The sequence below is a fragment of the Hydra vulgaris genome, chromosome 11 (assembly GCF_038396675.1).
Source record: "Hydra vulgaris chromosome 11, alternate assembly HydraT2T_AEP".
In the NCBI taxonomy this organism is placed as follows: Eukaryota; Metazoa; Cnidaria; class Hydrozoa; order Anthoathecata; family Hydridae; genus Hydra; species Hydra vulgaris.
This window is the reverse complement of record NC_088930.1, coordinates 25,127,501-25,255,000: the sequence shown is the minus strand read 5'-3', so window position 1 is coordinate 25,255,000 and position 127,500 is coordinate 25,127,501. Positions and strand designations below refer to the sequence as shown.

At 27.9% G+C, this 127,500-nt stretch overlaps 4 protein-coding genes and 2 long non-coding RNA genes across 9 annotated transcripts in view; 4 read left to right on the top strand and 2 right to left on the bottom strand.

The window, feature by feature from the left end:
• The window catches only part of LOC101236679 (kinesin heavy chain), a 59,211-nt gene extending 30,550 nt beyond the window's left edge, over window positions 1–28,661 (top strand). Inside the window, exons 7-29 of the mRNA XM_065810569.1 lie at window positions 1,165–1,252; window positions 3,330–3,454; window positions 3,530–3,783; window positions 6,341–6,390; window positions 6,509–6,607; window positions 6,779–6,954; window positions 7,058–7,126; window positions 7,234–7,545; window positions 9,172–9,216; window positions 9,307–9,405; window positions 9,522–9,617; window positions 25,479–25,596; window positions 25,695–25,771; window positions 25,967–26,076; window positions 26,220–26,259; window positions 26,339–26,400; window positions 26,511–26,643; window positions 26,723–26,827; window positions 26,942–27,091; window positions 27,252–27,628; window positions 27,777–27,897; window positions 28,080–28,221; window positions 28,297–28,661. Of these exons, the coding sequence (XP_065666641.1) occupies window positions 1,165–1,252; window positions 3,330–3,454; window positions 3,530–3,783; window positions 6,341–6,390; window positions 6,509–6,607; window positions 6,779–6,954; window positions 7,058–7,126; window positions 7,234–7,545; window positions 9,172–9,216; window positions 9,307–9,405; window positions 9,522–9,617; window positions 25,479–25,596; window positions 25,695–25,771; window positions 25,967–26,076; window positions 26,220–26,259; window positions 26,339–26,400; window positions 26,511–26,643; window positions 26,723–26,827; window positions 26,942–27,091; window positions 27,252–27,628; window positions 27,777–27,897; window positions 28,080–28,221; window positions 28,297–28,346 (2,898 nt within the window). The 3' untranslated portion in view covers window positions 28,347–28,661. The remainder of the gene's footprint in view (window positions 1–1,164; window positions 1,253–3,329; window positions 3,455–3,529; window positions 3,784–6,340; window positions 6,391–6,508; window positions 6,608–6,778; window positions 6,955–7,057; window positions 7,127–7,233; window positions 7,546–9,171; window positions 9,217–9,306; window positions 9,406–9,521; window positions 9,618–25,478; window positions 25,597–25,694; window positions 25,772–25,966; window positions 26,077–26,219; window positions 26,260–26,338; window positions 26,401–26,510; window positions 26,644–26,722; window positions 26,828–26,941; window positions 27,092–27,251; window positions 27,629–27,776; window positions 27,898–28,079; window positions 28,222–28,296) is intronic.
• Window positions 28,662–29,693: 1,032 nt separating this feature from the next.
• On the top strand, window positions 29,694–31,545 carry LOC136087540 (uncharacterized). The gene is made up of 3 exons (XR_010641857.1): window positions 29,694–29,824; window positions 29,958–30,011; window positions 30,107–31,545. It is a non-coding gene; the product is annotated as an uncharacterized LOC136087540 (long non-coding RNA).
• Window positions 31,546–60,113: 28,568 nt separating this feature from the next.
• On the bottom strand, window positions 60,114–62,129 carry LOC100197383 (sulfite oxidase). Its single transcript, XM_065810568.1, has one exon. The coding sequence runs from the start codon at window positions 62,016–62,018 to the stop codon at window positions 60,333–60,335; it is 1,686 nt and encodes a 561-aa protein (XP_065666640.1). The 5' UTR covers window positions 62,019–62,129; the 3' UTR covers window positions 60,114–60,332.
• Window positions 62,130–66,501: 4,372 nt separating this feature from the next.
• On the top strand, window positions 66,502–85,556 carry LOC136087539 (uncharacterized). Its single transcript, XR_010641856.1, has 3 exons — window positions 66,502–66,998; window positions 83,943–84,893; window positions 84,976–85,556. It is a non-coding gene; the product is annotated as an uncharacterized LOC136087539 (long non-coding RNA).
• Window positions 78,915–104,859, bottom strand: LOC136087538 (uncharacterized). Of its 4 annotated transcripts, XM_065810564.1 has the most exons (10): window positions 104,768–104,854; window positions 104,471–104,589; window positions 100,343–100,404; window positions 95,550–95,595; window positions 92,192–92,259; window positions 92,068–92,119; window positions 89,993–90,039; window positions 79,944–79,989; window positions 79,085–79,578; window positions 78,915–78,992 (listed from the first exon to the last, which is right to left on the bottom strand). In XM_065810564.1, exons 3-10 carry the CDS (start codon window positions 100,358–100,360, stop codon window positions 78,981–78,983), a joined length of 783 nt encoding a protein of 260 aa, XP_065666636.1. In that variant the 5' UTR covers window positions 100,361–100,404; window positions 104,471–104,589; window positions 104,768–104,854; the 3' UTR covers window positions 78,915–78,980. The 4 variants fall into 4 exon arrangements, with proteins under 4 accessions (XP_065666636.1, XP_065666637.1, XP_065666638.1 ...); XM_065810565.1 differs by lacking the exon at window positions 95,550–95,595 and having other exon boundaries at window positions 104,768–104,851; XM_065810566.1 differs by lacking the exons at window positions 95,550–95,595; window positions 104,471–104,589 and having other exon boundaries at window positions 104,768–104,859.
• Window positions 104,860–119,598: 14,739 nt separating this feature from the next.
• The window catches only part of LOC105849873 (uncharacterized), an 11,750-nt gene continuing 3,848 nt past the window's right edge, over window positions 119,599–127,500 (top strand). The window contains exons 1-4 of the mRNA XM_065810563.1: window positions 119,599–119,833; window positions 120,069–120,306; window positions 126,331–126,516; window positions 126,635–126,991. Of these exons, the coding sequence (XP_065666635.1) occupies window positions 119,807–119,833; window positions 120,069–120,306; window positions 126,331–126,516; window positions 126,635–126,991 (808 nt within the window). The 5' untranslated portion in view covers window positions 119,599–119,806. The remainder of the gene's footprint in view (window positions 119,834–120,068; window positions 120,307–126,330; window positions 126,517–126,634; window positions 126,992–127,500) is intronic.

Here is a 127,500-nt window from a genome sequence, read left to right as displayed (position 1 = left end):
TATATATATATATATATATATATATATATATATATATATATATATATATATATATATATATATATATATATATATATATATATATATATATATATATATATATATGTATATATATATATATATATATATATATATATATGTATATATATATATATATATATATATATATATACATACATATATATATAAATTTTTTTTAATTTTTTTTATTTATTGCTCATTTAATAGTACTACATAAACATTGATTGTAACAAAAGTTAAAATAAATTTCAAAATATCTCTGGAACTAAAGATAATTATTCATTAGTTATGATTTGATTCTATTTCATAATTGAAATCACTCTTTACTTGATAGTTAAAATCATTAGACTATGGCTTTGTTTTTGTTTTTTAACAAAGTTTTGCTGTCTTTACTTTTGAAACATTTTTTCTTGATCTTTTCTTAGTAACCTTTTGATTTGTTTGCTGGTCACAATCTTATTATGTGATCTGATTTGAAGCTTGCATACAGTTCCAACGTTTTCACTTTTAAAATATATAAGCACAAAGACCTAAAAAACTAAAAAAAAAATTTTTTATAATTTGGAAAACATAAAGATAAGAGTGAGTTTCAAAGCATTGATGTGTGAGAAAAAAAACAAAATGACTAAAAGTTTTTAGAGCATGAAGACATAGATACAGTAAAAGAATGCAACTTTGCTGAATGATGAATCAAGCAAGAATGAGTTTTGGTTGATGAAGCTAGAGATGATTGCTCCTTTGAGCAATGACCATTGTAGTATTTGTAAAATAAAAGGTTAAATATATGTATAGAAGACATTTATTTTGAAAAAATTTAGACCTTTATAAGTTACCTTCACTACAGCTTCTTAGATGTAGTAAAGACAACTTACCTTAGAGAAAACTTTGATATAAAATCCCCAATTTAAATGTGGGCAAGCGAAGAAAGAGCTTATAAACCTCTTTGCTAATGGTAGTATTACAATAAAATTACTCTGTCATAAAAAACAGTTTAACATCAGGGCATCTTTTTGCTAAAATTTGCTGCAATTGTTTATTTATAATATATATATATATATATATATATATATAATATATATATATATATATATATATATATATATATATTTTACATGATATAATTTAACCACTGCTATAATAAAGGGTGCAACTGAAAGATTTGTATCCAGTCCTGAAGAAGTGCTGGGCGTCATATCTGAAGGAAAAGCAAATCGCCATGTTTCAGTTACAAGTATTTTTTATTACTTTTTATTTTCTTAACTATAGTTGACTATTATGAACAGATTTGTGTATTCATTTTTCTTATATATTTGTTAATTTTCTTTTAAAAAATCTTTATAAAACAATAGAAGTAAAATGTTAATTGACTTAGTATTTTATTAATAAAATACATGGTTTGTTTATTTATTATTCATTTCAAATTATATTGTTATCAAGCATTTTTGTTAACATTTGAAAAAAATTTAGTTTATAAAAGTTGTTCTTAATCACATTTAATTATCATTTTTTTTAAACTTAAAATTTAAAAATCTGTACTAATATTATCATATTACTCAGTGTAGAAAATAATGTCCAGTCAAGGGTCAACAACCACCCGATATTACTAAAATTGCTATTTTTGACCTCTCAAAATGAATTCTTGCCGGTTGGTTGACCGGTTAAAGAAAAATCAGAATTTTGAAAAACAAGGTTTGTCAAGTAATCACAATGTAATTTGGAAAATGCTTATACTACAATTTCATAAAATCATTTAAGTTTTGAAAATATGTTCAAAATAGTTTTATTGTTTAGGATATGCTACTCTAATTAGCTTCACTATTAATATTATATATGATGAAAACTACATCTATTAATTTTTTTGCTTTACTTATTTAGATTTCTTTCATTTTACTGGTGGTAAAAATCCTTTTTTCATAAATTATTAACATTCTTATTTTATTATTATTTTAATAAAAATATTTAATACATCATTTTAATAATATATAATAATTTTTGTATTTAACTAAGAACTTTTTTTATATACAATATATAAAATGTTCTTAGTTAAATACTAAAATTATTATATATTATTAAAATGAATATATATACATATAGTTTTTATAGTAGTGTTTCATAAAACGGTTGTCCTCTTAATATTGAGTTTTCAGTTTCAGTTACAACATTATTGTTAACTAATTAACACTAACAGTTTTCAAAATGATTTTAATGAGCAGAGTAATACGATGTAAAAGTATTTTTCTTTAACGTGGTATAAGGATTAAACTTCTTATTTTTTTATTATTTGAAATTGTTGTACTTGACTAAGAACATTTTCTCTTCTGACTGTAGTTTTTTCATTTAATTGAATTTTCTTTTAGCTTTTCCTGCCATTTGCAAAATCATTGCAATAAATAAATTATTTGTGTTTAAAATGAGTTTAAAATTATCAATAGTGTGTTTGCACTTTGTTTTTTTTACTAATGAAAGAATCAGATGAAGCATATATTTGAAAATATATTTTTAGTAAAAACTTTGTTTTATGTAACATAAGTTACTGTTATAGTAGCATTTCACTAAACGATTTCGTTTAGTATTAAGTACTCAGTTTAAAATTTGAATATTTTATAAAAATTGTTTTATACTTAAAAAAAAAAAATTCAAAATTAGATTACTTGAATGTTATCAAACTTCCTTTTTTAATTAAATGGAAATCTGTGTGCACAAGAGTTACTTTAAACTATTAACATTAGCTGGTAATTTGAATGTTTTTGCGTTTACATTTAAAAATGCTTTTATTTAAAACTATTGTTTTAAGAGGAATACAAGCTCATTAATTTTCAAGCATTATTCTTTATTTTTGAATGTATATAACTCAGTCATAAAGAACTATTACTAAAATAAATATTTAAACATATAAAAAATAAAAAACTTGACTGTCCAAAAAAAAATTGACTGTCAATTTCATGTGTTAGCCGAATTAGCCGCTCGCCTTCAATTTTCTAAATATCCAGACTATTACAAAAATCTTTAATACATTGATACAAGCTGTGAATAAAATTTTTTATAAAATTGATGGCTTATTTTGTCAATATAATGTCATTGTTAATATATTATGTTATGTTTTTTGTATTGAATGTTGGAAGGTCCCAATCACAAAATAAAAAATGTAGCATATATTTATTATCAATGAAGTAAAAAATTGAATGAAAGACATCTTTTTACACTTTCCTTTTTTACAAATTTTTTTTTACACTGTTTTTTAAAGTTGTTTATGTTAAATAATTATTTTAGTTTTAATTTATAGTTAAAAATATTTAAATCTGCTTTAGACATGAATGAGCATAGTTCGCGAAGTCATAGTATATTTCTTATTAATGTAAAACAAGAAAATACAGAAACACAAAAGAAGTTGAGTGGAAAGCTGTACCTTGTTGATCTGGCTGGTTCAGAGAAGGTTTTGAAGAATTTTAGTTGTCAATATAAACTTTTAAAAATTTTTATGTTTTAGATTTTTATTTTTATTTTTTAGGTTAGCAAAACAGGTGCTGAGGGAGATGTGCTGAATGAAGCAAAAAATATAAACAAATCATTATCTGCTCTTGGTAATGTCATTAGTGGATTAGCAGATGGCAATAGTAGTTATATTCCATACAGGGACAGCAAAATGACAAGGATTCTACAAGAAAGTTTAGGTGGAAATTCTCGTACAACAATAATTATTTGTTGTTCTCCATCATCATTTAATGAAGTAGAAACAAAAACAACTTTACTGTTTGGACAAAGGTATTACTTTTTTTTTTCCTTTTTTTTTTTTTTTTTGGTTTCCTTAATTTTTTTGTTGTATAAATATACAGTCCTTTGTTTGTGTGTGTGTGTGTTTGCGTGTGCATATGTTTGTTTATGTACTATAAATACTAATGCATATGTCTGCAAAACACTATTATAATATGTGCACACACAAATTAACTGTCAAGATGAAAGTAAATGTTAAACTTTAAAAAAGATTTTTTTTTAAAACTTATTTATTAGAGGAAAAAAAATTAGCAAAAAAATAAAAAATTTCAAGGCAAGTTAATTAACATACAAAACTGGTATAAAACTTTATTATTCTATAGTAATAAACTGATAATAAACTCCATATATCACTAGTAGAGATGTGCCGGAACCAGTTTATGTTGAGTCATTAGTATTTTTAGTTAGCAATCCAAAAAAATAAAATAATTAAGTTTATATTATTTTTATCTAATTTTAAATATTACTTAAACAGATAGTTACAGCATATTTGAAGGCTAGATTTGTCAAAATTTTCAATTAGTTTACTTGGTGGTCCTGCAAAAAAATGGCTAGTTCTGAGTACAATAAAACTTTTGAATACTGGATCCCTGGGGTCCAATTCAGGTACCCAGTACACTTCAAGTCACTAATTAACTTTTCAATCAAATCAGACCTGATTTTAGTAATATTGAAACTGCTTTTATGATTTTTTAATTTTTTAGATATTTTTAATTCTAGGTGTAAACTGATTGAGTCCAATATTCTTAGAGCATGATTTTTAGCTTTCCTTTTTTTTTAAAACACTTTTGACTTGATCCAGAATGGCCCACAAGTGTTCAATTGGATTAAGATCTGGGCTTTGAGCAGGCCATTGAAGTAATTCTGCGTCTGGAAAAATAATTCTTTTGCCATCTTGACAATCCGCTGATCAATGTCTTTTTATGCTTAGCTCTGGATCTTAACTGATACTAAACTCTGTTACCAATGTCATTTAAGTTGCTTTTTTTATTAACCTGAATATTTTACCTTAATTGAACAAGTCAATAGTCAAATTCCGCTGAGCTTGTAACCATTCTTTGATTTTAATTCTCATACTTGACAATATCAATAGAAAATCAAATGAATTTAAAAAATCAGTCATTAGCAATTACTTGTTATTGAGCAACAATATTTCTTAAACTATTAAAAAGTTTTTTAATAATCACTTTCACATGTTTGTTTGCAAAACAACATGTTCAGATAATTATTTTTTGTCAAGGTTTTTACACTCCTTAAGGAGTCATTATATTTTAACAACGTAAGTTGTTAAAGATTTTTGCCCGTTTAAAATTGTTATTTAATTTCCTTTAGAATACTTGATGCCATTTAAAATTGTAATTAAAATTGTTATTTCTTTCAGAATAATTATAACAGTATTTATCAAAATCTTATTTTTTTCTGAGATAAACAGAGAAAGTTTATTTTTCACAATAAGTTTTTATCTTTCTGATACTTATTACTCTGACTGCATACATGCTTTCACCCTTAAGTCTTTTCATACTCGCCCACAGACTCGTCAAGTCTTTGGCTAGAGCATAAAAAAGCATTTTTTTATTTTAAATAAAAGCATTTTTTTAAAATTGCAATAAATCTTTTTGTTCATCAAATACTTTTATGAAAAATTATGAAAATGTAATTATGTATGAATTAGAGTTTAAATAAAATGTTCGTCTTGCTGTTTTTTTTTTGTTTTTTTTTTTGTATTTATTTTGAATCTAAATAAAATGTTTGTCTTGCTGTTTTTATTTTAATTAGTATGTTTAATATTTAAATTAAATATTATATAAAACGTTTTTTTATTTTTATTTTAATTATTTTATTTTGAATGTAAATAAAAAGTTTTTTTTGCTCGGTTCTTTAAAATTATTTCATCTAGTATTTGTTCAAAGCATTTTTCCTGCTAATTTTGTTTTTATATTTTTATTTTTATTTAAATCGGCAAAAAAGATGAGTTTTTTACATTAGGCATGCCAACCTAAAAATGACCATCCAGCCAGTGCTTTTCCAAAGTTTCAAATGTTTTCATTAAATATTTCATTAATTGAAATTTAACATAATTTTAGTATTTGGTATTTGTTTGATTTTGATTAACAAAACAAATATCAAAGTTGCATTTTAAAGCTAAGTTATATAGGGTTTTAATTTCATTATTTAAATCGTAATAATTATCTATGTTTATAATATTAATCTATACATTATAAAGATTAGGGAATATATTGTTGAATCCCAATGTAAAAAGTGAAGTCCTTAAGAATTTTTTTGGGCCTGTTTCAATGTATAAGTTCCTGTGCAGTAGCTTCTTTTTAAAATTTTCCAAGAACAGTTTTAATATTATCTGTGGTCTCAGATGTGAGAACTCTAGAGGTCTACTTGAGTAAGTTGAGCTAAGTCTTTATCTTTTTGATGGGATTTAGTCTCTGAATTTTTAATATAATTTCCTTTTAGTATAAAATCCTAGTTTATTTTCCATTTATACCCAATCTATTTTTTTATTAAAAAGTTAATGTTCTTTCTCTTTACATTTTAGAGCAAAAACAATTAAAAATACTGTTGTAATAAACGAAGAACTCACAGCAGGTTTAAGAATAACTTTTTATCACAATTATCATTTGCGTTGTTTTGTTTTATTTTAAATTTCATTTGCAACTGAATATATATATAATTTTTTTCACAGTTTAATTTTATTTAATTACAGACGAATGGAAAAAAAGATATGAAAAAGAAAAAGAAAAAAATGCCAAGTTGCAAGCCATGTTAGCTCATCTTGAAAAGGAAGTCAACAGGTGGCGAAAAGGTAATTTTAGAATAAATGTGGTTCTAAACATAAGTCTTTACCAGTTTCTGATTGCACAAGCTTTTAAACATAACAAGCTAAACTAGCTTTTAAACATAACAAGCTAAACAAGCTTTTGACTGCTTTTTTGATTGAGTTACTATAATATCAACTAAAAACTTTTATGTTTAGGTGAAAGTGTTCCAATTGGCGAACAAATAAATACAGCTGATAAAAAAAGAAGTAGTGAACTAATAGAAGTAGCTACTGACCAACAAAAAGCCTTGGCTCATAGTCATGTTACTGATGCAGAGTTAGTCAAATTTGATGCTGAACGCACAAAATTATATAAAGAATTAGATGAGCGGGTAAGATTACTGTTTTACATAAAGTGTTTGTCTGTTTTTTTATTATGCCATGGTTTAAAAACTTTATTTCAAATGGTTTGTTTGATCAATATTGTTTTTAAAGGATGATGAAATCCAAGCCCAATCAAATCTTATAGAAACTCTTCGACAGCAGTTAGCTGACTTGGAAGAAGTATGTAAATTATAATTTTTGTAAAATAGTTATGTGTTACTCATGAATATTTATCTTTTATTAAATTTAAAGTTTTACCCTTTATTATTACTTACATGTAATTATAGAATCTAATATTTACAAAAGCAAATGCGGAGAGTTTGGAAGGTCAAGTTGGTTCAATTGCTAAAGAACATGATGCGTCTAAAAATGAAGTAAAAGAAGTTTTACAAGCACTCGAGGAGCTGGCTGTTAATTATGATCAAAAACTTCAAGAAGTTGATCAAAAGACAAAAGATAACGAAAGTCTTCTTGAGGACTTGACCAAGGAACAGCATAGTAAACAAGCACTGTCAAGAGAACTGGAAGCATTGCAAGAGAGAATGAACCTTATGACACGAAAAGTTACTGAAATAACTAACACCTTACTTGGAGAATTGGTACGTTATATTAAAATATTTCTAAATGTGTTATAGTTCATTCAACATATGCAAAACATTTTTATGGATTTTATGGATTGCATTAGATGTCTTGTGAAATTTAATTAGACTTGTATATGAGTATAAAAATTAGATTTCTTATTGTTTATCTAGATTAGATTTATTATTGAGTATTTAGATTAGATTTATTATTGTGTATATGGATTACATTTATTATTGTGTATATATATTTGGTTTATTCTTTTGTATACTGATAAGATTTATTATTGTGAATTATATTGTGTTTAGATTTATTTTTGTGTATTGTATAGATTTATTATTTATTTATTATGGATTAGATTATTTCTTGTGTATACTTTACTTTTACATACTTCTTGTGTGTACTTTACTTTTACATATTTCTTGTGTGTACTTTACTTTTACATACTTCTTGTGTGTACTTTACTTTTACATACTTCTTGTGTATACTTTACTTTTACATACTTCTTGTGTGTACTTTACTTTTACATACTTCTTGTGTATACTTTACTTTTACATACTTCTTGTGTATGCTTTACTTTTACATACTTCTTGTGTGTACTTTACTTTTACATACTTCTTGTGTATACTTTACTTTTACATACTTCTTGTGTATGCTTTACTTTTACATACTTCTTGTGTGTACTTTACTTTTACATACTTCTTGTGTATGCTTTACTTTTACATACTTCTTGTGTGTACTTTACTTTTACATACTTCTTGTGTGTACTTTACTTTTACATACTTCTTGTGTGTACTTTACTTTTACATACTTCTTGTGTATACTTTACTTTTACATACTTCTTGTGTGTACTTTACTTTTACATACTTCTTGTGTATGCTTTACTTTTACATACTTCTTGTTTGTACTTTACTTTTACATACTTCTTGTGTATGCTTTACTTTTACATACTTCTTGTTTGTACTTTACTTTTACATACTTCTTGTGTATGCTTTACTTTTACATACTTCTTGTGTATACTTTACTTTTACATACTTCTTGTGTATACTTTACTTTTACATACTTCTTGTGTATACTTTACTTTTACATACTTCTTGTGTGTACTTTACTTTTACATACTTCTTGTGTGTACTTTACTTTTACATACTTCTTGTGTATACTTTACTTTTACAAACTTCTTGTTTGTACTTTACTTTTACATACTTCTTGTGTATACTTTACTTTTACATACTTCTTGTGTGTACTTTACTTTTACATACTTCTTGTGTATACTTTACTTTTACATACTTCTTGTGTGTACTTTATTTCTACATACTTCTTGTGTGTACTTTATTTTTACATACTTCTTGTGTATACTTTACTTTTACATACTTCTTGTGTGTACTTTATTTTTACATACTTCTTGTGTGTACTTTATTTTTACATACTTCTTGTGTATACTTTACTTTTACATACTTCTTGTGTGTACTTTTGTTATATTTTTGTTATTGCATATATGGATTAGGTTAGTTCTTGTGTATATTTATTACTGTACTTTGTCATATTTAAGATACTTTCACAGATTCTAAAAGATAATAACAAATTTGAATTGATATATCTTATAAAAATTTTTTTTATTTTATTTGATCATTACAACTTTTAATTAGAGTGAGATCGGAAATCATCTTGGTGGAAATATTGCTGGTATGAAGGTGAGTTCAATTTTTCTTTTAAGTTTCTTAACTACGTTCTTGCTTTTCTAGCTTTTTTTAGAATTCTTTTCACAAATATTGTTTTTCTAGAGACCAGAGATTGAAAGCGCTTCTCAATTTGATGAAGAATTTACAGTAGCTCGTTTGTATGTAACAAAAATGAAAAGTGAGATTAAAACCATGGTTCAGGTAATTCAATATAGGTCTCAATAACATATTATTTTGTTTAAAGTTAATGATATTTGTTCAAAGTTAATGATATAATAAAGTTAGTAATATTTTATAACTTATTTTTATCTTTTAAGCTTAACAAACAACTTAATGAAACATGCCAAATAAATCAAGAAAAGCTTGACTTATTTGAAAAAGAGATTCAAGGTTATAAACTTACAATTGCACAAGTAAGTTTTCTGTTTTATGTATAATTTTTAAAACAGTTTAATATGTAATGAGTATAAGTTTTATATTAAATAACAGCATGGTGGTCATGCATTATTGATATGTCCTAGTTTTGGTATTTGGTAATACAGCCCTCGGAATTAGGGTCAGCATTCGACAATGTCTACCCTAACTGCCGACCTCAAAGTATTTGAGGTCGGCAAAAATTCACCAACTTTGCTTGTATGTTTTATGGAGACCCCTTTGTGTCAATTTTTTTTGCTGACCTGAATGCGATCTCCAACAGTTTAAGGTCGGCAATTTATTGTCGACCTCACTTTTCCTAATTCCGAGGGTTGGGTAATATATATGCATAAGTAAAGATACATGAATAACAAAATATGGTAATTTTAATGGAAAAATATTTTTTTATTTTATTTATCTATTTTATTACCTTTTAAGTTTTCAGAAATTATAATAATCAGAAGTTATTCTTGTAATTATAATGTATACTGATAAACTGGTAAATTAGCAGATGAATAAAATATAATTTATAATTACTACAAGTTTTGCAACATCGGTTAGGAAGGAGCCGTGAACTTCCAATTAAATGCTCATCCGCGGTGCTCTGTGATAAGACCGTAAGAACTTTTTAGGAGACATAAAATTAGAAGAAAAAAAAATTGTTCATTGTGTAAAAACTCACATTGCAATTAAAGTATTATTGCTAAAATCTGCATTTTTTTTTAAATTTGTATTTATAAGTAATTATCTTTAATAATTATGAGCAGTCAGATATATATAAATTGAGATTCACTGGGTAAAACTATTTGTGTGGTTGCTTTTTTTTAAACTGTTTAGTCTTTAATATGATTGGTTAGTGTAATTCCTAGATATTATTATAAAAAAAAGAAAAATAATATTCTAGCTTGAATAAATAATTTTGCTAAATATAATGAACTTTTGTATAATGAATTAAATTTTATAAAAAAATTTGTTTTCAATTTTACAAAATATTGATAATGGTAAATTGGCTTAAACACTGTTTTCTACAAAATATTGATAATGGTAAATTGGCTTAAACACTGTTTTCTACAAATAATACAAGACTAGTAAGTGTTAAGTGTGTATGTTTACATAAATACTTATGCACAATATGTCACAACTACAACAAATGTATAAATAATAGTCTTAAATGACAGAATTATTAATGTTATGCAGAGTTTATTACATTTACTAAATGAGAGAGTGGCTTTCCTATTAGAGTTACTCAACACCATCTAGAAAGCTTTTTTTTAAAGGATGCTTTGATAACCATAAAGCACTAATTACAGGGTTTGATGAGCACATTAAGTGTTCTTATATAATACTATATGAAGTATTAAATACTGTTTTAAACCTCAACATTTTAATCCAAGGTATAATATAAATTATGTAAGTCTCATCTACATCACACTTATTACCGACCTTAAAAGAACTGCTGCACTATGAAGCGAAAAGCTCAAAAAGTGGAATTTTTTTAATACACCATTTTCATTAATTTTTTTTACAACTTATTAGAAAAATATCAAATGATAAGAAAAATATATATTTTGGTTCTCTTATGTCTACTATCCTAGTCAGAGAAGCATTTTTTCCTACCTAGTAGAAGGTAAAAAAAGTTTGCTAAATTTCGCGAACTTTTTATACTTTTCTAATTTTTATTTTTTTTTTACTCATTTAGATGATATTTTTATTTTTTTTATCATACAGTTTTATTTAGGCATTCTTTTATCTTTTTCAAAAGTAAAAAGCTTAAATAATTAAATATAGCTTTTGCCAAATGAGTAATTAAAATATTAGGTGAAAATATAAATTTTCCGATAAATATTGTTTTTGAAAATAATATATCTCAAAAGTTACGCAGAGTTCCACCCTAAAATGACTTTTTTATCCTAGGGAATGTTATCATGGATAACTAAAAAAAAAATCAGCGGCCCCAAATTGCCCGATATGGATTTATGGGCATAAGTATAAAAAAAAAAAATCTGTGTAAAAAATTCCCCCCCCCCCCACAATAAGAGGGTTGTAAACTGTACGTCGTCATTACTTCTGAATGCCAAAAGATTTTTTTATGAAATTTGAATTCTATTGATAAAATTAAATTTTATTTTAAGTATAAAATCAAGGAAGTTGGAATTAATAATCCCAACTTGTGCTCTGTGGTTGAAGAAAAAGTGAAGAATAATATGAATGTTCATAACTTTAAAGATTTAAAAGGGAAGATTAAAACATTTCTTGCCAAGCTCAAGATCAAATATGAAAAACACGGAAGAACCTTCTCTCAATTTGAGGAACGCAAGAAAGAATGGCTGGCGTTTGAACTGTACCCAAGACCTGCTTCTCCCACATCAAGACCAGGAAAACCAGCTACACCATGAACTGATAGTTCGGAGAGAACTAAAAGGAGAAAGGTATCCAGGTATATTAAAATCTATATGCTACGTTTTTGGTGTCTAATTTTATTTAAATGAGTATATTTTTCTAAAAATAAAAAATATTTTTTTGGTTTGATTGGTGACCATTGTATCAAAGAACTTGCCTGTGCTGCTGCGTTGAGGGCTAAATCAAGCCCAGGAAAGAAAAACTATTCAAAAGTTATTAAACATTCTGTTAAAAATCCAGCTCTAGCCAAGAAAGTTATTGAAAATACAAAAACGAATCCAATAATTATAAAAGCAGAAGAGGCCCTTGCATTAAAGATAATTTGCGATCTCAGTTATTCACAATATCAAGTTATTAGAAACTCTTCACTAAAACAGAATGCAGAGATATACCCTTCAGTCTAAGTAATATTTGATGCAAAATCCAAATGTTATCCTGAAAAATTAAAAATTTTAGAAACATCTGCCAAATGTTATGTTCAGTCAATGGTGAATCACACTTTATCAAGAATTATAAACATATCTGATACAAAGTGTCTAGATGGATCGGAAACTACTGGAAAATTCTATATGAAAGCTGGAATGGATGGAGCCTCATCTCAAAGTGTATACAATCAAAGGTTTGTACAGATCTTTCAACAGGAATTGAAAACGAAAAATTCTTGTTCCAAACTGCAATTGTTCCGTTGAAAATGGAAATAGGGGCCATCACTGTAAGCCCCCACTTTAGCAGGCCTCTTCACCTGCAATACCAAAAAGAAAAAAAAGAGTCAACAAGAGCTGAAGAATTAGATGTTAGGAAGCAAATAGAAAGTCTTCAAGATTTTGAACTTGAAATCCCCTTCTCTAACCAGAAAGCAAAAATAAAAATAAAAATTGAGATGACCATGTTGGATGGCGAGGCAGTGAATGCTATAACAGATACAAACTCAACTCAATCTTGAAATCTTTGTTCTGCCAAGCCTAGTAAAATGAACAAGCTGGATATAATTAGAGAAAAAGTTTGCAATAAGCAAGCTATAGCTTTAGGATTATCAACACTGCACTAATGGATATGAATTTTTGAATTCATTCTACAACTGGCATATAAAATGGATATTAAAATATACCAGTACCGATCTCCAGAAGATAAATTATATGTAAAATCTCGAGAAAAAAAAATCAAAAGAAAGTTTAGAGAGGTGTTAAGCTTAGTGGTTGATACTCCTAAGCAGGGATTTGGAAATACTAATACAGGAACACTGCAAGGAGGGCATTTCTAGCAGCAGAATCTTTCTCTGAAATAACAGGAGTTAGTTTGGACATCATTTTAAGACTAAGAAACATATTAAATTCTGTTTGCAGTGGATTCCACCTGAACTTGGATGCTTTTAAAGCATACTGTTATAAAACTTTAGAGCTGATTGTGGAAACCTATTCTTGGTACATTATGCCACCTACACTTCATAAGGTTCTGGAACATGCATTTTTAATTGCTGAGCATTTGGATCTTTCCATTGGAGCGTATTCGGAGGAGGCTCAGGAAGCACAAAGTAAGGCCATACGAAATGCAAGACTCAATCACACATGCAAAATATCTAGAATTAATGTGATGCAGAACCAATTCCATTATTTACTAATAAGAAGCAACCCTGTCATCTCTTCGATTGCTTTCAGGAACCCCAAGACATTTTCTGGTCCTAACCTTGATCCTGACGTACAGGACCTCCTCAGAGGAGAATAGTTTTTTTTTTCTTAATAAATGTTCTTTTCAAATTTACACTTTTTCATGTAAAAATTCACTTATCAGTATATATAATCAGGGATTACATATTAATGCTTAATAAGTAAGGTAAATATTTTTTTCACTTAAAAAATATTTTTAGAATAATTTCTAGAATCTAAAAAATAAAAAAAATTGCATTGAAAATTCAAGGGAGGAGGGGTAGGGAAGAGGGGGTAAGGGGAGGGGTCTACAACTTGAAAAGTTTTTAATTACCCACTTTTTAAGTTTGTTTTTGAATGAAACAATAATTTAATAAAAACGTTTATTACTTTACAAAATTTTGAGTTTTGGCCGCTTTTTGACCATTTCGCTTCACTGTGTGCTGTCAGAAAGGTCTTTTTGATAAACCTTTTCTTGTTTTTAATGTCGCAAAGCAGAAAAGATTTTGCTCACTTGTTGGAAAAAACGCTAATTGCAAGGAAAATCGACAGGAATGGTGTTTGTGTTATAACTAAAGGGACTCATATATTGCTTTGCTTGTAAACTTTTTGCTTCTAAAGCTACTTCCTCTCAGTTTGTTGAGGGTGGATACAGTGACTGGCCAAACATTGTCAGCATTGACAATCATGGAAAAAAAAGTCAGTTTCACCAAGACTGCATGCTACCAAACTTCGCCACCAGACAAGGTAAAAGATTACAGCACACATTTACTATTCAGATAAAGGAGGAGTGTGAATATTAGAAACATATACTGGAAAGAGTCATTGCTCACATCCGTACACTGAGCGTGGCTGAACATGAACAAAATAAATAGTCCTAGTGTAGTTGACTGTGGTGATGTGGCAGTTACCTTATTCTACATAATATAGTTGCTCTATACGTTTTTCTCTGCATCAACAAGCCATTGGAAAATTCTTTTGGATTTTCTTTGTAGCGAAAAGGTGCTGAAATTACTTTAAGATGCTAGATGGCAAGCATATGCTGTTGCAACCAATGCTGTTTTAATGGTTTTTTAACAAGTTTTCATTACTTTTTCTCATGATTATTATGTTAAATGCACCAAGAAATTAATTGAATTTTACCCAAAAAATCGAGACAGCAACTTGGCAGTTGAGCTGCAGTAGTTTCATATGTACCAGCGAATAAAAAATACTCTTCCTGCACCACAACTAATATCTGCTGCGCTATACAGCATTATCACAACTGATAAAAATGTTTTTCCTAACATTGACACAGCACTGCGTATAGTTTTAACTTTAATGGTCACTAATTACAGTGGTGAGCGGTCATTTTCAAGGCTAAAGCATTTAAAATGTCCTAGAAAAAGGCTAGAAAAAAGCTCTAGTTAACTATTTCAAGTTTTATGCCATAACTTCTGTCACAGTAGTGCTGTCAGTTTACCTACAAATGCAGCTTTCAAACCTATTTTTGTCTCTGCTTACAACCGGTCAATCAGAGGTCCCCATATTTCAAGACAAGTTGTGTATTTTAAGTGTGTTTGATCTTTTTAATATGATTTCAAAAGTATCAAAACTAAATAATATCATATATAGTAAAAGATATATTTAACTATATTATAAGATATACTTGAGCATTATTTAGGCTTCATAGGTTCTCTAAGACACCACTGGGGAAGCTTGCAGCGATTCCCTAGGCCCCTAGCTGGTGTGTGATGGGGAGTCTTAGGCTACCCCATGCTTCTCCCTGGTAGGAACACCTCAAGTGGCACCTTCGGGGCTTTTTCATTAAAAGCCTTCACCCTTCCCCCGCCTATGAAATTTTTATTAGCTTGTATGCTTAGGGCAGCTCAATACCTTAATCCGGCCCTTGTTTGGACACACACTAATATCTGAAATGATCGTCCTTTAGACATGGGAAAGTTGAAAATTTTATAGTATAAATAATATAAACTTAATGGCTATCTTTGTGTGTTATTGCAATAAATAATTTAGTGTTTGTATTTTATTTGTGTTTATTAAATTGATATTGCGGATTTGGATATTGAATAATTGTAAATAAAACCGTCAAATAAGGCTTACTTTTTTGAAAATCTTTATCATTGCACAATATCGATTTTCCTTTCTGGTTTCACAATTTTCTTCACTTCATTTTAGAGCCATTATGACGCACGAAGTCTGACTTTTTATACTTAGGGATCGTTCATAAATTATGCAACACTAAATATCACAAATAAACAAAACAAAAAAAATCAGAAGTTTTCCCTCACTGAGTTTTAAGTTAAATAAAAAATAGCGCATTAAGTTAAATGAAAATTGCCGCGTAAAAGAGCTTAAGATCTCCTACTTCTGTTTTTTAAATAATAATTTATATCCCTTATCCAGTCACTGGCTCACTGCGCTGTTTTACTATAACATCCTTAGTCGCGTTTTGTTCTTTTGTGTAAATCTAAGTTTATTAGGTATTACCAGAGTGCCCAAGCAGCCTAGTTCAATTCTAGAAGTCAAGCCTTATTTTTTATTTATTATTACTATTTTTTTGTTTTATACAATATAGGGATACATATAGTAAAACAAAGTTTATTACTTAAGTATGTAAAAGATTGCTACATCTGTCCAACTCCTGTAGAGTAGTCCAAGATCATCTGTATTTTATTTTTATTCCAACAACATTTGTCCAATATCATCTGGGAATTCAATGGCCCCCAGCAACATCTTTAGGAAGATGTAACTACATCTGGTAATTTTTCTCTAAGTTCAATAACATCTGGAAGAATTTCTTCCAGATGTAATTACATCTGAAAAAAATCTTATATGTAACTCCATTTGGTTAAAATAATACATTAATATTTAATAATTTTTTCCAGATGTAACTTCATCTGAAAAAGAACATATGTAACTACATTTGGTTAAAATAATGCATAATAATTTAATAATAATTTCATGAAATTCTGTAAATATGTTTAGTATAAATGAAAAGATGTAACTAAATTTGTAGTAATCATATACTTTTTACACAGATGTTATTAGACATCAATGAAATTTCAGATGTTGTTGGACAGATGTCATTAGACATAAAAAAACTGATGTTGCTACTCTGACCCCTTAAGTAGATTATAGTATAATTTTTATTAAAAAATTATAAATATTGCAGCTTCTTATATAAAATGTCTCAAGTTGCCAACTCACAATATTATTAACAACTTTTAGTCTAAAGCTTACATAATATTGATACATTTTAAATTTATTATCATGTTTTAAAAAAAAAACATTAAAATAAAAAATATAATAAATTAAAAAATAATTAAAAGTTGATGGTTTGATTCAATAAAAAAAAAAAGTTAAGAAAATTATATAAATGTGGATGTATCAATATGTTTGGAAATCATAGCTGATAATTTAAAAAAGTCATAACTATTTTGTATTTTATTTAAAAAGTTAAATATTTATACTACACCACAAAGTGTACATAACCCAAAAACTGTATAACTAGAAGGTTCTGATACAGGGAAGGATGTGGGCAATCTAACATTAAAGTCAATAGAAAAAACCAACTTATTCATATTTCTGCAAACCTCCCACGTACACTAAGGAGGGGCTACCTCTCCCAAACTATCCCCTCATCATACCATCTTCGATTACCTTCCACCACTGGATTACCTCCCACCTGCCAAATAGTCTTTTCTGCTTATACTCTTAAATAAATTTGGTAACATCATGAGATCAAAATGAATAACTGTAACCATGGCGTACTTTATAACAGGCCTATTCACTGTGCGGATGACGTCATAAACTGGAGGCGAGTTTTTTAAACAAAAAATACAGAAAAAATAACCTGAACTGAACATAAAAATTAATTTTTAAGGAAGAAATAATAATAAACAAAAAAAAATGCATTTAAAATATATTACAAAATAATAAGACTTTTTTCTTTTATTCTATTATAGCTATATACAGTATAATTATTTAAATTTAACAGTTCAATTTAAAAAAAAAACAGTTGCTTTCGACCTTTGTTATTTAACGCTAAGTTTTATAAGTTTTTGTTTCTGTTCTTTTTCAGACCTTGGAGAATATAAATTACAATAGTTTTTAAAGAAAACATTTGAAAGTGTAACACCATGGTTTCTGTTCATATTTAATTTATAGGATTCTGATACAAGCATCATTAGATTGCACAAAGAAGATATGCATCTATTATCAGCTACTTCATGAAACATAATATAGCAATACATTATCCATTGACAAACTAAATCACCAGGTATAGTTAATCCTCCACGATTAATTTCTTCAGTAAAACCTCTAAATTTCTCATAATAAAAATATGAATCATCTGAATCTTTGTCATTTCGGACAACATAACCAGCTATGTAAATTAGAGTCATTTTGACATCTATAGATAATATATTTTCTACTTCTGGCAAATTATCAAATATCAAACATTTTTCTTCATTTAAGTAAAAACCACATCTTTCACAAGAATGACCTGATTAAAATCAAGATCAACACCATATTTGTCTAATTGCAAAAGTAGTTTTGTTTTTATGATACCCACTTTCTCTAGTATTTGTTGAACAGTGATAAAATATGTACCTCCTGATCCCTGTCTCAGTTTTCCAAACCGCTTTTCTAAAGGATTAGTTGTAAATGTTCCAAGTAAAACATACTTATGACTTGCAGACAAGAGAAACTTTGATAACTCCACAAGACCATTAAAAGTGTGATAGATACTTTTAGAAGTATCTTTAGTGAAACTTTTAAAACAAACTATTTGAGAAGAGCACATTTGCTTAGCCATGTTTCCAAATTCTAACAGCTTTTGAAGATTAAAATCATCAGAAGAGAAAATAGCAGACCGATTTGGATCACGCATATGTACATCTGCATAAAGGCTATGAACATTAACAATTCTCCAAAATTCAGTTATTATTGAAAGAAAAGAAATAGTATCATCAACATTTTTTAACTCTGGGTGACATTTTAAAGCACAAACTGTTTCTTCACAAAATACTTTCAGACAAATTGAAACTTTTTGCCTTTCAATTGATTTGGGGAACACAGCAACATTTGTAAGTTTAGACATTTTAATCATTTGATTTGATTCTAATTTATGCAATGCTACAATATGAGACCATTTGGCAACTTTTTTTTCTTTATTAACAAAAAATTCAAGTTCCTGTGACTTTTCAGTGATCCAATTATTGCGAATGTTTTTTAAAAGGTGCACAAAATCATACAGAAGATATATATTATCTTTTGTTCGCCAAGGTACGCCATCTGTCTCAAATTTCTTGAAAAAAGCTTGATTTACCCTGTTACCGTCACAAACTATAGAAATAACATGACCACCAGCTGCTTTTATCGCAGATAAAAGAAAAGTAGTTTGTTCAAAAAGAAAATTTGAATCAATGTCACACACAGGAAGCATTTTACATAAAAATTTAGGTCCACCAAACAAAGTAATAACCATAAAACTTAAAACAGTATTTGCAAGAACATTTGGATTATTAACTGCTTTTCCAAAAACTGTTCCCCCATGGTACTGCAACATAGTCTTTACATAAACTTCATCTAATAGAAGAATGCAATTTTTATGTCTAATGTCTGTTAAATTTGAAAAAATCTTTTGTAGATAAATATCCTCATGAATAGATTTTACTTTTGATGTTAGTCTTGTTAATGTTGTTATGCTAGGAAGTTCAAAGTCTTCTCGAAGACGATTATATGTAGCACGTGACATTGTAAAGTACTCAAGAGCTCTAATCATTGTTTCAACAGAATACTTTTTATCTGTAACAGGTTTATCGTTCATTGAAAAAAGTTGCTGTTGAATAATTTTTTTTTTACTGCTTATCTCATATGAATTTAAAAATCGAACTGCTTCTTCAATATTCGACCATCTATTCAATAAGGTAATTCTGTTCTGTGAGAGTGTTTTTATTAAGCATTTGACTCCAAAGTGAAAAGATTCATACTGAAAATTATTATTTATTTTTAGAAGAAACAATGGAACACCTGTGTCATGAACATACTCTAACAATTGAATCAAAACTTGATTTTCTGTTTTAGTATTAAATATATCAATTCCATTAAATTTATAGTTTTCTATGTTTGTTTTCAGATCATTAAAAGATTTTATAACATCTTTTAAATTAAAAGCAGACAACTCGTCAGGTTGAATATTTCTAGTTTCTGCATGTGATCTTGAAGTTGTTCTGGGACAACCAGATGGTTTAGGTATTAAACTTGGTTTTACACACTTGAACACAGATGGAGGATCACATGGTCTTTCTTTGCCATAATCTTTTGTCGAAATGTATCCAACAGGCCAGTGCCTTTCACAAACAACGGTGTCTTTCTTATCTTGTATGTTGTTTCTTGGTATAACAGCCAACCACTTTTTTCTTTCTTCTGGTGTTCGAGGAAGACGAAAAGTTTTTTCTTTGGAACTTTTATCATAATTGCCGTTGCAATTCGTAACACAGCATTTACGACCCATGTTTATAACAAAGTAAACTAAAAATTTTAAAATTGATTTAAATAATTTAGAAAGGACTTCGACTTTATGTTACAGAATGAATATAGGAAATACAAAATGTTCGCCTCCAGTTTATGACGTCATCCGCACGGTGAATAGGCCTGTTATAAAGTACGCCATGACTGTAACTAATTACGCAACGCGTTTCATCTGTTTGCAATATTTACCGAAAAAAGATTATTGTTACTATGAGGTAACTAGAGATTTAAATAACGTTGCATATTTATAATGCAAAATTTTATTTAGTTTAATCAGAAAAAATTTAATATCGGCGCAACTGGCGTTTTTTTTCCATTCATTAAATGTAAGCTGGGAAAAATAGTTTTATATTTTTCCCAGCCTAACTATTTTTTCTTTGCTCCATAAAATTGGTCAGTAAACACTTCTGATAAGAAAATTTTATAATCAATCAACTAAAAATTCTTAAGAAACGCTAATTAACTTTCATAATTGCACTATTGGGATCTAGGAACACTTCTATTTGATAAAATGTAGAGTAAAATTTCACGAATATGGAGATCGACTTGAAATATCGCAGTCAAATCTTATAAAAATTTCATAAATTGCTGTGTTTTTAAATTGCGGTTTTAGTTTTTTGCTACCGTCGAGTTATTTTGATTATTTTTTAAAAGCGCACCAAATTGTCCAGAATTAAACAATTCTGCGGAATAATAATTTTTTTATTATACTTAAAATGAGCTTAACCTTCATGTACAAAGACGAAAAGTTTTGGTTAAAAAAATAATTATTTGCATGTTCAAAAATCTAGTTATATGTTGTTAAATAATAAATATTTTTATGTTTAAAATATTGACAACTATATTTAGGGTTTAAATAAGAAGGAACGACATCTGTTTATTACTGTTTTTAATTTATTTATTCGAGTGTAGTAGTTGTTGCCTTGATCATTTTAAAGCAAACGAGAAAAGCTTTAACTTTCATAGTATTAATTTTATTAAAGTTATTGTAATGATATTCTAAAGAATTTGAAAGCCTTTAGATAAACATGAACCTTGCTGAGAGAAGAAGTACAATGAAGTTATTTACTAAAAATTGAAAAGAAAATTTTTCTCAATATGTTAATCCTAATGTGCAATGAATTATAAAAAGCTTATTGATAAATCGTAAATGTTTTTTTGAAAGTTACCTTATCTTTAACTGATATGTACGCAGTATTCTATCCCTATAAGAAACATTCTATTATTATTTTTTATTGATAACTGTACAAAGTAGCTTAGTAATTAGCGTTCATTTAATTGTTTGTAACAAAATGTTCGAGAAGTTTTTCCGTTGTCGTCGTGCCAGTCTTCGAAAGAAAAGCCAAAGTAAAGCTGATGAGTCTTATCATAAAGAAAGAACAAAAAGTTTAGATCGTGGTTTAACAGCTTTTAAAGAAAAAGGAGAATACGAATCAAAGATAGCTAATAAATCAATTTTAGAACCCCTATCTTCCCGTGATTTGGAGTTAGTCGATAATCAAAAAATGAGCAGAAACGGCAATTCTTTTGAGAGCCTTGGCGATCCAAAGAAACATATTCCTGGAAATATGTTTGAAGACAGTGTTTTAGAAGCAATTCAAATTGGAAATTTAAGTATCTCTGACTTTCTTAAATCTCCTTATAGCTCGCCTAATACTAAAACGACAACATTAGACAATTCAGAATGTGTTGAAAACAAAGTTGTAATCAATGGAATTTGTTCTTCGACATGTTGTAACTCAAATAAAAATCGAAGTTTGTCACTTCTTGATAAAGCACACTCTCAAGATGGCGGTAAACAATCACTAAATAATGCTCATAAAATACACCCTCAAGTCACATTATCGAAAGAAAAATCCGTATCCGATCTTGTAAACCCAGACCCAGAGTTGGTGACTATTTCTGGAAAAGAGTTGGATAAATCACGATTTAGTAAATCATTAGAAACATTAGCTCAGGAAGTTTTTGGCGCAGAATACCAAGTTTATTTGAATTTTGCTTCTAACACTCCTACTAAAATACCTATAGTGACGTCGTTAAATGAATTACAGAAAGCTAAAAACGATAAGAATTCTCTTTGTGTTCAAAACGATACAGAGAATGCATCTAAGAAGATACTTGGATCGCGTGCATTTACGGCAAAAGAGGGCTGTGTTATGAAATTACACAAAGAAGATAAAACATTTTTATCCCTAGACCTTCAAGCAAATGAAATACTTAAAAATAAGCCCCTTAAAAGCTGGAATAACGCTGTCGATTTGAGATCTACAAATTTAGTTGGCGATAGAAATTTTTATATGACTCAAGAAAAAGATTTTATTTTTAAAAAGCCTGATGAATCGGGCGTTTTCCTTACTGATGCCTTGGATGATTTTTCAGAAAATCTCAATGAAAGTGTTTTTTCTATAACGGATATTGAATTTCCTCCCCCACCTCCCTTGAACGATATTGATGACGATGAACTAAACGGTTCTAAAAGACAGCTTATTGAAAAAATAAAACATGAAAGCGGCGTTCCACCTTTCGTTTCTGCAAAATTTGATCCACTAATTGAGTCTTTAATTTCCGTCATTCCTCAAACAGAAGACCATACAAAACTCGTTCAAGTTCTTACAACAGCTTTAGGTGAAATAATAAATGAAATAAAATTTTCGAGACAAAAATTGCAGCGCATGTTTAAAGTTATTGAATTTCATCAACAGATTTTTAAAGAGCAAAATAAAAAAATTTCATCGCAAGCAATGGAGATAATGCAGTTGCGTCAGGCGCTTAGTAAAATAAATAACATCAGCAACATTCTAGTACCACATTATAGCACCTGTAACTTTACTCGACGTTCTGAAAATCCCCGGCTTAATCGTCAAGGTAACGAAGTAATTGAATTAAGTGATACTTTAGATAAGTTGATTTACCAGTGCGCCGAGCTACAAAGGAATTCTAAAAATGACAGCAATGTACAGGAGCGTTCATTGTTGGAAGCAGAATCATTGCCTGTAAAAAAACTAAAAAGAACTCATGTTATACAAGCATCCGCAGAATTAGAATGACCAATTATGTGTAATACAATATAATAAAATTTTTCATTTCCAAATTTATAATTAGAAAATTTTATTTATCTTTAAAGACCTTGTTTTCATTAAACAAAATTGTTCCACAGGGCATTTCATTTCAAGCTCAACGCAGTTAAGTCGAATTAGTAACTAAAGATTTAGTTTTACTAATTCGCCTTTAATTTAAATTTATAACAATCTATATAACTTAGGTTTTAAATGAAATGAAATATATAAAAATTTATTTTATTACAACTATTTCTTCTTGTGTTTTAAAAAAATTTAAGTTTTTTTTTTTTTTTTTTTCATACAGAATTTAAGACTTTCAAAAGGTCTTATTTCTTCATAAGGTCTTATTTTGAAGATCTTTAGGATTTTGTTCCGCCGGTTTGCTTCAAATTGTTTTAAATAAAATTTAAAAACGTCCTTCATTTAGACGTGATTATAGATCAAAAAAACTAGAACTTTTACAAATTGTTAAAATGCATAAGTTTAGGTAACTTACGTGTTTTTTTTTAACGTAAAGTGATAATGTTCTCCATTTAAAAAGTAAAAGTAATGTTAATAGTAGTAGCTCTTTTCTTTTCTATTTCCTTGAAAAATAGAAAAAAAAAAAAAAAATGTCTTTGCAATAGTAATTAGAATTCCAACACCAAGCATAGTCCTAACTTAAAAATAGCACAATAGAACTTGAGATTTCACAGGTCTGGAAATTAAAGCTAAAATTCCATGAATATACCGCAATTAATTTATATTAAATTATATATCATAAATGTCTTGATAGGCATTACATTTTAAATAAATTTTAAAAAACTGTTTGTAGTCCACTGTAAGATCTTCAGTGTTTTTCCTTTTAACGATCTAATTTTTTAACTTGCAGATCAGATATTTTACGGAACTATCTTGATTGTTTAAACTAATAACCAACTTCTAGTATCTTGAATAAATGATTATTATTATAATGAAATTATTTTTCAATGATAATATTTATAGACCTAGTTTTGAATAAAATTTGTCTTGAATATATATATATATATATATATATATATATATATATATATATATATATATATATATATATATATATATATATATATATATATATATATATATATATATATATATATATATATATATATATATATATATATAAAATTTGAATTCATTACCTTGTTTTAGTGAGATTATAAGGTTAATTTATATTATTTGACGGCTTCTAGATACTACCTAAATTATGTTTAGTAATATGTGGCTTTACTGCTGCATTCTGTTAGATCACATCACTCAACACACGGTATATTTCAGGGATTATTTTTTTCTGAATATATCTTTTAACTTTTAGTTTTTCTGGATTTCCAGAACGTTTTCTGTAAATACAAATTTAAATATATATTTTTTTAGAATTTATTTGTTTTTTAACGTTTTTAGTCATTACCCATTAAAAAAAAAAGTGAAGTTTTGAAAAAATTGAGAAAGCCCTCAACTTAAAGCTAAATTAGGACAATTATAAAGGAAATAAATTCCGAATTTTTTTTTTTGGAAAATGTTTTCCGGATTTATAAAATATGATCTAGATTATCATTGAATACTAATAACGCGTAACTATGTCCGAAATATGTTCTGGGTTTCTTTACTTTTTCACGATTCATTACGTGCTTTAATTTTGTTGTCATCGTGAAATTGTTTTGCTTGGAATTTAAGTACAAAATTGTTATGTCTTAAATGCATCGCTGATACATTTGATTATACATCAAAAGAGCTAGAACTTTTGCAAAGTGTTTAAATCCATAAATTACCTAAAAACCATGTTTTTTTCACTTAAAGTTATAATGTTCTCTATAAAATTGTCTTAAGTGATGCAAAAGATTACTTTTTAAATTGTTTAAAAATGCTTTGTTTCCTAAAAAAGTTTATTCAGCGTTGGTTTATGAGCATTTGTCAAGTCTTTGTAGTTTTTATAAAAGCTTATTTAGTTTATAAAAAAAAAAAAAAAAACTTTATGAGTTTTTTCACAAATGGAGGGTGCTTAAAAAAAAGTCTTATTTCGTATTTATTCAACGCCATACTATCGGTAAAAGTTACTTCCAAAAATAAAAATTAATGTTAACTGTATATAGCACCGGTAGGCTTTACACATGATGGGAATAAGAGTTTTGAAAATATTTCCAATAATGATAGTCTGTTAAAATCTTTCTTTATTATTTAGACTAATTTATTTTGAATATTTTTGCAGCATGAAGCGAAAATGGTCACGTTACTGGAAAGCATTAAAGATGTTGAAGCAAAAAAGAGATTATTAGAAGAAGCAGTAGACACCTTAAATGAAACTCTTGCAAAACAGACCGCTAATGGTATTTACTAGAACATTTTTAAAAAATTTAATTTTTTTCTTACCCGAGTTTTTTGTATAGTAAAGTTTTTTTTTATTAACTGTTGTGTTTTAATGTAGAGCAAATGCAGATTGCTTCTCTAAAGGATCGAGAAGAAAAGCAGGCAAAAGGTTTAATGGATGCAAGAGCAATCAAGGTAACAAACTTTTGTTTCACTTATTAGTATTTAAACTCTGTGATTGTTGCCAATCAAAACAATCAAGGTAGAAAACATCTTGTTTCACTGATTAGTGTTTAAGTTCTGCTATTATTGCAATTAAATACAAAATTATATAATTTTTTTTTTTTTTCGATTATGCTTTTTTGCTGAGTCAGTTTTTGTTTCTTAAAGGAAGCATTAGAAGCTCAGATGAAACATCATGGAGAAGCCCATGCCAAACAGCTTGCTCTTCTTCGTGACGAAATTCAAAACCAATCAACTATTATTAGTGATTTAAAAGAGTACGAAATTATTTATAATTATTTTTTAAAATTTGAAATTTAGTTAAGTAATTAAAGTTGTGGTCATGATAATGTTTCTAAATACATATACATGACCACATATACATTACATATTTAGTTTTTATTACTATTTTGTTTAACAGAATAAATCAAAAGAGAAGTCTAGAAGAACAGCAAATTAAAGTAGGTTTTTAGACACGTTTGTTTAATAAAAAAAAAGTTATTATGCGTTATGTCAAAATAATTGTTTTTTTACGTTTAGACCGAAAATGAAAAACTCTTGGTTGCGTTGCATGCTCTAAAATCTAAAAACCAGGAGCTGGAGTAAGCCTATATAAATATATATATATATATATATATATATATATATATATATATATTGCAGGTTTATCGTGGGATGAATTTTCTTTTTTTTACTTTTCTTTTTTTCTTAGGACATTGAACACAAAGAAGGAACATGCTCAAAAAGATCTGCAAGGTTTGGAAGAAACTGTTGCTAGAGAGTTAGCAACTTTAAATAAATTGCGACAGATGTTTGTAAAAGATCTGCAAGCAAGAATGAAAGTGGTAGGTATTTCAGCTAACATATTTCAATTTGTTTTAGTACTATAACTGCCTTTTAATCTTGTTCTCCTAAATGTTTAAGGCATCAGATGATGCAGATGGAGATGAAACTAACAGTCAAGCACAAAAACAGAAGATTTCTTTTTTAGAGAACAACTTAGAGCAGCTCACCAAAGTGCACAAACAGGTTATTAAAAAACATTATGAAATATGAATAAATATGAATACCAGATGCTTTATTAAAGTTACTTTTTTATACTACATCCTTTTAGTTTCTTATTTTTTTTAACTTTTGATTTAGCTTGTGAGAGACAACGCAGACTTGCGTCTAGAATTGCCGAAGCTCGAGAAGCGATTGAAAGCTACTCAAGAGCGCGTAAAGGCATTGGAGGTTGCTCTAAAAGACGCTAAAGATGGCGCCATGAAAGATAGGTCACGTTATATTAAAGAGGTAAATAACTTTTATAATTTTAGGAATAATTTCAGTAGCCGTGGCGTAATGGTTAGAGTTCTGGTTTAGAGCCTAGTAGTTCGTGGTTCGACGCCACGAACGACTAGGTTCTACGATTTAAAAACAAAAAAAAGTGCAAAATATTGAGATGTTTTTACAGGTTGAACGCTGGAAACAAGCATTTAACAAAAGTCAAAATGGTCGGCGAAACAATCAACCTCAAATTGCCAAGCCAATTCGACCTGGTCAACTGACCGCTGGCGTCAATACGGGCAGTGCCACAATAAAAGGAAACAATATAAATTTGTTAGATGGTTCTTCAGAGTTTCCTCGTCAACAGCAAGGTGCGATTGTTGCCCGCGCTTCTTCTCCTTCAAAAATACCAATAATTCCAATGAGTGGATCACAGCCAGTTATTAAAGGAGGTTACCGAGAAGGAGAAACAGTAACAATTGGAGGTACTGGAGTTAGTCATCGAGTCAAGACAGCAGTTGGTGCTGAAATGTCAACTAGATCGCTGATTAGAAGGCCTGGAAGGTAACTGCATTTTATATAAAAATAGACAAACTTGTTGATTTAGATACATAAACTTGTAATATTATGCCCGGACAGTTTCTAATACGTAATACGTCCAATTATCTGTTTCTATATTTGTATTTCTATATCAAATTTTTATAACTTTTAGCGATGACAAACGCAATTCCATGTTTGTCGAATCGACTAGTAACATGCAATTAATTGAAGAGAACTTAAAAGGAAGCGCCAGTATGGATAGACTAAATATGATTGATTCTTCAACTTTAAAGGTAAGTAAAATTAAAATCAGGTTATATATATATATATATATATATATATATATATATATATATATATATATATATATATATATATATATATATATATATATATATATATATATATATATATATATATATATATATATATATATAATTTTTTAAGATGGTTTCAGCATCATTCCTTTTTTTAGACTCCGAGACGTCTTCCGTCACCAGTATCGCGATCACCTATCTCAAATAATTTAAGTGGTCGTGAAGCTGAAATACAAGCTTTACTTGCAGGAGGAAAATCGAGATCAAACACACAATCATCAAACTCGTCAGTCGACGGAAGTATGTTTTTTTTTTAAAGTGTGTTTTTTTTTTCTTTCAATAAACTTGTAAAAAAAAAAATTAAATTGGCTTTAGGTCCGTGGGAACGAAGAATACCAACGTCTCGTGGACTTAGTCCTCGATAATATCAGCAGTATTTAAGCAAATCATTTATGTTTTTGAGCTGAGCGTTTGTATTAAGTCAAACTTCGTCAGACATAACTGAGAATTGCTAAACAACTGATGTGAGAAATGCGTAATTTTCCAGCATTATGACCTAAAGTATTGAAGTAAAAATCAACAGAATTTTAATTTTCTTAAATTTGAAGTTCTCGTATATCAAGTATTTCCGTTTTCGAGGTTCAAGGAATATTTCGGAGTATTTAAACTAAAATGACTACTTTTTCTATACAGTGATGTGTAAATATATTTCATAGATAGTAAAAAAGATAACCTTCAAATATTTTTGTACTAGTACATAAAGGCTTGAGCTTTAACAAACAGTTTGATCAACAAGTTTTTGGTGATTTCTATATATTCATATATGTATAAGTTTGGAAAACAAATCATTTCTGTTTTTAAATTCGACTACTGTTTTAAAAATTCGCCGAAAGAATATATGTTTTTTTATATGCATTTATGCTGCAACTATTGATTTATAATAAGAGTAGTTGTTATTGGCTAATTAATTGAATATCGTATATTGAATATTATTTATTAATTTTCATTTTTCATAAAGATATAAATTATTAAGATAACGAATTTTTTATTTCCGTCCTTCAACAGTTACTGTGAATTGTGGTAAATCTAATTTATGAAATATTGCTTGATGTTAAAATGTTTATGATATGTATCATTAAATATAATGCATGGGATTTATATATATATATATATATGTATGTATGTATGTATGTATGTATGTATGTATGTATGTATAACAAAATATATATTAACATCGTGGATATGCGCTCAACGTCTATCTATTACACGTATTTAAATTATGGAATACAAATCACCATTGCATCTAATTCAAAATATTTTAACAAAATTAAAATTATTTTGTTGTTATATTGTTATCGTTGGTGATAAAATTTTCATCTCGTACACTAATAAAAGTTAAAAACGACAGTAACATAAAACACCAAATGCTTTTCCTAATCTAAAAGTTTATATGTTCATATCATCTGTTTCTGCTCTGTATATATGTTCAAGTTCATGTAAATATGCACAAATTCGAATTTAAGTTTTTACGATTTTTTACAGTTTTTATATACGAAGGTATACGTCAAATTTTTTGACGATGTTTTATTAATAACTGAAGTCATATAGTTCTTTCTATCATTAGAATCATTTGTTATAAAAGTTTATTTGCAGAATTCTGGTTGTTAAATTTAATTAAACTTTCTTAAACAAATTTCCCTATAAATTATAGTTTATAATTAACAATGTATTATTATTCCAATTTAATTGTTTATTATTCAATTTTAATTTTTTAAGTAAAAAATGTTTACTTAAAAATTATTTTATCGAAGAAAGAAAGCAAACACGAATACAAGAAACTTGATTTAAAAGGGAAACTAATAGTACTAAAATCAACCAATGAAAATAATGTATACAGAATCAGGTTAGACTTATTTAAAAACTTAGTTTTTCATAGATAAATTTTGACATTTTTTTTATTTTGATAAAATACTGGAAGGCATATATTATTGTATTATATATTAAAGGATTTAGTATTTAAATTGAAATTCATATAGTGCTTTTGGATGTATAACTAAATCTGCTAAAGAATTCTCAAGCAGCTATTATAGGTAGGAATATAGTTTGTGTATAGCTTAAACATTTTGTTCTTAAAGGTTCAATAGAAGTTTATTTTTTACATTTTAAAAGCTTGCCAATCATTTAGATTATCAAAAGAATTCCTGCGAATCCAGTTAAAATAGCAGCACGCAATAAGTTGTATTTCCTCCAATCTTTTTTGCAATGAAAGCAAAGATTTCTGAGATGAAAACAAAACATGCTTACTGTCTTTGAAAATATCGGCAATACTAATAGTCTGTGATTTTCTTGAGCATTAAAACCAGCAACAAGTAAAAAATACGTTTAAGAAAACAAAGTGTCAACAAAAAAGTGATATTCTGGTTGCTAATGCTTATAAATTACAAAAAAATTAAATGTGTAATGCAAAAAAAACGAAGACTTAAAAAAATCAATTGGTTGCAAGAAAAACGTCTAATTAGCTACTTTTGCATTATCAATGTTTTTTTATTTAGCTAAAGTATGTGATTATGTCAGGTAGTTTTTTGAAACTTGTCTTCCTTATTCAGATACTTTAACACTGCCATTAGCACTAATATACTAAATTGTGTCCATTTTGAAGATGGACGATTACAGTTTAAGCTGTATATTTGGAAGCAAATTAGTTAGGATACACATAAGTCATATGGTTTTAATGATGGCTGTTGGTATTGCAAAGGAGATGTTTGTTTTAATATTAGTTGCTGTTAATAAATGTTTGATGATAAGTAGTAGCATGTTTTACAATTCATAGTAGATACATACACAGTAGCATGTTTTTAACATATGAACTTAATTCAAAGAATGAAACAAATATCTCTTTAATAAAATCTATTATTTCAAAGGAAGGAACTCAAGCTGCAAATAAACTTAAAAAAAACACCATGTGGAATGACAGCAACAAAAATAAAGGTGAGGTTGATAGCTTAAAGTGAAACTGTTGCAGATGCATTTGAATTTTGTGAAAATAAAATAAAAATGTATGAATTTGAAGGTTGATCATTTTTATGAAGCTTATGAGAAAGGTTTTGATTTACCAAACAGTTGGAATTTTATTGATATAGTTTTAGAAATTTTAATCTTTTGAAAAACTTTGCAAAGTTTATCAATCTGCTATGGCACAGCTTGATAGACGTTGCTAGTAAATTAATTATAAAACGAATCACAAACATTTTTTCCATCGAGAAATCGAAAAAGATTTGATCTAATCACTTGAAAGTCGATTTAAATACTTGTTAACATACAAACTGAGTTAAGACCAGATTAAAATGTTCTTCAGTAAAGTTATGGTGGGTTTAACAATAATCCATTAACTAAGCAGTTTACGACAGTGTACCGACGCTTATTAGTAAGCCCCTTACTATGAAACAAAACTAGGAATCATTTTGTTCAATATGCAAATAATACACTCTGCTATAGATGGAGTCGTTAGTCATCGCAAATGTAAATAGATACATACATACCATGGCCTATTTATAAAACACGGCCTTAAGTCTTTTTATTTATCCATTTACATTTACATATTCACAAAAAACGCATCAAAATTTTATTTAAGAACGAGTTTTAATATTTTTTGTTTATAATTGCAGTTGTTTAATTCGCAATATAAATATAAGTAAGAAATACTGCTTCTGACATATAAAAAATATACTAATGAAGTATTTATATTTTGTCCTCATAAAGACAAAAACATATACAAGGAAGGAAAATAAAAACTTTTTATTAACTAATTCCTGATTGTTAGATTTCAATAGATCTTTCAATATATATTAAATTTCTTATTCATTATTGGTGGATAGTCAAAAGCACATAAAAAATTAGAATTTGAACCAGATAATAAAATAACATGTGAAGCATATCAAACTTTTTTTTACTTTAAAATTAGATCAAAGCAATTAACTCAAAAAAAAAAATTACATGTTAAAAGTAAAACTCACACAAATTAAAAATATGTATTAAAAATTATTTAAATCTTTGTCTTTTTTTAAAAGCAACTATATTGTCTTTATGAACCAAGTCAGTAATAACATTTCTATTATTGTTGAAGTATATGTTGGAAATAGTCTGGTGAACATGGTTTCGCCTCTTAATCTAGTGGGTGAAACATCAAAATGCCTCATGCTTCGTTGCAATATTGAGAAAAAGTTTAGCTGCTTTTCTGTCTTGCAGTTTTGAACTATTTATAATATCAAAAGCACAATCAATACATGCAAAAACATCGCAAACATAATCAATAAGATACGATGATGGTACTATCAACCCACATTTTGATAAAATATTCAAATAATGTGTATTTTGTGAATCTATTTAGGATTGCTACAAATGCAAAATTTTTTGCATCATTCTCCTAACTTTTTTGCAATATACCCAGCAATACACACTGCAACTTCACGAGATTCATCAGAGAGTATAATTTTTTCAAAGTTACTATTTTCTATTTCATTTAAAATTTCATCTGAACGTTTCGTTTCATCAGCTTTGATATCGTTTTCTATAATATTGATAGATTATTTTACCAAATTTTTTATTTTTATTATTCTTTCACTATATAAAACATCCTTCAAGCTTACCAGAAACCGGCCATCACTCATTTGGCGATATTGGCTAAAACGCTTTTTTATAAGGTCACTTTGGAAACGAGCAGTTAAAATAAAGTCAAAGCCATCATTTAAAAGGTCTTCTATTAGAGATGCTTGGCATAAAAATGTCCTTTATAAAGCTGAAGATGTTTAAGCTGATAAGGTAAAATTTTTACAATTAGAAGTTTTCGAACTTTTCCAAGTTGAAAGCCACTGTGGCATTGCACGCAAAAACTCAGGCTTTTTATCACTTTGAATCGCTGCTCTTCCAAGTCTATTACTAAAGCAAAATTGGTCTTTTGAGTTGTAGATTGTCCACCACACGTTGAAAAGATGCAGGAAGTATCTTTCGAATTCGGATAATAAGATTTTTGTAGCAGCTGTAGTAGTTTCATGAAAAATGTCAAGTGCAATCTGAACATTCTACTTGAATTTGCCTGGGTGTAAAATTTTATTGCAAATTCTAGAAGCTTTTCTTAAATTTTCATCTAAGTTTTCATCCTTTTCATAAACATCGTGCAATAGTTTTCTGAAAATTTCACCAGACGTGATAGTAATATCATCAATAAAAAAAATAATTGAATTCAGGAAAAATAAATAATTTTCTATTTAACAAATTGTTTCTAACGTTTTTTATTAGGCGTACGACATTAAAAAATAAACTTTTTGTAATTCAAAATTTATAAACGAACTTTGAGCATCTTAATCATGTAACTTCAATAACTTTGAGTAAGTTAAAACATTAGTAGCATAGTTATCGCATACAATACCTCTGACTCTAAAACCACTCTTCGTTAAAATATCTAAGCAGTTTAAATTTCATCTTTCAACCAACCACTGTTGATTTTGTTAACCAGCGAAGCTTTTATAATCCAGGGTATATTTTCTTTTAGCCCATTTATCTTTAAACATACAATATCGTATAGTTCATTGTTATAATTGGTACCAATAAATTCTCCTTCACAATACTCTGCACACTTTTGCAAATACTCTCAAATAGTATCACCTATTTGTTGTGAAATCAGTTTTAAATCCTCTGACCATTCTTTTATGTACTTCTGTTTAGCACCTTTTCTCTTAACTAAATTTTATTTGTTTTTTATTGTTTACCTTCAAGACTGTACCTTTTCCCATTAATTCCTCAGCCAATATTGCTGTTATTGGTGGCTTTATTACCCTTCTCACGGAAAAGCCTGGCTCCAGCACCGCTGACTCTGCTAACACTAAAGTTCATAAATTCTATATTTCTTGATCTCTTCAATCAATATATTTCTGTCAATCAATCAATACATTTCTAAAATAGTTGATAGTTACATTTCAAGGTTGTTTAAAAATAGTAATATTACTAACATTAAATAAACACCAAATGAAAATGATTGAAATAATTATGATTATAATAATAAAATTAATATTTATAATAATAAACATAAGAATCACATCATAAAAAAGAACAACAAAAAAAACGTCACTAATAATAATGAGAACATTAATGATAATAAAAATAATAATGATATGCTGTTTTCATAGCTATATATACAATGTTACCAGTTACAAATAGTTAAGAAACTGATAAAGCGTAACAACTAAAAATGACATAAAACAATTATTTAAATAGAAAACAAGAAACTAGGAAAAGTAATAATAAAATAAAAAATAATAGTTCTAATGATAACGATAATTATAATAAAAATAACAAAAAAAAACATAAAGAAAAAAAAATTTAACATTAAATAAAGTAATACTATCTAAAAATCAAAACTAACAAAAACTATAACAAAAGTATCAATTTTATTACATTAAAAATATTAATTTTATAACATTAAAAAAAAAAGCTTTAAAAAAAATATAAAAATTTTTATATTATATATGCATATACAAAAATACATATACACATATATAAAGATATATAAATATACTTACACACACACACACACACACACACACACACACACACACACACACACACACACACACACACACACACACACACACACACACACACACACACACACACACACACACACACACACTCATACACACGTATACATTTGCATACAAAAATACACATACACTCACATAGAAATGTATGCACACACGTATAGATATACAGTTTTAATATATATATATAGAATACACAAGAATGTCTGAAAACAAAAAAAACAACAAATAATGCAAACAACGCACAATAATACATAATAACCTAAAAAAATACAGGGCAATTCAAACAGTACACAAAAATACATGACAATATAAACAATGTGCAAAAATAATTTAATGAATTAATTTAAAAAGTTGTTCTTTTTCGTTCTTTTTTCGCTGAAAAGTTCGGTGAAAAAACTTTGTTTGATATTTTTGTTGGTAATATTTTTTTGTTATTGTTTTTCATTTTCGAACTTCTTTTTTAAACTTTTAACATTGTATTTTGTTTGTAATAGTTTTATTCTGCTTATTTTTCTCTTCGGTTATTTTATTTATTTAAATCGTTTGGTCTTGTTTTTACTTTTCTTAATGCTGATGTTTGTTTTTCTTCTATTTTAAAAAATATTTTTTTGATTTATTTTTTATTTATTTACCTTTTCTTTTTTTTTCTTCTTCTTTTTCACTTTTTCATAATAATCATTGCAATACTTATTAATGCGAAAAACTTTCACTTTTGACTATGACTGTAAAAGATGTCATAGTAACTTATTTTAATGTAAAATTTATGTTTTACATTTGTGTAGTTGTTCAAGTGAAGGATCATTAAAGTTAGTGAAAAGTAAAAAATTACTCAAATATGCACTGAACTATTTTAAATTTTGTGTTTGATTCTATCTTATTTTAGAAGCTTCAAACTTCAACTTTTTTGTAACAGGGGCTCCATAAAAAGAGGGTTGTTTTTGCCCGATTACATAGGGTGACTTAGCCTCAAATTAGAGTCAACCGTGTAGTATTAAAAAACAGTTGTGAAATTATTTTGGTAGTTGATATTTGATGATATTATGCTAGTTTATGTGTTTTAAAATATAGATTTTGTACAAAAAAAAAGTAGAACAAAAATTATCATTAAAAAAACAGCTTAGCGCCTAGTACAACAGTCTCCCTGTCAGCAGCTACAGTTAAGATAGAGTAATTATGTTATTAGTCTTGATTAGAATAGAGTAACCATTGATGTAATGTTAGTCTAGCAATAAGTTCTTTTTTAAATTAGATGAATTTTTTGTAAAACCTACATATAATCTTCTCCATTTTCTGAGGTAACTAGACACGCCACGGTTAGCGATTTTTGCCGAATACTAAATATTCGGCTAGGCGCTCGGCCAAAACACCAAATGTTCGGCTTTGAAAATATTTAGCAACACTTAGTTATTTTTAAGGGTTCTAACCTGCTTTGTTGAAGTGCATATGTCAACTACACTATGGGCGTTTTGTCTCATTTGCGACTAGTTCGTTTTACAGCATACATTACTTGTCTATATACTTATCCTACTTCTTCAAACAATTCAAAAAGATCTCAAGAATAACCAGTTAAGGTATATCTTGCGTTTCTTAGGTAATTTCAGAAGATACTATAAATAGATAAAGCACAAAGAACTCCAAACTTCAATGGGAGCGACAACTATACGGTTGCTGTTATTGATGCATGTTTCACAAAAGAAGAGACCGATTGCAAATGAAACTGCTCGCTTAAATTTGACAGCAAACCCTTATAAGTGGTGGTCAGACAGCTCAAAATATTATCCTAACAGAACTCTCTAAGTTTTCCTTATTATTTGCGGGTTACATTGTACTTAAGGATTGGCTTTTTTCATGAGTTTCATGAGTTTTTTCGTTACAACCTGACATTCAATATTCGACCGAACAGTTTGCAATATTCGGCCGAATACCAAATAATAGCCAAATAGGCAGAATACCAAGTAGTCACCAAATATTCGTGGCATCTCCAGTAATAACCGTTTTAACTTTAAACACAGTTTTCTAAATAAATACATATATACATAATATGTACGTGTTTACGTGCGTAATATGTACTATATATTAAAACTCTTAATTTAAGTTACTTTTTGACACGTTTACTATATTTTCATTTGCTGTATCCAGGCTGGAGGATCTTCAGCTCTTTTTTCCTTCGACCGTGCGTTAGTAAGGCTATCTATAATGCAAATGAAAGCAACATATACTAAATACATGGCATTAAACTACATGGTCTAATTTGTTACATTTTCCTTTAAAAAATTAAGAGGCACTATGAATGTTTTATTCATGTTTTATTAAAAGGGTTAAATAAAACATAAATTTTGAGTACTCACATCAATTTATTATACTCTTTGAGTACCTACATTAGTTTATACTGAATTTTTGCTAACTGATTGCCTGTTTCAGTTTTTTCCAATAACATAAAATAATGAAATCAAAAGTCAAAACGCTTCAAACAAATCAAAAGTCAAAACGTTTAAGCCGGTAAAACGTTAAGCACTTAAACGGACGTGCTGTTAGACAAATAACTATGAAAAAAATAAAGATGGCGAAACTTACTACTTCACAAGTAAAGGAGCTTCTAGAGGTTCATAAAAATACATTACTGAAAGATTATAATGATAAGTTTGATACAATAGAAAACAAGCTTGTTAGTGTGCAAATAGAAAATGCAAACTTAAAAAATGATATTGGCGAACTACAGAAATCTGTTGAGTTCATAAATAAAAAATACGGAAATATATTATCAGAACTGATTGAATCTAAAAGGAAATAACAACAAAAACTTTAAATACTTTTAGCATTGTCCTTGAGCAGAGCAATAATACGATTAAAGACAAACTAGCAGAACTAGAGGATCGCAGTCGGTGAAATAATTTAAGCTTTAGAAGAAGTGATAATGAAAAAAAGTGATAATGAAACTTTTTTTTTTTCTTTGCTTCCAACAAGGCTGCAAGTAACCACTAGCTAAAGTTAGAAGTTACTGGAAGAGAAAAAATAAAGATTGTAGAGCAAGATAACAATTGACAAACGACTTAAAGGATTGCAAATTATATGAACAGGTTTATCTAAGGACTAAATTTTAAATAGTCGTTATTATTTTTGGGTTTGTATATTTACTAAACTACTTGAAAACCAAAGTTGTAAATCTGATGTTGTTAGTTAAAATGAGCGTATGAAATTTTTAATTAATATATTGTTTTTAAAATTTGAAGCTTGATTTCTCAATTGTATTATTTTGTCTGACTGCAAACAGCAAATCATTCATATCTTTTTAACCAGATGTGCAATTAATTTCAAATTTTCAAGGTTGTTTCTTTATAAATAGAACTGCAATACCTTACTAGAACTAATCTTAAACTTGTTTCCATTTGAATATATTTATATTTTACCAAAGGTTTTTACATCGAAAATATCCTTTAATATTAAAAGTGCTGTTATTTTAAAAATAATTACTATTTTAAGATTTTCTAGTACGGTTTTGTTTATTACACTATGATCCATCAGTGTGGTAAGTTTTAGCTTGTAATGTCATAAAAAAGCTAAGAAAATGCAGTTTTCTTTTTTATTGATATTTCTGCATTTTGTTCTGAGCCAGCATAAAAAAGGTAAATAAATTTTTATTTTAGCATTTTAAATTAAGCATTATTTAGCCTTACTACTAATTTTGGTATGTAGAAAAAGTTAGAAATCAAGAAATCTTTTCTTTACTATATAACTACCTTAAAAAAGAAAAAAAAAATGTTCTTTAGAAAAATAGTCGGGGAGGGTGCACGTGCCCCAGCCCCCTCCCTCGGAGTCGTCGGCCCTGCAAACTAATTGCACTTATTTCTATGCAAATGAAATAAAAGAATTCTTAGAGCGTGACCGTTTAAATGTGTTGCATATTAATATTAGAAGGTTAGAAAATAATTTTGAAAATTTTTTTATAAGTTTGAAAGATACCATAAACATTTTTAATTTAATTTGTATATCCGAAACACGGTGCGATTCTGACGAAGTAAATTCTAATTCAAATAACCACTTTTTAAAATGATACCACTAGTGCGTAAAGCGAAAAAGTGAGGTGACGGTCTGCTTATTTACATAATCGAAAGTTTTCAATTTGTTACGAGGTTTGACATGTGTATTTCTGATGACGATAAAAAGATTTTACAATCGAAATTTTAACCAAAAAAACTAAAAATATACTTTTAAGTTGTTGCTATCGCCCACCTTCTGGCGTACTTAAATGTTTTAGCAATTATTTAATTACAACATTTATAAACAAAACTGACCAAAAAAAAACAAATAAAAGTTTTATTTGTTTTAATTTTAAAAACAATTTAGTTTTATTAAAACTAATAAATTACTTTGAATACTACATCAAGTACAACATAAAAAAATTTATAACAATTTATTCAAAAATGGAATGTTTCCATTATTAAACCAATTATAATAACTGAAAAAACAGCTTTGCTAACCGATAATATCATAACAAATAAAATTTTTAATGAATCTCAAAAAAAAGGGTATAATTAAAAATGACATCTCCGATCATTCCCGTACTTTTTTTCTCAATAGATATAGAGCTAAATGAAATTGCATCCGCAACGAAGCAAATTTATCATCGTTTAGAGAGCAACTGTCATTGCTTCATTGGAAAAATATAAACACTTCATCTGACGTTAACATAGCTTACAACCAATTCCTAAAATCTTTTTATGAAATATATGATGCAAACTTTCCAAAACGTAAAATAAATCTAAATCTGAAAAATGTAAAATTGCCATGGATTGCGAACAGTCTAAGAAAATCTTCAAAAGTCAAACAATATTATACATTAAATATTTAAAACCTAAGGTAATTGAAAGTAAAACCACCTACAAAAATTATGCGAAAGGTTTTGAAAGAAAAAAAGAAAATACTATTCTAATTTACTTAAGCAAAGCAAAAACCATTCCAAACGCACATGACAAATTCTTAGAGAAATTACTGGTAACACTAAATCCAAATCATGTACTTCAAAAAATGGCATTAAAATTAATGATGGAATCATATATGATTCTTATGAAATAGCAATTGAAATAAAGAAATTTTTTTGTCTCAGTCGGACTTAATTAAGCAAAAAAAATTGATATATCGTCTATTGCAAGAACTAATCTTGATTCTTTTGAATTATCATTTGAGAAATTTGAAACTGCTTTTATAATGCTAAAACCAAACAAAGCGAGTGGTTTTGATAATGTAAATAGCGTTATAATTAAAAAATTCAAACGGAATTATTAAAGACATTCTTTTTAAGATTTTTTCATCTTAAATACAGGGTTCTCACTCCTCCTTTAAAATCTTAAATATCCTTTAAAAATAAAAACCTCCCTAAATGTCCTTAAATAACCTTTAAAAAAGTTAAAACTTGACTACACTCCTTTATTTCTCCTTATTTTTTCTTTTAATCATCTTGGAAATTTTATTAAAGTTAGTTGATTATACTTATTAATAAAGAAGAAAATATATAGTTCTTTGATAGTTTGAAAATCTATATTTTTATTAAATATATATATATATATATATATATATATATATATATATATATATATATATATATATATATATATATATATATATATATATATGTATATATATATATATATATATATATATATATATATATATATATATATATATATATATATATATATATATATATAAATAAAGTAATATATTAATTTATAATAATTTCTTTATTTATATTTAAAATTTATTGAAAAAAATAAAATTATGTTTTTAATGTAATCGTTTTCTCCTTAATTCTCCTTATTTTTTCTTTCAAAAAATTGTCGTTCGCGACATAAAGGAGTGTAGTCAAGTTTTAACTTTTTTAAAGGTTATTTAAGGACATTTAGGGAGGTTTTTATTTTTAAAGGATATTTAAGATTTTAAAGGAGGAGTGAGAACCCTGTATTTAAGATGAAAAAATCTTAAAAAGAATGTCTTTAATAATCTCCTTAAATATTAGGAAATCTCCTTAAATATTAGGAAAATATCTCCTTAAATCTCCTTAACATCCTTATTTTTAGCCTCAGTTTTAATAGTGGGAACCCTGAAATAAGATCAGGAGTTTTTCCTGATCAATTTAAAGTAGCAAAAGATACACCGATATTCAAAGAAGAAGATCTAACAAATGTTAATAACTATCGTCCTAAGGTAGATTAGGGTAATATGAGCATCTTTAGGGAAAATTGAAATATTTTCAAAAATTATGCTAGATCCAAAATTTTTGCGAATAAACAATTTTTAGGGTTCTCTACTCATGATCCACTTGGATATTTGGGCACCCGAAATTTTTTCTTAAAAACAAAAAGGTTTTAAAAAACTCAAACCTTTGAACGATAAAATTTCAAATTTTTTTGAATTTTAATTACAGAAGAATATTTAGCATTGTTAAAATATTAAAATATTTTACTATGTTTTATTTTTATTCAAAAAGCAATTAAAACCACTGCTATTTTAGGACTTTAAACTAGATAATTTCTATGAAACTGGGTTTTTGTATAAAATAAGCATTTGAGCATGTTCATATTACACAAAAATGGCATCTTTAAATAGAGTCAAAACTAAATGTCTCTATGCATTGTTTTTCAAACAAAAATGGATCGGATTTTTAGCTAACCTAACCTTTCGCGCCACAAATTTATTTAACAGCGTTTTTATTAGATCATACTTACTGCATATAGATTTAAGCTAATTGTGCTGATTCCTGTTATCACCACATAAAGTTGATTCAAAAAATACAAAGCAACTTTAACGCAATTGCTTACATCTAAGAAATTATTAAGTATGCTCATATTACCAAGGTGCTCATATTGCCCTTATCTACCCTCTGTTCTTAAAGTTTTTTTTTAAATTCTAGAAAGAATTATGTATAACAGAATTTACACACATCTTACTGATAATCATTTGTTATTTAACCATCAGTATGGATTTAAAAAAAATAACTCTACAGAACACGCGATTCTCCAGTTAACACCTAGTATCACTGAATCATTTGAAAAATCTGAGTATACCTTAGGCATTTTCATTGACTTATCCAAAGCCTTTGATACAATAGATCATGAAATACTTTTTAAAAAACTCATACATTACGGAATAATTGGAAATGTATTTAAGTGGTTAAAAAGTTATTTAAATAATCGCAAACAATATGTATCCGTTGGTGCTCCTTCACCAATGAATTTGCTAAAAATTACCTGTGGTGTTTCGCAAGGATCAATTCTCGGACCTCTTTTTCTTTATATATATATTAACGATTTTCATAACGTTAAAAATATTGTTTGCCAATGATACAAACCTATTTTTATCTCCTAATAACATCCCTACACTCTTTCAACTTAAAAACTTAGAATTAAACAAGATTTGTTGTAAATGTTACAAAATTTTTATATTGATGATAACCTGAAAAGTCACATTGAAATTTTATGCTACAACACTTCAAAAAGTATAGGAATTTTATATAAAGTAGAAGAAGCTTTTTGAATCAGAAAACTCAAACTCAATTAAATTTGTCTTTTATTCACAGCCATACTAACAATGCAAATATTTCATGGGCTAGTACCAACAAAAGCAAACTTGAACCTCTTCATCGTCATCAGATGCATATAGCACGTTTAATAAAGTTTTACTTTTTTTTTTTTTTAAATCAATTCTTCCCCGGCTTCTTTTCATAATTTGTATTTGTCAAAAGACTCATTTAAACGAAAACTTAAAGAATTAGTTTTTGCACTTGATGATTTGGTAATATATTTTTAATATATATATAATTTTTGTATATCCCCAATTCACTTTCTATTAATCAAAAAACTTTTAAAAATTTGTATGTATACCAAGACTTTATGCAATTTTTTTTTTTTTTGTATGTATGGTTTTTTTGGATATATATATATATTTTTGGATATATAGTATATATATGTTTTATATATTTTTAACGGACTTTACTGTAAAAAAAAATTTTTTTACAGAATTTTTCCTGATCAATTGAAAATCGCAAAGGTTACACTGATTTTTAATGAAGGTTATAGAACTAATAATTATCGACCTATTTCTGCTTTATCTATTTTTCGAAAATTTTAGAAAAAATAATGTATAATTAAAGTGTATATTTATTTACATTAAAATAACCTATTATATAACTACCGATTTGGCTTCAAAAAACACAATTCTACTGAACATGCAATCATGCGTACGTGAGATATCAAATTCTTTTGAATATTCCCAATACACACTTGGTATTTTTATTGACCTTTCAAAGGCATTTGATACAGTTAATTATACCATCTTACTTCATAAACCTAAGTATTATGGAATATATAACAGAGTAATAAAGTGGTTCGAAAGTTATTTATCAAACCGAAAAAAATATGTTTCATGTAATGATGCTTATCAAAAGAGTTTATTAGACATAACTTGTGGTGTTCTGCACGGCTCTATATTAGGGCCACATATTCACGACCGTATAACTTACATTTTTTAGGCGGAAATTAAGAGGCCGGTATTGAAAATTTTGATACAAAATACGCTAAAATATTATTATTAAAACCATTCTTCGTTCTGAATTTACTAACTTTTAAAGAATTTGTATTAAAAATGGTCAACAAATGTGCTGTACCAAAATATAGGGTAGACCAGGACAATTTTGTCACTTTTGCTGCTTTAATGTTGTCTGTTCAACCTGATACGCTTTTACTTTATACCATTAACTGAATAATATTGAATAAACCATATTTAGCTCGACCGCGTTTCAAAATAAAAAAAAAATAAAAAAATTATTTATACTTATGAACAACAATATGTACAACACATTTATATGGGGCGATTTCGCCAATGTAAAAAGAGTTGAAGCTTTATTATATTTTATTATTAGGCACTTTCTGCGCACATGTTGATGCAAAAGCAGACTTCACATGTCAATCCATGGCAAAAAACGCATAGGAGTCTGTCTTCTGATTAATCCACCCATGCCACATTGCACACACATCAATGAGTTGTTTTTTTGATTTTTCTGTTATAATGTACTCGGTTGCATTTGATTTAATAATGATTTCAAACTATGGGATTTCCTCTTCTTTGAGCCACTTGCGTTCATTTGATTGGGCGAAAACTTCCTTGTATTTGAGTCACTTGCTTTTTTTTTGTTTAATAGAGAACTTATTCTTCGAGTCACTTGGATGGTAAAACACATCCAGAGATTTTCTATTCTTTCTTTTCTTTCTTTTCTCTTTTTTCTTCAACATTTCAATGTTTTCAATGCATGTAATGTGTGCAAAATGAGGTTTGTATGAGTTGGGTTTAAAATCTCCTTGCTGAAAATTGATGTTATTTTTGAATTACTCCCCTTTTCATATTTGTGTTATTTTACAGTGTTAGAGAAAAGATACAGTCCAAATAAGCAAAGTTCATCTTCAATCTATATACGAATTCATCTGCAAGCGAATTCATCTACAATCTATATACAACTTCATCCTCTTTTCACAACCATCTCTTCCCATGCTTCTTACTTATAATAATAAATATTATAATTATATTTTGTTTATTAAGCAAAAATATTGTACATAATATATTTTTTTAACTGTGGGACTATTTTATCATTCTGTGGCCAAATTAACCCACAATATTCTACTTGAACAAAAACCTATTTAAAATATATACCACGAACGCCAGTTAAAAAGTTTTAACAAATTTATGAAACTCTCACCTAAGCAGTTATTCTAAAATAAAGTTCATTCAATTCACAAATTTAATAATAATGCCACTATGAGCAAAAGCGACATGATAATTTCAATTGACAACATTAAACAGCAAATCACATTTAAAATTTACAACAACCAATCAAATTAGGCGGCAACTAAGATCAATCAATAGTTATAAGGTTATAGTTTTAAAATAATAAATATTTTACATCATCTTAATATGTTGCTATGCCAAAGTAACATATTCTTTTTGAAATATTAGGGCGAAACTGCCCCGGTCTATCCTACACCGGGGTACTTAAGCAACAAACGCAAACAAATCTTTTCATTTTCCAACAGACCAAAACTTAAATCAACTTTGGATACGATTTGTTAATTGTTCAGATTGGACTGTTTTATGTGAGCTTCATTTTGAAGATAAATATATAAATAGAGGTGATAAATGCACCCTGAATTGGCTTTTAAAACCTGTTTCTTCTAAGTTTTTTTATGAAATTTTGCAACAACAAAAAAAATCACATTTACGAGTTTAAAAACTTCTCGAAGCCCTCCCCAAAAAAAGATGATTCAATATGCATTTTTACGATATGCATCTCTGCAGGCATACAAACTACTACTTTAAAAGCTCCCTTTGCCATCAATATCTTTATTAAATAAAGATTAACAAAGAGGCATCGATTCTATAAAGACTATAAGACTTCTACGTGAAAAAGGAAAAATTCCTCCTGATTGATGTGATGGTGGATGAAATGTAATGTCCACAAATGTCCAAAACCCGTGCCATGACCGACGGTTATTTGAAGTGGAGGGGCACAATTGTCAATTTATAAAAAAGTTCTCTATATCTAGAATTTTCTGAAGAAAAAAAAAAAATGTCCTTTAGAAAAAAAGTAGGGGGGGCACTTGCTCCCCCGGTGTCGCTGGCTCTGATTGCTAATTCTAAACAAAGGTTTTCACCTAATATTATTAGTGATGCTATTTTAATGGAGACCAGAAAATGTTGTTTTACCAAGCCCTGACTGATTGGATTGATCATTGGTCTCTTTCCTCTGCATTTATCCTCACAACTCAAACTGCATCAGCATTTGTAAATACCAGGTGCTCAAGCACTGCTTATTGAAGAGCTCCTGAATGATGGATATGATTACGTGATGACAGCTCGATTACAAAGTGATCCAGTTGAGAGACGTTTCTCACAATACAGGCAAATAAGTGGGGGAAGATTTCTTGTAAGTTTAAGGGAGGTTTTGAATTCAAAAAGAATTTTATAGTATCTTTCTTTAATTAAGGAGCATATAAACCTCTGGGAAAAAAAAATCTATTACCTGATACTCATCCTTACTTTACAATACTTGATAAACTATTTTAAAATCGAGGTAAACAAATTATGGAAAGTTTCCTTGATTATAATAGTCAAGAAGTGGCAATAACTATAGCAGATTATGTTGCATAAAAATTGTCAAAAAAGTCTAAATGTGAAAACTGCAAAGCATGCTTGAAAGATGGAGACAATGATCTTGAAAATAACTCTTATCTATCTATCTTATCATGTGGTAGACTATTTGCTCTATTTAAACAGCTTACCAAATTTGTTTGTAGTGTATTTGCTATTTTGGATTTAATTGAGAATAAAGTTTCATCTCTATCAATTTCAGTTATCAAACCATCAACATATCTGTTACGTAAATATGCACAAAAAAGCAATTTTGTTTGTGAAAATCATGAAAGTTGGGAATTAGGTTTTCAACAAAAATTCTTGGTAATGTATTTTTCAAAGGATTTGGCTTCCAATAATAACTTAAAAAAAGAATTTAAAAAAAAGTGGATAATTGTCACAGAAATTATTCAAATCAATATACATTTATATCTATCATAGATCAATGTATATTGATTTGAATAATTTCTTTGACAATTCTCCAACACAAAGATACACAAATGTCACACAACAAAATATTACACAAATATCTTTAAATCTTTGATACCTATTTTATCTTAAGAAAATATATAATAAAAATCAACTGCCACTTTTATATTGAAGAACTTTTAGTTTAAAATAAAGACTTGAGCTGTTTTTTAAAAATATAATACTCTGCGTAACCATTTTTCCAGTAAAAATTGGCCTTAATTTCCCCCTTAAAATGGAAGATATACGGCCGTGAATATAAATAAATAATTCAGTTATTAGTAGATTTGAGGCTTAATTTAACCATTAATATAAATTAGGAAAAAAAGTAGGCCATGGGGCCACTTCTTTTCTTAATTTATATTAATGACTTAGATAAAGCCTCAAATCTAATTCGTATTATGTTTGCGGACCTAACCTATTTTTTTCTAATAATGATATTTGTAAATATTTTTCTACAATAAATGACGAGCTTAAAAACATTTCTACCTGGTTGAAATATAACAAACTAACTATAAATAATAATAGAGCAAAATATATTACATTAAAAATATAAACTGTCTCCATTTTTTATAGACCAAATTGAGATTAAAAGAGACTGTGTTATAGGAGTTTTCCTGGATGAACACATTATATGGAAACCTCATATTGATTACATCTGGTCCAAAATTTCTTAAACTTTTGGAATTTTGTATAAAACTAGAGATTCTTTAAATAAAAAGAGCTTGTCCCAATTTTATTCTTTGTTTATCCATAACTATTTAATTTATGCGAATATTGTCTAGGGAAGTACTAATAAAAATAGATTGAAACGCCTTTGTAACCGTCAGAAGCACGCAATTCGTATAATTAATTTTGCAGATCGTCTAACTAATTCGAAGCCTTTATTTAATGAATTGAAATGAGATTACTTGATATATAAATATGTGGAAAACAATTTAGTTCCCAACGTTTTTAAAAATACCTTTATTTTAAAACCTGTCAATAAACAAACCCTATGAAATAATTTTTTGCTAAACCAAATTTTTTGTCGAACCAAGTTTAATCAGTTTTGTATCGATTATCGTACACCATGTCTTCGGAATAAGGACATTTTGCAAAATTTTGATATCTCTTCTATTTTTAAAGCTAAACTTAAAAGCTTTATTCTTTGTATGAATAACGTGTTAACTTTCTATTATTACTAAGCAATTTATTTTACTGTTTATATTAAGCCATTTAACCTTGTTTATATTTTTGTTTGTATTAGTCTATGATGTTTATAAATTTTATTTTATTTCATCATTGTAAAAGTTTATTAGTTTATTTTATTTCGTTATTGTAAGAAGTTAATTGTATGTATTAAAAAAATGTATTAAAAAAAATGTATTAAAAAAAATAATTATTTAAGGTTCTAATGACAAGATCTTTGTGATCTTCTTTCAGTTACCTAGTTTATATAGCTCATCATTGTAAATTTGTGAAAGGTAATTGTTATTATTATTTTTTTATTATTGTCATTATATAATTGTACAAAGACAAACTAATGTAAACAAAAAAACAAAAAACAAACTGCAATATGTTAAAAAAATCATCTGGAGACAGAAAATTCCTTATTTATCATCCAGTTTATTATAGAGTATTTAAAACGTACTTATTATTTGATATATTCCATTAAATAAAAATATTAGAAATTAGTTGTTGAATCAAAAAAATATGTCAAAAGTCAAACTTTTTCTTAAACTTTGTGAAATAAATTTAATGCAATATAACCAGAAGGACCGAGGTCCTGCTGGTTATATTGCATTAAATTTATTTCACAAAGTTTAAGAAAAAGATCAATTACTAAACAGGAATTTGAAAAAGCAAGAAAAAATAGTTATTAGGTCACTCATTTTGGAGATATTATATTTCCAGGAGGAGTGAATCTACAGGAGGAGTGAATCTACAGGAGGAGTGAATCTACAGGAGGAGTGAATCTACAGGAGGAGGGACACAAAAATAGAAACTGCTGAAAACAAAAGGATTTTGCTCTGTTGTCTACAGAGATACTAGAGTGGCAGGCTTCTGAAGATGATGTATGAAAGCTGTTGTTACTATATCAGGCTACGTTGTTAAATAGTTTAAAAAAAGATTTGGATGTTGAAATTGTGATAAAAAAAAGGTTTTTACAGAACAAGATAATACTAATAATAAATACCTGAAAATACTATACAGAGGAGTTATATGTCGAGTTAAACCTGCCTAATTTTATTTATCACGTTATTAGTATTCTAGATGTTATTTCTCCTATTCTAATTAAATATTGGAATTATTTTTTTTCTGTTTAAAGGATTGCAGAACAAACTTTTTTATAACAAAGATTTATGTTGATTTTTCTAGTGACAATCACTAGGAATGGAGACTCAAATATGGATCTTATATTGTTATAAATATTTTTTTATCCTTAAAAAAACTGGTCTTATTATTTTTTACGGAAAATGGAACAAATCAGGCCGTGTAATTTGAGTAGACTATACCAAATGTTATTTTAAACATGTACAGTTAACAAACATAAAAGGATTATGACTGCATTATTCTGTACTAAAATACATAAAAGTATTACTTTAAAATCAAGTTTAATCGCAATTTTTAGTTTTTTAGCTTGTAAATAAAAGCTAATACAAATCTGTATCTATTGGATTGTTTTTAATCTTTGAAGATAAATATTAAAGATCTCGGCAGAACTTTTTTATGTTTGAGAGAGACAACTTTCAGACAAGTAGCAATCTTTAAACTTAGTTATGTTTACGCTTATATCATATAAGAATGCTTTGCAAAATATTGCAGTTGTAGAGCCTGAGAGCAGCAAAAACCAGTCCATGTGATCAATTTCTATTTCTTATAAACATTCCAATTATTATATTTAATAATCCAGCTGGTACAACTCCATAAAATGTTACGCATGGTTTCTGTTACGTGTTTAAAACCCCCTAAAACACAAAGAGTATCACGTGCTTTCAATTCCGTAAAATTAGCTATTACTATTTACCAAAGCACCAGTCAGAAAATTAAGATTTAACTAATAATTTTACCGTTATGAAAACTTAGCATTAATTGTAAAACGTAGTATAATAAAACTTAAAAAAAAACTGACCAGACATAATGATCAATAGTAAAACAGTTAATAAAAAGTTAATAATTATTTTTAAATTGAACTTTTTAACTTTGAAATTTCTATGTAACTCTTAAGGTTTGGAATTATTTTTTTTAATGAAAGCTAAACAAAAAGCTAGCAATCTTTTGTATTGATGCATAGAAAAAAAAAAGATTGACATTAATTGTTACTATTTTAGCTTACTTAGGCTCAGTGTCTATAGGCAAAAACGTCAAAATATCAGCGGTAGGTTATAAAATAAGATGTTCTTTTAAGCAAGCAAAACAAGCACTAACTAAAAATCAAAATTAAAAATTTTCATCCAATGGACTGATAATCAGCAAAACTCTAATGGAGGTACTACCTGAATGGCCCCACGAAAGAATTTACAGTTATATCAGCACAAAAGCATGCCAAACTAGTTTTTGCATTAAAATCCATACTACCATTGATGTTTCATCAGAATTTGTAGACAAAACACTTATGAAGTACTAATTAATATAACTTCTTAATTAAAAAACGTTTGATAATTGCTTAATTGAAGAACTTAATTGGTTAATTGGTAATTGATAAATTTAATTGGTTAATTGATAGTTGATAAACTTAATTGGTTAATTGATAATTGATAAACTTTTAATGCTTATTATTTTCTTGAAAAAAATACAGAAAAGCAGATATTCGACAGTGTTTTAGAATATATTCAAAAAATTTATGTTAAAAGATATAAACGGAAACCAAGTTAGCTGTAGCAACTTCTACACCATGAATCTGCATACATACATTCTGCATACTGCACTTATATGCTTGTTATCCACTGATCTAACTTCATTATATGATATTTTAACTTTTATGGCAACAAAATATTCTAACAAAAAACCTTTTGAGGGTTCATGTTATGCGCATTTTAGATAATAAATCACTTTCGAAAGTCTGAATTTTTAACTAAAAAACTTCAAAAAAGCTTAACGATCTAATCACAAAGCACCGTAGAAGAGCATTTAACTAGGAGGTTTACACCTCTCTTTTTACCAATGTCGCTTATCTCTCTGGAGCCGGTATTGAAACTTAGATTTATTGATTCTGAACCATATTTCTAGCTACTGCGCCACAAGTTAAAATTATTAACAATCAAGGGAGATATTTACCTTAAAAAATAGTTTTTCAAAGACCGCGATGAGTGGCAAAAAGTGGATTCTTTGCATAAAGAAAAGTGACAAAGAAATTTCGAAACATTTTATTTTACAAAATATAGAAAGAAAGAGAAAATTGTATAACAAGTCAATATTTTTAATATAATTTTCTACCTAACAAAGACAATTACGCCTTGCTAAGGGTCATTTATCCTAATCTAAGGTGGAGATTTTCATCTTTTTTTTCTTTTCTTAAATTTGTTAACTAGTAAGGGTAAAAGGCAATCAATTTGCAAAAACAAGAAGTTAAAAAAAATGTAAAAAATACTTGCACGTAAGCATTTCTTACAACTGTAGTGATGAAAACTGTCATGTAAAAGTAAAACAGTAGACATAGAATGATCCAATGACCGTCATAAAAGTTGCTTCATCTGTCATTGCATCAAAAGATGCATCTCCTAGTGGAACAGTTCAACTTGGTTGAGCTGATGAAAATCCCAATAAGATCTCTTCCGATAAGACACGGAGATTATTATGCTATTTATTCTGAGCCATAAAATTGAAATGTGAATAATTAGCTTGGTTTCTTTTTTGTTTCAAGTTTGGCCTAAAACTAAAAACTGGTTAACTTTAATGTAGCCATACCATGGTAGTCACTTAGCTATGATTGCAAGATGTTGATAAAAAGAATTAACTTTGATAAGCTCTCAGAAGCATCATCTATCTAACATGTTCAACATTTGTTTCAACAAGTTGTTAATTTTTATTTTTGATGCTTACTAAAGGTGGTAACTAGAGATAAAACAATCGAGGTCAATGTGTTTCGAAGTCGAAGCTAAGATCAATGTGTTTCGACGTCGCTAAAAGTCGTCTGTGAACGTGTTTCGAAACCGTTAAAAGTTGTATAAAATTCAATTAAACGGTTTTCAAAATCGTATTACTTCGAATAAAATATATTTTCGCGGTTTTCAAAATCGTAAAAAGTTGTGGGAAATTGGAAAATGGCGTGTTTTAAAATTGTTTAAAATTTCTAAAGGCTTTCAAACTTGTATGTGGCTGTACTAGTACTACTATGCTCTTCCCTTCTATTCTCCTAGACTCTTACTCTCTCCCTTAAATTTGGAACAATCACACTCAATGAGAAGCTACCTATGTTCAACTGTCCAGCTTCACTTAAGGCCCGCTCACTTGAGGCACTTAATACTGGCAGTCAATAATACTCCCGTGCTATTCCTGCCAAGATGGGCATCTCTCTGCAATGTGTCCTCTACCAGTCAAGGACATCAACCATCGAATCTATCACAATTGTTTCTCTGAATTTTGCTAACTCAATGGTAATCGGAGGACCCTCAGCTGTAGCATTTGTCTGCCTGAATTGAATAGTTACAGTCTAAAAGAAAGGAAGGAAGTTAAACGTTTAGTAAACTTTGTATAACTTTGCTTACTTAAATCTAAAATTGTTTAAATTCGAATAATTTTTAAAAAGTTCGTTTAACTTTGAACCGCTCCTCTCCCCCGTATGACATTGTATCCTCAAATGAAAATTTTTGTGACTTTGTTTGTTCGATTGCACTAAGATTAGTAGAAGTATATTTAACTAGTTTTAAAGAAATTTATTTTAATATTATACTTTATAGCTATTACCTTTGCTGTTGTCTTCCAGAATTCAGTCTCACCATCATCTTCAAGAAGCTCATGGGTGATCTCATCTGAGACATTGATTGTACCTTGCTAGTTTGACATCCAGTCTGCTGTTGTAGGATGACTGGCTTTCAACTTGTCAAAAATTTTATCCCTTACGCCATAAGCGTGCAGTTGTTGACCTTTCAAGAAGGGGTGTAGCAGGCAGCCTACAGCGTAAAGTATGATGTCACATCTTTCTCTTGGGAATTGTTTCTCGAGTTAAGGGGTAAACAGATTCTATCTGTTGACCAGCCTCGCACCCCTTCTTCATCTATTAGGCTGGCGCAGATGTATTTTTAATACATTGTTTCCAGTTAAGGATGTTGAATGCTGGATCTTCTTGACTCAATGCATGGGTTTGCTTGTGTCACTGTTTTTATGACTAGGCAACTCATTCTATTATCTCCTTATGAGGGTACAGCTCTAAAACTCAGTTTTATGGTTCTGAGGCCGGCTGGTAGTCAGGTTTCCCAAACTCTGTGGTAGCTCTCAGAGAGGCTGATTCCATCAACAGCTGAAAAATATCAAAGTATTAACAGTGCCATGTTGCGCATGGATGGTGTCCCTGTTTGTACTTTTGGTGTGCATTGCGGAGGCCACATTTGGAGCCCTTTGTTACGGCTTAGGGTTTATTAGTAGTAATGAGGCAATTGCTTGGGCTATTAAACAGTGTTCTGAGTACTATCTATGCTTTGAGTCAAGTTCTTCAATCTAATTTAAAAATGAATAAAGTACCAAAAACTATAAAACACAAAAAACCATCATCATCACCAAGTTCTCTAAACCTATCATTCACTAATATTCGTGGTCTTCGAAGTAACTTTTCTTCTGTTGAGTCTTATCTCTTGCAAAGTTCACCAAACCTACTTGCTCTTTGTGAGACTAATTTGAGTTCGGCTGTCTCATCTTGTGATCTTAGTGTTGATGGTTATCTTCCTCTGATTCGTAAAGACTCCAATAGTCACATGCTTGGCCTAGGCATTTACATTCGTAAGAATTCACCTGTTTGTCGTGAAACTAGGTTTGAATCCACAGACTATTCTTTCATGTGCTTTCGTTTAGCACCACTTCACTCTATTGCCTTTCTCTTTGTTCTATATCGATCTCCTTCATCTCAAGACTGTACTCTTTTTGATGTTATTTCTGATCATATTGACCAAGCCCTCTCTCTTTATCCATCAGCTAATATAGTTGTCGTCGGTGACTTTAATGCTCACCACTCTGAATGGCTTGGCTCTAGTGTCAGTGACTCTGCAGGCATTAAAGCCCAAAACTTTTGCCTTTCTCAATCCCTAACTCAAATAGTCAACTTTCCAACTCGCTTTCCTGACAACCCTAATCATTTACCTTCTCTACTCGACTTATGTCTTGTTTCTGATCCTAGTCAGTGCTCAGTTTCTCCACATTCACCCTTAGGTGCTTCTGATCACAGTTTGATCTCTTTAAAACTAATATCTCATTCTTCTTCATCACCTGAATACCCCTACTATCGAACCTCTTACAACTACAGTAAAGCTGACTGGGATTCTTTCCGTGATTTTCTTCGTGATGGCCCTTGGGTAGAAATCTTTCAACTTCCTGTCGACAAATGTGCTTCTTATATAACTTCGTGGATTCAGGCTGGCATGGAATCTTTTATTCCCTCTCGACGATTCCAGGTCAAGCCTCACTCTCCTCCATGGTTTTCCTCACACTGTGCTGCTGCGATTGCCAATCGAAACCGTTACTTCCATATTTATCAGCAAAACAATTCTCCAGAAAACAGACGTCTGTTTATTACTGCTAAAAACAACTGTAAAAAGGTTTTGTCTAACGCCAAAACCCGCTATTCTCAGGTCATGAAATCTCGTATCTCATCTCAAAAATTAGGCTCTCGTGACTTCTGGAGAATCTTTAATAATATCAATAATAAGGGCAAATCTATAATTCCACCTCTCTTGTATGGTTCAGACTTTGTCACCTCACCTAAAGACAAAGCCGAACTGTTTGCTAAAAACTTTTCATCAATATCATCTCTTGATTCCACTAATTGCGTTCTACCTGATATTGCCAACAAACAGGTTGATTCATTGCTTGACATTCATATCACTTCAGCATCTGTATCTAAAGTGATTTCCTGTCTAGACTCTTCTACAGCTTGTGGCCCAGACAACATACCTGTTATTGTCTTGCAGAAGTGTTCTCCAGAGCTGTCGTCTATACTCTCAAAACTATTCAACAAGTGCTTATCAGAGTCTTGTTTTCCAGCCTGCTGGAAAGCCGCATCTGTTATCCCTATCTTCAGAAATTCTGGGGAGCGATCTGACTCGTCTAACTACCGTCCCATAAGTCTTCTTCCTATCATAAGCAAGGTTTTTGAATCTTTAATTAACAAACACTTAATTTCTCATCTTGAATCTAATAACTTACTTTCTGACCATCAATATGGATTTCGATCTTCTCGTTCTACAGCTGATTTGCTAACAGTAATAACTGACAGGTTTTATCGTGCATTAGATGAAGGTGGAGAGGTTAAGGCCATCGCTCTTGACATTTCAAAAGCGTTTGATAAAGTTTGGCATGCTGGTCTTCTCCATAAGCTTTCTTCTTATGGTGTATCCGGCAACATCTTTAAGATCATTGAATCCTTCCTTTCCAATCGTAGCATAAAAGTTGTCCTCGATGGACAACACTCTTCTTCTTACTCTGTAACTTCAGGGGTTCCTCAAGGTTCTATCCTTGGCCCTATACTCTTTTTAATTTACATTAACGATCTTCCAGATATTCTCACATCTAAGGTGGCATTGTTTGCTGATGATACTACCATTTATTCTTGTCGTGATAAGAAACCAACACCCTCTGATTGCCTGGAGGGGGCATTTGAGCTTGAAAAGGATCTCACTTCTGCTACAGCATGGGGCTCACAGTGGCTGGTGAACTTTAATTCAGATAAAACTCAATTTTTTTCAGCCAATCGTTATCGCAATAATTTAGATCTTCCTATATTTATGAACGGTGATGTACTCGATGAGTCACCTACTCTTCATCTTCTAGGATTAACTCTTACTTCCAATCTTTCTTGGAAACCATATATCAAATCGGTTGCAAAATTAGCATCTGCTAAGGTTGCATCTCTTTATCGAGCTCGCCACTTTCTTACTCTGGATTCTATTCTCTACCTCTATAAATCTCAAATCCGGCCTTGTATGGAATACTGTTGCCATATCTGGGGCGGATCTTCTAATGATGCCCTTTCTCTTTTAGACAAGGTGCAAAAACGCATTGTAAACATAGTTGGACCTGCTCTTGCAGCCAACCTTCAACCATTATCACATCGTCGTAATGTTGCTTCTCTTTCTCTTTTCTACAAATACTATAATGGGCACTGCTCGAAAGAGCTAACGTCTCTTGTGCCATCTACTAAAATTCATTCTCGTGTTACTCGTCATTCAATTAAGTGTCATCCTTTTTCTGTGACTGTTCCTAAGTGCTCCAAAAACGCTTATTCGTCTAGTTTTTTTCCTCGAACATCAGCTCTTTGGAATTCGCTTCCTTCATCTTGCTTTCCTGATTCATATAATTTGCAATCTTTTAAATCGTCCGTCAATCGTTATCTTGCTCTACAATCTTCATCTTTTCTCTTACAGTAACTTCCAACTTTAATTAGTGGCTGCTTGCAGCCTTGTTGGAAGCGAAGATGTTTAAAAAAAAAAAAAAAAAAAAAAAAAAGTTCTACAAAGATTCATATAGAGGAGAAGTAACTTAAAGCGAGCCATGCAGGCACCAGATTTAAACTTAAACCTTGAGTCAAAGTGGGCAAGCAGTCTTTGGAACGGGATAGAATCACACATGGAGAAAGGCTGATTGTCAGTTGCAAGGTAAATCATGAGCTCCATGTCGCCACGAAGATGAGTGGTGCTCTGTATTGGATAGCGCAGATTTTTTCTGGCTTTTAGAACCTTTTTTCTTTTCCTGTTACCTAAAAAGAAATTTTATGCATTTGTTAAGATTGAATTAACTTCGGATACCATTGTTTACATCAAACTTCGGATACCATTGTTTACATCAATAAAAAATCATATAAAGAACATGAAATCGTATAACTTTACTACATCGCATCGTAACATCCATTATTTAACTAAGTTACCAGTGCCAACTGTTTCCAATTCATCTTCTGCCTCTTCAACTTTGCCTCCTTGGCAGCTTCTGCCTCATCTCGTATCTTTTGATTCTGACACATTTCGATGTACTCATTCTTATTGTCGGATCGCAAGTGACCACTCGAGGTCGATGTTGATCCAGAATTTATATAACATATTTGTTTGATGTTTTACAATGTTTAAATCGGGTTAAATAACATACACAAAGTTATAAGGTTTTCAAATTCGTTAAATATAAGTTAAACAAGTTTATACTATTTTCATAACCGTAAAATTTTGACTTCAACTTTTTGCGGCTTTCAACATTGTTTCAATTAAGTTTTAACAACTTTTAAAGGTTTTTAAAGTCGATTAAAAGTTAGACAACTTACGGCTTTCAAAACCGTTTAATTAACTTTTTTTTTTTAGTTTAACGGATTTCAACTTTGTTTAATTTAAGAAACTTCGCCTAACTGATGGCTTTCAAAGTCAAACAAAAAGTATACGATTTTGAAAACCGTAACTCGATTGTTTTATCTATAGTGGTAACCCAGGGCCGACGATACCAATTTTTTTCTAAAGGATGTTTTTTTTTTATTTTTTAGATATAGAGGACTTATTTTTAGAAATTGACAATTATGCCCTTTCTTTTTAAAACCCGTGTCGTCGGCCATGTAACCGATAAACGCCTAATCAATAAATAAAAGTTTATAGTTTCATGATTAATTAACAAATCATTAGTTGATCAATTTTTTGTATTAAAAATACAACATTGTTAAGTTTAGCATTGCTAATTGCTTTATTATGCCTTTAATTTATTTTTTGTTGTTATAAAAATAGTTTAGCCTTTTTTAAGAACCAACAAAAACTATTTTTACTTTTCTGGTACCGTTGAAAAATGTAAACAAATAATACATCAAATACGGTAGTAGAGTAGCCTAACTGCCTTTTACAGTGTCAACTGTAAAAAGTTGTTCTGAAGTTTGGAAGTATTTTTTATTAGAACGATACTTAAACGCAAACATCGTTTTTAAATACATACATACATGCTAAAATATTTTCAAACCACAAAATATCACATAGATCAAAAGTTTCTGAAGCTAGGGTACAACGATTTAAGAAGACAATTTAGTACGGCGACAAATTGAACCCAAAACAAGTTAAAAGAAGAAACAGAAAATTAATGAATTAAAAGAAGCAGAAAGCATAAAATTTACTGTTTGATCTCAATACTCTTTGAAAGATGTTTAAAAAAATTTACCTGGAAAACACATTTATCTGCCACCACGGAACTAATGAAATTGCAACTCCAAGATGCTAATATAAATGCTTCTGATGTAGGTCAAACAGCGGCGCATTGTATGTTTAAAGATGTGGTCTTCAAGAAATTGGTAAGCTATTTTTATTATTATTTTTGTTTAATTTTATGTGCCCTAAGAAGTTCTTACGGTCTTATCACAGAGCATCGCGGATGAGCATTTAATTAGAAGTTCACGCCTCTTTTCTAACCGATGTTACAGGATTTTCCCAGAGGTGGGGTTTGAACCACGGATCCCTTGTTTCTGAGGCAAGTGCGTTACTACTGCGCCACGGCTGCTTTTATCACAAGCTATACATTTAAACTTATTTTCTATAAAATGAGGAAAGACTAGCAAGATGTTTAGCACGTTTACTATTTTTTTCTGTTTTCGACAGGTCTTGTTCAGCGATGAGAGCGCATTTTAAATTACGCAGATTAAAGCTCTATTTGTGTGTCGAAGCCATTGAGAAAAGTTTCTTTCTGGCTGTGATGTTCAATCTGTCAAGCACTTTACAAAAATGATGATCTGGTCATTTATCTCAAAATGGTTTGTATCTGGATACAAACCCTTTTGAGATGAATGACCAGATAATTCAAATCAAAAAGGTTTGCTTAAGAAGAGAAATGGCCAAATATGTGATCTTAACTCTTAGAAAAGATCATCGACAAGTTGAATTCTCATCCTTAATTGGTGGAGACAGTACAGTCTTGATAAATAATGCGTACGTACGTAAGTTTTAGAGTACTTTGATATAAATAAACAACTTTTGCACACACAAGTCTCGCTTTTTTAATGTGACTGTTCCTAAGTGCTCCAAAAATTCTTATTATTCTAGTTTTTTTCCTCGAACTCTTCTTCTCTCTTCTTTGAAATTCGCTTCCATCATCTTGTTTTTCTGATTCATATAATTTGCAATCTTTTAAGTCGTCTGTTAATCGTTGTCTTGCTTTATAAACTTTATCTTTTCTCTTCAAGTAACGTCCAAGTTTAAGAGTGATTGCTTGCAGCCTTGTTGGTAGTGAAAATGTTAACAAAAAATCAAATTAATACAACACAAAATACCCCAACGCTCCTCTCTTTAACTTTAGACCTAATCCAATTTCACAGTAAAAACCTATTACTTTTAATAGATTCCAGTATAACAAAAAATACATTTAGCAAATTGTATAAACCAGGAATCTTGACATCGAAAGTACTACACGACGCTTGCGAGCCGCAGATTGCCCATCCCTGGTATAAACGTTTAAATAATTTAATGTAGACCAAGTACTTACATAAATCTGTTTTGTTTGCGCAGCAGACTAACTAACAACAACTTTGAAAAAAAAAAAGTGCTACAAGTAAACATCTTGATTGTGCTTATCTAACTATGTATGTGTCGGGTTTCTTTTAAGAACAACACGGTTTTTAAATAGTAGAAATATAAATATTTGTAAAAAAAATTAAAATACTGAAGATAGAGACTGCAAACGTTATTTTACTTTTTTTTTTAAGTAATTAAATTTATTTAAAAAATGATTGCTGACCTCAACTTGTCAAAAAACTAGAAATCAAATTAGGCACAAACAATTTATAGACCATGAGAAAAGTCTATATATAGGCTTTTTGATATGCTATCTTGAAATTCATCTAGGTCCTGGAAAAGGTTTAAGGTTATACATACATACATACATACATACATATATATATATATATATATATAAATATATATTTATAAATAAATATACATATATATATATATATATATATATAAATATATATTTATAAATAAATATACATATACATATATATATATATATATATACATATTTAGATATATATATAAATATATATATATATATATATATATATATATATATATATATATTTATATATATATATATATGTAAATATATATATACATAAATATATATATATATATAAATATACATTTATATAGATATATATATTTATAAACATATATTTATATAGATATATATATTTATAAACATATATATATTTATAAACATATATATATAAATACATATGTAAATATATATATATATATATATATATATATATATATATATATATATATATATATATATATATATATATATATATATATATATATATATATAACCTTAAACCTTTTCCAGAACCAAGGTGAATTTCAAGATAGCATATCAAAGATGGTTATATCAAAAAGATAGCCCATATAGCCTATGCTCTTCTCATGGTCTATAATTTGTTTGTAACTAATTTGATAAGGATCAGATGAGTGGTATAGGAATAAATAAAAGACACAATCATAGGAAAAATCACTATAAATAATAAAAAAAAAGACACAATTAAAAAAAAATAATCTTGGTCCTGGTATAAAAATTCATTTTTTGAAATAAGAATGATATAAATTGATAATAATGCAATGAAAATCTTGTGGTTTTAAAGATTTTGCGTGAAGCATAATAAACTATTTTAAAATACTATTTGTATTATTTGGCATAAATAATATTTTATATTTTTATACTTCTATTCGTTTTTTATCAAAATAAAAATATTTATAGTTTAAATAGTTTTGGTGATTTATGCAAAATCTTTAAAATTCCTAATAAAAGATTTTCCAGTTTCACTAACAATATATTTTCAGTAATATAAAAAGAACTTTTTAAAAAATCTCATAAGAAAACAGCATAAAAACTTTCAAATGTGTATGTGTTCAGGCACACATTATGTACTAAATAAATATATATCATAGCAATTAAATATCATAAATTTCTGATACTAACACTTATTAATATTACCATATTCACTAAGTGAATTTTAAAGTTATATTAAATAAATTTCTAATCAGTCTCAACATTAACTTGCACTCTGTGCCATGCATTGTTTAAAACACCTCTTAAATTCCACACTGGACCCACTGTTTCTGGTTGCGTATTACATGAACTATCTTGAGCTTTACAAATTATTTCCATTTTACCACCATGATCTATAGGGATTGGAACAGAACACTCCCATAAAGTCCATGAATACATATCAGTTATATTCTGATCTGCTTGTACAAGATCTGCAGTTACCCAGGTTTTACCATTATCTACAGAAATATCAACTCGAATGATACCACATCCACCACCACTATAGGCATATCCTTTAATTGTTATTTCTTTTTCATTTTCATGGACAGTAGAGTCGTTTAATGGCAAACATATTGCAGATGTAACTGGTAACTCTTGAATAGCCATAGCTTTTTTAAAATCTACGTTATGCCAATCGATATTAGGAGAAAATGGCTTGTAATCATTTTGTTGCCAGTGACCATTATATTCTTTGTCACTTAAAATTATACGCTTTAACCATTTGACATTGCGAGCTCCGACAATACCTGGAGCAATAACTCGCAAGGGGAAACCATGGTCTCTAGATAAAGGCTTTCCATTCATTTCATAAGCAATAATAATTGGCAGTTGCTTTTTGAACACACGATCAGCAGGAATCGATGCACCATAAGGAGCACCAGATGGATCTAAATCACAGCCTTCAAAATGGATATGTTTTATATTAGAATTGTTAGGATCAACACCAGCACTTATTAGAATATCATATAACAAAACTCCTCCCCACTCAGCATTACTTATTGCACTGTGATTCCAGGTTAATCCTTTAACATTTTTTATAGCATTCATTTCATTGCGACGGTTTCCAGCACATTGTATTGCAGCAATTAGTTTGAACTTTTCAAATTTAGCTTTTATATCCTCAAAAGATAATATGATTGGTTCTTTTAAGCAATCACCTTCAATAACTATTTCTGCATTATTAGAAAGATCAGGAACTGGCAAATGGTTTCTTATAAAGAAAAGTTCATTGGGTGTAAGGAGGTTTTCATTCAAAAGTATTGAGGGTGTTTCTGCATTAAATGGTTCTTTAGAGCAAACAAGAAGTCCAGGATGTCTAGGAGGATCATTTGCAAACGGTCCACTACTTTTCTGATCAATCCAATCATTTTTTTCCAAATCACCAATGTAAAACTCATTTAGCATTTCAAAAATTTCGTCTTTTTTATGAATAGCATATATATCCCAAAACGGTTCTAAGTTTTTTCCAGCAGCCAACATGATTTTACTGGAACCACCAGGATGATTTTCAACAAAAGCTGTTATATCAAAAACTTTATTGTTATAAATAACCCATATTCCTGTTTCTTTGCTCGTTTTTTTTGAAACCTCTTCTCTTGTATATGTAGAAGTGGGTAAACTTGTACTTTTTTCGTTACAACTTGCTTTGGATTTAAAAACATCACTGTAAAAGCTATACACAGTAGCTGCAATAACCGAGGTAAAAAGAAAAGCACTGTGATACGTTGTATAATGATACTTTTTTTCCTTTTCCTCATCTCTTCGATAAACGAGATTATTTGCAACAGAACTAATTAAGCATCGTTTGCATCGATACCTACTATTACTATAACATAAATATCTAGTTGAAAGTTTACCATTAAAATTTAATCCTAATCTGAGCTCAAAAAACATAATAAAAGTGTTTTTTAATCAAAAAACATAATAAAGATGTTTTTTTAACTGGTGCTAAAGCTCAAACTAAGTCTGGTGCCGATTGCAATTGCTGCGTCGACAGAGTGCACGGGATCGAAACTATTTGTTGCCATCAGGGCCGGTGCAGGGACTATGCGAATTATGCGGTCGCATAGGGCGTCGGCTTTTCTGGGGCGCACAGTGGGCCGGATATTAGAAATATGGTGGACAAAATTATTTTGATCTCTTTTTTTACTTAAACCCTTTCCAAAGAATCACTTTGTATTAAGATATATTTACTTTTATTATAATTTTAGTTAAATAGTTGCTAATTCTAAAAATTATTTAACAAACTTGATAAAACTTTAAAAACGCGGATTTGCAATTTTTTAGTTTCAAATCCTATAACTTCTTAATATTGTGGAACTGAATAACAAACTCTTCTGGTGGAATAAACTAAAAAAAAATTGATGCAACAATGTTTAAAAATAAAAATGCGCACTTCAGAAAAATGAAAATTTATCACTAGATTTGAAACTCTATTATTGATATTGCTATATGCCCACGACATTTTGAATAAGTCTGTAGATTATTTATCATCTTTGTATATTAATATATACTTTTTTATTTTTAATCTATTAGCCGCACATTCTGGATGAATAATATTACAACGTTTTTATTATTATAAAGTTTACTGAGTTCTAAAGGTACTATGCAAATAATCAAAAAGCACTCTTCGTTCGTCACTATTTTCATTTCAACTTACCTGTTTGTAAACACTATATCCTGTAGCACCATTAAAACCAGCCTTGCATCTAAACGTCAGTTTAGTTAATTCCTTAGCATTATGTTTTGTATACCACATAGCTTTTTATGAGTGTGTTTTAGAAAATCTTTTAGCGGAATAGCATTTAGCTTTTGAAGATCCTATACTATTATACAAAGGATATATATGGCAGTCGTTTTTTCAGCACCATTTCTTAGAAGCTGGTATGTTGATATATCACCATTAATTATGAATGCTTAAGCTTCATCAAATGAGTATATTTAAGCAGGTTTAATGGGTATTTATTTTAAATAATAGAAATTTTTGTGCCAGTTTTGTACTTAAACTCACTTCTTAGTTTCAATTTTGTTGCATGTTGCATATTGCATGTTGCATGTTGAAGTAATTTATGGCTAAATAAAATATTAAAAACATTGTTAAGCTTATTCTTTTTGTTTTGTTACAAGCTTTTTCGAAAGAGCGACATGGTTTCCCAACTTCATTAACTGATGATGTAGCATTTAATGAACTGTAGGTGTATTGAAAATCTTGAGATAGCCAGTTTTCATTACTTCTCTCAAAATGAGTATTATCATTGTTTGCAGCTATTAACTTTTTACATTATAATTTTATAAAGTTTTTCACTCAGAATCCTCTAGTTTAATATCTGCAGAAACTAGAACAGTTAATTTCAATGAAAAGAATGGTATATCATAAAAAATAGTTCATTTTGTTGTATAAGTCTGTAAATTTCACCAATTCTTATATTATTACTATATAAAAAAACAAAAAAAATGTTAGGTTAACTGTGCAATTTGAATTGAATAAAATAACAAACAAAATAACATGTATTTTTGTTTCGAGAAATAAAAGCTGATTTCAAGCAAATAACATAAGCTACTAGTCACTATTTTAAAATGTTAAAGAATTGCCCCTAACTTCCCCCAAAAGGGGAAGTTAGGGGCAATGTATATAGTTCAAATAGGTTGTACACTTTTTGTTTTTTCAAATAGGTTGTACACAAATTTTGAACATTTAATACTTTTATTTTGTACAAAAAGTGTCACATAATTTAGGGAACCTACGAGAACCTATATTGAATGCTTGAATTTGTAAATGTAATATACATTTACAAATTCAAGCATTCAATATAGGTTCTCGTAGGTAGGGATGGCAATCCCGGGATCCCGAAATCCCGGGATTACAGACAAATTCATGATCCCGAAATCCCGGGATTAGTCTCTAAAATTTCCCGGGATTTCGGGATTGTAATAAACAATAAATAAAAACAAAAATTGATTAAATTTAATTTATTTATCTAAAATGTCTAGATTTTCGCTATAAAATTTGTTGAGCTGCTTATTCTCCATGCAATGTTTTCCTTTTATTTTTTAAATTCTTAACGTTGGCGTGTTTGTCACAAGTTCTTTAACATTAAAAGTTATCAAATACGGAGGGTATATTAAATAAACTTTATTTATTAATTCGAAGTATAATTGTTTTCACATAAGTTCATTTTGAATTATGAATAAAGATAATTAGTCAATAAATAGCTGAAAATATAACTTTTTTTTTCAATAAGATAGAAATTAGCCTAATATCATGACTAACTACGCTGAATTCAACAGCACAAATCTCGTATGGAAACATTTTTTAAAAGGAGCAGATGAAACAGCCTTATGCAAAGTAATTACATGCAAAAAAATATTAAAAATTGCTGGTGGTTCAACAAAAGGTCTTCATACCCATTTACTTTCCATACATAAAATTAAATTAACATCGCAGGAATCAAGTTTATCCACGACACCTTCAACTTCAAAACAATTATTAGAACCAAAAAATAAAAAACCGAAAATCACAAATTATTTTCCAACAACATCGAAAAAAGATGAATGCCTACCTGAAGTATTTGCCCGTATGGCAGCAAAAGATGGTATATCATTTAATACAATTTGCAACTCTTCTGATATACGAGCTGGGTTAGTTGCACGAGGCTTTAAAAATGTCCAAAATCACGAAACACTATTCGAAAAATGGTGTTAGACTACTATGAACAGGTTAAAAAACTAGTTATAAAGGAAATAATTGATCAAATATCAAGAGGCTTCAAGTTTTCCTTAACGCTTGATGAGTGGACTTCTTTTGGAAACTGCAGATACATGAATGTGAACGTACACGAGTTGAAAAGTTATTGGAATTTAGGTTTGATTCGCATTTTAGGATCTATGCTAGCAGAAAAGTGCGTTTCACTTCTAAACGAAAGACTCAACAATTTTAAAATAAAACTTGAGGACGATATCATTGGTATTACCACGGATGGTGCAAGCTTCATGAAGAAACTTGGAAAAATTATAGAAAGTGATCAACAACTATGCTTCGCCCACGCTCTACAGCTGGCAGTAATATCAGTTCTTTATAAAAATGACCCCAATTACTTGGAAATCGATGAAATTTTAGATGATGAGCACACTTCCTTTGAAGTTTAGAGAACCACAGTGATGAAGAAAAAGATAATGATTGTATTAATGACTATGCTTCTGAAGAGGAAGATTGTATTCAAGATTCAAATAATTCATTTTTGTTTAATGAAACCTCTGAGGTTACTATTAAACACCAAGTTTTTGGACCTGTTATAACAAAGGTCAGGAAAATTGTAAAAATCTTTAAAAGGTCCCCAACCAAAAATGAAAATTATTTACAAAAGTACGTAAAAATTGAGTTTGGAAAGGTCATCCATTTGATTATGGATTGTAAAACCCGATGGAGCAGTTTATTGCTTATGCTTGAAAGATTTGTCAAATTAAAATATTGTGTTAAAAAGGCATTTCTAGATTTAGAATTGGATTCCAAAATTGACGATTCGATTAAGATGGACAAAAATGAATATAAAATTGTATCTGATTTAGTAGCACTTTTGACTACTGTTAAAGCCACTGTGGAAGCACTTTGTCGACGAGACGCAACTTTAATTACAGCTGACATTGCATTAGAGTTTATGTTAACCAAAATAAAACAACAAAAATCTGAAATCGGGAATAAACTGTATGCTGCTTTGAGTCACCGAATTACATGAAACCGCAATTGATTTTTGTGGTTTTAAAAGATACTATTATACTAGTATAATAGTATCTTTTAAAACCACAAAAATTTTAAAAATTGCTATGAGCTCAAAGCAAATTTTAAAATTTTAAACAAGAGTATTACAAATATGTTTTGTTATATGGTTTTGAATATAATAAACATTTATTTTTTAGGTTTTGTCTACCACCTGGCCCACTGTGGGGCGCCGCACTGGCGTAGATAACGTTTTTTTTTCTTTTTTTTTTAAGTTTTAATTTGGATTTAAAATTTAAAAGTTAAAAATAATATTTGGCGTCTTTAATGTGTACAAGTAGTGAGCTGTTTACATATTAGGGACGCCAAAGTTGATATGCTAGACTATTGATTTTGTAAATATTTGCTCAGCACTTCAATGAAAAAAATAATTAAATCAAAAAGTAGCAGTTAAATGATTGTTTAAAAGAATAAGTTTGTTAATTTATTGTTTATTTAAATCGTGTTTTTGTGTGTTAAATGTTTATTGTAACTGTATATTAACAGCTTAGGGGCCCCAAAGTTTATATTTTAAACTATTGACTTTGTAAGTATTTGCTCAACACTTAAATGAAAAAACAATTACAGCTAAAAGTAATCGTTAGTTAAATATTTGAAAAAATAAGTGGGTGAGTTATTATGGCGAATAAAAAGAAACCTTCGGGTTTCTTTTATAGAAAACGCAAATCAGATATGGAGAGAGAAGACAAAAAACAAGCAAAGACATTGAGTAAATTTTTCTCTATATTAAAAATTAAGATGTAAACGGTAATCAACATCAATTTCAGGTAAGAAATAATACAAGAGTGCATTTATTATTATCAAGTTAGTTAATAAATACAATAATAATAATTTAGAGAGATAATAAACCGTTATTTAAGCCTTAATAACGATTGTGTGCTATTTTCACAACACTTTTTTTTATTGATATTGGGTGTTGGGTTTACTTTCAACCATATTTATAAGTCATAACAAAAAAAAAGCAGAAGATGTCAGAAGAAAATCCACAGTCTCAAGTTTTAAAAGACATTCCTGTAGAAGCAGTTGAATCTTTTTCTCTAAGAGAACGCTTACATTACCAACCAAGTACGAGTACGTCAAGTTCACCATCTTCATTTAAGGTTTGTGCTTGATTTTGAATTTGTTAGTTTATATGCATTTTGTTGAAAAAAAAAATTATATACAGATACAATCAAAGGCCATCGAAAGTACCAAGTCTTGTTTTATACAGATACAGTCAAAGGCCTTCGAAAGTACGAAGTCTTGTTTTAAAATAAAAACTTTAATTCTAACTCTACTCCAACGAAATCTATTTTGAATTTAGTTAAAAAAATCTGCCGCAAATTTAAAAATGTTTTTAAAAGTATAAGTAAATAAAGCATAGGTATTTTTTCTTTTTTTCCATTTATTAATGTTTATCGCTTAAACAAGCGTAAATTGTATAAGATTACAAAGAATTTAAGCGGACTTTTCCACCAAGTTAGTCTTTATTTATTTAAAAACTTTATTTTTAGTTGAATGTTTACAATAGTTTTATAAAATATATAAGCTAAATAAAATCAACAAATTAAACTCTTCACACAAATAAGCGAGTTAAAAAAAACTAAATCAAAATACAGTTGTATATTTGTATGCATATAAATATATATTACAATTCTGGAAATTAGTAAACAAAATAAAATAAATGATAATAAATACGGCAAATTAGATTTTTTTGGTGTAAAAATAAAAAACAAGCAAAAATACAAAAACAAAAGATAAAAAATAAAAAAATACTTTTAACAAATTTTACAAACAAAAGATTTCTATGCCATTTTAAAAAAGTTAAAAAAGTAGGGTTATGTAAGTTGGAAAAAATCAACTAAAAACCTTTGTAATAATCATCCTTCATCCACTATTAAAAATGAACTTTAAAAATAATGTTGTTTTTGTCTAAAACCTCATTTAGTTAAATAATCATCGTTATTGTTTCAGAACTCTGGTGCCGAGGAAAATGGGGTCACTTCGTCACTATCATGGGGCTCGCTTGAAGACTGCGGAATGTGAAGAATCACAGATGACGTTCGTCAAGTGCTTGTTGTAAAAGGACGAGTGTAGGTTAAAAATATTAACTTTCCTATTGACAGTAGAACAAATGCTTCTTGTATTTCGGTTTGTCTATGCAGTTCCAGGTGAAGAAGTAAACGTAAAGGAACATTTTCTTGGATTTGTTCAGGTCTCAGATACATCTGGGCAAGGGTTGACAGCTGGCTTGTTAGACGAGCTTTCAAAAAAAGGAATATCTTTACAAAATATGCGTGGCCAAGGTTATGATAATGGATCAAAGGCTTTACAACTTTTTAAAATTATTATTTAATACAATGTTAGATTTGCTATTTAAATTGTCTATAAAAGTTATTTTACGATGTTTATTATTTTATGTCACTTTGTATTATTAATCTACCTAAAAAATATGCTGTTAGGGTTATTTATTTATTCATAAAAAGTATGATACTTACTATTCCATTGGATAGTTTTATTGACAACATGTATATATATATATATATATATATATATATAATATATATATATATATATATATACTATATATATATATATATATATATACATATATATATATATATATATATATATATATATATATATACATATATATATATATATATATATATATATATATATATATATATATATATATATATATATATATATATATATATATATATATATATATATATATATATATATATATATATATATATATATATATATATACTATTGCGGCAGAAACGCATGTTGGGTTTTAGAGAGTTTTTAGTTACAATTTGTTAGTTTAAGCTAATACTGATTAATTAATGTCTTTGGTTTTTCATTATTCATATTTGGCCATTTGTCTGATATATTTTGTGTAATTATTCATTTTTATATTTGAAGGTATGCCCAAATACCGTCGACTGACAACAGAAGAAAGACTTCACGCAGTGTTCTTGGCAGAAACAGGTGCAAGTTTAAGAAAAATAGCCAGAGAACTTAAAGCAACACCAATGGGTATTAAGAAAATAATAGATAAACATATCGAAACTGGTTCAACAGCTGAGAAGAGGCGATCTGGAAGACCAAAGAAAACAACTCCACACACTGACAGAGTGTTAATTCGAATGTCCTTGCAGGATCGTAGACTTACTGCCCCTCAACTCGGTCGAAAACTTTCTGAAGAACATGGGGTTACTCTGGCAACTCGAAGTGTACGTCAGCGCCTTCTGAAAGCAGGTCTTCGTGGATGTGTGGCTGCAAAGAAGCCACTGCTTTCAGCTACAAACGTTTGTCGACGATTGGCATTTGCCAAAGCACACAAAGACTTGACAGTAGATGATTGGAAACATGTCCTGTTCAGTGATGAAAGTTCTTTCGAGTTGTTCCTTAGTTCCAAACGAGTAATTGTGCGAAGAAGAGTTGGTGAAAAATTCAGTAAAAATTGTATTGCGCCAACTGTCAAGCATGGAGGAAGGAGTTTAATGATTTAGGGGTGTATGTCTGGCTATGGGCTTGGGCACCTTTGTCGATGTACTGGAAGTATGAACCAACACCAGTACATTGATGTACTACAAAACACAATGTTTCCTTCTGCTAGTGCACTGTTTGGGCAACTTAACTCGTTCTTCTTTCAGCATGACAATGCACCATGCCACAAGGCCAAGACTGTCACAGATTTTCTTCGGCGTAATCAGGTGGCAGTACTTGATTGGCCTGCTCAGAGCCCGGACATGAATCTGATTGAAAATTTGTGGAGCGTTATGGCAAAAAACATTGAAAGAAAGAGGCCATCTAACTTGGATAGTCTTTGGTTAATTTTGCAAGATGCATGGAACAATATTAATGATGTTACAATTACTCGCCTGTTTGAGTCAATGCCAAACCGTATGAAACATGTTATTAAAGCGCGAGGTTACCATACTAAATATTGATCAAACTGCATGTTCTTGATACAGAGTGTTGTTTTTGATGATTCTGATAAATAAAAATTGTGTTTGCAACAATTTACAGTGTTTTTAATTGCTTAAAATAATAAATGTATGCAAAACTCAATGGTGTATACTTACTTTATGCCGCTATATTATATATATATATATATATATATATATATATATATATATATATATATATATATATATATATATATATATATATATATATATATATAAACATGTTGTCAATAAAACTATCCAATGGAATAGTAAGTATCATACTTTTTATGAACAAATAAATAACCGTAACAGCATATTTTTTAGGTAGATTAATAATACAAAGTGACATAAAATAATAAACATCGTAAAATAACTTTTATAGACAGTTTAAATAGCAAATCTAACATTGTATCAAATAATAATTTTAAAAAGTTGTAAAGCCTTTAACAAACACAATGCTTTTAGAAACTTTTAGAAACAAATTTTTCTTGCCTTAACTTTAGCAAAGTCTTTTAGAAATGAGTCGGTTTCAATTGTACTCAGAACCTGGTGTTCAATTGGTAATGTGGCCATCCCACTAAGGCGGTCCTGAGAAAGAGTCGATTGAAGTTAATTTTTGATAATTTTCAATTTAGAAAAACTTCTTTCTCCACTGGCCATTGATACGGAAGGGTAAGCAAAATTCTCAGTGCTACATACACATTAGGAAAGATGTCAATCAAGCGTTTTTTTGTAATAGAAGACAGTGTTGTTTTAGGGCAGCTATCGTTCGGCAACATTGGAGCTAAAATTACAATTTCACAAAACAGTTCATTCCCATTGATGTCACTCTTGCCATCAGCTGTCAACATAGATTGCAGGTTTTTGCACTTTTCTTTAATTGCATATGTTTTACATTTGTCTATTTTTTTCAAGTTATAGAGGAATTCGAAAATGTTTGCTGTGATTTTCCATCAGTTCAAATCTTTCTGACAATGAATTAATTGCAGTGTCTAAAACTACAAAAAAGAAATTCACTTTGAAAGACTCTTTTGCCGACTTCACAGGTTTACATTTGCTTTCATAGGAAAATTGCCTTTTGATCTTTCTTGGCCTAACCACTACTTCATTAGAGAAATTTGGATTGATGTCCAGTTTTTCGGCTAGTTCCTTTGCATCTTAATAACGTTATTCAGTCCATTTTCTGATCTTAAGTTCTCCAAAAAATACTTAACACTTTCAATTAGTTTCAAAGCGCTCTGCAGATCAACAGTTTTCGTCTGAAGTGTTTTGCTTACTAAACTAATTTTGAACAAAACATCATACCAACTGACCAAACAGCAGAGGAATTTGAAATCTGTAATTTTTTTGACAATTCCCATAGCGGTACATTTTCCAAAAGCATCAACCTTAAAATCTAACGTTGATTCATGGACAGCGTCATAAATCTCATCAATGTGGTATCGCAAAGGTTCGAGGGCGTCTATCTTGCTGGGTTTCACTTAAAGGTTTTATAGTCAAGTTAGTTACATGGTTTGTTAATATATATATATATATATATATATATATATATATATATATATATATATATATATATATATATATATATATATATATATATATATTAAAATCGATTGAAATTCGATTGATTATGGATTCTTATAAATGATTTGAATATTTTGAATGGCTGGATGTTGATAGTAGTTTTGGCATCAACGTATTGCCAGAAAAATCTTCAAGACACCGACTATTTCTGTGGCTAGTAATGAACAAAGCTTTTCCAAAGTCAAACAAATAAAAAACATATTTACAAATATCATGCATCAAGAAAGATTTTTTTCTGTACATAAAATAATTATAAGTTTTAAGTCACTTAAGTCGCTAAAAAATTAAAACTTATGGAGCTTGTTTCTACATTTATTAACACGAAAGCGCAAAAACTGAAGTTTCAAAATTATATTTAATATGTTTTGCCGTTTAAATATTGTATAAAATATTACTAATAAATAGCTAGAAATAATTTTTTTGCTGGAGCAACAGCAGGACTTCAAGAAGATAATAAGGATATTATCACAAAGCGCTTCACATAATACAATTTTAAAACGTTATACAAATATACAAATTATTCTATTTACTATAAATGTATAGATTTTATTGTATATAAAAAAGAACTAAAACAAACAACAGCATACCAAAGCTCTATTATTTGTTTGTGAAAACATTAATTAAATAGTTGACGTGAGTGCAAGAGAAATAGGATGCATTGCTCCAAGTTTTTCTAGGGTGCCAATTATTCTGGCGCTGATTTTTCATCCATAGATTTAAATGTGACTAACGTTAACTTATAAAGTCAGTTAAATTGACTTAGTAAAAATCGAGTCAAAGTGATTCACAGAAAAACGCTTTATCATTGCTGTTTAAAAAATTGCCATAGAATAAGATCCATTAATTTTTGTTATTGCAATCAACAATGATTTAAACTTTGAATTTTTGTTATTGCAATCAACAATGATTTAAACTTTGAATTTTTGTTATTGCAATCAACAATGATTTAAACTTTGAATTTTTGTTATTGCAATCAACAATGATTTAAACTTTGAATTTTTGTTATTGCAATCAACAATGATTTAAACTTTGAATTTTTGTTATTGCAATCAACAATGATTTAAACTTTGAATTTTTGTTATTGCAATCAACAATGATTTAAACTTTGAATTTTTGTTATTGCAATCAACAATGATTTAAACGAATAAAATTTTGTTATTTTGCTATAAGTTTTTCATAAATATTTCGATTTTAAAAATTTTGCTGTGAAGTTTTCATTAAAAGTACTCTTTCAGTAGTTAGGAATGTTTTTTACAAAACTATACGGCAAAAATAAAAATATTTAAATTATCAAGTAATGTAGAATAGTCAAATACCACATACCAGGGTCTGTAGAAACCGGTTTAACTCCAACAAGAGCTTAATGAGCAGCAACTATGTACCAAGAGTATATTTTACAGAACAAATAAAGTATAAAAAATTAATAATTAGACAGATACCATAGATAAGCTCTTAAGACAGTAACCGAAAGTTTATCAAATAATGAATGCTCTTTTAGCTGCGTCTTTTTTAGTATTACTAGCAAATTCATGTAACTTTATTTATACTTGGTTGTATAATTAAAATTATAAAAATTATACTATATAACATTATATTTTAAATAAAGTGTGGCTCAAATAAGTATCAATATTTTTCAAGTTACTGGCTGGTTGTCTGTTAATAGAACTATTCTAATGCATAACAGTTTTTTTTAAAATCTTTTTAAATTTTTTGACAACATGTTTCATCAATCACAACAGACACCATTAGTTCTAATGACAAAAATTTACATAAACACTATAGTGTATATATAAATAACAAAAACTTATATTTACACTATAGAGTATATATGTAAATTTTTGTCATTAGACCTGATGGTGACTCTTGTTATTGATGAAACATGTTGTCAAAATGTTTCAAAAGATTGTTTTTTTTATGGACGGTAAGTCCGTCGATAAGTTTAATCGAACTTACGTATCTTAAATTCAAGACATTTTAAAGATAAAAAAAATCAGCTGATACAAACAAATTAACGCCAAGTTTAACTATGCTATAAGGTAAGATATTTTAATAAATGTACCAAAGCTAATTTAAAAGTACAATAAAAATACCTTTCATAATAATAACAATATTAAATAGTATAATTAGAAAAATTTATTTCTTTATTGTAGAAGATAATAATGCGTCATGCAATAACACCCAAGTATTTATAAGCATTTATGAATGTTCTATAAAATTTTTTTATTTAATTTATTTTATCTTGCTGCTTATATAAACTACAATTCCCTTTCACAAAAAATAAAATATAATTACAAATGTATAAATAATAAACAGACAGGGGTTCAAAGAAGATATGGATGGCAAAGTACCAACTTAATCTTTTCATAGAGTTCCTACAGATCATAACAATAATAGTAAAATATGGTTAATAAGTCAAGTAAACAATTTAGAAAAAAAACAGTAAAAAGAAGATATAATATTTAAGAATAAAAATAGAGAAAAAAGATTTATCAATTAAAAGTACAAACACCCTCAATTAGTCAAAAAAGAAGGTATAATGTTTAAAAATACATATAGTGAATAAAGAATATATAGTATTAAAAAATATAAATAGTCGCCAATAGTCAAACAAAGGAAATATTTAAAAATACAAATCTGTCAGAAAAAAGAAAAAAGATAAAAGTTTATATATATATTTTGTTGCAAATAGTTAAAAAGTAGATATAATATCAATAAATACTATTAGTCACAAAAAGTCATAAAGGAAGATATTTAAATACAAATTTCCAATTAAATATGATATCATATTCAACATATAATATATAAAGATTACATATAATATTTAAAAATACAAACAGTTAAATAATAAAAAACTTACACAATTTTTTTGTAAACAAAAATAAAAATTAATCCGTAAGATTTAAAACGTCAGTTTTTGTTTGACTCTGAATTGAATTTAATGATTTTGCCATATTTAAATTACCTTTCAGAAAAGAGTTCCATAGCTTAGGTCCTCTATAAGTTATACTATATTCTGTGTACTTGTTTACTTTTTTAGGTAATTTATATGTGTTACTTTGATTTATTTTTAAGAAATATTTCTCATTTAGATTTTTATTAAATTTACTTAAAAAGATTTCAGGAGTTAGATTATTGTTATAATTGTGATTAGGTTATATTTATACATAAAGTTTAGGTGTTGATAAATATTTATCTGATATATGTTTATCATTTTCATATCCATCATTAAAGGTTTAGCGTGGTCCCCCTTTTTTTGTTGTATATAATTCTACAAGCATGTTTTTGTGGGCAAAGAATTTTTTTAAGTTTTGTTGGTTGACAACTTGCCACGTTATATAAAAAATGTAACAATGAATTAAGCTGAAGTAACGTTGATCGACGTTGATCAACGTTATTTCAAGGTTATTCCAACGTCGCGTGCCCGCTGGGAAGCTTTAGACTATGCGAATTTATGTATGGGCGAATTCGAGACATATTACTTGTGGTTTTAATAATTGTTGAATGTATATATTTTATAAGTGGGAGCCATGATAAATGAACATCAACAATAATTCCTAAAAACTTTATAGTATCTTGTTTTTTAATTTGTTTATAATTTATGATAAGTTATGGCAGTTTTAGAGGAAGGTTTTTTTCTTGTGTTTTTTTATGAAACAAGGTATATTGTGTTTTTTCAACATTAAGAGATTTGTACCGTCTGCAAACATGATAGCATTTAGTTTTACTGATGCATTATTAAAATCATTAACATAAATTAAAAATAAAAGCGGTCCTAGGATCGATCCTTGAGGCAATTCATACAAAATACTCAGTATTCCGGATTTCTTGTTTTGAACATATTGTTTTCTATTAGTTAGATAACTTTTTATCCAATGATATAAACTATTGCATAACCCGTACCATTTTAGTTTTTCTAACAGAAAGTGATCAACGGTGTCGAATGCCTTGGATAAATCTATGAATACTCCGAGAGTAAACTTATCATTTTCAAAACCATCGGTTATTTGATCGACTAATTCAATAATGGCATGTTCTGTTGAATGTTTTTTTTGAAATTCGAATTGTTTTAGATTAAAAAATTTATTTTTTGTAAATAATCAAAGATCTTATTATAAACTACACGTTTGAAGATTTTTGAGAAAACAGAAATTACCGATATGAGTCTATAGTTTGATACGTCAATATTTTTATAAATTGGGAATACTCTTGTAAGTTTAAGTGTATCCGGAAATACTCCTTAATCTAAATGTAGGTTTACTATGTGGAACAAAGATTTTGTAATGCTTTTTTTGTTAGATATTAGGATATTACTGGGAATTTCATCAAACCCTGGAGATTTAATTTTTTTTAAAAAAAATAAGCTGCGTCAAATTCAAGAAAACTCACTACCATACATTGTTGCATCTGTTGATTTTATTAGATATGTATGTTAGATATAGCAATTTCTTAGTATCTACGCTTTATTGATTGTCAAGAACTTGAAACGATTTAAAAGAAGAAGAAGAAGAAGAAGAAGAAGAAAAAGAAAAAAAGAAATAAAAAAATAAAAAAAAATAAAATGAAGTGTTATTTTATTAAAAATGAAAAACGAACATTACGATGAAAGAAAAAAAGATAAATAAATTTCTTAAAAAACTGAAGATATGGATGTGTAACAACTAAAAATAATTGTGACTTGGTACAAAATTATAATCGGATATAAAAACTCGAAAAACAAATTTCTAGCTAAAGACACACAAGTTCTGAAAGTAAACATTTTCACCACAAACAAGTTATAAAGATAAAAATGTAAGCTATGTAAACTTTATTATGGAAATATAATAAATAAAAACTAAAAGAAAAAAAAAAAAAAAAAAAAAAAAAAAAAAAAAATATATGTCTTAAAATGACGTAGAAATTGGTATAATTTTGTTTGCGAGATCCGAAAATTTGTAAAGTATTTATTAAGCTAGTTAGATGTTTTATTAAGACAAAATCTGATTTATTATTATCTTTGAGGTAATACTGAACTTTTTATTTAACTTCGGCCCAGTCTTTAATTAATTATTATGTTTTTTTAACATCAAACTTAGAATTTCTAGTTTGTTTACTATAATACATTTTTTTTTTGTTTTTCTAAGATGTTCATAAGAATAAATATAATTATAATCTCTGTACTTTTATTTGTTAAGAATTTGCTGTACACTCAAACCTCTTTTTATGCAGTCCTTTTTTATGCGATACTTTATTTGTGCGTTTTGTTTTATGCAATTTTTTTTGTGCGATCTCATAAAATTTAATTTTTGAACGCGCAATAATTTCAATCTCAATGAATAAAATGTGTAATATGTATGTACATACGTTATTATTTTTTTTATGCGTTTTCTTTTATGCGGTCCCTATCTACCGCACAAAATGAGGTTTGAGTGTATAGTCTTTGTTTGTTTTTAGAACACTTTAAAAGTGTTTTATTCATGCAAGGATTATTAAATGCTTTTATTTTAATTTTTATTGATTCGTATGGACAAGCTTCGTCGAATATCACTAAAAATTTAGCTAAAAAATACTAAAAGGTTCGTTTATATTATGACAATTATAGACATCATTCCAATTTTCTATAATTCAATTCATTCGATAGTTCATTTGTATTATTGATGGTTATGTTACGTTTTTTTAAATTTGTAAACTTCGGCTGAATATCCGTAAATTTTTTTAAATAGTAATGTAGATCGGGAAATGATTGCTTAAATCTGTTTTAGAAATGCCTGATTGAAATGACGTGTCTAAGTAATTGTTAATAAGTATATTATCAATTGCTGTTTTTGAGGTATTATTCACCCGAGTAGGTTTATTGATTACTGGCAAGACATTGTATCTAAATAACATATCAAAAAACAATTTAGTTTTTGGAAAGTTGTGGTAATTCAGCGCGTTTAAATTTATATCACCGGTTATAACTAATTGTTTTTTTTTTATTTATTTATTTTCAAAACACATTTTTTAATAAAATATTGAAACAATCTGATTTCTCCACATGGTGGTCGGTAAACACATCCAGTTATAGTATTTTTATTTTTGTTATTAATTATTTTAATAAAACGACTTTCATAGCTTTCATTTACTAAGCATAATTTTTTTTTATCTTAAATATATATTTTTCAAGTATGTAAAATCCTAGTCCTTCACCTTTTTTATGATTTCATCGCGGTTGTCTAATTACTTTGTAATTTGGCAAGTTATAACTAGAGTTTGATTTAATCGGACTTTCTGTTTCATGCCAAGTCTCTGAGACAGCTATGACGTCGATCGTCTAGTTTATATTATTTAAAAATTCTTTAAATTTTTCAAAGTTTTGACGCATGCTTTTTATGTTTAAATGTAATTTAGAAAAAGAATTAACGTCTTTTTTAATTTTAAAATTAAATGGATCAAATTATGATGTTTTCATTATTTTCATTTCAGTTTCTTTAATAATATTTAAATTATCTTCAAAACAGTTAAGAAAGTCCTCAAAAGGATTAAAATTTAAATTTTTAAAATCTTCATTAGCAAAAAAATTTTCAGCTAATGAAGATTTTAAAAATCAGCCATTTTTAAAGATAAAAAATAAAAGATAAAACAAGAGCCTATTTAAAAACTCATATAATAATATTACTTATTTTGAAATAGTCGGCAAAATTTCAACAGCATCTATATTTTTTTGCCTAAATTTGTGAACTATCAATTTATTATATAGAACTTTTGCATGATAGCCTTTTTGCCTATTTAACTTTCACGACGTCAGCTTTATGTTTTGGAATATAACTTGTTGGTGAAGGATTTATTTTCCAACAAGACAATGATCCAAAACATAAAGTTGAAGTCGTGAAGGAATGCTTACGGAAAAAATATGAGAACAGAGTACTCAGATTTCTGATGAATCTGAGTACAGAGTAATCTAAAAAAACATAATTAAGATTAAAATTGATAAAATTGATTTCTACCTATGACTTATGCAATATTTATATATATATGCATATATATATATATATATATATATATATATATATATATATATATATATATATATATATATATATATATATATATATATATATATATATATATATATATATATATTATGTATTATGAGTTCGCTAAAAATAAAAACAAGTTTGCTTGAAATACATAAAACATTGTAATGTATTTTTTAATTAACTTAAATTTAAACTAAATTAAATAAAAAATTAAGATAATTTTTTTTACAATATATAAAATAAATTAAAAAAAAAAAAAAAAAAACGCGAATAAAAATGCGCTCTAACCATAAACGAATTCCTTGATTAAAAACAAATCATGTAGTGGTTTTCATTTTTACAGTTAGTTTTTATGGAGACGCAAATGTGATACAATGTATAAAAATATTTCAGGATCCACACATCCTTTCCCCTCCCCTCATCATCACAAAAATTAATGGGTTCGTCGCTGCACGAAACTAAACTTATAAACGAAAGAAATAGAGAGAACAAATCAATTTATGGTTATTTTGTATTGTAAGTATTGTAAGTAATGTGCATTTCCATTTTTCGAACAATGTTACTCCCAAACCTGTAAATAAAATATAAATTTTATTGCTTATAAAATGTCTACTGCGCTTTTAAATTGTAACTTTACAGCAAGTAAATAAAAACTCAAGTTACCTTTCTATCAAAAGGCGAGTACATTGAACAGTTTTGCGGTTTTGTTGCATTTAAATCGGTTGCATATGGTGCTGATTTTGCAATATCTAAAATTGTGTTTACTTTTGGTCTATTTTTTTTGAACTTTTCACTTATTCTATCGGTACTATGAGTAAGCAGGCGAGAAAGCTGCGATTTGTTTTTTGTGGGAAAGTTGCTTAAATTTGTTTCTTCAAGAGACGGTATATTCTTTTTTTTGAATATAGATTTTAGAACTTTTCCTTCATAATCAAATAGATTTTCATCAACTCCAAATGTTTTGTCACTTTTAAAATTGGTTGTTAAATGTTTTGAGGTTGTCATCAACTCTTTTTTTTCAAATGATCCAAGCGAGGGTAAAATTCTTCGGTTGCATTTTGAAAAATAGTGACTATTTCCTGATAGTTGGCAATTGGTTATTAATTTCTTTGGCAATCGGCTAAGAATTTCTTTGCAGTGTTGCGGTCCCCTAGAATCTAATAAAACATAATTAAGATTAAATTTGATAAAGTTGATTTCTACCATTGACTTATACGCAGTGACCTACTAATGGCTTATAAACAGTGACTTCTATCAATGACTTATAAATAGTGATTTCTTTCAATGAATTATACACAATAACTTCTCCCAATGACTTATATGGAGTTGAAAATCTTTAGAATCAAAACCATTAATTAAACGCCCATTAAACCTCATTTGTTAAACGCCCATTAAACCTCATTTATTAAATGCCCATTAAACCTCATTTAGTAATATTGATTAGCTATAATAATCTCAATAAATATTTTTAAAAATTATAAATGCTTTAATATCATTAACTTTATTATTTTTTATTACTTACTTAGTTTGAATTTCAAAACACCTCTTGCTTCAAACTCAAGATCTTTCTAAAAATAGTAAAACAACATCAAAGTATATATTCAAAGAAAATATTAGTAGCTTCCCAACAAACATTGTTTTAGTGGGTTTGCAGTGGACCAATATAGGTATTTTTTTTAGCGGTTCATTGGAGTTTTGCTGCACTTTTAGTGGACCATTAACGGTAGCCCCAATAAATGGCAAACCGATAATTTTCTGATATGTTTATAGTGGCTAGTCATCGGCTAGCCTGGTCCACTAAGTAAATTTTTTTTTATATACCCAATATATTGCGTAAATATTAAATAAATACATTTTTTTTATATACCCAAATTATTGTGTATTAAATATTCTTTTACTATATTGAATGTACTTTTATTATATATAATAAAAAAATATTTAATAAAATTCTGATGCATTTTTCTGAACGAAAATGTTACTTTTCAAAATTACATTAACTTGATTGACAATAACATTTCTAAAAAATATTTTACTTTATAAAGCAACAACTTTCAAAAACCAAATTTGGTAAAATGATAAATCTGTTCTATTTTATTAATTGTTATAAGTCAGGAAAACATTGGAGGGAGAGAATTTCAAAGCACTAATGTTCAAGGGAAAAGCTGTCTCTTCATACACAAAAAAGTGAATAACATTTTTTTTGTGTATGAGGGAATAGTTATAGTAAGATAATGCAACAATAGTAAGATGATGCAACACTAGTAAGATAATGCAGCTTTGCTGAATGATGAACCACTTAAGATTAAGTTTTGGTTATTACAACAGGTGATAATACCTGACTTTAACAGCGGCCATGTTAATATTTGTAGAAAAGAGAAAAAAATACAACCTTAAGACGGTGGGGCAGAAGCTCAGGCTTGGTAGCTAGAGCAAATCTAACAACATTTAACTATACGATATCAGAAATTGTCTAAAAGAGAAAGTGTCTTATTAGAACCACCAAACTAAACATGACAACATTGTTCCAAACAAGTAGAAGTAAGAAATTTATAGAACCAGAAAATGGAATCAGGATTAAAAATTTGGCCAGCATGATCAGGAGTGGCAACCTAAGCATATTCTAACTTTGCAATAAATGTTATATATGATTTCCACGAATGGTCTATAATAAATGATCTTATTAACCTTTATAGTCTGTAGTAAATGATAATCGGAAAAGTAGTAAAGTAGAAGTGTTGTCGTTCATCTGAGAAGACGTAAAGTAGAAGTGTTGTCGTTCATCAATAGAGAAACATCATAAATAATGCAATAATTGTTAGCAAAAAACAACTGTATTTTATTTGATTAAAATTTACTAGCTACAGTAAGTGGCTTCAAAATTTTGCTTTTCACAGAGAAGAGATTCAAGATTAGATACCTGTTCTAAGCAATTAAAAAGAGATGCGTTTGGTGTGAAGACATGAATAAAGTTGTGTCATCAGCAAAAAGAGCCTTGATACTGAAATTATCATTAAAATATTGATTCTAAATGGTCGGTTATTAGGAAGATTTTTAAATTAGAAAAGAGAAAACACCAGACCAACACCAGACCAACACCAGACCAACACCAGACCAACACCAGACCAACACCAGACCAACACCAGACCAACACCAGACCAACACCAGACCAACACCAGACCAACACCAGACCAACACCAGACCAACACCAGACCAACACCAGACCAACACCAGACCAACACCAGACCAACACCAGACCAACACCAGACCAAAACCAGACCAACACCAGACCAACACTAGAACAATACCAGAACGACACCAGACCAAGAAATTTTGTAGCACTTTAAAAGTTACTTAAAATAAAGCAGATTATTATCCATCAAGCATAACTTCAATAGTGTGTTAGAAAGTAATGACTCAATAGTTTTAAAAACCTTTCCAGATCACTTCAAGGGGCGAGCTTATGGAGATTGACTAGCATGCCAAACCTTACCAAAAGCTTTTGATATGTCAAGAGCAATAGATTTTGACTTCACGCTTCCTTCTAATACATGATAAAAATTTATGTTATAAAAGGTTAACAGGTCAGAATTAGATTGAAAGGATCGAAATCTTTGTTGTTTGTCAGAGAGTAACTTATTAAACTCAATATAAGATATTAGAAGTATCGACACTAATATAGAAAAGTTTCATAAGAAAATGTTCTTTATTAATAGAAGAAGGATCAGGTTTTTGTGGTTGTACCTGCACTAAAAAAAGTGACAGATATTAAAAAAAAACTGTTGGGAAGGCCTTCTTGATCTAATGAAATTATTCAAAAGTATAGATTGGAAAATTCTGTACTTAAGGTTGTAACGTTGCTATGAATTTTTTAACAATTTCCAGAGCCGAAGACACCAGGAAGGCCTGGAGGACACCGACCCTCCTTTTTTCCAAAGGACTTTTTTTTTTAATCTAGGAATTTCTAAATATAGAGGATTTTTTTTAGAAATTGACAAATGTGTCCTCCCCCTCCCCCCTATCCCTACTTCAAAACCCGTTTCGTCGGCCCTGATTGCCGTCAGTGTTGCTAGTTGCTAAAGAACCTTCTCCAAATTGAAGTCGATAAAAATTGATTTTCTTTCAATAATGAGTGATTTAAGACTAAAAAATCTTGTAATTCTATTGTCAATAGAAAAATGAATTGCGTAAGTATAGACTTTGAGAGCTTTATGGATTTTCTACTAAGAAACGGATTTAAATATGATGTGTATAATTGGTTTATTTAAAAAATAAAATTTAATGGTAATTTTTTTGTTAAATTGGTATATGTTAGTTTGGTAGGGAACCTGCAACCTCAGTAAGTCTTGTACTTTTATAAAATATGCATTTATCGATATATCAACTTATGCGTTCTTCTTTATTATTGCCTAATTTAAGTATGGCATCAAATAGTAAAAATAATCCTCTATAGTTTGTGTCAACTGCGACTATTTGTTTGAATTAATTTATACAAACCACGATTTGATTAACTTAGTAAGGACGACAAATAAGAAACCATCCCGGGCGGCTAAAGTTCTCAGTACGCCACTAATACATAGCCATATTAACTATTGTAATACAGTCTGAGCAAATAATCAAACCATACGTGTGCCAGGCGCCAAGATAATAGGGACTCCCAAAGCCAACAAACGAAAAAAAATTATTACAGGGTGTTATATATTATTGTGTAAAAATTTGACTATTTTTGTAAAAAAAATCAACTTACAGATTATTAAATTACAGTTTATTAATTATTAACTCTGTGTAAAATAAAATTGACTTTTCAACCAGTTATGACATAATGCAAACCTGTTATAACTTGATGCAAACTTGTTACAACATGATGCAAACATGATACAAACTTGTTATAACATGATACAAACCTGTTATGATATGATGCAAACCTGTTACAACATGATGCAAACATGATACAAACTTGTTATAACATGATACAAACCTGTTATAATATGATGCAAACCTGTTATAACATGATACAACCTGTTATGATATGATGCAAACCTGTTATAACATGATACAAACTTGTTATAACATGATATAAACCTGTTATAACATGATGCAAAAAAGTAAAAAAAGTAATAAAACAAATTTACTGAGTGATTTGCAAAGCTAGTTACTTGGCTTTATTTATATTACCTAAGAGTTAAAGTTTTAAATAATTTATCACTATACTTTGGTTGATGGGAACCAACTAAAGATAAAAAAATTTGACTTGTTTTTTATATTGAGAAATTAAAACTGACTGAACTGGCAAATCAAATCAAATGTCACGCCAAACCTTAATTAAGGAAACAAAGTCAAAGCTTATAGCCACAAGCTGGTGTCTCTTACCTCTATATTATGTAAATTGACTGAGAGAATTGTTATAGGCAGAATAATGAAACACTGTGTTAAATGCTTTGTTTACCAAAGCATTTAACACAGTACCATACAATGACTTCTTTATAAGATTTATTTTATATATTTTTTAATTTTTCTTATTTAGGTGCCCCCAAGAAGACCTAACGGTCTTGTCACAGAGAACCGCGGAAGTGCATTTACCCAGGATGTACACGCCTCCTTCCTTACCGTGACGCGAAAATATGTCCACAGGTTGTTTCGAACCCGGATCTCCTGCTTTTAAAGCAAACGCTCTCACCACTGCGCCATGACCGCAAATCTATGACATTTGAGGCCAGCTATCTAGTGAACCACTGATTGGCTAATTGATAGACAGCAATGAATAGTAATTGAAGAAAAAATATCTGAGTGAAGAAGGTTGACAAGCGGCGTCTCTCAAGGGTCAGTTCCTGCATCACTTCTAATTGTATTCTTCGTATGACTTACCAGAATGTATTTAAAACCAAACCAAATTTGATGGTACCTATGTCAATTGATTTTTTGATTATGCAAAACTGCAAGCGGAGATTGACAGCACTGTAAATTAGTCACACAACTGGCTCCTGAATTTCGACGTTGAGAAGTGCAAAGTAATTTAAGTTGGATGTTGCAAAAAGCAATTATCAATACCATGGCTGACATTGACGGTAACAGACGTAATATATTTTCAATATGTATTGAGCACAACCAGGTAGTACTAATAACCAACAACCTTAAAGTCAAAGTACAAGTAAATTGTCTTTAAAGGTTATTTCGGTGTGGGAGCTCTCCAGCTTCAGAATAAATGTACCAGCTATACATTAAACCGCATCTGGAGATTTGTGTGCAAGCCTGGCTAACCTATATCAAATCATCGTTTTGCAATTAGAAATCATTCTAATTGCAAAACGACCACGGTAAACTAGTGCCGCCCTGAAATCGTTGCTTTAGTTTAACCAAAATATCAACCGTGTGACATGTCTTGGATAAGAAACAGAATATTTGGCAAAGATGATAGCAAATCACGATGAACCTAGAAATGCAGTTTTTTCATGAGATCCCAAACATAAGCTTGAAGGTAATATTTTTAAAGTTTCGCATCAATATTTTATTCAATAAAATCAATTTGAAATTGGCATTATGAAATTTGTTTCTTTTAGATTCTCATTTATCTGTTTCAAAGATCAAGAACTGGTAAAAATAAAACCTTGTGAAATAGAAGACAAATTTATGGACGATGTTTTGCATCTTATTAGTTTAAAGGAGTCTTTGTTTTTCATTTCAGAAAATACTTTATACTTTCTCAACAAATTATAATCAAAGGGTCTATAGTTTATTTTCCAATCTATATGCATACTAATTCGAATTTTCAACGCATTACCAGTATCTGTCGCAGAAGGTGAATAATCTTTAAGTAAACTAAAGTTGATAAAAAGATTGCAGAGCTTCTATAGAACGTATATCAAACTATAGAAACGTATATCGGACACACATGTTCAAAATAAATTGGATACATCTCTTTCGTAAGATGACATAATAATAATAATAGTTTTTGCTTATAGAAAGCCAAGAAAAGATATTAATTTTAAAGAATCTGTTTAATAATCAGTGAATCTAAAAGTGTTATTTAAACCAGATGCGTTTTATGAAAACACGGATGTAAAATAAGAGTATTATAAATAAAGACACGGTCATTAACTTGAATAATTAGAACTTTATTTAAAATTTTACATGTTCTTTACGGCGATTTTTTTTGCCTTAAAAACTCCCAAAGCTTTTTTTAAAGAAACACGAAATTTGGTCCAAAACGTCCGCATTTTTTTAATTTTTATGAAAAGTTGCAAAAAATTACCATCCTTAGGGGCTATAAATGTAAACTTATGTATTTTTTTTAATCTTTATTAAAGTGTAAATATATATCATGCGTTTTTTTATATAAAATCTGCTCTTTAAAAGTTATATAGATATTAAAATTCAATTTATTAAAAAAAGTGGTACAAAAACTAGAAATAAATAGCTGGATGACTAAATGACGGTTTCTTTAACTATCAATGTTATTACTTATAAAGATAAATTTTAATTGGATCTTAAATTCCAGTTTACAACTATATCTTTTAATTAAAGTTAAATAGTAGTTTTAAGCAAAACAGACATAGAAATCACTGTTTTTTAATAAAATACATATATATTTACGACATAAGTTTTCAGAAGGTATATGTTGTAAGCTGGAATCCTAGATATACGTATTATGAACCCATGAGTAAATTTTTAGATTATAAGATGCATTATGGATCGAGTCTATCCACGAGTTTGATAATAAGTTACTTTATCGGTAAAAAGATGGTTCAGAAACCATTTTGAATTTTTATTTAGAGAAAATTTGTTTACTTGGCGCGTAAAAATAAAATAAACTGTTTTTGTTATATATATATATATATATATATATATATATATATATATATATATATATATATATATATATATATATATATATATATATATATATATATATATATATATAATATTAAAATATTTTTAATGAGAAAATACAACTTTATAATGGAACTTGAAGTTTCATGCCATTCGGCAATCATCAGCCATATAAGCGGATATGGCTGATGATTGCCGAATGGCATGAAACTTCAAGTTGCATTATAAAGTTGTATTTTCTCATTTAAAATATTTTAATATTATTATTTGATCTATTTTTTTCAAAAAGATATTGATCACTCTTAAACAGACAAGAGTTGTATTTCCAGCAATATACGACATTTATCAATAAATATATATGTATATATATATATATATACATATATATATATATATATATATATATATATATATATATATATATATATATATATATATATATATATATATATATATATATATATATATATATATATATATATATATATATATGTATATATATATATATATATTTATATATTTATATTTATTAAAACATTTTAAATGAAAAAATACAACTTTATAGTGGAACTTGAAGTTTCATGCCATTCGGCAATCATCAGCCATATTATTCAAATATAAAACAAAAAATAAAAACCGTTATAAGAAATACAAATTTAGCGTTGCAACGGCATCTGACGTCAAGTGTACGTGATCCGATATTTGCTAATCGCCGGATTCAAAGTTAGAAAGTAAAAATTTTTTCCTATGCCTACAAGCAGAAACCAATTCACTTTTTTTATTAAGTAGTAAACCACTATCAAAATTCATAATAAAATATTTTTCACTGATGCAAAGGTTACACTTTTTTGTAGATGGATTATAAGATTAGCATCTTTTAATTATGTTCCACTTAATTATAGGCATGTTACCTGCGTCTTTATGTTTTCAGATTTCCTTGGAAAGTTCTGTATCATTTCTATACCTGGTTGCATTAAATGATTTAAGGTGGTTTGCAAATCTGAGCTTGAATGCGTTTTCGCTAATACCGATGTAAGATTTTTCCGTAAGACTGGGATTAGGTAATGCTAAAGTGGCTTTATATACAACGTTTTTTGATAGACATTCGTTATTTAACGGGCATGCAGTTTTCTTAATGCAGTTGCAATTTATATCATTAGCGGTGAGTTTGTTGCGCAAAATTTGTTGGTTGTGTGATTTAATAATAGATCGGATATTTGGCATGCAGCTGTAACTAACTTTTTTTGTGTTTCTGTTAAAAATTTTGTGGAGCCTATGATGTAATGGAAAATGCAAGTCAATTAAGTTTAAGAAAAGGTCTCCAATTTTTGTTACCACATTTTTACTGAAAGGAGGATTAAACCATATTATATTTCTTTTTCGTTTATTAGTATTAGAAGGATTTAGATTTGAATGATATTGGAGATTGATATATGAATATTTTTGGAGATTGATATTTGATATTTGAATGATATTGGAGACTGATATTTGAATATTTTTGGAGATTGATATTTGATATTTGAATGAGATTGGAGAAAATTAACGTATACTTACACTTACGCAGATAAAACATCAAATTTGTATAAATTATCAAAAGACGAATACAATAAGTTGTTAATGAACGCTACTACATCTAACTATAAAATAACCAACCCTATTATAAAAGATTACATTTATAAAAAAAGAAAAACTATTCTAAAGAATCATGACGTTTTAAAAAAAATCAATATAAACAGTTCTTCCACTTGTTTCATTACAATAAAAGACCATAAACCTAATTTTTTAAATTAGGTTTATGGTCTTTTAATAACTGTTCGTCTAATTAACCCAGCTAAGAATGAAGTCGGTAGAATAAGTAAGCAAATTTTATCAGATATTATCACCAACCTAAGAAATATTTTGCAATTAAATCAGTGGAATAGCACACAAAATGTAATAAATTGGTTCAAAAACATCAATGACAAACATTTTTATAAATTCCTTATTTTCGACATCGTTGACTTTTACACTTCTATTAATGAAATGCTACTTATCGACTCCATAAACTTTGCAGAACAATACGTTTCCATTGATACTGATCATAAATCTTTAATTCTCCAGGCGCGTAAGTCTTTATTATTTACCAATGATCAAATTTGGATTAAAAAATCGAGTGGTTTGTTTGATGGGTGCATTTGATGGAGCGGAAGTGTGCGAGTTAGTTGGTATTTTTATTGTCATAGCGGTCCAAAAATGGAAAAAAATAAGAAGCATTTTCTCAAATATTTAAACAATACAACCTCTGTATTTCTATTCAATCTAATATGAAAGTTGTTAACTACCTTGATGTTACATTTGATCTTAATAACTGCACTTTTCAACCTTACCATAAACTTGATAGTACGCTAAATTAGTTCCATGCTAGTTCTAGTTTTCAATTGAACATAAATTATCTTCCGATTCTTCAAGCGAAAAAATTTTCCAAAAGTCTGCTCCCATTTATAAAGACGCATTAGAAAAGTCTGGATTTCACACCAATCTTCAATATCATTCAAATCTAAATCCTTCTAATACTAATAAACGAAAAAGAAATATAATATGGTTTAATCCTCCTTTCAGTAAAAATGTGGTAACAAAAATTGGAGACCTTTTCTTAAACTTAATTGACTTGCATTTTCCATTACATCATAGGCTCCACAAAATTTTTAACAGAAACACAAAAAAAGTTAGTTACAGCTGCATGCCAAATATCCGATCTATTATTAAATCACACAACCAACAAATTTTGCGCAACAAACTCACCGCTAATGATATAAATTGCAACTGCATTAAGAAAACTGCATGCCCGTTAAATAACGAATGTCTATCAAAAAACGTTGTATATAAAGCCACTTTAGCATTACCTAATCCCAGTCTTACGGAAAAATCTTACATCGGTATTAGCGAAAACGCATTCAAGCTCAGATTTGCAAACCACCTTAAATCATTTAATGCAACCAGGTATAGAAATGATACAGAACTTTCCAAGGAAATCTGAAAACATAAAGACGCAGGTAACATGCCTATAATTAAGTGGAACATAATTAAAAGATGCTAATCTTATAATCCATCTACAAAAAAGTGTAACCTTTGCATCAGTGAAAAATATTTTATTATGAATTTTGATAGTGGTTTACTACTTAATAAAAAAAGTGAATTGGTTTCTGCTTGTAGGCATAGGAAAAAATTTTTACTTTCTAACTTTGAATCCGGCGATTAGCAAATATCGGATCACGTACACTTGACGTCAGATGCCGTTGCAACGCTAAATTTGTATTTCTTATAACGGTTTTTATTTTTTGTTTTATATTTGAATAATATGGCTGATGATTGCCGAATGGCATGAAACTTCAAGTTCCACTATAAAGTTGTATTTTTTCATTTAAAATGTTTTAATATTATTTGATCTATTTTTTTCAAAAAGATATTGATCACTCTTAAACAGACGAGAGTTATTTCCAGCAGTATACAACATTTATCAATACACACACACACACACACACACACACACACACACACACACACACACACACACACACACACACACACACACACACACACACATATATATATATTAAATAACAAGTTTTGTAAAATATATAAGAGAAAGTTTCCAGCATTTTGGTCAACTACAGTCCTCTCATTTTAAAAATGGCGCCTCCTCTCTATTATGTATGTTATTCATATATTCAACATTAAATATTCGATATAAACCGCAACGATTCTTACACATTTTAAGTCATCTTGGTGCTTTTCTTTTCCTTTGCCGAGATCACCTTAAAAGTAATTTAGGAAATAAATGAATTAATAAAAATTTCAAGAATTTGTCGATTAGTAATTGTCTATTATAACTAGATATAAATAGAGAGCAATCATTCAAGTTCTTTAGAAAATCTCAACGAAAATTTTACCTGGAGAGAAAATATGCACAGCAAAATTTTCTTATTAGGAAATATATTTCCTAAAATAAGAAAAATTTCTTGCTTTAATAAGCAAATTTTTAAACTACGGACAATTGATTTACGATTTTGTTGTGCAGGGGAGACCGGGGCTAGGTGGCAGCAAGGGTAAGTTGACGAACTGCGTTTATCTTCAGAGCCTTTCATCAGAAAGTGAAAAAATTACACAGAACTTTCCTGATTGACCATTTTATCATTCACTATAGTATTGTTTGGGTTCGCGCATGCGCATGAAGGATATCATGTTTTTTTTTTGCACAAAAACGTAACTTTTGGAACATCGCTTCCTTTTTACTTTACAAAGAAAATAGTTAGTCGTATGATAACAAAATTATTGTACAAGTTTCAGTCGCAATTGGTTTACTGTTTCCAGTAAGCCTTTCAAAGTTACCGTTTTTCTGGATCTATAGACTGTTTATTGAAAAAAAGACTTTGGGGTAAGTTGGCAAAATTTTAACGGGGTATGTTGGCTCATAGCATTTACTATGGAAAAAAATATATACTTTTATAAAATTGATTATTTATTTTTTTATTGCTTAAAATATTGAAAAAATTTATTCTTACAAAAAAATTAAGAAATTTTTTTTTTAGGTTTTTTTCTTACAGATAAAATGTGGGATAATGTTTTGGGTGTTATACGTACTTATATTTGGTACCAACTAAAAGTAATATTAAATTTTTGGCTTAAAATTGTGGCAAAATTAATAGGAAAAATTTTTTTATTAATTTTGCACTTAATAGTACATTAATAATTATTTTTATAATTGCGCCAACTTACCCCGTGGTAAAGTAAGTTGGTGCATTTTTTTTTGAGGGCCCGGGAATGAACTAAAAATTTGTTTCCTTTTCTATTTAAACAAAAAATGAAAAAATGATTAATGATGGCAATAAATTTTCAACATTTTTTTTTTAAATTTGAAATTTTCTTAAAGTTAAGTTATTTATTTATATCTTTCTTTTTAGTTTTGACTTTATATTTTTAATCAAGTTTTAAACAAAATAATCGAATTAGATAAAGGGGTTAGTGGGACAAGATGGCAAACGGATTAAGATGGCTTTTCATATAACAACTCAACAAAAATAATTATAAAATGGTCGGAAACGAATCTGTCCATCTTGTATTTTAAAAACAAAAAATTTTTTTTTAATCATTGTTAACGTACCTTTATACGCATAGGTTTATTTTTTACGCTTAAAAATAAATACCTTGGGTTATTGCTGATTGATGGTGTCCTTCGGGTGTTATTTTTATCGGAATATTATTTTGTGACGCGTGTTTATTTTGTGTTCTTTATTTAGAGTAGTTGAAAGTTTTTAAAAGTTTATAAAAATTGGAGACAGGAAGCGCATAATAAGTCATCAATTCCCGGTCATATTCCAGATGACAAATTTATGAATTTAACATTTTAATTTCTATTACAAATTTTTCTACTTTCAAACTGATAAAACGAACAAACTGAAAGAATTGTTGCTTCATAGCTGATAAATTTGCAATAAATCAGGGTTTTCAAAACGTTCGCCATCTTGCCCCGTCTTTCCCTTACTATTAATGTTATTTTCGTTTAATTATTACTTGCTTTATTTATTTGCAAAACAAGTAACTTTAACTATACTTGTATACAATTAAATGGTATAAATAAAATGAGATTAATTTTACTTTTTTCATTTTAATATTTGTAAGACACGCTTAACAATAAAAGCACATGACAGCTTACGGGGATTGGTCATAAAAAAAATATTGTATTCTTTTTGTCTAAACCATGTAATCGTTATTTATATTACACGAAATTGTTTGTATTTTTTACTGACAAAACATAACCAACAAAAAAAAAATGTATAACAAACCTTGCATTTTTGAAACTTCATCTGATTCATTTGTTATATAATCGTTTGTCAACTGAAAATAGGCAATATAAGTTATTATATTTACAGCCTCAAATTCTTTTGAACATTTAAAAATAAATCTTACCGTTGCTGATGACGTTTTATCTTTTTTTCGTGAATAGTCTCTGTTCCATGTTTTTATCGGAAATTTATCTAATTGTAAATTTTGTACATATGATATAAAACATACCTCATCCCAGTTGGAACAAGACAAGTTTAAGACGTCTAAAACATGTATTTAGACGTATTATTACGTTTTTAGACGTCTGAAACACGTCTTGTGCTCACTGGGATACTACATTATATTATATTGTTATGCGTTCTTATATATAATGAACTATTTTGCGGCATGCTTTCTTTGTGAACAGACGTGTTTTCGCAGCGTAAGAAATAATAAAAATTAGTCTTAGTATTTCTGAGTTTTTAGTATTTAATTATCTTTAAAATTTCTGTTCTTTCAGAGTTTTTTGTTGAAATTCATGGACAATTAGTTTATTATACACAACTTTAGCATAATAACCATTTTGTCTATGAATTTTCGCCTTAGCGAATAACTCTTTTCGAACTTTTCTAGTTGTACTACAATAATCTTCATTAATAAAAATATTAGTACCTTTTAGCTTTGATGCGTTATCAGTGATCGTTTTTTTTGTCCTCGTAGTCATGCAGTTTCATAACAATTGTTCGTTCGCGATTTTCGTTCGAAACTGCCACTCTATGCGCTTGTTCTATTTTGATATATCTTATGATATTAAGACTTTCAGCAAATAATTTCCTTACTTTTTCTTTGATTTTTTCCTAATCTTTTTTATCTCTAATCTCAGGCATCTCTTTAAAATCGGTATTTTTTTATCAAAATTAAATTAAAATGAGCAATGCTGATGTTGTTTCAATGGTAATGGCGAGAGAACTACTGAACTTACAAAAAGAGACGATATTGTCGTTCTTTACAGAAACAGTTAAAATTATTAATATAAAGTTTGATTCAGTTCAAAAAAGCATTCAAAAAGTAAGAAAGGATCTTGACGATATCAAAGCTAGCTTGACATATGTTGGTGATGCTTGCAACGATAAGATTAAAAGTGTAATTGAAAAAATTAGTAAAGTTAAAGAAGAGTTATCCAGCGTAAAGTTAAAAGAGGGAAAAATTTTGACAGACAACAACAACCTAAAGCTAAAATCTGTTGATGCAGAGGATCGAAATCGAAGGAACAATTTGCGTATTGATGGTTTGCCTGAGATTAGAAATGAAAAAGATTGGGAAAAAGCCAAAGAAAAAGTAAGGAAATTATTTGCTGAAAATCTTAATATCAAAAGAGAAATCAAAATAGAACGAGCGCATAGAGTGGGAGTTTCGAACGAAAATCGCGAACGAACAATTGTTATGAAACTGCATGACTACGAGGACAAAAAAAACGATCACTGATAACGCATCAAAGCTAAAAGGTACTAATATTTTTATTAATGAAGATTATTGTAGTACAACTAGAAAAGTTCGAAAAGAGTTATTCGCTAAGGCGAAAATTCATAGACAAAATGGTTATTATGCTAAAGTTGTGTATAATAAACTAATTGTCCATGAATTTCAACAAAAAAACTCTGAAAGAACAGAAAATTTAATATTTCAAGGTGAATAGTTTATTTATTAATATATTAATAGTTAAATTCTTTCATATTTACTATATTTACAAATGGATTCGAATAATGTTTTTGAACAAGGTTTTGAAAATATAAAATTTGACCCTTTTGAAGACAATTTATTAAATAACACAAATATTTTTCAAGAAATTCAAAGGAATTTAATGAAAACACCGTATTTTGATCCTTATGAACTTAAGGGAAAAAAAGAAATAAATTCATTTTCTATATTACATGTAAATATTAGGAGCATAAATCAAAACTTTGACAAGTTTAAAGAATTTTTAAATATTTTAAATTACACGTTTGATGTCATATCCCTTACAGAGACTTGGCATGAAAATACACTTGATTCTAATTCTAATTACAAAGTACCTAATTATAATTAGTCAACCTAATTAGTCAACCGCGAGGAAGTAATAAAAACGGAGAAGGCGTTGGTATATATGTTTTAGAGTTATATTCATACAAAATAAAAAATAAATTATGCTCATCAAATCTTAATTATGAAAGTCTATTCATTGACATAATTAGTGACAAAAATAAAAACATTGTAATTGGGTGCGTATACCGACCGCCGAGTGGTGAAATTGAATGTTTTGAAGAATTTATTAAAAATACGGTCCTAAAAACAAATAAAGAAAAAAAAAGTTTGTATATTGCTGGTGACATTAATTTGAACGCTCTGTTTTATAAAAAACTTCCAAAAACAAAATCTTTTTTTGATATGCTTTTTAAATATAATATTTTACCAGTTATAATTAAACCAATTAGGGTAACAAATAGCTCTGCAACTGCAATCGATAATATTTTTATTAATAATTATATAGAAACGTCATTTGAGACAGGTATTTTTAAAACTGACATTAATGATCACTTCCCAATATACATTAAAATAAATCTTTTAAATGTCACATCCAAAGGGGATTCTAAAATTATAGCTTTAAAAAAACGCAACTTATCAACAATTAATAAGAATAATCTTTCTAATAAACTAAAGCAAGAGACGTGGAATCAGGTTTTAAAATGTGATAATACAGATAAAGCTTTTAATATTTTTCTACAAAGATTTCTTGATATATATAACAAAACGTGCCCATATGAATTAAAAATAATTTAAAAAAAAAACAATACTAAATCCTTGGATGAATAAAACTCCAATAAAATGTTCAAAAAATAAACAAAAACTTTACAATAAATTTTTGAAAAACAGAAGTGATGATAATGAAAAAATATACAAAAAATGTAAACGGTTTTACGAATTTCTTCTCATGAAAGCTAAAAAAAACTATTATAGTGAGGAACTTACAAAAAACAAATTCGATGTAAAAAAAGCATGGGATGTAATTAATAATATAATGGGAAGAAACAAAATAACTACGGCTTTACTGCCTCAAAGAATAAATATCAATAAAACTGTTATTTATTGTCCTTTAAAAATCTCGAATGAGTTAAATAAATACTTTACAAACATTAGCCCGAACCTTGCTAAAAAAAATTATAACCACACCCAACTCATTTCAATTATATCTTAAATCGTTAAATGACGTAATACTTCACGATAGCGACTTATCTCTTAAAGAATATGAAACAGCCTTTTCTTTTCTTAAAAAAAAATAAATCACCTGGCTTTGATGACGTTTCTAGTAATATAGTTATTTAAAACAAAAATTACATTTCCAGACCTTTGATCCATATTATAAAACTTTCAATTAATAAAGGTATTTTCTCTGAAGCACTAAAGTGGGCAAAAGTATGCCCAGTTTACAAAAACAATGATCAATAAGAAATCTCTAACTATAGACCTGTATCAGTACTTTCTGTATTTTCCAAAGTATTCGAGCGTGTAATCTATAATAGAATTTATAACCATTTTAATGAAAATAATTTATTTTACACAAAACAGTTTGGTTTTCGAAAAACCCATTCAACTGAACACGCAATAATTGAAATAGTAGACCAAATTATTAAAGGATTCGAAAACAATAATTTTACTCTAGAATTATTTATTGACCTATCAAAAGCATTTGATACGGTTGATCACCTCATTCTTTTAGAAAAAATTAAACACTATGGAGTAATAAATAAAATCTATGATTGGTTAAAAAGCTACCTCACTGAAAGAAAACAATATGTTATTAATAAGGAATTAGGTGAACTAAAAATTATGTGTGGAGTTACGCAAGGGTCAATTCTTGGTCTATGTTAACGATTTGCATAATACTTCAGCAAAACTTAACGCGATAATGTTTGCTGACGACACAAATCTTTTCTTATCGAGTAGTGACATTAGGCAACTTTACTCTGACATGAATTATGAATTAAGGAATGTCAATGAATGGTTTGAGGCTAATAAACTGTCACTCAATGTAGATAAAACAAAGTATACTCTATTCTATAAAAAATCACAACAGGAAAACCTTCGCTTAAAATTACCAGAATTAATTTTAGAGGATAAACTAATCGAAAAAAATGAGTCAAGAAAATTCTTAGGAATTCTTATTGATGAAAATTTATCATGGCTTCCTCACATAAATTATATCCAATCAAAAATTAATAGAACAATTGGTTTGATGTACCGTATTCGCCCATATGTAACATCAGAAAGTCTAAAACTAGTATATTTTGGCCTAATACATTGTTTTAATTACTATTCCAATATTACATGGGCTAGTACTCAACCAACAAAACTTAAAAAAATATTTTCTCTACAAAAACATGCATGCAGACTTCTATATAAGAAAAAAAAAAATGAACATGCAAAACCACTAATGAAAGACATGCAAATGATGAGTGTATATGAAGTTAATATTTACCTACACTTAATTTTTATGTATAAATATAATAACAGCCTGATTCCATAAACCTTTAGTAATAAATTTACGAAAAATGTTAACAATAATTACTCTCTTAGAATAAATCATTGGAATACTTATAAATTGCCTAGAATTAGGAGCAAGTATTCTGAATATGGAATAGCATACCGTGGATCGAAACTATGGAACACATTTCAAAAAATTAAACATTTAAATCAGTAAAATCACTAAACTCTTTTAAGTTTCTAATAAAAAATGAAATTTTTAAACATTATAAATGATTTTTTAATTTTTCTAAATGAACATCGAATTCCATTATTCTTAGTTTTTTTATTTTTGTTTGTTTGATTGTCTCTTATTTTTTATCTTTAAAATAATTTGTCAGTATTTTTAAATGACTATCGCTAAAATTATATTGATACTATTTACTTTCTTTCTTTAAATGTAAATATTTATGAAAGTTTTTTATCTTTTTATTATATTGGAATTGTACATAGTATTTTTAACAATCTAATTCTATTCTAAACTTGTAAAGCCCACATAGGGGCTCTATGAAAAGATTGTGGTGACATTAGTCATCCATATCTTCTTTGAGCCCCTACCTGTTTTTTATAAATCAACTTTTTTTTGTATGTAAATGTTTCTTTGTAATTATATTTTCTTATTATATAAACAGCAAACACATATTAAAAAAAAAAAAAAAAAAATTGTTTTATTATATGCATATGTTTGTTATCGTTTTTTTTTATATTTATTCAAAGTGAGTACAAATACAAAATTGAGGTAATTTTTCTGATCAACTTTATATTTGTACTAATTCAATAAATTCTTTATACCACGCACACACAATTTACATAGCAAGAGTTTTAAAAACTCAATAAAAAAAACATTAAATCTGGTTTATTAAAAACTGGTGTTGTGGTTGATCCTAAAATGTAAAGAACTAAAGATCTCATAAATATAAACAAGTTTGCAACTGTTTTTAAGAGTTCTCAGAATTTTTATTTTATTTATTTATTTTAATTTATTTCGTCATTAAAAAAAAATACAATGCCGTTTTATATAAATAAAATTTACATGACCGGGGCTAAAAGAAGACAATATTTGCCTTATCACTACGCGCCGACGTGCTTTCATCAGCAAACGTGTCCAATCATTAAAATGTAAACATAAAATTACTTTGTACCATTTAAAAAATAAATACAAATTTTGCAAGTAGATTAAGATCAGTAACTAATTTATAATAAAAAAAAAATCGTAAAAAAAATCAAAATCGTAGAAAACATCAAAAAAATCTTAAAAAAACTTTGAAAAGGCATTAATACAATGCAATAAATGTAAAAAAAACTTTTAAATCATCACCCAACTGTTTACAGGATAGTGAAATATAATTGACCTGACGCTTATCTCCTAAAATTCAACCACTTTTTTTTACAAATATTGCTCATAAACTCAAATCCAATATTCATTCGCCAACTATCAACGTCAACTATCATAAGGATCTTAAATACCCAAATTTAAATAGTCTACTAATATCTCCGACAAATATTCCTTAAATTTCATATCTTTTATCTAAATTGAATTCAAGAAAATTATTAGGTCCAAACAGCATTTCCATAAACATTTTTATAGATTTTAACTTTAAATTTTCAAATATTTTTTCTATATTATTTAATATCTCTTACATAAAAAGAACAGTTCCTGATTTTTAAAAATTATATTGTGTTATTCCAATATTTAAAAAAAGGTCTAAACCTTTATGCACAAAGTATAGAGCTATTATTGTTTTAACTAACGTTAGTAGTAGGCATCTTGAAAAGCATTTGTATTCCCGAGTGAACTTTTTTATAAACTCTTTACAGTTTAAATAAATTTCAATTTCGTTTTTGATCAAAACATTTGATTTGCCACTCATTGACGTCACTCATTGATAAGATTAATTGAAAAAATTAGAAAAGCTCTTAATTATGGTCATTTTTTGGCGATGTTTTTATTGATTAGTTCTTCATTTTAATTTCTAAATTAGAACGATTTTTAGTTTTGGTTTTATCTCTTTGATTGGAAACAATTTGTAAATATTAATAGTTATGATTCTAGTAAAACTAAACGAATACTTTTTTTTTATCTCCGAAAAAAATTATTTTTACAGCAATGTTGAAATTAAAGTCAAAAATAATATCGAACAGCTATATACTTCGAGGTTTACTAAATACCTTGTTGTAATGATTGATTGCAATCTTTCATAAAATTTTCACTAAACAAGAAACTAAATCGAGCTAACACTTTCAAAAATTCGTCATTGTATCACTAAAATTACTTTTAAGAAAATTTAATCCATGGTTCTCGTTTCATCCTAATTACTGTTGTCAAGTTTGGTGTCAAATTGGAAGCTATCACATCAAAAAATTGCTATCGTCTCATAAATTATCAATTAAAATAATTAACTTTTAGTTTTCTTAATTAGATACATCAGAGCCCTTAAAAAACATTTTCTTCCGCTCGTAAAACTTGCTAGTTCTCTACTGTTTTTTAAATTTTAACTTCTTGACATTATTATCTCTTGCTATTAAAATAAACTTTTAATTTTCATATTGTTGTTAGTACAATTATTATCAGTACATTTTTGTACAATTTATGATTTATAAACGTTTATTTTTTACTGAATGTTTTATGAGCTTATTATTTATTAGTCATATTATATTTTTAAATTGATGTCACTCCTATAATCACTCATACAGACCTCTGTATGATTGACACCATCCTTTATAAAAGTATATTTAAATCATTAACTTATTATCAATGTATTTATTATCATATATTTTTATTCATTTATTGTTGTTATTGTAATTTAATACTGTTATTATTATAATTTGTATTACTTTTAATTAATTTTGTCATCTAATTTTCTTTTATAATAAAATTATATGACAAAATATAATATATATATTTATATATATTTATATATATATATATATATATATATATATATATATATATATATATATATATATATATATATATATATATATATATATATATATATATATATATATATATATATATATATATATACAATGACCAATTAAGTTACGCTTGAAATCTTTTTTAAATATTTTGATAAGATGTAGAAGTTAAGATAGAAATGGGTCGAAAAGCAAAACAAATTAGCAAATAATAGGTACGAAGGATGGCTCCGTTATCAGTAAAGAGAAACAGCAAGAGGATTAAACATTTTAAAGAGTCTGTTACGTTTTTTAATTTTTTAAGTTCTGTTACGTTTTTTTTTTCTTAAAAAAAAAAAAACTTTTTGTATTATAATTATAACAAGTTATAAGTTAATGTATTATGTATATAAAAAAAATTGTATAATAACATATACAATTTTTATACAACTACGTTCAAAAAACGTATAAAAACTGTGTTATTATACAATTTTTATAGGTTGTTATACAATTCTTAAAAATTGATGTTAACTGGATGTATTCTAAAGGAGTTGATTTTATCAACTGTACCAGTTAATCTGTCTTACTTTCCCGAGATTCAGTTTAAATAAGACCGGATGATGTGTGTAATTAAACTTTCTATAACTGCAAAACTGAAATTTATTGTTTTCTAAACTTAATAGAATGGTTGAGTTTTTCTGCACAACTTGCATCATTTATCTAAACTTAGAATGTAGTCGGGCTTTTTTGCATAAATTGTGCTTTTTTAATTGGTTTCATTAAAGTTAGAAATGCATTTACAAGTACAATCTAAACCAATAAATAGAAGAAAAAAGTTACCTTCATTTTCGTTTTCATATGAAATGTTCATCTTTGATGATCTTTTACTATCTGTTTGTTCTCTAAATCAAAAACTTGTTTATATATTTTATGTATGTAAATTTATATCAAGTTATAAATATTTTACGGATTTTACAAATTATTCAAAATAGTTTGTAAAATTGTCAAACTTGTTAATTAGCTTAAGTTTAGTATAATATGGTAAAAAGTATATTTTATTAGTTTTAGCCCTCAAATTCGAGTAGAGGTAGCGAACATTTTGGGATATTTTTGTTCGCAGGCTTAAACCACCAAAATTTTTTCCAAAATATCTTATTTCACATAAGCAAGAACATACTTATGTATAACTCATAATGCTTGAAAGTTTGTTCTTTAGACATCAAAATATTTTATCTAGGCCACAGATCTTCGCATTGTTACAATTTTTAATTTAAAAAATGATTTTAAATATGCATTAGTATAACTGAAATTGCATTAAAAATGCATTAGTATAACTGTTTTTCCGACGTTGGATTTTGATCAGAAAAACATATATATATATATATATATATATATATATATATATATATATATATATATATATATATATATATATATATATATATATATATATATATATATATATATATATATATATATATATATATATATATATATATATATATAGGGATCAACGTTGATCCAAAGTATATGGATTAACGTTGATCCAATGTTTATAAAACAACGATAATCCAATGTGTATGGATTAACGTTGGATTATATACACTGGATCAACGTTCATTCATATACATTGGAATAATTTTGGATTTTATACAGTGGATCAACGTTGTGTTTGCATCTAGGAAAGGCAGATATAGAACCATATATTTATGTAATTTATAAGAATTATTTTTCATTTAAATATATCAGCTGATTATGGAAATATATTTGGCTAATATATTTTTCACTTTCTATTATAACAAAGTACCAAACCACAAGCAAAACAAACACATGAATAATGACTCTTTAATCAAATATCCTATCAAGGTATTAATGGTATCAGCAATATTAATTCATGGAAATGGTTTAAATATGTATGTATGAGTAAGCTATATTCTAATTGATTGAATAAATATTTAATGAGTATATATATATATATATATATATATATATATATATATATATATATATATATATATATATATATATATATATATATATATATATATATTAAAGATAAAAGTTTAATTCCAATAAAAGTTAAATACAACATTGTATAAACGTAAAACACAATGTTAAATCAACGTAAAATATTACGCAATGCCAACTTAAAATACAACGCTGGGCCAACGTTGTTTTTTAATTGTTGTCGACGTTGCATTTGTAACCAAAATGGTATAAAAACAACGTTGGCGGTCAATGTTGGGCCGACGCAACGCGCAACATTGTTCTAACGTTTTATCAATGTATATGTGCTAGCTGGGTAAAGCTTTCGTTTAAAAGAAAAGTAGTTACATTTATAAATAGAATTATCGGTAAAATTTTTAAAATTATTTTATTCCAATAAAAATGATCTGCAAAGATCAATGCAAAATTCACTAAAATTTGAAAATGGGCTGCTTAATAAAACTATCATTGCGTAAAATGTATTTATTTTTGTCTTTTGATGTATACAAACTATGTAAAGAAATTGAAGACAAATTGTTTTTACATTTAAAAATAAACCAAAGAATATATATAAATATATGTATATATATATATATATATATATATATATATATATTTTTTTTTGTTGTTGGTTTTTGTTTTCTTGAATAAATGTTTAAAATTTTCCTTTAATGAATAACTTTGAAATTTTAATATATATAGCATTGCATGAGTTCATGTTGTTGTGATTAAATTACTTCCTTAACTTTTATTAAAGATAACTTTGAAAGACTATTAAACTATTTTTCATTTTATATAAACTTCTTTGAAACATTAAGCTTTTTTCTCTCATTTTTAATTTTAGTTATAACGTATTTATATAAATGTCTAAAAAAAACAAGGGACTTGGTCATAAGACAAACCTGTCTTCTTCTCGTCCTTTCCAGTTCTATATACAGAGGAAAGCAGGGTAAGATGGTAAATGTTTTAAAAGCCCTAGGTTATTGCAAAACTATCGGTCATGAAGCAGTAATACTTTGTCAGTATGTTCATTTTATCATAATGATTCATTGCCTGCATGAATTTTCAGTTTGCAAGTAGAAAAACTTGAATTTCATCTGCTCACGTGACCGGGCAAGTTGACTTATTATGCAATTTTTGACTCCAATTTCATAAAAGTTTAAAAACTACCAACTAATCTAACTAAAGAAACAAAAAAATAAATTCGCAAAAAAATATTCGTCGCAATAAAATATTTCTAAAAAAGTTACACCCGAAGGACACCATTCATTATGAATAACCGAAAGCAAGGTATTTCTTTTTAAGTGCAAAAAGTAAACTTATCCGTATAAAATTGTGTTAATAATATTTAAAAAAAACAATTTAGTGTTTTAAAATACAAGATGTAAACACAGTTTTGTTTTCACCCACTTGTAAGTTTTTTTGTTGAGTTGCTGCATGAAAAGCTATCTTGTCTCATTCGCCATCTTACCCCGTTTTCCCCTATTATAAAACACAGAACTTGTAAATATTTGTGCGGCTAAATGGATGAACAGATAAAACTAAAAAATCCCATGATAAATCTATTTTGCTGTTTATTGCTTTTATTTCTCCTGACTTTTCTTATTGTCCTCTAATATGGATGTCTTGTTCACAAAAAGATGACAAACTAATAAATAGAATTCATAAAAAAGCTCTAGGTTTAGTCTATAAAAGATTTGATTTGTCTCTGGATGAATTATTAAGTCTAAGAATCCATCTTAGAAATTTGAGATTTCTTATGATGGAAACTTTTAAATCCATTAATTGTCTAAATCCAATATTTATGAAAAATCTTTTCACTATAAAAAAATCTTACGTATAAACTCCGTTGTTGCAAAATACTGATTCTACCTACTATAGGTTCCATGATTATGAAACATTCTGTACGTTATATAAAGCCACCTCGCTTTGGGGCACTCTAAATAACGAGACCATGTCCGTAAAAAAGTCTTCAAGGTGTTCAAAAAAAATATCAAGAATTGGTATGGTAATAATTGCGTTTGCAAAATTTTTCGTTTTTAAAATTTTGTTAGAATTTATACTGACTTATATCTTAAGCAAGGATTGTGTAGTTTTTTTATTATTGAAAAAATTGTAAATTTTTATGACATTTGTATTTGTGCGTGTACTGTCTATAAAGTTAAAAGCGTTGATTTAAATTAGTTTTAATGTTAAAAATCAAATTAAATTATGATCCGTCGGGGCTCTATAAAAGGTTTGTTTGCTATTAATATACTTGTACTAGAGAACTATTTTATGTCTTATATATAATATACTTGTACTAGAGAACTATTTTATGTCTTATATATAATAATATATAATTAGCAGAATAAAAATAATAAAAAAAGCATCTCTGTCCTCATACGCAACAACGTCGTTTTGATTTCGTTATATCCAGCAAACGTTTGTTATAAAAGGTTTCTAGTTAAAAAAAAAATTTCTAGATAAAAAAAAAGCCAAAATAAAGAGTAAAGTTTTTAATGTTTAGATAAAATGTCACAATCAAAAAAGTTCACCTTTTCCTTAAAACATTCTTTTAAAAAAATATGTGATAAGTTATTCTTATCATTTATATTTTCATATCATTTTTAATTTCCTAATATGGTAAAAATAGTTATTCTTAACTCCGTTCAATTTCTTTGTATATAGCCCACTCTTACATAAAAATATTATTTCAAGTTCATTTTACATTTTAGCTTTTAAAAAAATAAACCTACTTAATATAAACGCAATGATTTACAATTAAAAAACGCAAAACGAATATCGTTTTGCGTTTTTTAATTGTAATAAAAATAGCGTAAATTTTAATTGTTAATAAAAATAGCGTAAATTGCATCTTACATATGACGTTTGTCTTATATATATTCGTGAACAAAAATAGTTACATCACCATGTAAAATGTTGTATAAGAAATCCTTTTTTTTAGTTTACATTTTGTGATCATGAAAGTTAATTTCTTACATTTCTGTAATTAAGCAGTTTTGCTAGTGTTTTGCTTTAGGCGGTGTATTGTGCTGATTAACGATAAGCTGATCGAGGTGTTGTTTAGCAATGAGCGACTTATCGTGCTGGTGTGTAGCCTTAATAGTGACAAATTTTTATTTTTTATTTCACGCTTCAAAATAATTTTTATTTGACGTCACATTGTTTAACTTATTGTAAGACTCAAATGGTTCAATCTTTCAAATGATTTTATAGCAAAAAAAAAAATGACAAAGAATAGCACGGTCATCACACAACTGAAAATAAAAAAGTTACTTGTATAGATTAAACTGTAAAACTGCGGATTTCAAACTACTTCTTTAAGCTTTCCTATTTTAAGAATTTTCATATATATCTTGCTAAATATTTGAAAACTTTATGACGTCTGATTTTGAAAATACTTTTTAATAAAAAAAATGTTATCGTTTTATTTATTTTTTTTCAAAAAAATATATATATATATATTTGGAATTGCGGTAAAACTTTTAAAAAAGCCGATTCTATTTAGTTGATAAACTTCTTTCATTGTAAATTTCATCAATCAATCAACAGATAGAACTTTGATAAAAAGCAAAAAAAAGTTCAAAATCGCTTAAAAGCAAGTGTTCTTTACCTACGATATTTCAAGTTTTCCCATATGTTCTAACACATCAAATAAAAAGAACAAATAACTGTAACATGAAATAAAGGGAACGAATTAAAATCTATGAAAGCCATTGCATTAATTTTATTTGAGATAAGTAAAACAATAAAGTTACAAAAATTAATGCAAAATAAAAAAGTAAAAACTTTCATTCCATTCATCTTGGAATAACTGCTGAAATGTTTTTAAATTCATAATATGAATTTTTATTCATTTTCTTTAACAAACGGGATGTAAATTTCATATCCTAAATATAGGAAATACACACAAACCTTCTGCAAAATACTACGACAAATAATATTTCCATGGAATAAACTAAGAAATAAAAAAACAAACCGAAATAAAAATTAAAAATACAAGGAGTTAGAGATAACTATAAACTTAACAATTTTTCAAAACTTTTTTTTTTTGTCGACATGTCAACATTTTTTTGTCATAAATGATTAACATGGTTGTAGCTAAAAAAGACTTAAAAATTGAGGGATTTTTCAAAGTTAAGTGGATCCGAAGTTATTGCATTTATTGTGCTGGAAAAACAGTCGGTTTTTTTACAAAGCGCCTCATACTTAATTTTGGTAAATTTGCTGTAAAATGGAACCGAAATAAAAATTTGCTGTGAAATGGCACCGAAATAAAATTTGGTGCAAAATGGCACCAAAATAAAAAAAGAAAACAGCAAAAATCAAGCGCAAAAATCAAAACAAACGATACGCGAAGGAAAAAAGCATAATATACGTCTTCTAAACATTCTTTACGTAAGAACGTTTAGAAGACGTTTATAAGACATTTAAAATACATTTAGAACGTAACTTTTAAAAACAAATGCCCACTGCGTACATAATTTCTCCAAAAAAAAGTACTATTTCTTTAAGAATTTTATTGACTGTAGCAAAAATGCCATAAATATTTTTTGTTTTAAAAAAATAAAAAAGTCCTCGCTTTTTATATTTGCCGACTGTACAAAAAGTCCACGTTTGCCTCAAGTAGTCCGTAACAAATTTTTCTAACGTAACATATTTGTAACAAAGTGTTTCTCTTAGTAGCATTTTAATCAGCTAGATTATTTCATCACGTGAATAATTTGCAAAATGCTTTGTGACATGGGTTGATATTTTATGCCTAATATCTGATTTTTTTCATGCATAATGCTGTATTGCCAAAATCTGAAACAAACTTTCTTTGTTTATCATTTACATCTCTGAGGAAGCTTTTTGATCATTATTGGACCTAAAATATATGCCCACACTTTTTAGATTAAAAGTTTTCCATTATGTGAAAGTAAGTTTAATAAAATCACCAGTCTTGTTAACGCTTGAGATAGTAGAAGTTTTAGGTTAATTAAGTATTATCAGAAAAAAAAGGTTTTGCTTTTTGAGCCCAATATTTTGTATGTTTTTGATAACGTGGACAAAAGTCAAACAATAAAAGTGTTCTATCTGTAGTTAACCAAGGTTTATCATTAAATATTAAAGTTATATTTTTATAACATATATTTGCCTTTGCTTTGCTATTTGACTTTCTAACTTATTTTAAAGTTAAATGAATTTGATCACATAAAAATTAAGAATTTATTTGTTTACAGGTTTTCACAACATTTTCAAAAAAAATTTAGGACCATCAAACATATAATAACATATAACTTGATTTACAAGCTATCATAACATCTAAAATACTTTTCGAAAGAGAATTTATACCAATGGTTTTCCCAAAACAGCAACTTCCTGATACAATAACATTTTTGTAACATACACCTTGTCAACGGGAACAATAGTTCCTAGTAGAAGTTAAAAAAATAGTAGTAAAAAGCTCCTTTGATACAGTTTTATTAGACAATTCCTATGGGAATCCTCTAATAAAACTGTATCGTAATTTTTAATTAGAGTTGAGCTTTTAACTTTGGAAGATTTATGATATTCGTGCAGATTCTTTAAATACTAGTCTTTCCATCTTGATTGGAAATGCGTCAATAACATGGAAAGATGTTTATTACATTGATTGATATCTATATTACAATCATTTTCGAAAGAGAATTTATATCAATGGTCTTCTAAAAACAGCAACTTCCTGATACAATAACATTTTTGTAACATACACCTTGTCACAGAGAATAATAGTAGTAATTTCCTAGCAGAAATTTCCAAATTAAAAAAAAGTAGTAGAAGGTTCCTTGCAATTTTAGAATAAATTAAAGATCTATCTGAGAGGGAAATTGTGCATTTTAGTTTAACCTTTTCGAAGTTTTGATGTCAATCAGATCATTTAATAAAGTGTTGCTTGACGTTTTAAAACTCGTATTTGGTAAACGTGTTTTCTTCTGTGTCCAACGTGTTTTTCTGTGTCCAACGTGTTTTCTTCTCTTTGTCTCTGGGAAATCTATAAGTTTTTTAAAACGTTTTTAAATCGTTTGACTTCTTAAATGATAAATAACTCGTAGAACAGCAACAAACACATTTCACCATTTTTCATAAACATAAACAAATTTCACCATTTTTATAATAGGCTAAATAAATAAACCAACAGACGGTGCTATTTAATTTAGTCTTTATAATTATAAAACCTCTTCATTTAATGTTTGCTACCCACTTTATTAAAAAAGTTTTATTAACGGAGAGTGGATATTTTACAGAATTTCTGTCTTTGCTTCACAACAGGCTTTTTTGCTACAGGCTCTTGCTTGATGACTTTTAGTCACTACGTAAGACCTTCTTGTTAATAAAAATATTGCACGTAAATAGGCTCAATATATAAAAAATTATCGTGGGTATGTATAGAGTTGTTTCAAAGTATGACAAATTGATTTTTGCTACAGTTGCTACAGTCGATTTGCCATTTTATTTAACTACCAGTTCAATTTAAGTTGATACGCTCCGAAATGTTTGACATTCTTTTAAAAATTTATGGGCATGTGAGACAAAACCCGATAAAAACATGGGTTTTTCAGTGAAGCATTTCATTTTTCCGAATGAAAGATTTCTGTAACATAATCAACTTGGCTCAGATACAGTTTTGAATAAATTTTTGAAGCGCCGTATTTTGATTACTTGTAATCTGCATATCTTATATATATCTTGAAAAAAAAAAAAAAAAAAAAAAAAAACTGACTGTAGCATTTGCTACACTTGCTGCAGCCTGGATCCGCTCCTGAATATATACTTGATTTTTTACTAGTAGATGTTTTATTTATTACTTTACCAATTTTATGTTTGTTTATTTTGTATAGTTAACGGAATTGCTTATTTTTAAATTAAACTTTATATTTACGGAATTTATCAAAGGGCTTGGCGATAAGACATATTAGTTGTCTTCTCGCCCCTGCGACCTAAAAATCTTGTTATTAAGCATATTGATTGTATATATTATAATATTTTGCCGTTTAAAAATATTGCAATAACCAAATATATTTTACAACTTTTACATTAGTAACGACAAGACTTCTAGAAGATCACGAGGATCTTGTCATGAAGCCCTTTATTATATATGATTAATTTTTAATAAAAATACAATGTCTGTAGTGAAATAATAATACACCTTTATGTAAAAACATTTAAAAACCAAGATAAAATGTTAAATAGGCAAGAAAAGTGTTCAACCAAATAATGTACAAAATAAAACAACAACAAACAAACAAACAAAAAACAAAAAAATTAAAAATAAATCAAGATATTTTCAATTAAAAATATAATTTTTTTAAGTTTTTTTTGAATGAGGCAAAGGTCAGTTGAGTAGAAAAATCAAAATTTGGCAATACTATTTTGTTCCAGAGATAAGGACCTCGATAAGAAACAAAAAACTGGTCTTTGCTTTTATGGCAAAAGGGGACAATAAGATTGTTATTAATTTGAAGATTATATTTGTTTCTAGGTTTCATACGATAAAGATTTTGTAATACTTTTGGCAACAAATTTTCTTTACATTTAAACATGAAACATAAAATACTAAAGAAATTTAGTTGATATACATTTAAAACATTCGTTTCTTTAAAAATTGTTTCGTATGAAAAAACCGATTTTTAAAATTTATTGCGCGAGCTGCGTGTTTCTGATGAAGGTAAAATTTGAATAGAGGAAAGGCTGTACTCGCTTTTTTCATGGGAACCTTTTTTACGGGAACCTTTTAAAAAAAGTTTTTTTTTCTTAAATGTTAAAACCCTAATGTTTTTAAAAGCTGAGAACTAAAAAATTATGTATAAAAGTTAAAAAGGTTCTCTCATTCCATTAGATTTCTCATTCTTTTTTTAATTAATATGGAAGTAAAAAAACTTCTTTAGAAAAAATGTTCCCACGGCAAGCTTCTTTTTATCGGTAGTCTTAAGACATGAATATATAAGTGACGCCATATAAAACTTAGTACTTCCTATACATGGTTGAAAACAAGTTGAGTCAAACTAATTGATACAAAAAACCTCAAGGTTCTAGCTTAATTATAAAAAAATGATATAAGAAAGTAAAGTTCATGAAAACTACCTGTTTTTTGTCAAACACCAAACATTTTTTCTAGCACTCCGGTATCGCTATCTTTAATCACTCCGGTATCGCTATCTTTAAGCACTCCGGTATCGCTATCGCTTTGTTTAACGTAAAATAAGATTTACATTTTTATCTTTACAATATAATTAGATGTTAAAGAAAATTACGACTAATTAGTAAAATTCAAAATTAGAGCGTAAATTGTAAAAGCCGAGAAGCTCAAAGTATATAACGATCAGGTATTCACAATTTTTTTCATAGAGCTCTTTTATATAACTTAAAAATGTATCTTATGTAATAAAAATGTATCTTATGTTATAAAAATGTGTCGTATGTTATAAAAATGTATCGTATGTTATAAAAATGTGTCGTATGTTATAAAAATGTGTCGTATGTTATAAAAATGTGCCGTATCTTATAAAAATGTGTCGTATGTTATAAAAATGTGTCGTATGTTATAAAAATGTATCGTATGTTATAAAAATGTGTCGTATGTTATAAAAATGTGTCGTATGTTATAAAAATGTATCGTATGTTATAAAAATGTGTCGTATGTTATAAAAATGTATCGTATGTTATAAAAATGTGTCGTATGTTATAAAAATGTGTCGTATCTTATAAAAATGTGTCGTATGTTATAAAAATGTGTCGTATGTTATAAAAATGTATCGTATGTTATAAAAATGTGTCGTATGTTATAAAAATGTGTCGTATGTTATAAAAATGTATCGTATGTTATAAAAATGTGTCGTATGTTATAAAAATGTGTCGTATGTTATAAAAATGTGTCGTATGTTATAAAAATGTGTCGTATGTTATAAAACTCATAAATAAGAGAACTATGAAAATATATAAAAAGTTACCGTAAAAATCCCGTCAAACAAAATTAAAGGAATAAAAAAAAGAAAAGTAATTGTTTCTATTTGAAACATAAATAAACTTAATGAATTCACCTTTTATTTGTATTCCTTTTGACAAGCGTTTAATATTTTAGGTCCTTAATATGCTATACAATATTCTGAGAGTTTTTTACATTTCGGAGGCATTTTTAAGTATTGTTTACATTTGGTCTTAAGTCATAGTTTTCACTTAAATTTATTTCAAACATTACTTGGAGTAGTACAAATAAAAGTAAACGTTAACCTCTTTATTGTCAACAGAGGCATACAGCACGTCATTTCTTATTTATAAAAATACAAAAATAAAGATAAAAATAAATATATTTTATGCAATGATAGGTAATTTACTTTTCAAACAAGTTTTATATGTAAGTTTTGATTTGATTTTTGCGGAACATTTTTATGGAACAAAGTATTTTATAAAATTTTACTGATTTTTCATCAATCTTCATTTAAACAAAAGCTGCAGGAACTCATTATTTTCAAACATATCAAAATTATATTATTAAATTATCAACAACTGATAATTTAATAATATACTTTTGATAATTTTAGTGATCCACCTTATACAATAATTTATAAAATTCATATATTTATCATGAACAACGTTCGTCTACATATATAATGTGGCCGACGACACGGATTTCGAAGTGGAAGGGCACAATCGTTAATTTCTAAAAAAAGTCCTCTGTATCTAGAATTATCTAAAAAAAAAAAAAATCTTTTAGAAAAAACGTGCCCCCCTGGACCGGTGTCATTGGCTCTGTATAATAGGTATAAAGCATCTTGTATTTATCAAGAAATCCTGTTTAATTAAGTCTTTTTTTTTAAGTTTAGTTTTTGTTCCTAATTATTTATTAACTTAAGTATATAACTTTAAGTATATATTAAAGAAAATTTCTTATTCTGCTCACTCGTTATTTATCTTGTAAATATGTTGCAACTTTTAACACGTAAAGTTTTTAGCGGTTCTCGACAACAAGACCTTATGGTCTTCTACGAGTCTCCTCTTTATTTTTATTTTTTTAATAAAGATCATTAAAGTTTTTGCATGTTCGCATTTATGTTTAAAGAGTAATTATCTTGAGTCAATTCAAGATATATTGGCATAGTTGATAAAACAGTGAACTAGAGGTCGTCCATAAATTACGTCAAGCTTTAGGGGAGGGGGGGTAAGTATTTTTGTGAAGACTCATACAACTCTTGTTATTAAAGTGTTACAATGCACAGTGGGCCAGAGGTGAGCAAAACCCTTCAAAACCAACTTTTATATTGGAGTAATTTCTTTTTGTAAATTTAATCTAGCGACCCCTAGCACTCTTAAACTGGTATAATTTTTCCCTACTGTGATTTTTGAGCTCAGCATATCAATTTTTCCACCAAAATGACAATATTTTACTGTTCAAATGTTGGAGAAAATGTAAAAAATTATATAAAAATGAAATATGAGGCCAGCAAGACAATTTTCTAAAATTTTAATTTCTTAATGGCTTATTGTTCCATTGGCATCATATATTGAATTAAAAAGAAGAAATATGAAAAATTATTTTTTATGCTTGCTTTTTTTCAAAGTATTCTTCAATAAAACTTTTAAAAATGTACAATATTTTTTTTACTTAACTTTTTACTTACCTAACACTTACCTTTACACAAGCAGAAAAACACTAGGTCGCACATGTGACCAACTTTAAATTTACTTCTCATAAAGCGCATTGGGTGCTAGGCTTTTTATTCTAAATGATATTCAATCATACACTTTGAAAGAACTAAAGAAGCATAAAGAACAGTTTTAATCATTTAAATCTTGGTAAAATCTTTTTTAAATACCACTTTTAATGTTATTGTGAAAAGTTATGGAACATTTTATAAAGGAGGATGGGAACATATAAGGATTTGGAGGCTGGGAACAAATAGGCTGCAAAATTTCATCCCCACCCCATCCCAAACGTGAGGGCAACAATTTGATAAAATATTTTTTGTACGATGCTCAACTCGGCTTATATTTATCGATGAATTTTAAGTTTCATAGTATTATCTCTCAGCGTTCAAAAATTATGACCATATAAAACTTGTAACCCACCCAAATTTATGTTTTTAGGTTTAAACTTTATATGGTCATAATTTTTTTATCTAGAAATCGTACTTTAAATGTGTCAATTGTGTTTTGTTCATTTAAATAACGCCCATAAAATGGAAAATCAGTAAATTAATTGTGAAAAAAAGTCATTTCATACACCCTAATATTAATGTTATAGACTAAAACAACAAAGAGCACTAAACAATGAAATTCTCCAAGCCTCAAACAAACTATGATCTTATGATGAAAATGCTTTGCAGCAACGATACTAAGGTGTCCAGAATAAAAAGGAGACAAGGAAAGTCAAAGACTCCAATTAACCTGAGGAGGCCAAGGGGCTTTTGATGTACTAATGTGGTGTATGTCATCACCTAGATTCTTATATATATATATATATATATATATATATATATATATATATATATATATATATATATATATATATATATATATATATATATATATATATATATATATATATGTATATATATGATATATATATATATATATATATATATATATATATATATATATATATATATATATATATATATATATATATATATATATATATATATATATATACAGTATCGGACAAAACGAGTGCAACCAAATAATGCTAATTTAGTTTCTTTATGTAAAAGTGCTGCATTTTTTCAATTTAGAGAAATAACTATGTAACTGTTTAGAGACAAAGTTCTTCAAGTTTTATTCATCACAAAGTTAATTATTTGTACACGAAAATTAATAAATTAATCAAAAGTATTAAAAAAAGTTGATTTCCTTCTGGATAAAACAAGTGCAACTCGACAAAATGTTAACCAAGCTGTATTTCGCTATCAATATTTCGTGGCGAATCCTTTGTTGTCGATCACAGCCTTGCATCTTCGAGGCATAGATTCGATCAGGTGATCAATGAAACTTTCCCCGCTGAACGATATTTGGAACATAGTCTTGATACATTTTTTCACGCGATATTTATCACAAATACTTTTTTGTGACGTTCCACTTACGTAATCGCCAATAGTTTTCTTTCTTAGTTCCAATCCAAGACTGTTGGGAGCCATTTTTGCACTTGAAGTCATAAAAATAATAAAAATAAATAATCACGCTTCTCAAGGCTTACCGTGTTACATTTACCTTGTGATGATACAATAATGCTCTGTGGAACACAACGTCTTGGTTGGATGTGGACTGTATTGATGTAATGAAACACTTGTTGTATTTCACTTCTTGTATTGATATTCTTCGATAAAACACTTTGATAAAACTCACTTTGATAAACTGTCTTGATAATACTGACTGATTGACTTCCATATACGGACTGAATTACATGTCGATTTACATGTCTCTTATATAGTAAAATGAACCTGTTTGAACCTGTTCTGGAAAATTCTAGATGCTTCTTTTCGATGCTTCTGGAATCTTCTGGATGCGTCTGGATGCTTATGAATGTTTCTGGATACTTCTGGATGCTACTGGATGCTTCCAGATGCTTCTTCTGGAAACTTCTGGAAACTTCTGCATGCTTCTGGAAACTTCTGGATACTTCCTTTAATTGTTAAAAAACTTCCGTGAAGTTGACATGGACCAGACTTAAGAAAATAAAACAAACTAAAAAAGTTGCACTTGTTTTGTCCGCTGCAAAATTGCACTTGTCAATGAAATTCTGCCTGTGTGGTTTCACCTGTCAGCTGATTGCTCATGTCATGGCATGCTATGACTCCAGACTCCTGAACTGTTTGCTGTGGTAGTATAGTTTGTTTCGTTTTTAAGACATGTAAAATTAGGAACACTTTTTAGCATTGTTCGATGTTGGTTGCAAATGTTTTGTCCAATACTGTATATATATATATGTATATATATATATATATATATATATATATATATATATATATATATATATATATATATATATATATATATATATATATATATATATATATAAATATGTTAATAAAGTTCAATTTTATTGAACGTTATTTGTTTATATTCACAATATCAAAGAAATTGAGAACATAAAATAAAAAAAAATCACGAAAATGTCTTAACATTTTTGTGACCACACCTATCTGTGCAATCATAACCATTCCTTAAGAACAAATAATGCCAGATTTGATTTTCCTGATATCAATTACCTATATTTGAGCATACAATATTTACTACCTCATATGCCCAGATTTGATTTCCCTGACCGCAGTTACATATATTTAGATATACAATATGTACCATCTAACTTAAAACCATCGAGACACCCAATGACGACCCTTGACAACCCCTAAAATAACCACTTGTGTGGTCATGACCACTCCAAAATTAAAAGGGAGCCCAAAAAGAAAATACTTGGCCCCAAAAACCTCTATAAACATGTATCATATGTATATATTTAACCTATAAATAGTTTTGCTACATGTATGTCATATACATATATATATATATATATATATATATATATATATATATATATATATATTTATATATATATATATATATATATTTATATATATATATATATATATATATATATATATATATATATATATATATATATATATATATATATATATATATATATATATATATATATATTATTGAAGTTGAAAACAAAAATATGATACTTAACTTTTTGGATATAACTGTTAATAGTAATACATATGGAAAATATAAGTTCAAGGTTTACAGGAAAGATGCTATAACCAATATCCAAATCAAACCTCATTCTAATCACGATCCCAAAATTTTAAAAGCTATATTCAGCTGTTATATACACAGAGCATACTCAATTTGCAGCGAAAACCATTTAAAAGATGGGATAAATTTTTTAATAAATAAATCAAAATTACCAAGCAACAGCCAACCTGGAACCTATTTAATTAAGTGCAAATGCTCCAAAGTGTATGTCGGTGAATCGAAACTTCAAATAAGAACAAGGGTTCAACAACACCAAAAATTTTTAACTGAAGGCAAGTTAAACCAGTCTGCATTAGCTTTGCATAAAGTAAATTGCGATGAGGATATTAAATGGGATAGGACAAAAACACCTAAAGTTGGGGATAAAAATTTGAAAGAAAAGTCCGTGAAGCCTTAGAGATACAAAAACATCAATGTTCTCCAATGTACGGTGTATTAATTTGGACAATGGACAATATTTTTTAAGAACAAAACGTGAAAGAGAGATCATGCTAGTTATTTAAAAGTAAAAAATTGAAAAGTGCAAATAACAGTTGCTGAAAAAATTGCTGTTGTTTATGGTTTGTAACCAAATTTGTGCTAAATATTTTTTTCGCAAAAAATACCAAAAGATTATTATTTTTTTATTTTATTTTATTTTGTAGAAGTTTTTGTGTTTGCATTTTCGTTTTGTAGTTTTTGCTTTTATTTTGTAGTTTTTGTGTTTTGACATTTTGTTTGGGTAAAGTTAGTAATTATTTGTGCTGTTGTTGCTTAATATTTTTATTGTTGTTCGCCGTTTTTCTATTTTACTAATATTTCTACACCTTTCTTGCTTTGCCAATAAATAGCTAAGTTTGTTTCTATTTTCAATTTAATTTTATTTTGTAGAAGTTTTCGTGTTTGCATTTTCATTTTGTAGTTTTTGTGTTTTGCATTTTCGTTTGCGAGAAAGTTTGTTTTTATTTGTGCTGTTTTGCTAATTGCTTTATTTTTGTTTGTTGTTTTTAATTGAGTGTTATCATATTTTTTGTCTTATTATTTAATTTATTATAGCTTTATCATTATTATTATTTTTAAATTAATTTATTTTAATTATTATTATTGCTGATGATTTCTTTTTGTTTATTTTATTTAGGTGTCACTCCAATGACTAGTTTTTAACTATATGAGTGACACCTAACCCAATTTTGTAAAATTATAAAAAACTTTTAATTTTTCAATTTTTGGCTGAATAAATGGAAAATAAATGGAAAATGTTAAACCAAATTTTTGGAATTCATTTTTTTCATACTTAAGTAAAAGAAGCTATTATAAAGGTGACGTCAAAATTAAAAAAAAAAAATTGTGTTGTTATTTAATGGTCACAATTTTTGTAATTGTATTATATTATTTGCTGATGATGCCGGTGCCTATAATCAAGCAAAAATTTCAAATAAATTATTTAGCATTGAGAGAATTCGTATTATCTGATGTTTTAAATTAGTTTTTTTTTTTAAAATTTAGGACCCGGTAAGTATTCAAGGGTCTTGTGCTTCCCCTAAATCCAATAAAATTTTGAAAAAATTTAACCGAGCTGCTTGTGAGAACCAATAGCAATTTTTAAGAATATGAACTGATCTTTTTTAGAATATAAGGGGTGGCTGAGACACCCATATATATATATATATATAGTATATATATATATATATATATATATATATAATTATATATATATATATATATATATATATATATTATATATATATATATATATATATATATATATATATTATATATATATATATATATATATATATATATATATATATATATATATAAATAGAGAACTATTAGGCTTCATGGAATTTTAAAAACAAAATTCAACATGCATCATTAGACATTATTCAGAAAATAAAAAACGTCATTTATTTTGCTCTAGATTTTTTTTTTTCTTTCTCCGTAGAACATTACTATTTTTATTGAAGAAAACTACTAGGTTTTTTTAAAGAACATCATTAGATGTTGTTGAAGAAGACCACTAGATTTTGTTAAAAAACATCATTAGATATTTTTGAAGAACATCATTTAAGGTTGCTGAAGAAGACCACTTCATTTTTTCGTTTTTTTGAAAAAGTTTTTATTAATACGGTATTTCCCCGGATGATCTTAAATGAGCTAAAATAATCCCAATTTAGAAATGCAATAATCAAAGCATAATGTACAATCCGGAGTGTTAAACATCATTTTGGGGTTCCTCAAGGATCAATCCCTGATTTACTCCTATTCTTATTTTATATTAATGACTTTTGAAACGCATTGTTGAAACTGAAATTTGCTGACGATACAAATCTATTTCTTTCCAATAATGATATTAAAAAACCTGTATAAGGATGTGAATATTGAATTAGATAAAACAAATATTTGGTTTATGGCAAACAAATTACCAAATGTTAAGAAAACAAGTTATACTTTGTACAAGTTATACTTTTTTGATGAAAAAAACACAAGAATTAAATATGCTTAAGTTCCCCCATCTTTTTTTTTAATGATGAAATAATTAAGAAGCAAGTGAGTATAAAATTTTTAGAAATTTATTATAATAAAAAATCTATCCTGGCTTAGCCAAATAAAATATATTCAGTCAATAATAAATAAAAAAAGTGTTGGCGTGATATATCGTACTTGCTCATACGGTAATATGCTCAGTTACGGATGATAGGGAGGAAGGAGGGAGAGGGCATGCATTCCCCCTCCCCACCATCACCACTAGAACTTATAAAACCCTTGAATAACCAGGTTCAAAGTTGAAGACCATTCAATAAACAACCAGCCCAGTATCCTATTCTTAAAACTCAATAAAGCTTTGAATAAATTTTATTAATCTACGCTCTTTTTCTAATAATCTTATAAGAATATATATATACATATATATATATATATATATATATATATATATATATATATATATATATATATATATATATATATATATATATATATATATATATATATATATATATATATATATATAGACCGTAGATTAATAAAATTTATTCAAAGCCTTATTGAGTTTTAAGAATAGGATACTGGGCTGGTTGTTTATTGAATGGTCTTCAACTTTGAACCTGGTTATTCAAGGGTTTTATAAGTTCTAGTGGTGATGGTGGGGAGGGGGAATGCATGCCCTCTCCCTCCTATCATCCTCCTCCCTATCATCCGTAACTTAGCATATTACCGTATGAGCAAGTACGATAAACCACGCCAACACTTTTTTTATTTATTATTGACTGAATATATTTTATTTGGCTAAGCCAGGATAGATTTTTTATTATAATAAATTTCTAAAAATTTTATACTCACTTGCTTCTTAATTATTTCATCATTAAAAAAAAAGATGGGGGAACTTAAGCATATTTAATTCTTGTGTTTTTTTCATCAAAAAAGTATAACTTGTACAAAGTATAACTTGTTTTCTTAACATTTGGTAATTTGTTTGCCATAAACCAAATATTTGTTTTATCTAATTCAATACTCACATCCTTATACAGGTTTTTTAATATCATTATTGGAAAGAAATAGATTTGTATCGTCAGCAAATTTCAGTTTCAACAATGCGTTTCAAAAGTCATTAATATAAAATAAGAATAGGAGTAAATCAGGGATTGATCCTTGAGGAACCCCAAAATGATGTTTAACACTCCGGATTGTACATTATGCTTTGATTATTGCATTTCTAAATTGGGATTATTTTAGCTCATTTAAGATCATCCGGGGAAATACCGTATTAATAAAAACTTTTTCAAAAAAACGAAAAAATGAAGTGGTCTTCTTCAGCAACCTTAAATGATGTTCTTCAAAAATATCTAATGATGTTTTTTAACAAAATCTAGTGGTCTTCTTCAACAACATCTAATGATGTTCTTTAAAAAAACCTAGTAGTTTTCTTCAATAAAAATAGTAATGTTCTACGGAGAAAGAAAAAAAAAAATCTAGAGCAAAATAAATGACGTTTTTTATTTTCTGAATAATGTCTAATGATGCATGTTGAATTTTGTTTTTAAAATTCCATGAAGCCTAATGATTCGCTATTTATTTGAAAGAATCTTAATTAAAGTTGTTTTTAGAATTAACAAATTCTTTGAAAAAGTTTGCACGATACTTGTTTTGTAATAAATTCATTTTTGTATTTTGATGAGTAAAACGTTTTTTATCAGGATTCAGATAACTCTTTTTTGTTTCTCTACTTTTCATTGCAAACCTTGTTTAATTATTCAATCAATTATAATTGCCTTTTTAATAATTCATAGTTTTAAAAAGTTGATATCAAAGCTAGCTTTTTTTTTGTGCTTTTCTATAAAAAGCACACACAAAAAAAAAGATTTTCAGATTTCATTTGTAATGCTTTAGTAGGAGGAGATTTTTTCCATTCTTCTTATGTTAAAAGAAAATAAAACAAATAACCACAATTTTTTTTAAAGTTTAAAAAAATGCATGATTAAAGAATAATAATAAAAAAAATAGCATCAGAAAGTTACCAATGACACACTTTGTATCTAATAAACAATAATCTTAATTGTCATGAGTGTTACTCGGAACACATTTAAGGTTTTTTTTGTTTTATATGAGAAATAACTTAAATATTTATGTGTTTTTACAACATATATATATATATATATATATATATATATATATATATATATATATATATATATATATATATATATATATATAATATATATATATATATATATATATATATATATATATATATATATATAGACACACACACACAATATATACTTATAAAGTTTTTAACTGTTACCTCTTCAATTTTTAAAAGGACTCAATTAGAAAGATTTCAATCCGAAGCTCAGTGCGATTGAAAGAAACTCTAGATGAAATTTCATTTCGTACTCGGAGTTCTAAAAAAAAAGAACAACAAAAGTACAGAATTGTTGACCCACGAGCAGGGCAAATTGATGGCATTTCTTTTGAAGTAATAGGGAAGCAAGGAACATATTTACGCGTAAAAGATAATTTACTTATTCCAGATAATGATACCGCTGACCCATATTTTAGTAAGTTTTCATAAAATCATTAAAGCTTCTTATATTCATTTGGTGATTTATTGATTTAACGAGGCGGCTACACGCCGTAAACATATTATTTATTTAAAAAGCATAATATATACCGATAAAAGATTCACACTTTTTGAAGTCATAATAATGGTGTGCATAGTACACCATGTACAGCTGTAACCAATATTTTGAAACTGTTTCAGCAACGTCTAAAAAACAAAAGAGGGTTAACTTTATATATATATATATATATATATATATATATATATATATATATATATATATATATATATATATATATATATATATATGTGTGTGTATATATATATATATATATATTTATATATATATATATATATATATATATATATATATATATATATATATATATATATATATATATAAATATATGTAAAGTATCAGTTTTAATTTGTCCGAAGGAAAACTACGCTTGCTCACGTGCTTATTTTTCCCTTCCCCAACCCTTTTCCGTTGAAAAACGGATGAATGGAAACCCACCTTTATGTCTTCGATTCACTTAATTATATCATTATAATATATTGTATCGTATCTTAATTATCATTTTATTTTTATTATTATATTTATTTAAAATATCATGCTATATTTTTCTATACAATGTTCCTTTATCCAAAGATATTGTTGGCTAAGCATATGAACAGCCACAAACAGTCATTGAGACTAATCCAAAGTTGCATCCGTTATTGACCAATACTTTTGCGTACCGTAGTACTATTCATGCGCTGAGTTTTTCGGGTATTTCTTTCAAAAAAAAAATTTTTAACATTAGTGCAACCGTGGCGCAGTGGTTAGAGCACTTGCTTTGAAAGCAGGAGATCAAGGTTCAAAACAAGCTCTGGACATATTTTTCCGTTACGGTAAGAAAGGAGGCGTGAACTTACTGGTTAAATGCACTTCTTCAGTCCTCTGTGACAAGACCGTTTGGTCTTCTTGGGGCACCTAAATAACAAAAATTGAAAAAAAAATTTAAAAAAATGATGTACAAATTTCTTAATTATAAAATAAATTAAACGGCATTTTTTTCTACTCTTGACACCCCCATAATAAATTACCTCCCGTGGCGTTAAAAATTTCCCGGGGAGTTAATATATTTCGAAATAGATTATCTCCTCTTGAGATAAATTAACCCCTGTCGGCGAAACAAATTAAATCCCCATAATATTTTAACTCCCTTGGAACAACAACTTTAACGAATTACAAAAAAAGTACTTCAACTTGATGTTTTTCTGTTTGTTTTTAAATCTGTCAATTTGCTATTGATATGGATATATTACCTGTAGCACTATATATATTTTAAGCATTCTTAAATATTTATAGATTCGATATATATGTATATGTATATGTATACACATATATATCGAATACTACTATCTATCTTCTATCTTACTGCTCTGTTCGTTTAAAATCATTGAGCACTCTATTTTATAGAATACATTTAAAATTATTGTTATATACATATATATATATATATATATATATATATATATATATAATATATATATATATATATATATATATATATATATATATATGTATATACATATATATCAAATACTACTATCTATCTTCTATCTTATTACTCTGTTCGTTTAAGATCATTGAGCACTCTATTTTATAGAATACATTTAAAATTTTATATATATATATATATATATATATATATATATATATATATATATATATATATATATATTGTTGTTGTTGAGAGCTCTTGATCGTTGTAGAGTGCTCAATATTTAAGAATATATACATCTACAAAATACAAATACAACTAGAAAGGATTGTCTTAGTTTCAGAGAATTATCTCAAGAAGTGCATTACAAAGATTAAATAAAAGATATACACTATGTAAGTCCAGATTATAATGATGCATAGCAGTGAAACATATGCAATAAAGGTGATGTCCATCTAATGTGTCGACTATTTGGAAAGAATTGAAAAGACAACAATCAGATGGATGTGCGATGTAACTCTAAAATCAAGTAAAGAAGTGATGATATTATATAGAGATTATTTATAATGAGTGTATCTGAGAGGGTGCATCAAGGAAGATTAAGGTGGTTTAAAGATGCAGATGATCATGTATTAGCGTCCAGAGTTAAGAGTTTGAGGCAAAAAAATTTAAAGTAGAAGCTGGAAACTTGGTGTATTACAGGCGACATGAAAAAGCTACAGTTAAGCAAAGAAAATGCTTATGATCTTATACATTAGAGAATTATTAAATATTAATAAACGCATTAACAGCGTTTTGATATTTCTATATGTGAATCTGCAATATAATATTATATGCATATATATGTATATATATATATAATATATATATATATATATATATATATATATATATATATATATATATATATATATATATATATATATATATATATATATATTTATAAATTATGTTAGTGGGCAATTTCACTGTTACTTACGGGACATTTTGATTTTTGTAAAGTCAAACTTTTAGATATATATTTTTTGTTTTAACAGATAAGATGTTTATATATTGATTAAATGTTTATATATGAATCATGTCAAAATTATTTATTTGTTTTCCTGTATATTGAAACTTTTTTCAATTATTATAAGTTTAGGAATTATAGTTGATTATATGCTGTGTTACTTACGGGACGCAAATAAATATTGCATTTAACCTGTTGTTTTCAGAATATTTCAAGCCAAATATTTAACCTACATAAACTGGCTACTTAAATTAAATTAAGTAGTTATTATTCTGCATAGAATTATTCAAAAGATTGTTTTAGCTTGTTGTGGACTTGAAGTATAAATGACAATAAAAGAACTAATAATTTTAACCTTTTTATTAACTAAAACAATAAAAAGAAATCTTAATATAACAACAATAATAATGTTCAATTTCATCACATTCTCCCCGACATCTTTAAGTTTTAAGTAGTCAATTGTTCAAAGATCTAACTGATTTGAAGCCGTGCATTTTCAAGTTGGTCGTCTTGGTAAAATACCATTTTCAACCTTATTGGACATGACAGGTCGAGACTCACTTGATGTCGTAAAAAGATCCAATGACACAGTCTCATCTGATGTTTGTAACTGGTGTGCAGTTTCATCCTGTTCTTATAACAGGTGTACAGTAGATTTTTTTGATGAGCTTAGATTCGCTGTTTCCAAGTTAACTGTAGGTGAGTCTTAAGTTTGTACCTGCTGTGCAGTAGATTTTGTAACAAGAATGCAGTCGATTGTTCTGATGACCTTAGATCTGGTGTTTCCAAGTTAACTGTAGGTGAGTCTTAAGTTTCAAACTGGTGTGTAGTCTCATCTGGTTCTTGTAACAGGTGTGCAGTAGATTCGACAGTTGCTTATAACAGATTTCACAACATTTACTGAGAATGGTATGCTGCGAGAAGCAATCATTCTGGTAACAAATTGTGTAAAGACAGTAGAGTAGACAAGCTCATTGCTGAAGAGTACATACAACTAAAAGTATCAGGTGTAATATTGTCTATTCCTTTTTGGAAAACAATGTCAATGCTGTAACAAGAAAGCTTAAGACGCCGTTGATATATTTTATCATTCTTGGTTTTACTTGTACTATTCTTATTAAACATAAATAATACAGATTGTTGATCAGTTAAAAGTTTGAAGTCCTTCCCAGTTAGTAGATGGCACTAATACGAACAGACTCTATAACATCACATGCCTCTTTTTCAATAGGTGCATTTTTTAGCTTGGATCGATATAACAATTGCAAAAAAAAGCACTTAGTCTGCGATTTTGATTAAGAAGTCCTGCGATAGCTGTATCAGATGCATGGATTTCTAATGGTAATAAACCCACTGAGTTCATTTAAGTAACTATTTATTGCGGTTTCTATGTATTGTAATAGAAGTGCATGACGATGTTGTTGATACACAAAATATTAAAATAAAAAAGTAATTACTACTTTTTGCAAAATTTATGTTAGTATTTAAAACCTACGATAAGTGTCGACTCACGGTAGGTGTGGAAACGACCCTATATTTAATGAATGTTAATTTTATCTTCTATTATTATTGCTTTTTTAAATTACTGTAATTATAAAACTATTATTACTTTTATTTTATACTGTCTTTTTTAATTCTACTACTAATATTACTATTATCATTAGTTTACCTTTGTTTTATAAATCTTATTAATATTATTTATAATGGTAGTGATAGTGATTCAATTCTAGTAATAGTTTTATAGTTATTGTCCTAATTTTGCAATTGTTATGTTTATTTTAATAATTTCTGTCGTAGTTATAAACTTTACTATAATTATATTTATCATAGTTTTTATCATTAGTTATAATTTTTAATAAAGTTATCATGGTATAGTTACTATTTGTAATGTTTTTTTATTCACATTATTATTAATTTTATTATTATTTTTATTATATTATTATTGCAATTATAAATACTATCTTTATTTATTAGTGTTTTATTTTCATTTTTTACTTTATTTTTTTTTTTTCCTCTTTTTTTATTTTAAATTTCTATGTTATCTTTATAATTTTTGTTTGTTTGTTTTTTTAGGTGTCACTCCATGGACTAGTTTTTAACTATATGAGTGACACCTAACCTTATTTATGTGAGTTTAAAATATCATTGTAAATTTTCATATTTGATGGTTAAATAAATGGATTATATACATATACATATATATATATATATATATATATATATATATATATATATATATATATATATATATATATATATATATATATATATATATATATATATATATATATATATATTATATATATATATATATATGTATATATATATATATATATATATATGTATATATATATAGATAGCTATAACTAGTTAGCTATATAATCTCAAACATTATTATTAGCAAAAGAGAAAGGTTTACTGATGTTCGTGCAATATTATTTTTTGATCTCCTTTTTATTATCACAACAATTTACAAGCTTGTCAAAAATGAACAATTACAAAATAATTTTATTCAACGCTAACTGAAGGTTTTTATCTAAAAAATACATTAAAATAAACTACATACGCAATTTTGTAGAACTTATTATAAGCTAAATAATTTAAAACGCGTATTAAAAGGGGTTAATTTATTACGATGGGGGTTAGAAATATTTAGGCTCCCGGTCCCGGTTAACCATTTCGCCATATTTTAAAACAATTTAACTCCCGGGGTTAATTTATTTCGAAATAGATTAAACGGAGAGTTAAAATGTTTTAACCGGGGTTAACTTTTCGGGGAGTTACTTCATTTCATGTCACCGGCTCTGAATGTTATCAAGAATAACGAAAAACTTTGTCATTCGTTTAATCGCATAAAATTAACTTTTAGTTAAAGAGTGATTTAAAAACATAAATAGACATTTAGATGCACTTTTATTTACATTTATATTTAAGATACATTTATAATGACCTCTTTTAATTTTCTTAAATAGTACTGTTTCGAAGGCAAGTTGAGAGTAGTACGTAACTACGCCTGTACAGATATTGTGGATTATCTTTAAGTTTAATGGACTTTGCTTTGAATTATCTTTTTTGTTTAATGGACGTGTGTGTGTGTGTGTGTGTGTGTGTGTGTGTGTGTGTGTGTGTGTGTGTGTGTGTGTGTGTGTGTGTGTGTGTGTGTGTGTGTGTGTGTGTGTGTGTGTGTGTGTGTGTGTGTGTGTGTATAGTGAAGAAAAAAAAAGTATATTACAGAAAAACTTTGTAAATACAATTTTATGTGTTTTAGAAAAGTAAAGTCCCATATGGTTTTTAAATTTTTTTTAAATTAATTTTTTTCAAAATAAAATAAAATATAGAATTTGCTCTATGAACTTCCGTGAAGTGTTCCATTCAATTTAGATTGACTGAAATATAAAGTCAATTAAGCATATATACTTCAAAACTAAATATATAAGTTAGTGTTTGAACAATCAAAGTATTATTTTGATCACGCTCACAATAAGTTTGATTTTCTAGTTCGCTTTTTTTTTCTTCTTTATAGACAAAGATACAACCTTTGTACCTCTTCGAAATATGTGGTTTAAAAATTTTTTTTCATTCGAATCTGCAAGCAAACCGTCCCATTTTATTCGAGCAGTGGAAAACGAGATTATGATTGATAAATACGATGGTACAACGAATTTTAAAGAAGAAGCCAGTTTTCTACTGAACCGGAAACCATGCGCAAGTATAAACCCGCCTACATAAGATTTATCCCTATTAGTTATATAGCTTTTATTCTTCTTACCATATACCAAACGCTATTTTGGGTATTTTTGATAAATTTATGTTTCAACATTTTTTAGCCTGTCTTCAAGTTGGTGTTCATGCTTGGGCTAAACTCCAAACCGGCGAGTATTGTTTAGGTAAGGTAAATTCAATGGACGAGGAAAAAATTTACATTACTTTTGCTAACGGTAAAAGTGAAGTTTATTATAAGTCGGAGGCATCTGGACTTCTCATACCCGATTTAGTACCAAATGCTTCCGAAATAAAAATTGGGACAAGAGTAATAGCGCAATGGATGCACCGAAATACATTATATCCTGGTGTTGTTTCTGGAATGAGACGCGGAGACAGCTACGATGTACTTTTTGATGACGGCGATACCGGCCGAGGAAAATCCATTCAAATTAGAATAATGCGAGGTTATTGTTTTTCAGGTAGGCTTTTCTGGTATGCTTTTAAATGTTAAAAACTTTGTTATAAAAGTTATTTAATTAGTAGAGTAAGCGGGTCGAATCAAATAGTTTTTAGCTGCAACCCTTTTTTTTTTTACGGAAAAAAGACTTTTAGTTCTAATTTTTTTTTTTTTATTGTAGAGAACTTTGAGGTGTATTTAAATAAAAAAAACTAAAAAAAATTTAAAAAGTTTTTTAAGAAACTTTATCTAAAAATAAACTTTACTTCAATTAAATTTCATTCTACCCTTACATTTAGAAAGGATAAAATATAAAAACGCAAACAATGATAAAAATTAAGAAAACAACCAACTAATTAAGAAAATATTTTTGTGATGGTGTTGAGTCGCTGTTGTTGATTGATTTATCTGTTGCTCATCATCATCATCATCATCATCATCAAGTCAAACATACTCTTTCCTAACTTGCTTTGCTGCTTTTTTGCTGTCAGCGTCGTTCAAATATTTCATATTTCATATTTATGAGAAAAT

Coding starts and splice junctions, on each gene's coding strand:
- LOC136087538 (XM_065810564.1), bottom strand. Junction 92,120..92,191: donor ATAAAACGTCATCAGCAACG/GTAAGATTTATT, acceptor GCCTATTTTCAG/TTGACAAACGATTATATAAC. Junction 79,579..79,943: donor TGTTTTGAAATTCAAACTAA/GTAAGTAATAAA, acceptor ATGTTTTATTAG/ATTCTAGGGGACCGCAACAC.
- LOC100197383 (XM_065810568.1), bottom strand. CDS start 62,018: ATGTTTTTTGAGCTCAGATTAGGATTAAATTTTAATGGTAAACTTTCA.